Source organism: Phoca vitulina, unplaced genomic scaffold (assembly GCF_004348235.1).
Source record: "Phoca vitulina isolate PV1807 unplaced genomic scaffold, GSC_HSeal_1.0 scaffold31, whole genome shotgun sequence".
In the NCBI taxonomy this organism is placed as follows: Eukaryota; Metazoa; Chordata; class Mammalia; order Carnivora; family Phocidae; genus Phoca; species Phoca vitulina.
Window position 1 is genome coordinate 3,485,125 of NW_022589734.1, and position 144,179 is coordinate 3,629,303.

Sequence of the window (144,179 nt, forward strand, 5' to 3'; positions counted from 1 at the left end):
GGTAGAGCTGCCTTCTTGTGATTAATGTGATCATGACACTCCCTGGGAGTCTTACAGAAAGGTGATTTCTTCTCATTCTTAGACAAGAAAGTTATTTAGGGGATGTAGTTAGTCAAGATCTACTCAGCCTCATGATGGAACTTACCCTCCACGGGGCTTCTCCATTTCTCCTGCCCCACCCTCCCCACCTCCTCTCCCTCCCCACCTAACGGTACATTGAGAATTGGTGGAGGGAGGAAGGAAGGATACCCAAGACTTGAGGAACCTTGGAGCCCATGTGACCCAGTGCCTGGGTGGCATCCGGAGGGCAGCAACCACCAGACTAAACCTCACAGCCGCCTCGAATGGTCCAGACACACTAAACTCATTAGTCTTGAGGTCCAGTGTCCGGTGGCTGCCTGGTTGGCTGGGGCTGTAAGCTGATGGGCAACCACACAGTGGTTTCCAAGGGAGCCTGGGAAAAGGGAGGGACCCCAGATTATAAGGGAATAAGACCCTGATAGACAAAAATGACCAAGTGGGAAGCCGCTGTGGCCCTGACCAGGTCTGGGAATGAGTTCGGATGGAAAGTCATCTAAATATAGCCTGTTTATAGCCAATGATCTGACTTCCTCGGGCGCTGCTTATGTGACGGTTGGTGACTAGAGTGCAACTGTTCTGTTTAGGTCACTTTTATCACTGGCTTTTTATTTGTACTTGAAATAACTTTACTGTAGGTAGCAGAGAATTATAACCCCAGACTATTGCTGTGGTTAGAAGACAGGCACAGACAAGCATTTCAAGAGAAAGCTTAATCTGGTGTTGAGCCTATTTTGGCGTTTGAATATTTAAAACAAGATAAAAATAATCTGAAGGGATCACCTCTCTTTTCACATCTCAACATTCATCTTCTTTACTCAGTTTCCTACTGAAAAGTCCATCTTAACTCCTAATTCGTGCAGAGTGGCAAATAACAAACCTCCGTTATGGACCCCTTTCAAGGGCCTGTCAATGGGAACTCCAGGACCAAGGATCCTGTAGGCATGGGAACTGTCTTCTTAGGGACAGTGTGGAATTCCAGATGTGGTTAGAGCTTCCCCATCTGTAAACCATAAGAGTGGACTCAGTAAAAACCGCTGAGTAATAAACTGAGTAATGTTACTCAGTAAAAGACCAAGTTACTCAGTAAAAAAAAAAAAAAGAAAAGAAAGAAAGAAAAAGAAACAATCCCATTCCTTCGGGCAGTGAGCAGTCCCCAACCTTGGTACCTCAGAGAATCTCCTGGGGGGATTTTGAAGAGCCCAGTGCCTGGGCTGCACCCCAGACACACTGGAAAGGCTGGGCGTGCTCAGGATGGAGCCCCGGCAGCAGAAGTTAGCCGATTCTCAGGGGCACACGAGGTGCATGACCACCGCCTGGCAAATGGGTGGTCCCAGAGCATTCCAGAGCCGATCTGATCGTGCAGGTGGGGAACGGCAGCCACAAGACATTTCAGAAGGAAATAATGGATCAAAGATTCTTTGATTTGGGGCAGCGAGGAGCTGACCTCTGAGAGAATCATGACTTTTTAGGCAGTTTGCAAGAAAAGTACAGCAAAGACCCGACACCAATACAGAGTGGAGACTTGTGAGCCCCCTGCACCCAAATACTTCCCTCCTCCATCCTCATTAAAAAAATCCTCTCCGGGCACCTGGGTGGCTCAGTCGGTTAGGCGTCTGCCTTCAGCTGGGGTCATGATCCCAGCATCCTGGGATGGAGCCCCCCCATCGGGCTCCCTGCTCAGCAGGGATTCTGCTTCTCCCTCTCCCTCTGCCCCTCCCTTTGCTTGTGCGCTCTCTCTCAAATAAAAAAAATTAAGTTAAATTTTAAGAAATCCTCTCAGTGTATGGATTTAATTAATTCACTCCAAAGAGTAAATGACCAAAGAGAACCAAAGCGATGCCCTTGCCTGGAGCCCTTGAACTTGATCCCTCCTCCCCACGACCCCAACACACAGGCATGCATGCGCATCCACACCCACACAAACACGCAAGCACACATGCCCATACGCACACAAGCATATGCACACACACGCCTACAAACACATGCCTACACACATGTGCCCACACGTGCGCACTAATCACTATTTTATGAATCTCCGTCTTTCTTCAAATCTTAGAAGATCAGGGAGTTCTTTTGCCTTTTAAAAACCTCTTTCCCTAAGTTTTGCTAATTCCCAGGGCCCTTCGCCTACACTTGTCCTAAAAATTAAGTCTCTAAGTCTTTTCGGTTTTAAAGAATTTCATTTTTAAAAAGAGTGAAGTAGACGAGGTTATAGAAATAACAAGCAAAGGAGGTAACAGAATTTTAAAAATGCAGAAAATTCTGGAACCATGGTTCCAACACTCCTAATTGCCTTTTGTAGGCGATCTGGAACATTCTCCCACCTCTGGCTTTTATCTGTTTTTCCCAGTGGCTGGCTGGGGAAACCCAAGAGCTTCAGGTCTTTGCTTTTATTCCTGGGAGTAAAACACACACCCCACCCCCCTCCAACACTCCTCACTCAGTCCTGAAGGACTCCTGTCACTAGACCCCCCTTTTAGCATCTCTGCCAGCTGACATATATTAGGCATTTACTCCCACTAGGCTCGAAGCCCTAAGTTCAAAGACGATCTCTACCAGGGGAGAAAGTATTTGGGGCATCAAGGAACGGGGGAGGGAAAATTGAGTGACATGGGGTCTTTAACACCTGCTCCCCAGAATGTGGGAAGATAAATGAAAGGCTTCCTTCTTGCAAAACCCCAAATGAGCCAAGTTAGTGGAGGGGAATACTTCAGAGCAAAATAGCTTTCAGCACTTACTAATTAAGCATGTGACATTGCCATTTATTAGATCTAGTAGAAATGGTTAGAGGTGCAACAGCTAAAAAGAACAAAATACTTGACAAATGTTGAATAGCAGATGTCAGCTATTAATGTCAAAATATGACAAATATTAATGTTAAAATGTGCCACCAGCTTGTCAAAACTTCAGGTTACTAATGTATCTGCAAGGCCCTTTAATAACAGTTGTCCCAGGCACTTGAGAGCTTGTGGCCTAGTGAAGAATGCACTGTTCTAGGAAGCCTTGCTCCCAGTTCTGCCAGAAGTAACTTAGATCAGTAATGCAGCCACTCAAGACCTCAGATTTTTACTTGTAAATTCCTGGTAATAACATCTGCCTAGGCTCGGTGTGTCCCCTAAGAACATTTGAGCATGTTGTTTAGCAGCAATAGTATTTGGACAATAAGCATATAAAAAGGAGTTCAACATTACTATTCACCAGGGAAATGCAAATGGAAACCACTCGGAGGTGACATTACACTCCTGCTGGAATGGCTGAAATAAACAAGGTTGACCACATGTTAGTGAGGATGGGAGCAGCTAGAACTCTTATGTACTACTGGTGGGGATGCCAAATGGTACAACCACTCTGGAATCCCATGTGCAGTATTATACTTACATATGACCCAGCAATCCCATGCCTGAGTATTTACCCAAGGAGATGAACGATATGTCCACACAAAGATCCAAATGCCAACATCCATGGCAGCATTATTCAGATAACAAAGACCTGGAAACAAATGCCCTTCATTTGCTAAATGAATAAAGAATGTCCAGAATATTCATAGGATAAAAATTGCTGGGCAATAGAAAGGAACAAAATATTTTTTTTGAAAGGAACAAAATATTAACACAAGCAGCAACATGAATGGAGCTCAAAGTGTTCCGCTAAGTGAAGGAAGTTGACTTCCTTCACAAAAAATTACATATCACTTGATTCCGTGTATATAAACGTGCACAAAATGCAAAACTATAGTGACATAAAGGTATCAGTAGTTGTCAGGGGTTGGGATCAGGAGAGGGGATTAAATGTAAAGGGACGCAAGGACAATTTTAGGGTAATGGGAAAGTTCCATATCTTTATTGTGGTGATGGCTGCTATATCAAATTACCAAAATTCATCACACTGTACTCTACCGTGTATATGATGTATACAGTGTGGACACTTAAAATGCCTGAATTTTATTGTATGTAAATAATGCCTCATTAAAGCTAAAAAAAATTAAGTTCCCCATGCAACATCCATTTTTTTTTAAAGATTTTATTTATTTATTAGAGAGAGAGGGAGGAAGAACAAGCACCAGCGGGGGGAGAGGCAGAGGGAGAGGGAGAAGCAGGCCCCCCGCGGAGCAGGGAGCCCGATGCAGGACTTGATCCCAGGACCCTGGGATCATGACCTGAGCCGAAGGCAGACGCTTAACCGACTGAGCCACCCAGGTATCCCGCAACATCCATTTTAATACTATCATTATGGCATTATCCTTAGGGCAGGCAAGTGTCTGCTGGTTCCCACCATGGCCAGTATCACCCACTTATGGGGCTATTGGCCGAGTTTAGGGATCAGCCTAGGTTCAACTCTACCACCTCTGCACATTCTAAAGGGACAACTGTTTCTTTCATTGGCCCACAGGGCAATTGCAATGTGAGAAGTTTCTGTTTTCAGCAGGAGAAGCAAACAAGTGCAGAAGTAAAATATGCCACCCTTTGGGACAGACCTCGGGGAACAGAGGCTGGTGGCAGAGAGGCTTCCAGATACGCCTTGCTATTCTCAGGAAGCCCTGACCTCTACATAGGGTGGTGGAGCTTTACAGAGAGAGATGGTGCAGGCTGCACTGAAGGGCAGGTCCTGTGTAAGAAAGAATCTTAGAGGAGGTCTCAAATTCAATGCAGGAACACGTAGTAGAGCAAAGCATTCATGAGAAGCAACATTCAGGCTCCCATTGTGTAAACCAAATACAGGGCCATCAATTCATTCAAATAACCAAGTGGGTATTTATTTAAATAAATGGAGCTTCTCTTTCACTTTATCGAGTAGTGGAGAATCAGCTGTAATGACCTAGCCAATTGGTCACTTTGTTCCCATGGAGACTCAACCTTAAGGATGTTGGGATGGCATCTGTTTTAGTTTGAGTTATTTTGAAAGCAGAGCCTGAGACACGAGTTTGAATGCAGGTAGTTTATAGAGAAAGTAATCCCAGAAAGCAGAGTGAAGAACGGAGAGAGGAAGACCAAAAGGGAAGAAAAGTCCACAAGATTGTGTTGTTGGGCTGGCTAACACAGCAGGCAACTGGGATCGGCTCCCCTGCGGATTCTGAGGAACTGTGAAGAATGTGTCTCAACATCCTCTCTCCAGAGGACAGGAAGTTGGGGATTTCTCATTGACTTCCAATTCCCATAGGTTGAGGGTCCCCAAGGGGGTTTTACTCCAGGGCTGTGTCCAGACAAAGCAGCTTTCTCTGGTTTAGGAAGAGTCCTGCAGCTGAAAAGGAGTGAGCCAGCTGGAGCACACATTTGCACGGACTTGGAACAACCCACTGCAGCTGCACTGAACTTAGGTGAGTTGAGGGGTGTGGTGCCAGAGAGTAAAAGAGTGGGGTAGGCAGTTCACTCTGGGAGATGCATTGGGTGCCACTTCAGTGTTGCTCAGAGGCGAGAAGGTGAATTTGGAGAGCTTGCCAAGCTGCCATTGGCCTTCCGATCCTGTGACCCAATAAATGGTGTGGGTCTCCCTGACTGGAAGAACCGGAGATGGGAAATTGTTAGCACGCAGCCCTCATCCTAAAATTCAGACTAAGCCATCACACAAATATGTAGGAAGGTTTAATGGTTTCACTTTTATGGCATCTAATTCCTCCAAGGCAAGCCGAGGGCTCACTTCCTACCCGGTGCCTTGCACTTGCAATGAAGGCTCCAGATCTAAATGGAAGACAAGATGCATTGGGGATAATCTGATACCCTAGCCTTATTCCTGGGGTAGGTGGACAGAATATGCACATGTGTAAAATGAGCTCCAGAGGTGACCAGATACTTGCCAAATGGCCTGGGGGATTATCTGTGCTTTTTGAACTTTTCTTTGGAGACAAGGGATGATCAGCAGGTTTCTACCATTTTTGAAATATCAGCTGAATGTGCCCAGCCTGCTCTGTGGAGGTCACTTCACCCTGAAGCTTTGAGAAAATGTCTCTAATTCTCAAAAAAGTTCACATCTTGGAACAAAACTCTTGCCCTCCCAAAAGAAGAGACCTAATCCCCAAGCAGTTCACAGATGGGAAATCAGAAGGCAAGAGGAGGGATTTCAGATAAGCTCTTAGTAACAAAACCTTTTATTAGCAATGGTGTTTCCCTGCATCGCAAATTTCCAGGACCTGGCTAAACACTTTGGGTAACTGAGAGACCAGCCTATACCCAGAGTGTATTTGACACTCAATAAAAAAACTGCACTAATTTAAACAATTCCAGAATGGCTGACAAATATGAACAAAGCTTTAGACTAAAGAGTAAAAATGTAATGGAGCATTTTCATTTTGAATGGCCAGAATGACTCTAATACAAAGATGGTAGATAAGAGCATCTAATAAACCAAGCTCATAGACATGTTTACAATGAATAATTATCTGGTAAATACTGACCTAGCCTAAGAAGAAGGCTGGGATATCAGATTATCCAAAATGTGCTTCCTTGTCTTCCACTTCGATTTATGTCCTTTCGTGGCAGGTGCTGCAAAGCAGCATGTGGGAAGCTCTAAGTGTGTGTGTGTGTGTGTGTGTGTGTGTGTGTAGGTGTGTATGAATTCATAGAGAATAGGAAATAATACCAGTGAGCATAGGCATAAGGAGAGTTTCTTTATGATATCATAAGTGCCACTTATGTGCTGACTGCCTTTATGACCACAGCTACCATTGCTGCATTCATATGTGTCAAAGAAACATCTCCTCAGTAACCCCTAATGAGGAGATGCATTTTTCACAAGGGAGAGAATTTCAAACTTTTTCAAATGGGCTCTTTTACATGTTTCTACCCTAACCCGATGATTTAGTGCCATCTTCACCAGACTATTAACCCAGGTAGTCAGGACATGCCTGTGAACAGGTATTAGAGGCAATGTGATAGACTGTTCCGTTGTGGCTTTTGGTTTACAAAGACCTTAGTGTATAGCCCAACTTGGCCCCTGAATGACCTTCGACAAGTTACCTAGCTGTAGAAGACTCCATTTCCTTATATGGAAAATTGGTATTGTAGAAGGACACAACATTTCACACAGACTATTATGAAGATTAAATTAGATAATGAGGGTAAATCTCTTAGCACAGTGCTAGGCACAAAATATCCACTCAGTTGATGATAACTATGAACATGGTATGCCAGATAACTTTTCATGCACATAAGCACCAATGCTTGAATACCTCCTTGATTTGTCTCTGTTGTGGGGCCAGTCTGCTTCTTTGGGCAGCACATTGGAACCTCATTTTAAAATGGTACATGAGAGCATAAAATTTAGTAACACTAATATTCCATGGGTTATATCCAAGGGAGTACAGCCATAAGGGAGTTAGTGCAGTTTTGCCTGCAAGAATATCCCATGGAATGGATCCCATATACAGTGTTATTAGGATACTAGTGAATATTTTATTTTATGACACAAGCTGAGAAGTTTCCAGTTTGTATCACAAACTTCTTTGGGTTTATAGCTAAAACAGTGTTTAGGGAAATTATTAGCACTAAGTGCCTATATTGGAAAAGGGAATATTTCAAATCAATGACTTAAGCTTCCTTCTCAAGAAATGGGGGGCGGGGAGGGGAGAAGGAAATAAACTGAACCCAAAATAAAGAAAATAATGAAGATAATAAAAGAATTTGATGAAATAGAAAACATAAAATTAATAGAGAAAACCAATGAAACAAAAGCTGGTTCTTTGAGAAGATCAATAAAATTGATAAGCCTCAAGTCAGATTGATCAGGAAAAAAGAGACAAGACACAAATCAGAAATGAGAGAAGCAGAATCATCATAGATTCTAAAGATATTAAAAGGACCATAGGGAATATTATGAACAACTGCATGCCAACAAACAGGTGAAATAGACAAATTCTTTGAAAGGCATTAACTTCCAACATTAACACAAGAAGAAATAAAAACTCTGAATAGTCCTGTATCTGTTATAGGAATTGAATTGAATTTGAAGTTAAAAACCTTCTCACAAAGAAAACTCCAAAAAATATAGCTTCACTGGTGATTTCTACCAAATATTTAAGGAATATTCTACACAAACTCTTCCAGACAATTGAAATGAGGAAATACTACCCAGTTTATTCTATGAGGCCAGAATTTCTTTGAAACCAAAAGACATTACAACAAAGCTAAAGAATAATAGCTCTCATAAACACAGATGCAAAGACTCTAAGTAAAATTTTAACAAATTAATTCTAAGACTATATGCAAAGATAATACATTATGACCAAGTTGGGTTTATTCCAGAAATGCAGGCTTGGTTTAATATTTGAAAATGAAGTGTAATTCACTTATTAATAATCTAAAAAGGAAAAGCTGTATGATCATATAAATACATGAAAAGAAAGTATTTGACAAAATCCAATATCCGTTCCTGATGAAAACTCTCATAAAACTAGTAGTAGAAGGAAATTTTCTTAATCTGATAAAGGGTGTCTATGAAGAACTTAACAGCTAACATTATACTTAATGTTGAAAAGGTGAATGCTTTTTTCCCCTAAGACCAGGAAAAATACAAGGTTGTCTGCTCTCACCACTTCTATTCAATATTGTACTAGAGTTTCTAGCTAGTACAATAAGATATGAAAAAAAATAAAAGAAATCCAGATTGTAAAGGAAGAAGTAAAATTGTCTTTATTTGCAGACAACATGATTGTTTATGCAAAAAATTCAGCGGAAAACACAAAAATCTATGAGAATTATTGAGTTCAGTAAGGTTGCAGGATATAAGATTAATATGCAAAATCAATTTTATGTTTACAGTAGCAATAAACAATCGGAAACTAAATCTTTAAAAATGCCTTTAACCTCAAGAAACATGAAATACTTAGTGATAAAATCTGACAGAAAGAGTAAGACCTGAACACTGAAAACTAGAAAACACTGATAAGAGAAATTAAATATCTAATTAAGTGCATAAATATACTGTTTATGTGGTAGAAGCCTCAGTGTTTTTAAGATGTCAGTTTTCTCCAAGTTAATTTATAGGTTCAGTGAAATTTCAATTAAACTCCAAGTGGACTTTCTTTATATAAATTAACAAACACATTAAAAAATTCTTGTGGAAAAGTAAAGAATCTAGAATAGCCAAAACAATTTGAGAAAGAAAAAAGAGGACAAATAATAACTAATTTCTGGACTTAATATGAAACCCCAGTAATCAAAATAATGTGCTCTTGACCTCAAGATAGACAAATAGATCAAAGAGACAGAATAGAGTGTCTGAACTACGCATATATATTCAACTGACTTAAAAGCATAAAGTCAGTGCAATGTAAATAGGACTTTTTTCCAGTAAATAGTGCTGGAGCAATTAGATCTCCACAGGCAAACAAACAAATAAACAAACAAACAAACTTTCATCTGGGCTTGCACCATTTCCAAAAAATTAACCTAAAAGGCTTATGAACCTAATGAAAATTTAAAATAATAAAACTTCTAGAAGAAAATAAAAAAAGAAAGTCTTTGTGACTTTGGGTTAAACAAAGATATCTTAGATATGACATCAGAAGCATGACCTATAAAAGAACAAATTGATGAACTGAACTACAAAATAAAAACTTCTGCCATTTGAAAGACACTGTCAAGAGAATAGAAAGGCAAGTCATAGACTAGGATAAAATATTTGCAAATTGTATATCTGATAAAGGATCCGCATTCCAAGTATATCAAGAACTCACAAAACTCAATAATAAGACACACAAACTACCTAATAAAAAGGGGCAAAAAAAAAAAAAAAAAAAAAACCTGATCAGATATTTCACTAAAAGATATACAGATGGGACTTAATACACAAAAAGATACTCAAATTAAATGGGCATTAGGAAATTCAAATTAAAGGCACAGTGAGATACCACTACACATCAATTAGAATGGCTAAAATTAAAAGGGTTAGCCATACCAAGCATTAGTAAAGATGTAGAGGAACTGGTAAGAATGTCAAATGGCACAACTAATGTGAAAAAGAGTTTGGCAGTTTCTTAGTAAGGTAAATATTCATCCACCATATGATTCAGCCATTCTACTCCTAGATATTTACACACACACACACACACCTCTCCCTAAAAAAAGAAAGAAAGCAGATGTCTATTCAAAGACTTGTACAGTACATGAATGTTCATAGCAGCTTTATTTTTAATAGGCAAACTTTGGCTACAACCTAAATGATCATCAACAGATGAATGAATAAAATGCATTAGTGCTCAGCAATAAAAATAAATGAACTATTCATATAACATGGATGAATCTCAAACTAATCGTGTTACATGAAAAGATCCAGACAAAATAATATATACTATGTTTATATGGAATTCTAAAAAATGCAAACTAATTAGCATTAGATCTGTTAGAAAACAGATTAATGTTTATATTGGAATGTGGGAGTGAGATATAAGGGGCAAGAAAGAAGTCTTACAAAGAAGCATAAGGAAATTTTGAGAAGTGATGGCTATGTTAATTATCTTGATTGTAGTGATAGTTTCACAGGTATATACATATATCAAAACTTATCAAAGTATAAGCTTTAAGTTTATGCAATTTATTGTATGTCAATTATGTCAATGAAGCTACTAAAATGAGTATATTAACTATTTTCTATATAAATTGCCTATATGCACCTTTTCAATGAAGAATGCATATATATTTTTGTAACTCTCTTCTTTTTATTCAGCTTATATTTATTAAAGTCAAATTTTACATCTCTTGGGTCTAATGAAAAATCAGGGCTTGTATTTTTAATGTCTTGTTTTTCTATTTCATTTTGTTAGTAATTTTTCATTGTACTTCACAAAAGTATCAGTTTGAAATGGATTGAAAATTAAAACAAACAATCCAAAACACCTGGTGTTTTTGACCTGTAGATTGAGAGACACTATTCTCACATAATTCCTCTCTATTAATCAGGATTGGATCACAATGTCATGCCCTGGCTGTAAGAGAGTCTGGAAAAGAAAGAGGAGCAACCAAATTTTATCACATCTGAGGTCACAAACATCAAAATGGGTGTGGCCCATAAGGGTGGAGCAAGGACCTCTGAATATCCACTGCTCCATTAAAAAACAAACAATAAAACAAAACAAACTGGCAAAAAATATCCAAATCAACATTTTTAGAACTCTAGAAATTAATCAAAGGCTTGCAACAATCTGAGGAATATTTGAATATCTTAAGTACAGTCAGTTTTGCAGCATTTTAACTTGCCCTATTCTCATTCCCTCCTCCCCAGCTCTGTGGTAGTCTTGAAAAACAGCAGCTTAGCAGTCATGAGGGGGTGTATGGTGCATTTGAAATGCCTCAAAGAGTTTCATCCTGAGAGCATTGTCAGTATTAGACCTGTCTGGCGGCTTCCTGAGAAATCCCCATTTTCAGGTCTTGTTGTTATTTGACCTGACTTAGATCTTGTTCAGTGGGAGAGGCCCTATCCCCAGGGCAATTGTCAAAAACGACCAATGAGAATTGTTTAACATCTTAGCTGCCTCAGTTGGCATTACTAGTTGGGGTAATGAGACTGACCAAAAACTTAGAAGAAAGATCTGGAGAATGAGATATTCATAGGGGGTTTGGAAAAACTCTGACATATTTCAGGGGATTTAGAAAGCCATGCACATGTACAGGGCTATGTACATGGCTAGGAAAAAACTGAAAAGACCCTAATCTATCACCTCTGACTGACCTTGAGACCCTGTGCAAGCAGGAAGTGAAGGCTAAGGCAGAGCTCTAAGATGCTGTTGCATTGAAGAAGTGCCATAATACTTAGAGACAGTCCCTCAGCAAAAGGTGTTAAACATAAGTGTTTAAAGCATTTATAAAAATCACTGTCTAATTATGAATTCATTACTAAACTTACACTGAGTAGAGACTTCAGTGTCCACTTCATGGAAGGGAATACAGACTTTACAAAATTAGTCCAAGAATGTGATTAAACAAGATCATCATCATCATCAACAACAACAACAAAAACAACAAAAGAGCAACAATGGTAAACCATAGGGGAGAAGAATTTGATTTCTAGAGTAACCATATTATTTAAAATGTCCAATTTTCAACAATAAAAAATATGAGACACTGAAATAAAAAGGATGTATGGTACATAGAAAGAACAAAAGTAATCAATAGAAATCGTCCATGAAAAAGCCAAATTTGGGGACTTATTAAAAATACTTTTAAATAGCTCCTGGGTGCCTCAGTTGGTTAAATGCCAACTCTTGGTTTTGGCTCAGGTCATGATCTTAAGGTCATGGGATCAAGCCCTGCATGGGGCTCTGTGCTCAGTGTGGAGTCTGCTTCAGATTCTTTCTCCCTCTCCCTCTGCTCCCCTCTGCTCTCTCCCTTTCTCTCAAATAAATAAATAAAATCTTTTAAAAAAATAAAAATAATAAATAAATAGCTATTACAAATTTATGCAAAGAACTAAAGGAAATCATGTCTAAAGAATTAAAGGAACATATGAAAATAGTGTCTCCACCAAACAGAAAATATCAATAAGAGATACAGATAGAAGCCTGGGTGGTTTAGTTGGTTAACCTTCCAACTTTTTATTTCAACTCAGGTCATGATCGCAAGGTCATGAGATTGAGCTCCACACTCAGTGCAGAGATGCTTAAGATTCTCTTTCCCTCTGCCCCTCCCCCCTACTTGTGCTCCTTCTCTCTCTCTCTCTCTCTCAAAAAAAAAAAAATAAGAGATATCGATAGAGATGGAAATTATTTTTCAAAATTAGTAATTCTGGGGCACCTGGGTGGCTCAGTCATTAAGCGTCTGCCTTCGGCTCAGGTCGTGGTCCTGGGGTCCTGGGATCGAGCCCCGCATTGGGCTCCCTGCTCCGCAGGAAGCCTGCTTCTCCCTCTCCCGCTCCCCCTGCTTATGTTCCCTTTCTCACTGTCTCTCTCTCTGTGTCAAATAAATAAAAAAATTAAAAAATAAATAAATAAAAATAAAAATTAGTAATTCTATGGTTAAAAAGTTACAACTGAAGTGAACACTTCACTAGAGGGGCTTAATAGCAGATTTAATTTGTAGAAGTAAGAATCAGTTAATGTGAAAATAGATTAAGTTAATTATCCAGTCTGAGGCAAGAAAAAAAAAAAAAAGAATGAAGAAAAATAAGCAGAGCCTCAGACAGCTATGGGACACCATCAAGCATGCCATCGTATACTCAGTGGGAATCCCAGAAGAAGAAAAGAGGCAGAAAAAGGGGGGCGGGGGGAGAGAAATATATTTGAAGGAATAATGACTAAACACTTCCCAAATTTGATGAAAAACATCAAGATGCTCAACAGACTTCAGGTAGAATAAACTAAAAGGGGTCCACACCTAGCAACCTCATAGTCAAACTGCCAGAAGACAATCTTGACAACAGCAAGAGAAAACAACTTATCATGTACAAGTGATCCTCAATAAGGTTAACAGTTGACTTCTTGTCAGAAACCATAGAGACCAGGAAGCAGTGGAATGGTGTATTCAAAGTGCTGAAGGAAAAATACTGTCAGTCAAGAATTCTATATATAGTAAACTATACTTCAAAAATAAAGGAAAAGCAATTCCAAGATAAACAGAAATAGAGAGAATGCATTGATATCCAACCTTCCCTACAAGAAATAGTAAAAGAAAACCATTTGTATGCCAATGAAGTAAAATAAATACCTCAATAAAGTAGTTTAATAATAATATGAGTCATTAAGGGGGCGCCTGGGTCGCTCATTCGGTTAAGCATCTGCCTTCAGCTCAGGTCATGATCTCAGGGTCCTGGATCGAGCCCTGCATCGAACTCCCTGCTCAGCAGGGAGCCTGCTTCTCCCTCTCCCTCTGCTGCTCCCCCTGCTTGTGCTCTCTCTCTCTCAAATAAATAAATAAAGTATTTAAATAATAATAATAATAATATGAATCATTCAGGCTAACATGAAAGGACAACAGATAGTAACAAATCCATATGAAGAGAGAAAGAGCACCAGTAAAGGTACACAGGTAGATAAAACATCTTTTTATCTGATCTGAAAGACACTGCATAGAGCAATAATTATAAAACTATGTTGTTGGGATGATAATATATAAAGATATAATTTATATAACAAGAGCACAAAGGAGAGATAAGAATAGAGCTAATTTGTAGCAAAGTTTTATATGCTATTTAAATTAAGTTGGTATTAATGCAAAGCAGATTGTTTTAACTTAACATGCTAATTATAATTCCCAGGAAAATCTCTAAGAAAATAACTTAAAAAACATAGTAAAAAAAAAAAAAAACAAGAGATTTAAAATGAGACACTAGAAAATACTGTTTAACACAAAATAAAAGAATGAGGGAGGAATAGAGGGGCAAAAAGATATGACATATAGAAAACAAAACTTGATCAATAATTACATTAAATGCAATTGGGTTAAATATTCTAATTAAAAGGCAGATATTGGCAGAATTAATTTTTTTAAAAAGCCACAATCTAACTACATGGTACCACAAGTGACAAATGCTGGACTCAAAGTTAGTTTGCATGGAAAAAGATATACCATGCAAACAGTAACCAAAAGACAGCTGGAGTGGCTATACTAACATCAGATAATATAGACTTTAAGACAAAAATTGTTACTAGCAACAAAGAAGGACACTGTTTAAATGATAAAAGAGATAATTCATCAAGAAGTCAAAAATTATAAACACACGTGCCTAACAGCAGAGCCCCCAAATGCATGAAGCATAAACTTAGAGAATTGAAAGGAAAAATAGATAATTCACTGTAACAGTTGGAGAGCTCAATATCCTACTTTTAATAATGAATAGAACAACTAGGCAGAAGATCAACATGGAAAGAGAAGAATTGAGAATGTGTGAACCAACTACACCTAACAAACGTGTATAGAACACCTGCTACTGAACTGAGCCCTTGGGCTGGCTAAACAATGGAAATTGACAAGACGCCAAACAGGAGTTCCAGGCGAGGCTTTATTGGGGCTTATGCTCAAGCACAAGGGAGACAGCACAGAGGAAAAGTCCTTCAGGCTGGCCCCTGAGGAGAGGTGCGGGAGCGCTTTAAAGAGGCCCAGATGGGAAAAGGGTGACGTTTAAGCATGTAGAGGTGGAGATTTCTTGGCTCCTGTGCACTTAAAGGTCATGCTTCTTCATGTATTGCATGTCTAATTGGCATGTTAATCTCGACCCTTGGGTGTGATCTTTAGATTATATCAAGGGGACACATCAGTGAAAGGTCAGTGCTGGGGTCCACCTTGTCACAGACGGGGGTTTGGTCCTGTGTCCAGTCTTCATAGCCGAGTCCCTCCTTTCAGTAAGTCCCTTCCACTTCTGCATTCCTGCAAGATATACTACTTAAGAGGCACAGAGGTTTAGCTTTTCTTGTTATGGAGACAGCTAAGGAATGCTGGATTTTGCAGTTAGAATTGAGGGGACCCGAGTCCAGTCTCTGCTCTACTTCACATTCAACCATAGTAAAATATACTTTATTCTCAAGGGCACGAAGAACATTCTCCAGGATGGACCACAGATTAGGTCATAAAACAAAGCCTCAATAAATTTGTAAGAAGTTGAACTATACAAAGTACGTTCTCTGATCACAATGGTATTAAGTTAGAAATCAGTAATGGAAGGAAACTCACAAATATGTGGAAATTAAGAAACACACTCCTAAATAACCAGTAAGTCAAGAAGAAATCACAAATAAAATTAGAAAATACTTTAAGATGAGTGAAATTAAAACACAACATATCAAACTGTAGGGGATGCAGGGAAAGCAGTGCTTATACCTATTTTATATAACTGTTAACATTTATATTAGAGATGGATGTGATCACCATCATGGAAGTAACTTGAGAGTTATACCTATTCAATTGTACCAACATATCTCAAAACCATTTTAGAACTTTTAAAGAATAATTTTTAGGGTATCCATTATAGTTTAAAAAAAAAACTTCAATGATAGCGATTCTTTAAATTTAAAGGTTTTACAGAATTTTTGAAAACAGAAGTCATTTGGAGCCACATTAGTGCATAAAGTGAGTGGTGAGGCTCAACAATTTCACTGTTGCCTAAAGAAGTGATACTGATCTGATGTAGGCATTTTCCAAACAAGACAGTGGGCAATTCCTAAAGAGGAATTCCAAACATGCATGAAGTTAAAAAAAAAAAAATTTGAATAAATGTATAGCCAAAAAAGATGACTATTTTGAGTACAACAGTCATTTAAATGTATATTTTAGGCACGTTTCTAAAGTAAGTATCCTCAATGCCTCCTTACTCTATGTATCCTACCATTTCCAGGTGGTTATCATTATATCTGCCCGTTTTGTTTGTTTCCAAGAGAAACTGGAAATGGTGAATAGGCAAATATTGGCCTAGGATTTTGGTCTTCTAAGTTAAGTTTATATTGACTAAATGAGTTTCTATTTGATCTTAATTTGATTTTTCCATTGTCTTGACAACTGAACATCTGTTCATAAGTCTGGGGAAACGTGTACATGTGTGTATATGCCCATACAAAACACAATAGACTTGTTTTTAAAGTCAGAAAGTCTGTGTGCTGCGTATACCCATCTAAGCCTAATTTTTTTTATTTCCCTAGCTGTCTCCGTAGGATACCCAATGCCACATAATAACTACCAATAACTAATAAAAATGGCTATTAAGTTATATGCAATATAAGCTACCATATAAAGACTGAACAGTAAACACTGTTTACAGCTTACTACGAGAAAATGGAAACCTCATTTTGCTGATACGAACAAGATATCCTCTTATCCTATATGTTAAAGGCTATTATTTTGAAAATTACAAGTCCCAGTAGATTTCCACAACAGAAACAATTATTATCTGATTTGTTCTCTTTATGCTATTAGTAATGTATTGTAAAGTACCTTAACCAAGCATTCGATATTTTAAGAAACTTCTGGTTGTTAGCCAAATCTATAAGATAGCACTGCTGAGAGGGACATAAGGAAAGTGAAAGCTATTGCAGAAAACTGAGCAGAACCATGGGATCTGATGAGAGGCAACTTGGAAGGTAGGCTTGGCAGAGGAGCGTAATCATGTTTCACTTTGGAAAGTTGTGAGGTACTACACACCACAAAAGCTGCCAAGTTAATTTTACATGATAAGATATGGGACAAAGAGGAAGCTTTTTGGTGAAAGGATTTTTTAAAAACTGTTTTAAAGTATTTTTAAAAGAAGACTATACACTGTCTTTTGAAACCTTGGGAAAACTTCATAATTTTTGAAATGTAAAGTTCAATTTTATTAAACATGTGGGTAAGTTTGAAATTATTCAGAATATTAAAATTAATTTGAAAATAATTAAAATTCAGAAAACTTCAGGTGTGCGTCCAAGTTCTGGGCAACATTAACATGGTATAAAAATTGCTCAGGAAATTTACAGTGAACAGGTGTGTGAAGTAATTGAGGGGAAAAGAAGTTCAGACATTAATTAGCAAGAATTATGAATATCCTTGTTGAATTGTTTTCTCTCAAGTTGGCATATTTTTAAGCATATTATGGAGGAAATATTTTTTTTAATTATGAATACACATGGAAAATAAACTCTTACTTTTCATAATATTCTATACTTTTGCCATTAATCACTTGATGGCACATGGAAGAAAAACAAAAAGGGGCCTAAACCAAAAGAAAAATATTATAAATATTTTTAAGAGTTTATTCAATAAGACTTGCTAATATTGTTAAAATGTTCTCCCAAATCCAGCAAAATAAGGATTCATGCACTCAAAGGGTATCTCTGTTGAAATTTGGAGAGAAAAGAATAACTATGCCAAAAATAAGACCCAAGTCCTACACTCAAGGAGCTTACAGGAGGAGGGAAGCTGGACCAGAAAAGCAGAAGGTTGGAAAATAATGTGACAAGCCCCATGAGAAACACAGAGGATGTGATAAGGATGTTGCCCTGGAGGGGGAAGGCTGGTGGGATTGGGGTGTTTATCAGGTCGTCAACATTAGAGGCAAACATTTCAGACAGAGAGAAGGGGTGGTGAAGCTGCAGAATTATAAGCAAGCCTATGGTGTGGGCGCCATCTGACACTCTAGGGCAGCACGGAAACAAATACCTGAAAGGTGGGAGAGGCTTTGGAAACAGGCTGTGGGAAGAAGCTGGGAAGACTTTGGGGAGGGTGTTAATTTGAAAGCTTGAAGAGCCTGGAAGAGAGTTTCATGAAATCCTAATGACCTTTGAGGAGGTTGTGAGTGATGGCTTGAGGAGGAGAGTGAAGAAAATGTTATCTGAAACTGGAGGAAAATGATCTTTGTCATATAGTGGCAGAAATTTATCAACACTGTCACTTGATAGTGAGGAAAGTAGAAAACTTACCGAATGAACTGTGTGATCTAGCTAAGGAAATTTCCAGATACCGCTGAAAGTACTTCTTGGTTTCTTCTTGCTGCTTTTAATAAAATGTGAGAAAAGAGAAGTAAACTAAAGGAAGGACCTCTACACAAAGAGGGAGTTAAAAATTCCAGACTCTCCAGATAACAAATGATAATACAACTAAGAAATGGTTGGGGCCCCTGGCTCGCTCAGTCAGCAGAGCGTGGGACTCGTGATCTCGGGGTTTTGAGTTCAAGCCCCACGTGGGGTGTGGAGATTACTTAAAAAAATAAAATCTTAAGAAAAAAGGAAAGAAAAGAAAGAAGAAGAAAAGAAAGGAAAAATGGCTACCAGGTAAAGATCAAACCCAGGGCACTCCGAAGAAAACATGGTCCAATCATGAAGCCAAGAGTTTCAAATTCTTTGTTAAGACCTCCAAAATATCCAAGACAGTGCATCAGAGAATCACTCAGTCAAATAATAGGGCTTCTAAGAACTTGAGGGTATTGTCCCTCAATAGGCTCAGCTGAAGTCCAAGGTAGAGAAGAGTGTATCTTGAAGAGATCTGTGGGGGTGGTCTTTTCTAATAGAGTCAATCCCAATAAAATTCACAGGCGACCTATAAAGTTTTTAAAAGATTCATGTCACCAGGTGCACCACCAGCTTGGACTAAAATGGGCAAAGAGAGCACAGAGAGGAAAGGGGCCTTTGAATTCTCAAACTTCTCTGGGCAGGAGGTAGGTCAAGGAACCACCTAGCAGTTGGCTCATGGGAGAGGAGATTACTGCCTTCACTTATCTCTACATCTTGGAAGCTTCTAACAATAGTTGTGGTAGCTTCGGTCTGTCCCAGCACCAGGAATGAGGCTGACAGGGCAGTGAGCATTCTCTGCACTTTCATGACACTGTGCACACAGTGTTAGTGTGATGGAGACTCCAGAAAATACATCTTCTAGTGCTGGCCTCTTGAAGGAAGCCAGGAGGCCGCACCTAGCAGGGGCAACTGTTTCAGGGTGGGCTGGAACAGCAGCAGGGAGGTGCCCTCAGACAGTGTCCTGCCAGGAGAAGCTTCTCTCCCTGACATGCTGGCTCCTAAACTCGTGTAAAAATAACTGGGTGAGCTTGGAAGTGGCTCAGAGGCTCTAAGCTCTGCAGGTGAGGCCATGAGCCAGCTAAATACAGATTAGTACCTCTTATGAGACCCTACTTGTACCCACAGAAATGTCTGGGGAACATAAATTATAAGCACTTGGAGAAGCCCTATATGAGGAGCAGTTGAAATAAGTTACTGAAGGAGGAGCATCGGGAACCGCTTATCTTCCTGATGGGTGTGGATCATGAGGGGGGGTTGGCATCCCCTTTCAGAGCAAGAAGTGGTTCGAGGAAGTGAGGAAGTGGGTATCAGTGCCCTCCCTTTGTAGGAGTGGTAAGGGAGATTGCCCCACTCACTTTACTTCAGGGCAGAGCAAGGAGAAGGGTAAGAAGATGATTGGTTCTTAGCTCTGAGTCCCAGGCCCTGAAACTCCAGCGTTGAAGATTTATTTCTGTTAAAGGGTGGAGCTGTCCATTGGGACCTATATTGTGCCAATATTGGAGGGTAAAGGAAAACTGTTTCTCATATTTCTGACACTGAATGTGTGGGTTATTCCCTTGTATTAAACAATTCTGGCATGAACTACTTGGAGTTCTCATGGACCTCACAGGTTAAGAGCTCAGTCCCACAATACTGCCCCTCCTTCAGACACCAGTCACAAGTGGTGGGTCCCCAGGTTACCCACACTTCTGTCTGACATGACTACAGATAGAGGCTTCCCATGACTCCTTCCTAAGGCTCAGTAATTTGCTACCATGGCTCACAGAATCCAGGGGAAAACTTCACTCACTATTACTACTTTATTATAAAGGGCATAATAAAGGATACTAATGAACAGCCAGATAAGGTAGATAGGGCAAGGTCTAGAAGGGTCCTAAGCACAGGAACTTGTGTCCCTGTGGAGTTTGGGGTAAGCCACTCCCCTGGCACATGGAGGTTCTTGTTCACCAGCCCAGAAACTCTCCAAACCTCTTTGTGTGGTTTTTATAGAGGTTCCATTGCATAGGCATGACAGATAAAATCATTGGCCGTGGGTGATTAATTCAGTCCCCGGCTCCTTTCCCCTCCCTGGAGGTGGAGGGGTGAGGCTGAAAGTTCCAACCCTCGAATCACATGGTTGCTTCCTCAGGCAACCAACCCCATCCTCCAAGAATCACCTCAGTAGCATAAACTCAGGTATGGTTGGAAGGGGCTGATCACGAATGACAAAAGATACTCCACTCACCCTACCACTCAGGAAATTCCAAGAGTTTGGGAGCTCTGCACCAGGAACCAGGGATGAGACCAAATATACAGTTTTTATTTTTATTTTTTTAAGATTTTTTTAAATTTATTTATTACAGAGAGAGAGAGAGAGCGTGCATGAGAGGGGGGAGGGTCAGAGGGAGAAGCAGATTCCCCGCCCAGCTGGGAGCCCAACATGGGGCTCAATCCCAGGACCCCAGGATCATGACCTGAGCTGAAGGCAGCCGCTTAACCGACTGAGCCATCCAGGCACCCCCAAATATATAGTTTTTAAAATATCACAATATCACAGACGATCAATGAGGTCTCCTCACTTTGGGGAAGAAGTCACAATGTCTCACCTAGTGGTCCTGTGGGAAACAACTGGAGTTCCAAAGAGAGGGATAGGATACCTTTGTGGGAGACAATAGAAAATTTGGTGGGGCTGTCTCAAGCCAGGCAGGGCGGGGAGGGGGGTGGAGGGGGGAGGGGCAGTTTGTTGACCCTGAGTCAGTGTCAGTCACTGCTGGGCTAACATGTGACTTTTGGCACGGAAGTGCATGTCATCCTCAGGCACGCATGCACGCTGGGAGCTGAGCAGCCCCAGCAGCATTTCCAGCCAATGCTGACCCCAGAAAGCAACGTGGCAGCTGATGACTGGGGGCCGTTGTATACTGAAATATTTCAGTAGCAGATCTCCTGAAACAGACACCTTACAGACACCTGTCTGAGGAATAATGGCTAAGATACATTAAAGGGATTGAATTACTAATTGCCTTAATAATTCATTAAACACTGTTCTGGCGCTACACACTTTACATATATCTCAGTCCATATTTTCTATTAATAGGAAAAAAAAATCCTAAATCTGTGTGGGTACATCGCAACCACCATTGTTTTCAAGTGGGAGAGTTGTTTTTCCACTGTGGGACCAGCCAGTATGTGAATGCCTCTGGAGCCCCAATTAAGTAGTGTGGCATCATTCTCTTAAGGTATCTGGTTCTGGGGCACCTGGGTGGCTCAGTCTGTTAAGCGTCTGCCTTTGGCTCAGGTCATGATCTCAGGGTCCTGGGATCGAGTCCCGCATCAGGCTCCCTGCTCAGGGGAGAGTCTGTTTCTCCCTCTGCCCCTCTCCCTGCTCATGCACTCTCCCTCTCTCAAATAAATAAATAAAATCTTAAAAAAAAAACCACCTTATTCTTAAGGTATTGGGTTCTAAATGTCACAGGATTTTTAACACGTCAGAACTTATCATAGAGGACAGAGTTTGTATTGCATTTACCAAGTCCACTTCTTCGAATAATTTAACTCATTAACCAAAGGATAAATAAGGTCCATGTTTATTCTTCAATATAATACATATATATGACTGTTATACATCTTTATAAGGCAAAGAAATACAGCTGAATGAAACTATGTTCAGAAATAAAAAATATACATGACATGTGCAATCACCACATTACAAATCCATTTTTATTTCTTACCTACACTACTAAACCTCATCAAAAAGACTCACTGACATCCATCGGCTGGGACAACTACAATATACATACAATTCAAGATAGGAACACTCAGGTATTCGATGTTTTCTGCTCTTTTGAATAAGTAGTAGTTGAGTTATAAGCCTTCATGGAAGGTGAAACTACCCACATCAAGATCACTTATGGAAAGCACTCCTGACAAAAATGGAGCTCAGAGACATATGTGGAACTTCTAGTGGGAGAACCCATTGACTTCATGCTAGGCAAAGAAGTCACCTTCATCCAGGACTCGAACATCTGATCGTCTAATAGTCCAGCTTCAAGTTTCCTTTAGGACAGCAAGCAATTTGCCTTTTGGAAATATCATTTTTATCCCAAAAAGGCTTTAGGGGAGCACTGTGACGGATAAGAAGATGGACTTTGATTCTAACTGAAGAAAAAGAGAAAGAAGTAAAAAAAAAAAAAAAAAAAAGGCAAAAAGCTAAAGCAAAAGCAAGCTGGGAGCATCATGGCTTTTGAGAAGTGAGCCACAGTGAGGGTGCAGGTTACTCCCATGCTGAAATTGCCCCGGAACAGACACCTGCCTCGCCCTCTTGCTACACTCACACGGATGGACCTTCCAAATGAGGTTCCCTCATCCAAACTGAACTAGTACATGTATGCAGCCTGACACCATTTGCCTCATGCCAAGAGTAGGGGTAGTGGGAGCAGAATGAGGAAAAAAGGAATGAAATAAAGAATAAGACCCTCATTTCCATAATATCAAATATGTATTTTGACTTTAAAACGAGAAAAAAAATTCTATGCTAAATTCCATAAAAATGGTGAAAATGTAATAATTCACGCATCTTTCAAAACACTTTCACATCAAAGTATGCCACAGCAATAGCAGCATGCCTATTTACATTTTCAAGGAAAGAAAGCAAAATAATAGCAAGTCAGACTAGAAACTAACATGAGAATTACCCCCATTTTGACCTAGGAATCTTTCCCCAAAGTAGTTCAGGTGAGAATCCAATCTCAGATGTTTTTATGTCACCGACTGGGACATGAGCTCTTTTCTCCCTGATTTTTAAATAGCAACAGGTTCTGGGGAAGTGTTGATATCTTACAAATGACAAATGGGGGCATGCTTTTTCTTGAATCCTTTGTGAGGTTTATTTCTCTCCAGGCAGTGGGAAATGCCACATCAGTGCTGAACTGCCGCCTTTTTCCAAAGAAAAGGCTACTGCCTAATGCAAGGACTGAAGCCATAATGTCCATTAGGAGGGCGGAGAAGCAATACAGGCTGTCAAATCCTAATGACTTCTTGGAAAAATTGATCACAATAGCCCCAGTCTCGCCAGACTCAGCTTCTCTGGTCCATGCTTGCATCTGGTTTGATTTCTCCGCTGTGCAAAGCCCCCTTTCCCATCAGAGCGGCAATCTACCAAGTTACCAGTTCTTGCTGGGGCAGCTGCACAGGGGCGTGGAGGGAGGGAACAGGATGAGCAGGAGACCAAAATTCTCCCATTTCGCTGTAACTCTAGACTGTAATAATCAACTCTGCAATGCAAACTATCCTCAGCTCTCATATAAAAGACACCCTGCTGGCGTGGGGATGCCTCCCCATCCAAATGCGGAAATTTAACTCCGAATTCAAAGGAGATCCATTCTTAAAGTAGAGTCTCCTTTCTAAACCTCTTAAAAAAAAAAAAAATCACACCCACTGACTGCAGGGTCATTAGTGGATTAATTTGACAAAGAAATCATTCCTTTATTTGGCCTAAGCTGCCTCTCCCACGTGTGTTGGGGTCTGGTGAAAGTTTCTCTGCCAACGTGAGTCAGAATGGGAGCTGAATGCAAAAGACCTCCTGCTCTATCTGGTAGAGAGTCCACACCACAGGACAGAAAACGCCCTTCCATGAGGGGTTTCAAATCAGGCCCTTGCGTCTTATTTAGCATTTGAGAGAATGCCAGCTCTCTGAGGTCTGAGTATTAATGCATGCACTGGCTTGTATTTTTCCAGACTCGATGAATACCATCAGCTAAAGATAGCAAGCACAGTAATATAACACTTCAGTCACAGGGTTTTGTTGTGTGTGGTTTTTTTTTTTTTTTGTATGTGTTTTTTTTTTTTTAAGGAAACCAAATTAAACATTTTAAGCATAGTCACATAACAGGACCAGGAGAAAACCAACCTTGAATAAATGCATAGGCCAAAGGAAAAAAGAAATGCATCATAATGTAAGAGCAAAGCTAGAAAGGAGTCAGTTTTATAACTAGCATGACCACTAAATTGGCATGTGGTCTTAACTAAATTACACATTTTCTTCTGTCTCTACTTCCCCTTTACCTTGCACATGAGAATAAGAACATTGCACATACAGTTATTCACAGGCATGCTAGAAGGACCCACTAGGTGGATACAAGCAATAATGGAGAAAAGCCAATGCCAATTAAAACTGCCCTCACTAATATGGCCATTACTATGGTGACTATGGTGACTATCGGAGCCTAGAACCATTTACAGCTAAAAATGCATTCTTATAGCTGATCTCATCACAGGAGTTATTTGGAAATGGGAAATATGAGGACAGCCTAAGAAGATGAATGGGGAGCATGGTGCTAGCTGTGTAATAGGAGTTTCGTGTGGCTCTGCATGGCCTCTCCTTCATAAAGAAATGGCACCCACGTTTCACTCTTCAGAGGCCCTGTGCCTTTCTGTGCCATATACGGTAGGGCTCACTTCCATTATTAAAAATCTGTAATGAAATGGCACATGAGTTCAAGAACAAGAAGAAGCTTCCAACTGGAAATCATTCTCATATCCAAAGAGTGAGCAGGAATGTTCCCCTCACTTTGATTTCTGAATGTTCTTTCTTCACAACCACTGAGCCATGCGAGATTCTGCGTAGGTGAGATCATTGGTCTTCAGAAATGTTGGCATTTACCCAGAAACCTGAGCGCTATTTCCAAAGTCATTTCAACATTGGAAGCAAAGCACCGTCCTTCCTTGGGATGCACACGACCCATCGCTCATTGACAACGGCAGCATGAGGAAAGCTCTCGTAACTGTTACGGTTATTCCTAAGGTTGTAATTCTTGCTCCACTGGTGAAAACTAGCACATTTCACACGTGTGAATGCTCAGTCAGAAGAGAGGGGAGTGCCTTGTGAAATGCGCGTCACTCATTTGAAAGTAGAATCACTGCTCGGAAGAAACTAATGAGCTGGGACAAAAGTTCAGAATAAACAGAAAACACGACGTCTGATGCCTCTTGCCTCAGGATTCCAAGACAGCTCAAGTTCCAGAAAGCAGATTATTTATGAGTCGGATTCACCTGATTTCAGACCAAATCAAAATAACAAAGTCTGAGAAACCAAGTGATCAAGGGTTTGAAAGACAGAATTTTCTTCCGGTGATATGATCACCCCTTTGAAAGGCATAGTTTAAGGACTGGAAGCAGTTTTCTCCCTCTTAATGTATCCTCCAGGTTTAAATGTCTCAAATAAATCTCCAGTCTGATTGTTCTAGGAAGCTGAGACAGAGCAGAAATCAGGTACCCCTTATCCCAGCGACTAAAATCAAAAAATAAACATTGAAAACTCAAGATGTCAGGGAAACATCTTCCCAATTGTGTACTGCCATGGGGTGTGGGGTTGTGAGGAAAGGGGCGTGGGGCTTTTCTGCACCCCCAGGACCACAGCACTAGGCATCCGCCTTAACTGGGCGCTCCGAGTTCAAGTGTGGCGGCTCCCCCACCCCCCACGGCCACCCGTCATCCTCGGGGTCAAGGCATCAGAACTGCTGATTTTTCCAGAAATCTTCCCAAAGCAGCAGCGACCACAGCAGTTTTCCTGCTAAGCAAACAAAATATGACTCTTGTTAATTCAGCAGGGCTTTTAAAATTGTAATTAGTTGGTTGTGCCCCTTAGGAAAACCACACATGATTTTTTATAATGCATGTGTGCGTGTGAGAGGGGAAAAAAAAGAAACCCCTTGCAGGATTCCACGCTTACCAGAGTTGGGTTTTTTTTTTTTTTCAAGTTTATGCAAGATATTTTCGTACTATTTGCAAAATCGAAGGACAAGGCCTCTTTGTTTCATGTGAAGCACAGCCAGCCCCCGAGCTTTCTGCCACACCGTCCGTCCTGTCGGTGACCCCGCATCACAGTGACATCGCGGAGCAGGCGTGGGAATGTTCTCCTTTGCGTTATGACCACGGGTGACACGGGCCCCCACGCCGTTTGCGGCCCTACATCACTCCTGTGCAACTGAGGAGGTATCCTCAACTTTTATTTCACAGGTGGGCAGAAGATGGAACGAAATGCCCCGGGTGGCTTTTTAGAGTGTTTCCTCAACACATCAAAAAACCTCTAACAAATTGCAGGAGATTTATATGCCTCAATTTACATTGTGGATCCTGCCTTATTCATAGGGCCTGGAAGTCATTCTTTTTCCACAGGAATAATCTTCAACCACCAGATTTTAAAAATCAATATTATCACAAAGTTGGTTTTACTCCTAACAGAGCCTGCCAAAAACCCATCTTATCCTGGCAGGAAATACTATAAAAAATGATTTGAAAAAAAATTCTTCTCAAATGAGGCTGCTCTCAGGAGTTAATATCTTAAGCTTACATTTTAATTTGAAAAAAAAAAAAGGAAACTAGGAAGCGCCCACATCCCATGGACCTGAAACAGCTCTTTCCCAGCCTGCAGTGCAACCAAGGTGAATTTCTGTGGCCAACTGGAGCCGGAGGGACGGAAGAGTGGAAGGCAGCCAGCCCAAGTGACCATCCGGAGGCGGGCCTGGCCATGCTCAGAGAAAGTTCGCATCAAGCAATTCCAACCAAGACGGTATCCAACAGCGCCAGTGCGACTGGCTCACATGTCTTTGTCCTCTGCATAACTGTCACTGCTTGGGCTGCCGCCATCCTCCATCGTGTTGGGTTCAAAGTGCCAACATGACATGGAAGGACTGTACCCCCTCCCACTGTCATTCACTCCTCATTCTTCCCCTGCCAGACCCTGGCCACAGGTTGCAATGTGACCTCCTGTCACCCAACGCATTCATCCCTACCAGGCCTTAAAAGTGACTCCAGTGCTCATGTGGGAATGCAGTTTGTGGTGAACCCTTGAGGTTTGTGGTCACTGTGGATGAAACCGGCAGGGAGAGCCTCCTGCGGACTCTGGTGCCCACCACTCATAGGGAAGGCCAGGCTGCACCTCAGCGAGCCCAACAACCCAGGCCTGGGAGCACTGAGAGTCCTTTCCTTCTCTGTATTGTCACAAGACGTAAAGCTATCTTCTACCTTCCCCAAAACTTTACTTTGACACATGAGAATGGTCATTGTAAGTAGGAAGCCGAAGGCTTTCTGTTGATGTTTCATAGATTTCTAGATAAATGATAGACTTCTAAGTAAGTGACCCATGGACCAAAGGCTGAATGTTTTCCTAACTCTGGTCTGTGACTTTGGTTATGATTTATTGATTTGTCTTTGCCTGATCTTATCCTATGAAAGATTCAAGGCAGCTTACAAGACGGACAAAGAAAAACTTCAGGACCAGAATAAATACCAGTCAGAATAAAAGAGTAAGACCAGTGGGCAGCAAGAATACAGATTCATAAGTCTTACACATTTGTTAAAATTGAGTTGCAACAGTGGCCATAGACTTACCGCCCCAAATTAGAGAACTGACTTGCTGGAGGGTAAATGGGCCCCCAACAAGGACATAAATATTGGGATTTCTAAAAGTCCTCCGTAACAAGTGCACTGCTTTAGGCTTCTCCTTTAGAGCATAAAGTAAGCTAGCTTATTGATATAATCAAAGGTGTTCATGTGTAAAACTATATCTTAAGAATTCTGACAAAATTCTAAGCAGGGTAGAGGCTTTGTATGAAGTGGTGCTTTCTCCAGGTCCAAGAGTAGGCAGCTCAGGGAAGAAAAATAAGCATGGGCTTTAAATTCAGAGACACCTGAGAAGTCACATTCTACCATTTACTAGCAATGCAGCTTTGGGGGAGTTATTTAGTCTTGGAGTCTCTGAGATCGGTTTCCCTAACAATACAAAAAAATAAGAATACTTCCTCTGATCCCACACAATTGTGAGGACTACCAGAGACTGCCCTATTCAGTTATTGGCACCTCCTGAGCTAATTATCAAGCACCTTCTATGTGCCAGGCCCTGGTTTCCAGGCTTTGCTTGGATTATCTCATTGGAGCCACTCAACGAGCATAGGAAGTAAGACTATTCCCAACCCACAAATCAGGAAACAGGTTTTTCTGCTAGAAAACGGCAGATCCAGGCTGCACACACAGCAGTCTAAAATCAGGGCCCTCCCTGTCAGCAGAAACACCACCCTGCTTCCCACATAGTGCAACACACATTTGACTTATTTCTTGCTTTTCTCTCTGAAGGCTTGCAAAAACATCTCTTTAGGAAAAGACCCAAGACCAACCTTTCAAATGGGTGCCTTCCATGGATTATTTGGTCACAAGGTTCTTTGCGTTAGAGCAACAATTCTTCTTCTTCTAGGGAAACCAGAAGACATTTGGAGAAGGATTAGAACTTTTTTTTTTATCATTTCATTCCTAACTTCTGATATGAGAACACCTAAAGAGTCAATAACTTGCTACTGAGTAGAAAATGCTCTTAGAGAGATGTTCTAGAAGCCTACATTGTTCATGACCCTCTGACAGATACACTGACCCACCTTCAGGGTACAATTCGAGCATGTTCCCACTTTCCTTTGTCATCACTGCCTTTCCTCTCAGGTCAGAAACAGAGAGCTTGGCATCTGATGACACTTCATTTTTACATGTGTGTGTTTTGTCAAAACTCATTTCCACAAACATTCATGTTGACAAAGCATGAGAGTCAAGACTGAGACAAAGATGTTGCTTCTTCCAAAAGTTTTCAAGAGTACTTAAGTGCCACAAGAGAAGTCCAAGAAGATGGAGAAAGCACCTCCAGTTTGGGGATTGAGAAGGGCCGTCTTAGAGGAGGTGGCCTTTAAAGTAGGTCTCAGGCACTTGCTAGGATTTGGGCTGATCTAGAAGCAATAGCAGAGACAGGACCAGACACCCGAGACCAGGGCATGCCAGAGCAGGCCTGGACTGCTGGGTTGGTTTGTTTGGTGTGCACGATGGGGAACGCTTGAAGAATTTTTGGTGAAGGAGTAAGATGATCAGAGTTATCATTAATGAAGTAATGATTTGGTGAATTAGAGAACAGATGGACAGAGGTGAAATATCATGTTCTAAGGTATTTTATTAGTTCAGTAAATTGGAAAAAGGGCATGATCTAAGGTCATAAAACTGGAAACGGGAAGGAAAGGTAGAGGCTTATTAGTTCTGGCAGAAAAGAAACAATGTCATAGTTGTTCAGTTTTCCTTCCTCCAGGCCCAAAGCATTTATTAAGTCTGCAGTAGGCGCTTGATGAGTTCTAACAGATTTGTAATTTCGGAATGCTTTGTTCCACTCCAGCTGAGAGCTGTTTCTGATGGAAGATGGGTTATATATGGATGGTTGGAAATGTAAGAGCATAATACAGAAGGCAGAGAGCTACAGGGCTTTAATTCCTGGGGAAAAAAAATCCTTAAATTTACTGACTGGTTATAGGCAGGCTTAGTGGTTAAGAAATGGTAAGTGCTTTTAAACATGAAGCAATTAAAAGAGATAAATAAAAGTTCAGGAAAGACTTTTGAAAAAGAAATTAGATTTAAATAGTAAATAGTTTTGGATAAGACTTAAATTCCCAACATAAAGTTAAATTCTGATTTTATAGAACATATCGGAACAAAGATCATTCCAAAAATGAATCTTCTGGAAAAATCTAGTCTTAATATTTCATTGAAAAATAAAATACATTAAGCTTGAATACTGGCTTTCAGTAACACCAAAAATGTACAGTACATAAAGAGTTCTGAAAATATCATCAGGCCCCCTTTGTCCATTATCCAGCAGGACAGCAGAGTGGTGAAGCTCTGCCCAGACTCCAGAGCCCGCCTGTCTACACTGGGATGCTACCTCCATCATTTTCACCTGGTGGGATCCTATACAAGTACTTAACCCCTATCCTCTGTTTCCTCATCCATGTGAAGAGAATAACAGTATCTGTTTCAGATAATTGGTATGTGGATTAAATGAATTAATTTTTATAAAGCAGTTGGAACAGTTCCTGGCACAGTGCCATATAATTATAACTTTAATGATAACTAACTAGATTTCTACAATGGAATTTGTTTTTTTTTCATTCATAGATATTTGTGAAATATCTATTCACCTAGTTACCAACAGTTGGATAAAATAACAAAAAGGTGATTTTTGTTGTTGTTACGTGGTTTTAAAAATATTTTAAGCACTTTTTAAACTGTATAATGTCATTATTTATCTGCCATGGTTTCCATATTGTCCTACCACGTCAAAGTGTATTTGGACACCAATAAGCTTGGATAAAAATACATTGGTGGAAAATTGGCCCAAAATAGGTTGGTAACCCTAATAAGCAGGTTATGTAGTCTGGGTGACGTACCAACTAGGTAAAAAGTCTATTTTTACTTGACATCAGTACCAATTATCAAGGAAAGGTATATTCAGACACAAATAAAACTTAGTACTGATGCTGAATTTAGAAGTAAAGTTAATTTCAATAAAAACTGGATGTGGAAAAAATGAGTACCTGAAGCATAGTCATTCCAAGGTTTGTTGGTCAGTGAAAAAGCTCCATTCCAAAACCCTGGGGAGGAGGGAGGATGGGGAGCAGAGATGGAGGAAATGAAAGTGTATCAAACGCATATGACTCCAGGGCATGACAGTCGCCATCTTTTTTTTTTTTTTTTTTTTAAGATTTTATTTATTTATTTGAGACAGAGAGAATGAGAGAGGGAGAGCACATGAGAGGGGGGAGGGTCAGAAGGAGAAGCAGGCTCCTTGCTGAGCAGGGAGCCCGATGCAGGACTCGATCCAGGGACTCCAGGATCATGACCTGAGCCGAAGGCAGTCGCTTAACCAACTGAGCCACCCAGGCGCCCGACAGTTGCCATCTTAACAGATGCTCATGTCAGACCTTCCCCAATGAGGCCAGAAGGCAGAGATTGCTTATTGCCTCTCTATATATCTTGGCCAGTTAAACATCCTAAATGTTTAGTTGAGTTACTTAAATGTTACACTTTTGATTCTGTGTTATTTGTATAATCCATAGCGATGTGGGTGGAGAAAGTCTGGAGGAGGCTGTTATAGTAATTCAGATGAGGGGTGTCATGCGTCAGGATAACCAAGGGGATGGAGAAGGTTAGACAGATTCTAGAAATAATTAGGGAAAATAATGTACAGAGCTTGGAGATAAATTAAATATGAGATGGGAAGATGGAGGGGAGGAAGGAAACAGCAAAGCCCGGAGGTCTGGTTGAGGCCACTGGGTGGGGGTGGGGGGGGGTTGGGAGGATGGTAGAGGACGAGGGGAGGTGGGGAAGATGAGTTCAGTTTAGGACTGAGAAGATCCAAGTGGAAATGTCAAGTACACAGGGGGATATATAGATCTAAAGCTTAGGAAAGGAATCTGTGCCGAAGGGACAGGCGGCTGTTGGAACATAAATGGCAATTAAGGCAATAGAGTAGATTAGGGATTTTATTGTACGAAGTTAACACAGAGTGTGGGGCTCAATTATTTTCAACAAGTTCTCAGGAAAAAAGGAAAAAAGAGAGAGAGAGGCAAACCAGGAAACAGACTCTTAATGATAGAGAACAAACTGAGCGTTGATGGAGGGAGGTGGGTGGGGGATAGGCTAGATGGGGAATGGGGATTAAGGAGGGCACTCGTTGTGATGAGCACTGGGTATCGAATATAAGTGATGAATCACTAAATTCTGCACCTGAAATTAATATTACACCGTATGTTAACTAACTTGAATTTAAATAGAAACTTGAAAAAAAAAAGATTAAAAAAACCACAAGTATTTAGGTCATCTTCATTCAGTCTTTGGTAAGAGTCTCCTTCACATATATTTATAATACTATCTGGATCAACCTTAGTATTACAGTTTTTTGGTGCCAGAGCAGACTGAACCAGGTAAGCATCAATGTTAAAATTCCAAGTTCTGTTTTAAGGAGACATGTTTATCCCGAATGTACACTAACCTATATTCGCCAAAATGTTGTATATTTATATATCCTAGACTTTATATGTGTGTGCGCATAGTACAGTGATGTAATTTATTTTATAATGAGTACAATGATTGAATAATAAACGTAATAAATAGTTATGCTGAAAATAATATCTCCTAAACAACATAAGAAGCATTTATTTAAAAAAAAAACAACACAAACTGCTCAATAAAAGCATTTTAAGCAATTCAACACTAGCACAAGATTGGAAGACTGTGAGAGATGGAATTAGAACCCCATATGAGGCTAAAATGCTTCTGATCATCAAAAGACAAAGGTTGGCTAGAAAAGGAGAGGAAAATCAACAAGCCTCAGTTACCTGTGTGGTGAGTCTGGAGTGGAGTTTGTGGTCTGACAGCCAAGGGTGCTTGAGAGCTTCACTTGCACTTATTCTCCAACTAAAGGGAAATGTGGAAGGCTGTTAGCAGAGACACACCAAGGAGGCCTGAATCTGTCATTCACCCCAGCTCTGGCCATTGCCTTTGGGAGACCAGATGGTCAAATGTCAAATTCACAGGCAATTCTATCTCCTCTGGAACTATCGTTGATGATTGTAGGTTACCAGCAAATCCAGTCAGGGTAACAACAGCAGTAAGACAAGTGAGGCAAATAATTCAAAATTCTTGTTCATAATGGAACATCTACTTTCCAATACAAGTAACCATTTTTCATGCAATGTTTGAGCTTCATGAATTGAACTTTTATCAGTCAGTGGAAAAACAAATGCACACTTAACTACTGCAAGAGCCAAATGCTAAATGATTCTTGATAATTGCAAAAGTGATTTATATATTAAAACTCTTGAATAATATGTATCACTAACTTTTGAATTAAGAAATTTTGGGGGCTCCTGGGTGGCACAGTCAGTTAAGCATCCAACTCTTAGACATGATGAGGTCATGATATCAGGGTCGTAAGACTGAGCCCCACATCAGGCTCCACCACACTCAGCGCAGAGTCTGCTCGGGATTCTCTTTCCCTCTCCCTTTGTCCCTCCCGCTTGTTCTCTCTCTCAAATTAAATAAGTAAATCTTAAAAAAAAAAAAAAAGGTTTTGAATACTTAAATAGATGAAAGTTAATATAAGTACTGAGAGAGAGTTCATTAGATACCTTTACAAAGAAACTATATCCTTTTGAGCTAGCAAACGTTTATACAATTTAAAAAAATAACATGGGAAAGAATTATAAAGATTATATTATATTCTAATTCCAAGTTTTATAAATTTGTCTTGTGTGCTAACATTTACCACATTAAACCAAATAACCTTTCAAAATAAAAACTATAAGTGAGTGCAACGATCTGGAGTCTACTTCTGAAACTGTATCAAGAAAGTAGTTTCCAACGATCATGGAGCTTCAGTTTGTAGACTGATTCAGTAAAATTGTTTCATCAGATACCGAACATTTAAGTATAAGATTTGAAGAGATGATAAGGGGGGCGGAGCAAGATGGCGGAGGAGTAGGAGACCTGGATTTCGTCTCCTCTCAGGAATTCAGCTGGATAGGGATCAAACCATTCTGAACACCTACAAACTCAATTTTGTAGAAAAGAATAGCAACAACTCTCTGAACAGAAAAGCGACCACTTTCTGGAAGGTAGGACGTGCGGAGAAGTGAATCCGAGGCGTTATTCGGGAGGATAGACGGCGGGGGAGGGGCCTCCCTCGGCCGCTTCTGGCAAGTGATAGAGCCACGGAGCACAAAATCGGAACTTTTAGAGTCTGCTCCGCTGAGGGACGTCACTCTGGTGGCGAAGTAGGGGGTGGAACCCTCGCGGGACAGTGTGGTCTCAGGACCCTCGGGGTCACAGAAAGACCGGGGGTGCCTGAGTGCGGCAGAGCTCCCAGGTATCGGAGCGGGGAAGCCGGCTGCAGAGACGGAGCCCAGGCGCGGGCTCTCAGCTCGGGGTTGCTATAAACCGTGATCCGCGGCACAGTCGGGCCACCGCTCCTCTAGCAGGGACCCAACAAGTGACAGATCCGGGGAGACTCACCTTCTTCCCCCGGGGGGAGAGGTGCGGGAGCACACCGCGGGGATCTGCTGGGTTTGGAGACTCCACCCGGGGTCAGGTGCCAGATAGAAAGGCGCGGTCACAGGCCGGGTGAGCGCGGAGTGTGGCCGGAGACCGGGGAGACGGGAGTGACTGACTGCTTTTCTCTGGGGGCTCGCTGAGGAGCGGGACCCCGAGTTCTCGGCTCCTCCGGGGCGGAGACTGGGAGGCCGCCATTTTCACTCTCAGCCTCCAAAGCTGTACAGAAAGCTTGCAGGGAACAAAAGCTCCGGAGAGCAAACCTGAGCAGATTACTTAGCCCGGACCGGCAAGGGCGGGGCAATTTTGCCTCCGGCAAAGATATTTGAGAACCACGGCAACAGGCCCCTCCCCCAGAAGATCAGGGAGAACAGCCAGCCAAGACCAAGTTTACCGATCAATGAGAACGGCAGAACTCCAGCGCTAGGGGAATACTACACATAGAATTCATGGCTTTTTTACCATGATTCTTTAGTCTTTCAAAGTTAATTATTTTTTTTAACTTTTTTCTTTTTTCCTTTTTTCTTTTTTTTTTGAATTTTTCTTTTTCCCTTTTTCAACCAACATCTTATCAATCACTTTTTTAAAAAAAAAAATTTTTATTTTTCATTTTTAAAGTCATATTCTATCCCTTCATAGTAGTTACCCGTATTTTTGGCATATATATATATATAAGTTGTTCTCTCTTTAAAATCTTGAGATAGCTTCTTCTAACAGATCAAAATATACTCTAAATCTCTAGTGTATGGTTTTTTTCTACTCCCCTGCCTGATCACATTCTCTCCCTTTTTTCTTTCTTTTTTTTTTTTAATCCTCTTCTTTCTTTTTTCAAACAACTTATCAAATCCTTTTTTAAAATTTTTTATAATTTCCATCTTTACAGTCATATTCCATCCCTTCATCATATCAACCCTTATTTTTGTACATATATAAGTTTTTCTTTCTTTAAAATTTTGGGAGGGACTTTCTTTTAACAGACCAAAATACACCCAAAATATAGTGTGTGGCACTGATCTATAATCCAGCCTGATCATATTTGATCACATTCTGTTTTTGTTTTGTTTTGTTTTGTTCTGCTTTTGTTTGTTTTTATCTTTATCTTTTTCTTTTTTCTTTCTTTCTTTCCTTTTCTTTTTTCTCTCTTTCCCTTTCTTTTCCCACTGCTTCTGGTCTTTTCTGATTTGTTTAGAGTATATTTTCTGGGGACGTTGCTACCCTGCTAGCATTTTGTTCTCTCATTAATCTATTCTCCTCTGCACAAAATGACAAGACGGAAAAAATCACCTCAACAAAAAGAACAAGAGGTAGTACCGACTGCCAGGGACCTACTCAATACGGACATTAGTACAATGTCAGATCTAGAGTTCAGAATCATCACTTTAAAGATACTAGCTGGGCTTGAAAAAAACATGGAAGTTATTAGAGAAACCCTTTCTGGAGAAGTAAAAGAATTAAAATCTAACCAAGTAGAAATCAAAAAGGCTATCAATGAGGTGCAATCAAATATGGGGGCACTAACTGCTAGGATAAATGAGGCAGAAGAAAGAATCAGTGAGATAGAAGACCAAATGATGGAAAATAAAAAAAGCCGAGAAAAGGAGAGATAAACAACTACTGGATCACGAGGGCAGAATTCGAGAGATAAACGATACCATAAGACGAAACAACATTAGAATAATTGGGATCCCAGAAGAAGAAGAAAGAGAGAGAGGGGCAGAAGGTATAATGGAGCAAATTATAGCAGAGAACTTCCCTAATTTGGGGAAGGAAACAGGCATCAAAATCCAGGAAGCACAGAGAACCCCTCTCAAAATCAATAAAAATAGGTCAACACCCCGACATCTAATAGTAAAACTTACGAGTCTCAGAGACAAAGAGAAAATCCTGAAAGCAGCTCGGGAGAAGAGATATGTAACCTACAATGGTAGAAACATTAGATTGGCAACAGACTTATCCACAGAGACCTGGCAGGCCAGAAAGGACTGGCAGGACATATTCAGAGCACTAAATGAGAAAAATATGCAGCCAAGAATACTATATCCAGCTAGGCTGTCATTGAAAATTGAAGGAGAGATAAAAAGCTTCCAGGACAAACAAAAACTAAAGGAATTTGCAAACACGAAACCAGCCCTACAACAAATATTGAAAGGGGTCCTCTAAGCAAAGAGAGAGCCTAAAAGCAACATAGACCAGAAAGGAACACAAACAATATACAGTAACAGTCACTTTACAGGCAACACAATGGCACTGAATTCCTATCTTTCAATAGTTACCCTGAATGTAAATGGGCTAAATGCCCCAATCAAAAGACACAGGCTATCAGATTGGATTAAAAAACAAGACCCAGGGCGCCTGGGTGGCTCAGTTGGTTAAAAAACAAGACCCATCGATATGCTGTCTGCAAGAGACTCATTTTAGACCCAAAGACACCCCCAGATTGAAAGTGAGGGGGTGGAAAACCATTTACCATGCTAATGGACACCAAAAGAAAGCTGGGGTGGCAATCCTTATATCAGACAAATTAGATTTTAAACCAAAGACTGTAATAAGAGATGAGGAAGGACACTATATCATACTTAAAGGGTCTCTCCAACAAGAAGATCTAACAATTGTAAATATCTATGCCCCTAACATGGGAGCAGCCAATTATATAAGGCAATTAATAACAAAAGCAAAGAAACACATGGACAACAATACCATAATAGTGGGGGACTTTAACACCCCCCTCACTGAAATGGACAGATCGTCTAAGCAAAAGATCAACAAGGAAATAAAGACTTTAAATGACACACTGGACCAAATGGACTTCACAGACATATTCAGAACATTCCATCCCAAAGCAACGGAATACACATTCTTCTCTAGTGCCCATGGAACATTCTCCAGAATAGATCACATCCTAGGTCATAAATCAGGTCTCAACCGGTACCAGAAGATTGGGATCATCCCCTGCCTATTTTCAGACCACAATGCTTTGAAACTAGAACTCAATCACAAGAGGAAAGTCGGAAAGAACTCAAATACATGGAGGCTAAAGAGCATCCTACTGAAGAATGAATGGCTCAACCAGGAAATTAAAGAAGAATTAAAAAAATTCATGGAAACCAATGAAAATGAAAACACAACTATTCAAAATCTTTGGGATACAGCAAAGGCAGTCCTAAGAGGAAAGTATATAGCAATACAAGCCTTTCTCAAGAAACAAGAAAGGTCTCAAGTACACAACCTAACCCTACACCTAAAGGAGCTGGAGAAAGAACAGCAAATAAAGCCTAAACCCAGCAGGAGAAGAGAAATAATAAAGATCAGAGCAGAAATCAATGAAATAGAAACCAAAAGAACAGTAGAACAGATCAACGAAACTAGGAGCTGGTTCTTTGAACGAATTAACAAGATTGATAAGCCCCTGGCCAGACTTATCAAAAAGAAAAGAGAAATGACCCAAATCAACAAAATCATGAATGAAAGAGGAGAAATCACAACCAACACCAAAGAAATACAAACAATTATAAGAACATATTATGAGCAACTCTATGCCAGCAAATTAGATAACCTGGAAGTAATGGATGCATTCCTAGAGATGTATCAACTACCAAAACTGAACCAGGAAGAAATAGAAAACCTGAACAGACCTATAACCACTAAGGAAATAGAAGCAGTCATCAAAAATCTCCCCAAACACAAAAGCCCAGGGCCAGATGGCTTCCCAGGGGAATTCTACCAAACATTTCAAGAAGAATTAATACCTATCCTTCTGAAACTGTTCCAAAAAATAGAAATGGAAGGAAAACTTCCAAACACATTTTATGAGGCCAGCATTACCTTGATCCCAAAACCAGACAAAGACCCCATCAAAAAGGAGAATTACAGACCAATATCCCTGATGAACATGGATGCAAAAATTCTCACCAAAATACTAGCCAATAGGATCCAACAGTACATTAAAAGGATTATTCACCACGACCAAGTCGGATTTATCCCTGGGCTGCAAGGTTGGTTCAACATCCGCAAATCAATCAACGTGATACAATACATTAACAAAAGAAAGAACAAGAATCATATGATCCTCTCAATAGATGCAGAAAAAGCATTTGACAAAGTACAGCATCCTTTCTTGATCAAAACTCTTCAGAGTGTAGGGATAGAGGGTACATACCTCAATATCATAAAAGCCATCTATGAAAAACCTACAGCGAATATCATTCTCAATGGGGAAAAACTGAGAGCTTTCCCCCTAAGGTCAGGAACGCGGCAGGGATGTCCACTATCACCACTGCTATTCAACATAGTATTGGAAGTCCTAGCCACAGCAATCAGACAACAAAAAGAAATCAAAGGCATCCAAATTGGCAAAGAAGAAGTCAAACTCTCACTCTTTGCAGATGATATGATACTTTATGTGGAAAATCCCAAAGACTCCACCCCAAAACTGCTAGAACTCATACAGGAATTCAGTCAAGTGGCAGGATATAAAATCAATGCACAGAAGTCAGTGGCATTCCTATACACCAACAACAAGTCAGAAGAAAGAGAAATTAAGGAGTCGATCCCATTTACAATTGCACCCAAAACCATAAGATACCTAGGAATAAATCTAACCAAAGAGGCAAAGAATCTGTACTCAGAAAACTATAAAATACTCATGAAAGAAATTGAGGAAGACACAAAGAAATGGAAAAACGTTCCATGCTCATGGATTGGAAGAACAAATATTGTGAAGATGTCAATCCTACCTAGAGCAATCTACACATTCAATGCAATCCCCATCAAAATACCATCCACTTTCTTCAAAGAAATGGAACAAATAATCCTAAAATTTGTATGGAACCAGAAAAGACCCCGCATAGCCAGAGGAATGTTGAAAAAGAAAAGCAAAGCTGGCGGCATCACAATTCCAGACTTCCAGCTCTACTACAAAGCTGTCATCATCAAGACAGTATGGTACTGGCACAAAAACAGACACATAGATCAATGGAACAGAATAGAGAGCCCAGAAATGGACCCTCAACTCTATGGTCAACTAATCTTTGACAAAGCAGGAAAGAATGTCCAATGGAAAAAAGACAGTCTCTTCAACAAATGGTGTTGGGAAAATTGGACAGCCACATGCCGAAGAATGAAACTGGACCATTTCCTTACACCACACACAAAAATAGACTCCAAATGGTTGAAAGACCTCAATGTGAGACAGGAGTCCATCAAAATCCTAAAGGAGAACACACGCAGCAACCTCTTCGACCTCAGCCGCAGCAACTTCTTCCTAGAAACATCGCCAAAGGCAAGGGAAGCAAGGGCAAAAATGAACTATTGGGACTTCATCAAGATAAAAAGCTTTTGCAAAGCAAAGGAAACAGTCAACAAAACCAAAAGACAACTGACAGAATGGGAGAAGATATTTGCAAATGACATATCAGATGAAGGGCTAGTATCCAAAATCTATAAAGAACTCATCAAACTCAACACCAAAAGAACAAAGAATCCAATCAAGAAATGGGCAGAAGACATGAACAGACACTTTTCCAAAGAAGACATCCAAATGGCCAACAGACACATGAAAAAGTGTTCAATATCGCTCGGCATCAGGGAAATCCAAATCAAAACCTCAATGAGATACCACCTCACACCAGTCAGAATGGCTAAAATTAACAAGTCAGGAAATGACAGATGTTGGCGGGGATGCGGAGAAAGGGGAACCCTCCTACACTGTTGGTGGGAATGCAAGCTGGTGCAGCCACTCTGGAAAACAGTGTGGAGGTTCCTCAAAAAGTTGAAAATAGAGCTACCATATGATCCAGCAATTGCACTACTGGGTATTTACCCCAAAGATACAAAAGTAGGGACCCGAAAGGCTACGTGCACCCCGATGTTTATAGCAGCAATGTCCACAATAGCCAAACTGTGGAAAGAGACAAGATGTCCATCAACAGATGAATGGCTAAAGAAGATGTGGTATATATATACAATGGAATATTATGCAGCCATCAAAAGGAATAAGATCTTGCCATTTGCAACGACGTGGATGGAACTGGAGGGTATTATGCTGAGCGAAATAAGTCAAACAGAGAAAGACATGTATCATATGACTTCACTGATATGAGGAATTCTTCATCTCAGGAAACAAACTGAGGGTTGCTGGAGTGGGGGGTGGGGTGGGAGGGATGGGGTGACTGGGTGATGGACACTGGGGAGGGTATGTGTTCTGGTAAGCGCTGTGAATTGTGCAAGACTGTTGAATCTCAGATCTGTACCTCTGAAACAAATAATGCAACATATGTTAAGAAAGAAAAAAAGAAGAAGAAGAATGTAGCAGGAGGGGAAGAATGAAGGGGGGGAAATCGGAGGGGGAGAAGAACCATGAGAGACAGTGGACTCTGAAAAACAAACTGAGGGTTCTAGAGGGGAGGGGGTTGGGAGGATGGGTTAGCCTGGTGATGGGTATTGAGGAGGGCACGTTCTGCATGGAGCACTGGGTGTTATGCACAAACAATGAATCATGGAACACTATATCTAAAACTAATGATGTAATGTATGGGGATTAACATAACAATAAAAAAATTTATAAAAAATAAATAAATAAATAAATAAATAAATAAATAAATAAATAAAAGATTTGAAGAGATGATAACCCTTTACTTTAATCCATGATGGAAAGTTTAGTAACTTGATGACAACATCACCATTAGGAGGACCTTAAACAGGCAGATATAATTTTTTTAAAACTCTTGACCTCCACCAACCTCAGATGGAAGTGCTGTTTTGTTGAATATCATGATTTTCAGTACTGAATCCCCAGAAGCATTCCAAAAGCTGACCATGCCAAAAAATTATTATTTCTTCACTGTAATGCAAACTTCTGAAAGCTGACTATTAAAAAGTTAACAATAACATAGTACTAATAATTAATTTTTTAATAGAATTTCGAGTTTATTTTTGTACCCAGAAATTTACTCCATGATCGTATTAGTGAAGCCCTCAGACCAAAGGAGTGAGTAGGGCATGGCGCTGGAGGCCACCAGGCATGGCTAGGACTCTGCCCCGTGCTAACCACGTGACTGCTTGACTGCTCTCAGCCTGTTTCCTCATTTAATCCAGAATATTAAATCAGATAACACATAAAAGTGGATCTGTTGAATAGATTCTCAGTAAGTGTAGATCTCACCCACCAAAGATGTGATAGAGTTGACATTTTCCATCTGGTGTTCAGTGATGTACACATAATAATAATAATAGTGACATCAGCTGTTGTGCCTTTCCATTAAAGATAAAACCCATGTCTGTGCAGTGCCCTCTCCTCACACTGACCCCTCCCCCCCCCCCCCCCCCTTGGTTAAGTCCTCCTTACCCTCTAGGATGCAGTCCTGACTGACCCTTTTCAATAGACTCTATCTTTGCATTAACTGCATTGTATTCTATCTTTTTAAGAAATACCTATCTCTACTCTTAGACCATGGGGTACCTAAAGGCAGGGTCGTGTTCTCAATGCCCCAGACACATTTCCTGGCAGACTGTCGACAAAGCACCTCCTTGGTTTCAGGTACTGCTCCAGACCCATGTTGCTTCTTTAATCCCCTCCCCCCAAATACACCCTCCTATCTGTTCACGGTCATGTTTATTAATAACTTAAAAGCCATAAAGATAATAAAACAATGAAGCAAGGCTCAGTATGGTTGGCCTTGAAAATCTTAAACACCATTTACCATTTTACATTTTAGGTATAAAACCATCTGAAACTGTTTTTGACTAAATCACAATGTCCTTCCCCTGCCTGTAATTCTAAAACGCAAGCCCTTATGTTTCAAGGTCACTCTTTTTCATCTGCTGAATTTTTCTTATAGATTTTATTTATTTATTTGAGAGAGAGACTGAGTATAAGCAGGGGAATCAGCAGAGGGAGAGGGGCAGAGGGAGGGAGCAGGGAGCCCAACGTGAGGCTCAATCCCAGAATCCTGGAATCATGACCTGAGCCGAAGGCAGATTGTTAACAGCCTGAGCCACGCAGGCGCCTCCATCTGCTGAATTTTGAACTAACGTGGTTTTAGCATGACAGAAAATAGAAGGCCGTGTAATATGTAACAGTTAAGTGGGCAGCCTTAGGGGAAGGTTGACGTGTTTGACGCTCAGTTCCACTGACTAGCCATATGATCTTGGGCAAACTATTTAGAGTCTCATCCATAAAATAATAATGATAATTCCCACCTCTTGGAGATGGATGGGGGTGAAAAGATAGGTCTATAAAGCACTTGGCACCATCTGGTCCACAGTAGGCTCTCAAATGAAATGATACTTAAGTGTTCAGCTACACAGAACCGGATATGTGCTTTGTAGATATGAAAGGGGTTATGGAAATAACTTATCCCAAACCCTTCATTTTGAGGCCCAGCAAGAGCCCCTAATTGCTAGAGCCTTATTGCAAAAGGCAGAAGCAGGGAAGTTTTTGTAGCCCCTTTCAAGCCTCTTGACCAAACCAGTCCACGATCTTAGTAAACAAGGTCAAGAGCATCACACTCTTTCCATTTACAACTTTGCATGGGCATTGGAGATGTCAAAAAGAGAATTCGGGAATTATTTCCACGAATTGCGGTTAGCCTATGCTTCCCTATTATCCCTCCTTCTTCCAGAGCCCGGAACCAACTTGGGTTACCTCTTCTCCTTAATCAGAAGCTTGGAGATAAACTCCCTGGCCTCCTCCGAGATGTCCTGAAATTCTTCATCCTCTAAATCCCACCTACAGGCCAGGATGTTGTTCAGGGTCTCAGCGTCATTGTCACCCAGGAAGGGAGACAAGCCACTCAGTCTGTAAGACAGAGGAGCCAGAGCGAGTCTCGTTTAAGTAGCTTCAAACCCTTTACAGAGAGGTTGCTTTTTCTCGGTTCTGTCGTTTAAAACTGAGAGAAGTCAAATAACCGGATAATTAAACATAATTTTATAATATATTTTTGCAATCAGGACAACGCTTCACTCCCCCACCCCGGCCCCTAATGAAACACCTGCAGCCATGGAGTCAGCAGCCCCCCTAAAATATGAAATCTCTAAGGAGAGCACAACTTCCTTTTCAGAGCATTTACAGCTGCTAAAGTCTGCCACACACTCAGATGGCCAACGCCAAAGGGTCACCCTGAGGAGTAAGGCTAGCCTTCGTCTTTTAGGAGATCAGGACACAAGTTGCTTTTTAATTACTTTTAGGGCATTCAGTGGTGTCCTAACAGTTAAAGCGATTACAAGTAGACATACATTTACTTTTTCAGGTGATGCACAGGGAAAGAATTTACTCCTTTCACCCCCAGGATTCACAGAGCCTAGAAAGTGACTCAACATGGCATGGTGTTATTTATTTGTTAAAAGACATAATTGGGCTATTATGCCTGTGTGTAAGTGTCAGAGAGACTGGAGATCTGCTTACAGCATATAGGCAATGACGCCCACACTCCACATGTCAGTGGGAAAGGAAACAAAATCATAGTTCACAACTTCAGGGGCAAGAAATTCCGGAGTTCCAAAGTTCACCTTCAGCTTCTCTCTGGGTTTGTATCTGGAATTCAGGAGACAAAGTGGAGGGATGGAGAGGGTCGATCAAACATCAACAATCGTAGAAACTGAAAAGCAGTCTATAAGACAAAATAACTTCAGCCACACAGCAAATTTTGAATACACAGGCTTTAAAGGAAATCGCGTATTTAGGAAATAATGTTAAAAACTTGTAAAAAAAAAAAAAGTTCCAGGAGTTTAAGGGTCGTAATTCATACTATAAAATCTTAATAATCTGAAACAGTGGTGGGGAAAGCTGGTGAGAATAATTAGAACACGTGAATTCTAGAACACAACAAAAAGAAAACTGATACAATCCTTGACATGCCAATGGCTTGAGTAAGCCCACATTAATGAATAAATGAAATGCAATTATTTGCATCCATTTTATATTCACCATTAATGTACTGAAGTCCACATATAAATTCTTCGTTCACTTAAGAAGCTTATATGTACCAGAACCCTTTGCAATCTCATTTACACTACTCAATTTTTAAAGTAAATCTTCTCTTTACAGATAGAACGAATATAAAAGACTAAGACAAACTTATGAATTCTAAATTAATGTCTTCAAATTTAATAACTTCACTGTATGAGATTTTTAAGTTTTCTTATTTTTTTCTTGGATACACCGTAGAAACCTCTAAACATTCCAATTCCAAAGTCAGCAAGGTAAGGCTGGGATATAATTTTTGTCAAGTTAATTCTAAGTGAGAGTCTAAAACCAAGAGGTATATCAGATTTATCTTTGCAAAGAAAAGCACCATCATGCTCACTACTTCCGTTCATATACCTATGTCCAAATACACATACCTTCTGGCCAATCCAAAATCAATAATTTTTATTTGTTTGGCATCCCGATTCACACACAGGATATTCTCAGGCTGCCAGGAGAAAGAGACACATTAGCAATGAAAACAACCATCATTCACTCAAATTGTCCTCGAACCACAACTAAAAATACAACGATGCTCAGGAAAAACATATCAGGCCTTTCACTTTGGGTCTGGCTTGTCTGTGTGGGTATTTTCTCCTTTAATTTTGTGGTGGATGAGGTTGTGGGTACCCTGCCAACCTTGCATTACCCTGCCTGTCCCTCTCCCTGGTTCTGCAGTTTACCATAATGTGTGAGTTCAGGCAGGGGCCTCTTTGAGGGAAGAAAGACAAGGAGCCTGCTTCAGTACCTTCCAAACGGACTGGTGGAGGCTGTCTCGGACTTGACATCTGCCCCCCTAAAATTATTAAGTATGAATTTCCCCTTCTTGGAGGAATATCTTTCCCAAAGATTTATGAGCTCCAGGAGAAATGGCCTGATTCCTTTAAACAGTCACACCGAGGATGTAATATAACGGGAACGCTGCTGACCTCCAGATTTTCCCTTTGCACTTAATCCGTGAGAAAGTCATGTGTAAAAGGAAGACTTCCCTCTCGTTCATTCTTCATTCTCAGCAATTCCAAAGTTTTACTGAGTTTGTTCTCAGTGCCCAAACCCTTGACTAAGTGTTCCCTTGGAGTTTGACTCTGATTAAGACTTTGCCCTCTGTCAAGGTGATAGAATTGGGGGTGGGGGGTGTAGAGGGAGAAAACGTGGATAGTAGCATTGCAACTCAGTGTTTATGGAATGTCTTACAAGTGTGCCTGTATTTGTTAGGTCAGAAAAACTGAGGTCTGAGAAAAATAGGAAATTTGATTTAAAGTCTAGGTCATCCATAAAAGAGAAATAAAGTTTTCAAAGAATTGCTTGGAACTCTCAAGTTCTTGCTGGGGTGCATTTAGCCAAGTTTCTGAATCCTCAGGATCCCATGTCCCATCCTTTATGTGGGATCACAGCTGTCCCTGCCCTGCCTGTCTGGGTGGAAAGGAGGTTCAAATGAGATCAGAAACTAAGAAGTAATGGATGAAATGATGTAGAGTCTCCTTACCAACATTCAATGGACCATTTGGTTGGCATAGTGTCTTTGGAAGCCCTTTTCTAAAATATCTCTAAAATTGGTGTCTATGAGTAAAAGCTATTGATAAAGTGGATATTCTATAAGAATATGTGGTTTCATGCTTAAATAACTGATCGGTATGAATAAAGCTGTCTGATTCTCAAAGACTACTATGACATAAAAATGTGTTTACAGCTTTGAGGGCACTTTAAAAAGTTAATTTTTTTCTAACTATGAAATGAAAGCATATTCATTGAAGAAGATTTTCAAAACACAGAAAAATATAAAGGAGACCATTTTTCATTTTTAAGTCACCTATAATCTCCCCTCCATGGTGACAAGCACTCTTAATATTTTTGGCCCTTTTCCTTCCAAGGAGCTTTCTGCAAGGGATGAGTGGTCCTTAATGACCCATCCAGCTGCTGCAATTACTATTATCTTTACCTACAAACCATAACTAAAATTGCCCATTGCAAGTCCTCAATCAATGTTATGAAGCCACATACAGAGCTGTTTGACTTACGATAGGTCAGGTCCTAGTTTTAGTTGCCAGTCAAATCCCTTTAGGGATATCTGCAGAAGATCTACACTCAAGGAAAATGCTCCATGGAAATACACATTATCAAACAGTTCCAAAGCCAAGGGCTTTGCTAATGATTTTCAACTTCTGACTTTGTCTTTTATATATCACTTCCTCCTGCCCCATGAATGGGAGAGGTAGCACACATAAATCAAGGCAGTGAGGGAAGCTAAGTTACAAGAAGAGAGGACCATGGAAACCAATTTAAGGAAGTTAAATCTATTTAGCTCTACAATCCCCGATGACTTGCAATAGATGGTATGTTATAGAGAATATATATTTTATCTCACGGTCATGCTGTGCAAACAGGGAAATGAGAAAATGATTGTGCCACACAAGAAGAGGCAATTTATGATATTTAGCCCCGATATTAGAGCTGATCAGAGTTATTGAGCTTGGGTCTTTCACTGGTCCTAACTAGGTATAGTCCAATTCTAGGCACTTCATACTGGGAGAGAGATCAAAAGGGAAGGGTCATTAAATAAGATGAGAAAGGCAGGTGGCTTGGCTCCCCACTGCTCACATAGGTTCTCCACCATGCCCAACGTGGTGCCAGCCCCACCCCCACCACCCTTCTCAGCTCCTAAGCATTTTAGCACCGACCTTCTGGCTGCCCTGTATCCCATTCTGCCATAGGTTCCTACTCAGTGTTCTAGCATGCCCACAGAAAAACAAATCCCTAAAGTCCAGCACATCCTAAAAGAGTTTGAGACTGCTAAGGATGCTTGGAGAGCTGGGAAACTTGGCTACCACGAGGGAATTCTGAGTTAGCTAAAATCCTCCCACCTACTTATTCTAAAAATGAGGGGGACACAGCAAGGATACCATGGTGGTGGTAGTGGTGGTGGTGGTGGTGGTGGTTTTAATTCTAAACTTTTAGGGAAAGCATCTCCCATATGGATCCCTTTCACACAGGCAAGTTACAAGAATCTGAATAGAGTCTCTGAAGGTGGAGATATGCAAATATTAGGGGGTGGTGGAAGCCAGGAACGGGGAGATGACACTAAAAATCCAGGTTTTCATTAATTCCCGAATATGTAACTCATAACAGCATAAATTCCCCAAGCTGGCATATAGTATCTGACGGGGCCCACTGATCCACAGGAGGGGAGGGTGGAAGGGGTTTCATACCAAACAGAACAGGCTGTACCTTCAGATCCAAATGGAGAATATACATCTGATGCATGTGTCTTATGCCCTCACATATCTGCTTGATGAACAGGATGGTGTCAAACTCAGTCAGATTGTAGTTGTCATCGATGATGCGATCAAACAGCTCCCCTCCGTCCACACTGCAGAGGGAAGAGGCGTCAAGTCCTGAGTATGGCTCCTCCGTGAACACAGCCACTTCCTGGAGTAGCAGCCACGTGTTTAAGCTCGTCCAACTCTTCCAGCAGGTGTGTGTGCCCGGTGACTTCTCCACCTCCATCGCTATCTCAGCTACATGATGCTTAGGCTAAAGGCCCTTCTTTTAGCTACCATCAATTTCACAACCCGAAAGCCTCAAGGTCCCAGTCATCTCGTGGCTGCAGTTCTGTTATGAGTCTGCATCTGCCATTTCCTAACATATACGGAAGATAAAGAGGACCCTACAAAGGCTGGGAGAGGAATCCCAAATACCAAGTGATGGTCAAACAGGGTCTTCTCAGACTACTTTCAGTGTTAAAGTGCTCCTATGTGCTTCTGATGCTAGACTTTTTATTACCCCAAATTCCTATTGCGCGATGATAAACAAAACCCCAAGCAGGGGAAAGAATGAACTGAATCACAATACTGATTCAGCGTAATTGAGAACTACTCACTTTCTAACTACTTATTAATTTTTTATAAAAGTGAATTTAAATGGAAGTTTCTTAGCCCCAGTTATTAAGAATTTGAAGTGAACTTTGTATTAATGATTAGGTTGAAAAAAAAATGTGGTTCAAAAATCACTTTCCTTCAGGTTAACCAGAATAATCTTTAGGCTGGCTATTTGACACAATAGCTTAGATATAAAGCTATGTCTAGGGTGTCATTCTACTTCTTCTCAGTAAAATCACACATGGAGATGTGTATTCCTAAGTAATTTTCCTTCTGAAACTGATGCGATTGTCGGATACATGCCGGTCAGAATCAGAAGTGCACCAAGCACGGATCTAGCAACTTCTGAAGCAGGACAGAGCTACCGCCGCGTAATCATGCTTGCGTGCAGCTGTGCAGGGGAGGGGTGGAGGAAGGGTGGAGGAAGGGTGGGGGGGGGGGGGAGGGAGAACACGTACTACTCCATGACCAGGACAATGTCATTCTTAGACTCAAAGGCGTCGTAGAGCTGAATGAGGTTCACGTGATCCAGCTGGTTCATGATGTTGATCTCGTTCTTCACTTCATCCTGAGAAGAAGGAAAGATGCTTTAGCGAAGTGAAGATGATGACGGCAAGGACAGATCCGCGTTGCACGGACTTTACCTTATCCTTGGTGCCTCTGGTCTTGATGATCTTGGCCGCCAGCTTCAGACCTGTTGCTTTCTCTTCACACCTGTGAACCTGGCCAAAGCGCCCCCTGCCAAAGAAGAGGACGTGGTGCAGCGTGAGGTGGGGCCAAGTGGAAGACGCCCCTGTCGGGGCATTTCTCTTTTGGGGTTTGAATGAGCAAACCTGTTAGTGTTATCTACTGTAGCCAATAAACTTCTAAAATAATGGGCGCCTGGGTGGCTCAGATGGTTGAGCGTCTGCCTTCGGCTCGGGTCATGATCCCAGGGTCCTGGGATCGAGTCCCCCATCGGGCTCCCTGCTCTTTGGGAGTCTGCTTCTCCCTCTGCCTCTCTCTCTCTCTCTCTCTGTCTCTACTGAACAGATAAATAAAATCTTTAAAAAAAAAAAAAAAACTTCTAAAATAATGTTAAAGTGTGGTCTCTCCGTCATGGGCTGAGGGGTTTCCCAGCCCTACCCCAGACCTACTGAGGCAAGAATCTAAGGTGAGGCCCCAGAATCTGCATTTCCACAGAGTTCCTTGGATGATTCATATGCACCCTAAAATTTGAGAACTTGTTATAGAAAAAAATAGAATCTTTCTGAATCCATATGAATGGAATAAGTTAGGCTTTGTAAGCGAATGAACAATACAGTCTGTAGGTCAGGCATGTAAAATTATTTTTGGAAACTGCATATAAATAAAGTAATAACAATATTACATACAGATACATAAAATAAAAAATACATATTACATAATCACCTATGAGATTTTTGACTGTTTAGCTTGGATATAAATTTTTATACACTTTAAAGGACAGCTTCTTACACATGTAATCACATACCGAAATGTACACTCATGAACAATTTTAAAATGTGACTTCTTGCTTTGATTCCTGATTTAGTAAAATAGAACACAGGTGCCTGCTTGTGCAATGTGGCTATCATGGCAGGGGGCTAAGGGGAAGCTTCCTGAACAACACTGTGACCCTTTCATTCCTGGAGGGCTGCAGAGGTGAGGATGGTGGCCACAACTGACAGAGGCAGGGTGGTGACCGACTGAGTTGAGGTCCCACTCAACTCAGCTACATCTGTGCACAAACAGATTGGTCTCGGAGAATGACATTTCCATAAACATAAGCCAAGGGAGGACCTTAATTCCAACTATCATGTCCAGACCGTGAACACAGCCCCAGGCACGTCACATGTGGCTACTGATGAAGAAAATGCCCTGGGGTTGCCTGGGTGGCTCAGTGGGTGAGCGTCCCACTCTCGATTTTGGCTCCGGTCATGATCTCAGGGTCCTGAGATGGAGCCCCGCATCAGGTTCCCTGCTCAGCAGGGAGTCTGCTTCTCCCTCTCCCTCTGCCCCTCCCCCTGCTTGTGCTCTCTTTCTCTAAAGTAAATAAATCTTAAAAAAAAGAAAAGAAAAAAGAAAATACCCTGGGAATTGTCTCAAAGTGTCTTCTGCAAATAACAATTCTCCTTCCGAGAAACAGTTGCTGGTTTGCCACCGAAGTCCCTGACGACCCAAATGAGCTACTACGTGCAGTAATACTAAAGACTCCCAGGGCACCTATTCATGTTTCAGGGTTTTCATTTGTCTCTCTGCCCTTTCTCACAGTCTCAAGAGGAGCTCTCTATAATCAGCAGGCTGAGGAGGAAAGCATTCAGGGGGTTCCCCATGGTGCAGGCAAAAGAAATATGGGGCAGGAAGAGGAAGAAGGGACTTCACAAATGGCGACCACACCCCCAATGACCAAATGCAGAAACATGCACTATAGTTGCTGTACATATTTTCCATGGTTGGTAAGTAGCTTTTGTGTAAATGTTCTGCTTCCTTATGCTATTTCACATAGATATGCTGACAGTAGTAAACTTTATAATTTAGACTTTAAATCACAAGATATCAAAGGGGGATTGTGTCTGTCATAGAAAAGGAAGGAATATCCCCCAGTAATAAACTCGATCCCTGATGGACTGTACTCTTCCTTCTTCGGGGAGAGAGTATGCATTTAGACGTCCTTTAAAAAAATTCTTCAGGGACTGAAGCAATCACTCAAAATGGATAATAGTAATTAATACAGTAACAACATAAATGGAAAACCAACAACAATGATAAAAAAAAGATTTAACACATGCCACAAGAAATACACAGTGTTGTTCACTCATTCCTACATTTTGTGTCTCCGTTTTCAAGTTTTGGACAGCTTCTAAACCTTCTGGTGACTCACTGGGGCTTCTCCCACTTTCAGATATTACAACATGGGAAGTAAAGCAGATAATAAATGTGGACTTCAGTCACTGTCACCACATCAACCTTTCTGACATCAGTAGCAATTTTCAGAAATGCTAAAAATCTCTTAAAATGCTTGTTTATGATGTTTCTGGTTCTTGGGTCAAGACTGGCAAACATTTATGCAATCCTCAGGATCTGCCTCTTTGAAAATGCTCTTCTTTTGTGGAAAGCGTGTTAAAATTGAGCATTACTTACCCTCCTAAAACTTCCATTCTGCTCACAGTATAAAAGATGTTGATGGCTGCTTGTTTGGCTGTCACGATACGGTGATTAAACGGGGCGGGAGGAGCCGGGACATCATCTAGATGGTGAGAGGAAGCAGTCAGACCTCTTTCTGGCACCAGACTGGGCCTCAGAATAAAATAAAATGGGCCATCTATTTTATTCCTAGTGATCCAGGGAATATATGTTTCTATTTCATATTATGGTCTGTAATTCATGAAGGTGACACCTGACATCTTTCAGAAAGAATGTCAGGACCATATAACTGTGGTTTATACCATCTTCAGGACAACTTTTAGAAATGTCACAATAGTTGAAAATCTCCAACCCCAAACAGTCCATACGGATAATTCTCTCAAGCCCAAAACCATTTAAGTTCTAAGATAAGGAAGTGTTTGATCCATTAAAAAAAAAAAGCACCACTGATAAGGTTCATTATTTTAATTAAAGCAAAGAAAGATGAAGAGTTACTTCATGTCATTGAAATGTTTGCTATTATTCTACATTACTTTGCAAAATATTTTAGCCTTTATTTAAGACACTTTTAAGGCACAGAGATGAATTTTTCCTGGCTGGAAATAAAACAACCAGTAAAACTGGCTAAGGACATATTCTACAGCTCTCAAATTTCTCCCACTTCCCACCCTCCGGTCTAAGTGTTTTAACTCTAGTCCACCTCATGATCGGTTCTAAAACACAAACTCAGTAATATTCTTCCAGCATTCTTTTTATTTTTCCATGGTTTGCTTTCCGTGAGCCTATTCATTTCCCCATTTATTCCATATTTAAGCATCTATTGCATGCAGCTTCTTACATGCATACAAGGATACAAGGGGAGGTGAGTAGATAATAACTTTGCTTTCAGAACTTTAAATGTATTCAACACATAATTCTGGAGCACTTATCTTGTGCTAGGCACTCTGCCAAATGTTAATATTTTTAAGAATTCAGATAATAGAAGTGTCTGGGAATCTGATTTGATATAGACATTCATCTCTCACACCATAAATATGCTGAAAACGAAAGAAGTCATGAAAGAATTTTCTTGGTGGCATTCATCTCTTCAGACCAAAAAAAAAAAAAAAAAAAGTGATTGAATTACATACACAAATGGCATCAGTATGGCATTCTGTCTCCTTCAGGCTGTTAGGCTAAGTGAAATTTAGTTGGAAATGCTTGCTGGAAAAGGTTAAGAAGCTTTAAAAGGCTGAAACAAAAACCATTTCCTACCCAATGGGGCCATCAGATCTTGCTGTCTGGAGGTCTTAGTTCCAGCAGATGCCAAGGGTTTGCCTTGTAAGCCCCCCTGGGCTTGTCTGGTTTCCTGTGTCCTAAATGTGTGTCCTTCACCTGGACTCTCTACATCTATTCTGCTCTTTTTGCTGTCCTCTTTGGTGAAGCACTCCCCCGTCACCCTCCGCTTGCTGCTGCCAGTGTGTTCTGCTTGCTCAGCATTCTGGAAAGTGGGCGCTAGCACTGGGTTTTCCAGGATTCGGGTTGTAGAAATGGCTTTTACATTGCTGATACACCTGGAAAATAAAATCCACCTGCAGCTCTCAACGTTTCAAGGAGATAACTTTCAGATGATCAAAAGTCTTAGCACTAAAGCTTCCTGAACATGGTGCTTTGGTGAAGCTTCATGATAGAGTTGGCTGTTTCAGCATTTGGGATGAAATGGAGCAGTATGCTTCCCCATCAAACGAAGCAGCACAAGAACGGATGTAGATAACAGGATCCCAGGGACTCTCCCTGATGACCTCATTGTGACCCCAAGTTATTCCACTGACCCTTTACAAAAGCAGTCATCTTATGATACCTAGCTAATTTGATCTTCATTTTTTTCACTTCCTTTTCTTATAGAAGAGAGAGATTACTAAATTAAAGTGTACTAAAGGAAGCAATCATCTCTGAATATTAACAGCAGGGAGAGTAAACCTTTATTGGTCAAAGAATTGAACTAATTTCAGTTTTTTAACAGCTCCTTACCTTACTAAGCAGATCTTTGCAATGATGGACTTTCTTAATAAACATTAGCCTTTATGTTTAATTCTTTAAAAATTTGACTTCTCTATGATTGGGTTTCAAATACATTATTAATAAATGAAATAAAAATTATATCTTAATTCCGTAAAAAACACAGAGATATTTGGATACTCTGTTCCAGATAGAGTCTGTGGCCCATCACAACATAGAGTAATTGATTGTGGTTGGCTACATAATTACCTGAATTTATATGTGAAACTTTGCAGTTGAGGAAGAGTCCTTCAATAATCTACTTCTTACTCAATCCTCACAATACCTTAGGAAAATAGCCAATTTATCATGCATAATTTAAGAATTAGTTTCTTAACTTACAGATAAATCTGATCTCATTATTCAGTTCTTGATCTTAGGAAGCATGTGCTTTATATTGCTAAAAACAAGAACTTCATACTTAATCTTAAAAATACTGATTGATAATAATCATTATCTTTATCAGTTGACAGAAGAAAACAGTAAAAATGCCTGAAAATGTCACAGGCAAGAAGAAAAAGTAATGGCAAGAGAACAGGGCCAAGAAAAACCCACACCAGCTGGGAAACTGGTTTCTAAACCGTTGCTTTAAAAACTCACTTCACTTCTCCTTTTGGTATGGCTTTAAATCGCAATGGTTCATAGGTCTACCAAAAACATCAGTTGTAGGCGTGCAATGCTTTAAAGCCTACCTTTCACAGATTTGATCACCATTTGTTTTATCAACACACTGCTTTTTATTTGAACACTTGTCCAACACTGTTTCATTTGCAATTGCTGGTCCTCCTTTTGTCTCAACTTGGCTTTCACTAGTATCTTCTTTAGAATGAAGCCCATTTTTCTCTCCTTTGAACACTGGACATCCATTTTGATCCACAGTGGCTTGCTTATCATCTCCAGAACTATTACTTTCTTGTCTGTTCAGTCTCTGTGTACTCGAAATGTCTCTTGTGTCTATATTTTCTCTTGGCTCTATGGAACTTCTTAGAGCAAAATCTTCGACTTTGTCTTGTGGTCTTTCTGTATGAAATGTGGCAAAACTTCTCTGAACTAGAGAGGCATTGGTCTTCTCAGAATTGTTCTCATTGAGTTTATTAACCTTTTTTTTCTCGGAGGAGGGCTGGTTCTTCTGGGAAGATCTCTCTAAAAGCCACAAAATATTTTAATGGAGGATGCATGTGATCAGTATAATTTCGGCTTCACATAATGGCATTTCTATTCAGGTTTCTCTTTATCAGAAGATACAAGATTTTGAAAGGCAAAGTAGACATGAACATGACCAACTGACTGACATTTGGGTTCCCAAAGAGTTTCTAGTTTGTAACTAGTAGGACCCAAAGCCAATCAAATAAAGATATTCAAACAGCACTTCTCCCAACACAGGGCTTTATGAACATGTAACTCCTTCTGAATAAGAACAACGGCAACAGGACTTTTACATCACAGCTTTCCTTATGCATAAATATCTAGTCTTCTAAAGATGTTACCTGTGAGGGCCGGTGTCCTTTTGCCTTTGACAGGTGCTGTTTCCTTCAGACCAGGGTGTGACCGTGACTTCTCCTTAGCCTGTGGATACACAATTGAATAACTGAAGTTACTTATTGATTACATCAGGGTTTCTCAACCTCAGCACTACTGACACATGGGGTGGATAATTCTTTGTTGTGGAAAATGTCATGAGCATTATAGAATTTTTGCAACATCTTTGTCCTCTACCCACAAGAAGATGATGAAAGCTTCCCTCCCAGTTATAACAACCAAAATGTCTCCAGAAATTGTTAAGTGTCCCTTGGGGGGGCAAAATCATCCCAGATTGAAAACTACTATATTACATGATTCAAAAATAAAAAAAAAAACCCACTAAAATTAATAGCAAGTTAGAGGGCAGGACAGTCTGAATTAATGAAACTGTATAGACTACAATATTTAAAAACAAATGAACTCACTACTCTAAAAGAAATTCTGTTAAACTCTGGCATTGTTTGTAAAAGAAGGCCCATCTTCATGAATAGATTAAAAGATATTGATAATGTATATGTCACCTCTGACCTCTGTTCATATTGTCTTGATATGGTTCACATATTAATCAGATGAAAATGAGAGGATCTATATGAATAGGTTTTGTAAACCAGAAAGCAGGAGACTAAAGTAAGCTTTTCTGAATGAGGTTTCACATGGCTTAAAGCAGATGACCATTTTCCTAGGCAGATAAACATCCTTCTCACAGTTTGGCTTCTCTGAATTTGCTTAGCCAACTTTTCTTAAATACCACATAAAAAGTAAACATTAGCCCAATCCACCCAAGTTATCACAAATTCTGAAGTTGTGCATTATAAATTAATGAAATTGTATGGATGTCCAAAGAGTCCGTTTCTTTTCTTTGGAAAGAGAGCGAAATTTGCCTTAGGGTGACTTGCAAGCATGAAACGCCGCATAAGTGCAGCTCAGGGGCATCAAGACAGAATGCTAATATACTTTTAAATAATCCAAGGGGCAGTCTCATAGGTTCAGAGCATTTCCATTTTTCAGTTAGAGACATTGAAACACAAAGGTATGTTTAGTAAATCTGTGGAAAACCAAAATTAGACATTATAGCCTCAGAGTTTGTAACTTCCTCTTCTAGGTGAAAGCACAATACAAATGTTCTGCAACTTCCTCAGGCAAATCCAGCTGCTCTCTCCTCTGCGCACAGCATATGCACCCATCCCAGCATCACTGACAACACTCTTAAACGTTTTTTCCCGTTAATTTCCCACTAGCCTTGGGCAGAAAGACTGATTCATCTTTGAATCTCTGGCACTTAGCCCAGTGACTAGGATATAGTGATGATGGTGGTAATGATGGTGATGATGATGGTGGTGGTGGTGATGGTAATGGTGATGATGATGGTGGTGATGATGATGATGCTGGTGGTGGTGATGATGATGATGATGATGAGGGTGATGGTGGTGGTGGTGATGATGATGATGATGATGAGGGTGATGGTGGTGGTGGTGATGATGATGATGATGATGGTGATGGTGGTGGTGGGGATGATGTCAATGATGATGATGGCTAATATACACTAAGCACTGTCTACATAGCAGGCACATTTCTAAGCATGTTATTAACTCAGTTGATCCTCATAGCAACCCTTTGGGATAGATACTGTTAGCCACATTTTATAATGAAATCAGGTAATTTCCAAGCATTATACAATTCAGAAATGGTTGAGCCAGGATTATTAGTCAGCTGTCTCTTTCATTCTGTGCTCTTAACTACTACGTTGTACTGTCACTTAGAAAAAAAATAGAAGATTACAGGCAAGGTATGTTGTTAGTATTTATTGAATATCTATTGCACAGCCAGTACCACGGGAGATAAGAAGGAAGATTAAGAGAGATGGGTATAAAATGGAAACACGTTAGTAGAGTGAAGAAATAAATATTTACCAAGCAACTAGAATTAACATGGAAGAAAGGCAAGAGAGAGAGAATTTAAGTCCAATTTTGAAAATAAGTCAAATTAGCCAGATAAGATAGTTTAACAAATTGTGTTTAAGATATTGTATAATTTTGTCTTTCAGTGTTTCTCTTTTGAAATGAAAACTCCTGGTGGATAGACATTGTGCTTCTGGATTTATTCTGGATAACGTGTACATTGGTGGACTTGATAATGAAAACTGTTACGTTTTAATCAATTTCAGTTCATCAAAATAGGTAAAATTGAGAATTTGGTGGTAAGACTCCATAGAGTGCCAGATTGATGAGCATTTGCCTCTAAGGTCATCCAGGTATTGGTGGCAAAGGTCCAGGAGTTGTGCTAACATTCTTTGGGTAGAGCAGCTGGAGTTGACCAACAGGAGAAGCTATTGATTCTGAGGAATATAAGAAACCAGCTTCCAAATGAGGCTGTTTTTTTTCTTTGTCAATTATATATCACATATGTTTTACCACTTAAATAATGTAAAGAGGTCTTTATTCATTGCCACAGGCTATTGTATTTTCATTTCTCTATGTAATACTGACATCTAGAGGAACTTTGAACTGAGTTTCCAAAAAACAGAAGCTGTATCTCTCCTTTCCTGTTTCTGGACAGCAACTTCAGCATGAAGAGCTTTTACTTTGTGTTTCCATGTTATCTGTAGAAGTTGCTAAAATAAGAAGCACAAGTCTGTAGATATATCTTGTCCAAAACTGAACATATTTTCTACCTATGAGAGAGGACATGACAGGACTGTTAAGCATGATGTTCCTATAAGGATTACTATCACCCTCTGTTAATAGATACAAATCATGTCAGAGATTATGTTCCTTTGCTAAATTCACACTGATGACCGAGTTGAACATGAGGGCTTCATTTCATTCAAATTCATTCATTATTCCTTCACTTAATAAATACTTCTGTATTTGCATATGGATTCCTTTTGTGACCAATTACTCATTGCTTTTATAATAATCCATCAATGCATTTAGAATGACATACAGAAGGGGGCGCCTGGGTGGCTCAGTTGGTTAAGCAACTGCCTTCGGCTCAGGTCATGATTCTGGAGTCCCGGGATCGAGTCCCACATCGGGCTCCCTGCTCAGCGGGGAGTCTGCTTCTCCCTCTGACCCTCCCCCTCTCATGCTCTCTGTCTCCCATTCTCTCTCTCAGATAAATAAATAAAATCTTTAAAAAAAAAAAAAAAAAAAAAAAAAGAATGACATACAGAAGAAAGGAGACCCAAATCCCAAATGCCCAAGTATTTAAAACAAGTTCTGTTCTCTCCACTCTGTACAGTTTTCTAGACTGGGGGGAGTATGTGCCCTGAGTGTGTCTAAAGTAGTCTTCAGGTTGTGTAAAGGAAATGTTAGAACTCATTTCTGTCTGTTTTCCATTCTTTTAAAATTTATATTTTATATATTTTTTAAAACATGTATGAATAAAATTGGACAGATATATAATTTATAAGTATCTGTAATATACTAAATTTATTTATAAAATAAATATACATGTATTGTTTATCAATGTGCATAATTTCTGAATAAACATACTGGGATTTACTTAAATGCATTTTACTGATCGCAGTGCAAAATCAAAATAATTTGGAGACCGTTCCTCCAAATAACACCATTTCTTACATTCTGATTTTCTAAATTATGTGCTTTAGAGAAGAAACATTCTAATCAGCAGGTTCAAGGACAAGCACATAATTTGAACAATCAGCTCATGTCTTGCAAACTGCTTTTAAGAGGTCAAGATTCATTGCTTAATGACTATTTTGACAATTTAGACCAATTGTATGCACTTTATACTCTGGTCTCCACGCAGTTTCACTGACTGCCATAGAAACAAGAGCTGAGCAGGAAGGCAACATCCATCCAGAAGAGTGTGCCCACCTACCTGGAGTGGAGCTCACTCCCACCGCGAACCACAAGCCTGTCCCAGTACTACACTACAACTCTACTTCTCCTCAACATGGTAGAGCAACCAAAAGGAAAATTAGTTCCATTGAATGACTCTGCCTCATCCCTCTTTATTTCCATTCAATAAAAATCAACTTTAAAAACCCATCTTAAAGTGGATTTAAACTTTTAAAGAACAGAAAGGCAAAATAGCTACTGCCTCCTCTGGGTGCCCACAATGCAGTGATCGTCTTCTGGGTATTGTATGGTCACTTGACATGCCTGTCCCCCCACTGGGATAAGGACCCTTCTCTTCACCTACGGTTCCCCAGCACCACATGCTCAATATGCTCAGTGAACCCCTGTGCAGTAAAGAAGTGCCTGCAGGACTGGTGCCCTCATTCTGACAATATTCCTTTTTATTTTTTAGTGTATATATATATATAATTTATTTATTTTACTTTTTTTACATTCAATTAGCCAGCATATAGTACATCATTAGTTTTTGATGTAGTGTTCAACAATTCATTAGTTGCGTATAACACCCAGTGCACATCACCACAAGCACCCTCCTTAATACATCACCCCATTACACCATCCCTCCACCCCCCTTCCCCTCTGTAACCCTCAGTTTGGTTCCCAGAGTCCAGAGTCTCTCATGGTTTGTCTCCCTCTCTGATTTCTTCCCATTCAGTTTTCCCTCCCTTCCCCTGTGGTCCTCTGCATTATTCCTTATGTTCCACATATGAGTGAAACCATATGATAATTGACAATATTCTTTAATCAGGCTGTGTCACTGAAAAGCCCGACTCACCCAGCACCAACCGAAATGCATCCCTGTCACTGATGCTCATATCCTTTGCATCACTTAACTGATGGTGAGTGATATCCGCAGCCCTGCATTTGGGGATTATGGTTGCTACAGAAAACTGTTTTTTTACCATCGCGATGGAACATGACTATACTAACTGCATCCCCTAAGCTGAGGGATTGTCATATCACTGCTGTGGAGACACCAAGAGGAACACTTTTTGGCAATTTTAACCCTAATGCCTAGAAATACAAAAACAAAATGATAACAATTTATAATGATGTTGTTAAACTTTGATTGGACTCATCATGAGGGAGAGAAAAAAAACAGAGCCCAAAAGAAATACAAAAAGAGAAATTTTCAGAATATCCAAACTACATTTCCTTGCTTGAGTATAGAAAATAATTTTAGAAATCATTTGTAAAGTAAATCTATTTCTTTTCATCTTCAGGGCACACTCAAATTCTTGCCTTAAATGAGAAGACTCCCTAAAGTCCCCGGCTGATAAAAAGAATGTTCACAAAGCATAACCTGTTTCATGGTCCATGGGGACTGGCATGGAATAAGGCAGGACAGGATCTGACTGACTGAATCCAGGAAGGGAAAGTGTTCACCTTGGCCTCAGGACTCAGTAAGCAGACCCTCCCGCGCTGCTGAGAAGAACATCAAGGATAATCAAACAGTCACCTGAGAATATAACCCTGCTAGGAAAATTAAAGCCTTTTGATGCATCCTCTGTTACATGGACTGTGCTTCATTCAGAAAGCAAGTAAGTAGAATTCCTCAAGGATATATATCAAAAAAAAAAAAAGGTCTGAAATTAAAGGCTGGTCCAGGAAAGTCTAATTGGACCATCTGTCAAGTAAAGATACATGGTAATTTTACTTTTATTCGATTTTAAGATGTATTGAGCAGAACTATTAAAAAAAAGAGTGTGCTACCACATTTAACTGTCTCTTCTAGCAGGAAAAGACTGAATAGGGAACAGCACTGGTCAAATGCACTGCATTAGGTTATTCCTTATTGACTACAGACTTTTCTTATTTTATTTTATTTTATATTACTTTTTTACAGACTTTTCTTATTTTAAATATACTTTCAGGTTTTCTAATTCCAATAACCTCCTTGCTATGGTCAAGCCCATGCAGGCCATATGTTTAGTCCTGAGGTAGTGGATGAAGACCAACGGGTCAGGGGGTGGCAGACCCCTAATATCTGCCCCGCCAGCCCAGGGGCTAGGCCAGGCTGTGGATGAGAGCTACACGTCGTTAAAAACATTGGCTCACCTCCATTCTTCTATCTAGCCTGCCTTTGTTGATTTTAGAAGAAGCAGTTAGAACAAGTTAAGAATCTTCACCTAAATATTTAGTCACATCAGGTACTTTGATCATATAGATTGTGTTTTTTCCTCATCTTATGCCCAATGGATAAGCTTACCCCAAACATCTTATATGGATTCATAATTTTGTATTTCCTTCTCATCATCACCTCTCCTGTCCTCCCCACACAGAAAATGCTGAGCCCTCTGACTAGCAACTCCTCATTTTTCCCACTCAAATTACCCATGTGACTTTGGCTGGCTACACATGTGATCCCCTACCTTCCAGGCCCAAACCCCCTTTGTTCTAACAAGGTCAAAACCAGGGGTGGGGGGCGGGATGTTTGAAAATATTTGATGCATGGGTTCCACCCCTAAAGGGGGGGGGGGGAACTGCACACTATTGTTTTTTCTAATATCCTCCCCTTCCCCCACCCCACAACCATACACACACACACACACACACACACACACACACACCAATAACTCCAAGGTACTGCAAGGGTTGGGAGCCACTGTCTGTCTGCTCAGCTCCCCTCACTCTGGGTTGTTTTGTTGTTGTGTGTTTTTTTCCTTGAGTCCTTCTTACCACCCAGGCTGCTGTGCCACAGTTTTGAATGATAGTAATAACACTGGAGACGTGGTGTTTCTCCTAATGCCCAGTTCCTCTCACCCACCAGCAAGGGTCTTTGATCCTCTCCAGGATGGATTATCCAGCACACCCCTGCCTCTTCCTTGCCGGCCACCCAGGGACACGTGTGTGCAAATGAGCCTCAGGTAGACCTCCCCAGAGACCACAAAACCTCCCCTCCAAAAGTGATCTCAGGGGCATCAATAAAAAAGCCAGCATTTCCAACCACACCTGAAATCCTCTGCCTTGCTTCCTGGTCAAAGCTTAGTTAATTGAAAGTGATTCAATTCCTCCACCAAAATGGAGGTGAGCAGAAGAGGGGAGGACTCAGGTTAAGTGAAGAAACACCACTTCACAGGGTGTAGAATTATTTATAGCCCTTTACACAAAAGCATATCTGAAAACCATAAATGGCATGCTCTGCCTTCTTGGGATTCTGTCACCAGAAAAGCAAGTGCCTGAGCACTTCAAAAACTGTGCAGCAAGATTAGTAAGAAAGTACAACGGCGTGTGTGTATGTGAGAGAGAGAGAGACAGAGAGAGGAGAGAATAACCAATTTCAAATGCAGGTACAAATGGGATTATAGCTCCTTGATGTTCATTTGGTTAAATTGAGTCTTACTTAGTAAGATTCTTCTGTTATACTACACAAGACCCAACTTTGGAATGTTTTCACATGAAGTATACAGTGTTTTTTCATCACCTAATAAAACTCTTCTGTTTCTTCCTGCCGCAGACAGTTTTACAAGCATTCATTTCACAGAGTGTTCTCAGTGTGCTTTTTAATTTTTTATTTTTGGTTCACTTTTATCACTCCATCTCCTGTCTCCTGCTCTGAGAAGCAGTCCGCGTTGTGGCCCAGCCTCTCCCCACAGGCTGGCTCGTGGAAGTGGAGTCTGTTTTTCCTCAGTGTTTCCTCAGGTGAGGTGAGGTGTGGTCCCACGGGGCATCAGGGAGAGTCAGAGATCTGAACTTACATTCCCTGAGCAAAATATCTAACCTCCTCATGCTTGGCCTTTCCATATCTTGCCCTGCACAGCAAACTTTGCAAGCACACTACAAAGTAGCTTTAAAAACCTATCTCTGAAAAGCAATGAGAAGCTGCAAAGCTCTTAAAAAGTCTCTGAATTTGGAATATGTAGTCCAAACTCAGTAGGTAGAAATAATCAGTCATGACAATCCCCAACCTTTCATCTTCTAGTCCCTTCCACTCAAAGTAGGTCCGTGGACAACAGCAACCCAAGAGCTTGTTGGAAGTGGAGACTCTCAGCCCCTCCCTCCGCTTATCCAATCAGAATCTGCGCTTTAACCATTCCCCAAGTGATTCCCATGCACATTACAATGTGGGAAGCATTGACCCAGATAATATCCATAATGACTTGGTGCGAAGAAATATTTCACAAAATATCTGTCATGGCTGCTTGTATTTATTTGAATCTGGCCTCCATCCACAAAGAGCCATTGTCACACTTGGTTAAGCTTAGAGGGAGGACTGTGGAGAAAGCTGGAAGGAGCCAACAAACGCTCCACTGGTCTGGATGTCGGCTGCCCTTGAGAGCAGTGGCCAGTGGAAGTCCAGAACTGTGTGGAAGATCAGTGAGCTTTGAAGAATGTCCAGAATTTTGACACTGACCCAAGGAGTCCTAGCAAGGACTCAGAAGGGTATACAAGACCTGATGTCATGTAGTTAGAATTTTCCACTAATCTCTGGGGTCTCTACCAAACTCAGGTCTCAGAGAAAAGCAACATTAAGGTGTAAAATTTCTGCTATGGGCTGAATGTTTGTGTGCCGCCAAAATTCATATATTGAAGCCCTAACTCCCAATATTAGAAGGTGGGGCCTTGAAGTGGTAATTAGGTATAGATGATGTCATGAGGGTAGAGTCTCTATGGTGAAATTAGCGTCTTTAGGTATAAGACCTGAGACCAGGGCCTTTTCCTCTGTCTCTCTGCCACGGGAGGATACAGAGATAATGCAACTGTCTGCAAGACAAGAAAAGAGTTCTCATCAGAACCAGACCATGCTGGCACCCTGATCTCAGACTTCCAGCCTCCAGAATTGTGAGAAAGGAATTGCTGTGTAAGCCACCCAGTCTATGGTATTTTGTTACAACAACCTGAAGTAAGACAGGTACAGGGAAACTGTGCCAATGGTAAACTCTAGAGAATCAGGAATATATTCTGGTCAGTTCCAAAATGCAAATAAAGTTAGGATTATTAATATAAGTGCTATAACTTGGTTGCTGTAAAGGTGATTATCAACCCCTTAAAAGGAACAAAAGTAATTTTATTTAGCCCAGTTCTTATGAAACAAAAATTTTAAAGTACACAGATAGTACATAAACTCTGATACCATCTAGTTGTCTGTGCTTTCACTCCTAAGATATACTTAAAGTCTCAATTTATGGAGAACATTCCGAATACCTTACTGAACTCTTCGTGTTCTTACCTCACTTTTTTGTTTTATTAGGTAAATACAGGAAAATATGCAGCTGGTACCCTGGTACTGTACCAGTTATTAAAGTAGGAAAGTACTTCTATTCTGGTTGGTAAAGAGTGGATGTCCTGAGCTCCTGATCTAATCACCTTCCGAACCCTCATAAGACCCAATAACTTGAGGGTCAATATCCGGCATGGCTGGGACCCCTAGGTCCCCATCCAGTGCAGTCTGTTCTGAAAGGTGAGTGGCTGTGGACTCCCGCCTATGAAATTCAGTTCTGCATCAGTGAACATGAATATGAGTGCACCTGGCCACAAGAGTAGGCTCATGGCCATGCAATTTTTAATATTGGAATAAAAGCTTTTAATAGTATCTGTGCTGTTCCTGAAAGTTAATTATTAGTAGGAATTGGAAAGTGTGCCTTGACGCTCAAGGAGAAAGCAGTGACTGATGAGTAAAGAGGAGGTAGGAGAGTTTCTATCAGCAATACCTTTGCCCACCTTAGACCTTGGGACAGTGGTCCAAAGTTTATAAATCTCCTGCCCCAGAGATTCTTAATCAGTAGGTCTGGGCTGGAGCTCAAGAACATTCTTCATAAGCTTTGGAAGTGGTTCTGTTTTAAGTGCTCCAGGGATCATACTTCCAGAAAATGTATGAAATTCTTATTCATTATTTAAGACCCTACCTCAAGAAGTTTCCTTTTGTTAATTCTTCCTTGAAACACTCTAGTCCCACATCCTTCTACCAAAAGAGGAGTCAGTCTTTCTTCCACTTTTATTGACAATACATCCATCATGTACTTATCATACTATGTTGGCATTATTTGTTTGCATGCCTGGCTCTGCCTGGATATTTTGGTATCTCTAACATCTCACTCGGTATATGGCAGATAAACACTGATTGATTAGAAAGTAGCGGTGGGGGCTGATGCTGGGCAATATTTACTGAGCTGAGCATCTCAACCAACTGTATAAAATTTCCAGAAGGGGTGCTGTAGCATGCCCTTTATTATATCCTCTCCAGTATCAGGCTTTGCTGTCTCGCCCTTAGGCTCCTGTGGCACCTAGAAGTTCCCACTTTCATGTAGAGAAATTTGTTGGCCTGAACCTCTAGGAGAAAGCTCGTAGCCTTCTCAGACCTTTGCAAGAATGTAAAGGCTTGTGTCACCAATTCACATCTGAGACTGCATCTTCAGCGTGGGTTATTGACCTAATTTATCATTTGACCACCTTCTTAACAAATGTCTTATACTTAATAAAAATCAGAACATGTGCTATAAACATTCATTTGCTTAATGCATATATTTAAGATCTATTATTCATATAACTGCATCAACCATAACTTTTTTTTAATGTGCTATAACACATTAGCACAGAGCGACACTTAATGAATACATTTTTTAAAGATTTTATTATTTTTAAGTCATCTCTACACCCAACTTGGGGCTCAAACTCACAACCCCGAGATCAAGAGTCGTATGCTCCACTGACTGAGCCAACCAGGGGCCCCAAGAGATGCTTAATGGATACTTTCAATGATAGAAATGAGAAGAGGATATATATTGTTATTGCCACATTTTACCTTGTTATGATTATGGAACTTAATTTTGCCAGAAGACAAGAGCAAGCAGTACCTACTTCCTCTGAAATGTTGGATTACACTTCTTTGGATAGCACCTAACTCACCATTAAAATAGGTGCTAAATAAATGGCTCTGCATTTTCCTGCCGAAGCCCTCTACCATATTTCTAATGGTGATTAAGTCAGACATCATAGCCATTACTCCAGCGTCCCTTTAGCGCTTGAGTTCTGTGATGCCACAGAATCGAGAATAAAGCTTGGCACGGTTACAGAGCACACTCTGAAACTTTCCACGCCGGCAAGAAATTGCTGCTCGGTGCTTTTCCAATGATCTTGCTTGTTGGCATCTCTTTGTGGGGATGATTTACCTAAGTGAGGCCTAAGTAAAAGTGTCTTTATGGCAGATCATAGAAAAAAGTCATGCTTGTTTGGTTTGTGCTATTTATTTAGGTCTCCATTTCTCAGCAGGCGAGGGCTTTGCTTCAACCACATTAGGCCCTGTCAACAGGGAAGGAGTTCTCTTGGAGATTTTATCAACAATGTTTCCGATTTGCCCCTTGCTGCAAGGAGAAGATGGGAGTAGTCCCTGAGTTCTTCAGAATTCTTCTACTGTGTCTTCTCAAGCACTGCTCAGAGGTAGTAACCAGTGAGGTGGGGCTGGGTTTATAAAACATGCCACTCAGGTTCCTTTCCAAATTCATGGTCTTGGGCATCTGTGGCAGTGAACCTGCCTCTCATTTGCTGATTCAGAGAGGAACAACGTTCTTATTCTCAAAGGCTAGAGATTGCTATTTCAATAGACAAAGGCAAAACAAAGCAAAAGGTAGCCTTTTTTGTTGTTGTTGTGGAAACCAGCTATTTATTTTCCATGTTGGTTTATGGCAGAACAGGAAGGAATCTGAAAAATCACCTTAGATTTAACATCACAAATTTACATGAGGTTTTAGAAAGAAATTAAGGCAATGGGAGGAGTTTGCCTCACAATCCAGTAGGTAGATGCTTAACTTTTGTATTCTCAACCACACAATGTACTCCCCAAAACCCACAATATTGTAAGGGTTCAAAACAAGACAAAGAATTAGAAAACTTACTAAATCATAAAATCCATTTTGAATCTGGAGAGATCTTAAAGAGCATTGTGAAATAAGTTAAGGACACCTAACTCAAAATTGGAGGCAGGAAGCCATGCCGGGAGGGCGGTCACACACATGGCACTCATTGCAGCTTGCTTAGTCCAGCAGGAAGAAGGAAAATTTCCTCTCAACCTGGCAACTGCCCTCACCTGCAGCCAATAAGAGGGCCCTCTACTTCCATTACCTACAGCCAATGAGAAGCCACCATCACTATGAACTCTCATTTCCTGCCGATGAAATTTTGTTCAAAACAACCCCTTCCCACTTCCTCCTCTCCTCTATAAAAAGACACTCTCCTCCTTTGTTCTCTGTACTTGGAATGCACTTGAAGAAATCACTCTCCAACTGGAAATGAATCTCTCTGTGTCCTGATTGACACTGGAGGAACACTCTAGTGCTCAACACCACTTCCATTAAACAGCCCCTGCCTCAGAGTCCTAAACAGTTCAAAGAGTGAAGGTCTCTAATAAACCTCAACAGGTTCCTATGCCTAATGATACTCTTCCGCTTAGGCCTTCTAAGAGATACCCACACTTTTCTCCTTAGTTCCTCTACCCCTTTTGATTTATTGGGCCAAGGTTTCCTAGAAAAATATCGTGCTGGAAGTTCTTTCTCCTGAAAAGGGGAAATAATTCTAGAATTTCACAGTAGCAACCAAAATAGCCAAGTAGGTAAATCTGATGACCCTCAACATCTTTTATCTGCTATGTTTCTGATGGCCCCCAGAGCTAATTCCAAGGACACTAATCATTTGTCCCTGTTGGATCATCTACCACCCTCCTGGGTAAATCCTAAACTGATATTGGCAGAATCCACAGTGCACCTCCTATTAAGATCCAAATAGATCCCCCAAAACCTCTCCCCATAATTAATCAATACCTGTAAATAAAGAGGCCCTTCAAGGCATTAAGCCAATAATAAAATGGTAAGGGCCAGGGCCCCCTCATCCCTTGTATCAATCCCTGCAACATTCTTATTTTACCTGTGAAGAAACCAAATGGCTTGTCCAGGACTTCTAAGCCATAAACAATATTGTCATCCCCCACCATTCTATTATTCCCAACCTCCACTTTATTTACCTCCAATACTACTGAGAGCAAATTTTTTCATGATCGATTTATGTAGTGTTTTCTTTAGTATCCCAGTAGATAAAGGTAGTCAATATCTTCTTGCTTTTACTTGGGAAGGACAGCAAAGCTACAGGAGAGTAATGCCAGGGTTTCACAGAAAGCTCACAAACGTTAAAGGCTGGCCCAGATGATATCAAGTTCCCTGGAGGCTCCACAATAATACAATATATGGATGACTTACTTCTTTGCTTCCCTTTCCAAGCCTCCTCACAAGAAGATAGCATCCATGTGCTAAAACTCCTAGCCAAAAAAAGGATATAACATCTCTAAGGAAATATTACAATCTGTTCATACTCAAGTTCAATATTTAGGACTTCTAATCTCAGAACAAGGACTGCATTTGGATCTAGACAGTTTTTATGGCATCCTGAAATTCCCAAAGCCCCAAACCAAATGTCAACTGTGAGGTTTTCTTGAATTGGCAGACTATTATTGAAACTGTATCCTAAAATTCTCCTTATGACCCCACCTTTATATACCTTGTTAAAAACTATTAAACCTGACCCTATCATCTAGGAAGATCCAGATGACATGACTTTTCAATGTTACAAGAAGGTTTAATAAGACCCCTTGCCCTTGAACATCCAAATTATCAGCTCCCTTTCTTCCGTTTTGCATACAAAAAGGAAGGGAATGCCCTTGGGATACTCAACCAAAATCTTGGGGATTACCACCAACCAATAGGATCCTGCAACAACTAGATCCCACAGCCTGGGGATACCCTCCACCCCCATGCCTCAGAGCTCTACCTGCTACTTACCGCTTTTTTTGTAAAGGCCACTGAGGAAATAGTCTTGGGATCCCCTTGAACCCCTTCGGTGCTGCCAAAGCTGCTCTTAGCTCTCATCACACTCAGCATCCTTCAATAAGCCATCTCACTTCCTATGAAATTCTCCTGTGAACTGCCCCTTATACTACTTTTGCTTGCTGTAACAACCTTAACCCTGCTACTCGTCTCCCCTCCTCTACCAATGAAACCACTCACAACTTCTTAATACTAACAGATCCCCTTCTGACCCCTGTGATGACTTAAATGAAACTCCTCTGGATAATAGTAAGTTTTCATTGTTCACTGAGGGTTGATATTGTGGTGGATATTCAATATTAACTCCTTTTGAAGCAAGCAAGGTAGCACCCTTGCCTTTGGCTACTTCAGCCCAACAAGGAGCTATAAGCACACATGGGCCCATATTCTAGCCAAAGATGAAACTGCCAACATTTACACCAACAGGATATATGACTTTGGAGTGGCTTGCAATTTTGGAATGTTAGGGAAACAATGTGGTTTCCTTACTTCCAGTGGAGATAAAATTAAAAGCAGCCCTTACTTTCAGGAATTACTGGATGCCATACTCTTACCTGCTCTTATTAAAATCCTGGGACATTATAAGCTTGACTTTCTGGAAGCCAAAGGAAATCATCTTACTGACATTTCCATTTAGAAATACTGCCCTCAAAGGGTCTAGAAGTCAAATCTCTGTCATGGTCCAAAGGAACTCGCTTCCAGATGATAATTTGGAGAAATTAACTGCAGACACCAAACAATAAAACAATATTGGCAATCAAATGGTTGTTAGTATGATAAGAGAAACCTCTGGTTTGGACCAAGTATAAACCTGGTCCTACCAGAAATTCTAAAGTTCCCACTACTGACCACTGTACATGCATTATACCATTGATCTATAGATAAAATGATGTTTATAAATCAATACTGGTGGAGAAATATCAATAAGACTGCAAAAAGTACCTACCTTACTTTCCCTACCTGCCTAAAATACAATCCAGGGAAACCTGTCCACACTGTTCCTGGGCACTTTAAATTGCCTAATGGGCCATTCAAATTTTGGCAAATGGACCTTATCAGCTACCCCCACGTCATGGAATCAAATATGTCCTGGTAATGATTTGTATGTTTTCGCACTGGGCCAGAGCCTTTCCATGTAGACAAGCTACTATCCTTCTTCAGTAGGTAAAATCCTATTGGAATAAAACCATGCCTACCTGGGGAACTCCTCTTGAGCTCCATGACAACTGAAGAACCCATTCTACTGGTCAAATATTATGGCAAGTCTGTGCCATTTGGCCAGCTGGATAGCATTTTCACTGTGTTTATCATCCTCAGTCTTCAAGGCTAGTCAAAGGAACTGAACTCAATTGGAAAAATTTATGGCAACCTTCCAAATCCCTTGACCAGAAGTATTGCCATTGGCCCTTCTAAATCTCAGATCCATCCCCTTAGAACTCTTAAACCCTCATCTTTTGAGAAAATTACTGGGATCTCGCACATCTAGCTTCTCCCTCTCCTGACCTGCACATTATAAAGGAGATATACATTACTCTTACAAAGCTCTAATTACAGCCCTTGAAAATAATCATACTCAAGTAGAGCAACATTTTCACAGCACACTTCTGGGAGACAAAGACATCAAAGACCACACTCTGTAACCTAGGAATTTTGCTAATTGGAAAGGATATCGCCAAAAAGATTCTTTTCAACCCTGCTGGAAAGGCCCTTATCAAGTGTTACCAACCAATCCTTGTGTCACCACACTGTAAGGAGTTGACTCCCGGATCAATGTGTCTCATCTAAAGAAAACCCTGAACCCTGACTGGACCAGGACACCAACTGGTGACCTCAAATTAAAGATTTTTAGGAACTGTAGCAGACAGCTTTCCCAAGATGACAGGATCAGGCCTGTATATTCTCTCCTTTCTGCTTTTTCTCACCTTGTTTCTCCTTCTCTGTCCTGGAGAGAGAATGCCCTTGCTTACATTTCCCAATCCATTGCAAAAGGAAGAAACCTTTCTGATTGTTGGACCTGTCATCAGAAACCTTGATCCAGCTGTGACAGCTGTGACCCTATAGCCTTCCCAATAGCAAATTTTCCCTTCATCTCCAATGTGACCCCTAATTATACTTGCACCCCCCCAGATATTTCTCACTGAGTCAAACCTCAACAACAGGTTTTCCTGTACCTTGCTTTGACTTCTCCCCATCATAAATCCCAATGCAACAAATTGTACCTATTCACAGGGATAAATTCCTCCACAGAAGTAAAAACTCAATTACATAATATCTGGGAACATACACATTGGCCAGAAAAAGTTCCACCTGATGATCTATGGTCCTTTGATCTCTAACTGGTTTGGGCTCCTGGTTTAGCACTATAATACAAGCTGGGGTCATTATTCTGCTCCTCATCTTATTTTGTGTAAACATTTTTAAATCTTTGTGCCTGTTGCCTGTTGAATCTTTATAACAACAACATACCCAATAGGGTGATGCTGACTCAATGCTTCAAGATGATCTCCAACACTTATAACCTTGATAAGATATAGACTAGGTGGAAAATGCCTGGAAGCTCTCCCTCCCCACCCTTGCCTGTTATCCAGATGTGGCCTCAGTGTTTTCCAGTCTGTGTACTTTCCCTCCGGCATGGGACATGACACCCAGAAAAGGTCCTTCCTGGCACCAAGGGACAAAAACGATTCTAATAAGGAATAAATGATCCAATTCGCTATCAGCAATGTTTTTGAAGAAAGATCTCTATCAAAAGGGGGAAATGTGAAAATGTGTTAAGGAAACCTAACACAAAATTGGAGCCAGGAGGCCATGAAGGGGGCAGTTCTCATGCTTATGGCACCTGTCACAGTTTGCAAAATCCAGCAAGAGAAAGGAAGAATTCCTCTCCCCTGGTGACAGGAAGCTGCCTTACCTGCAGCCAATGAATGGCCACCACCACTTCCAACGCCTGCAACCAATGAGAATCTGCCACCACTTCAAATTCCTCTTTCTCCAATGAACTTTTGTCCAAAACGACCCCTCCAAATTCTTCCTTTTCTCTATAAACAGACACTTTCCTCCTTTGTTCTCTGGACTTGCCTATGGTTTGCCATAGTTTGCTTGTCCTGAATTGCAATTCCTCTGCTATTCCCAAATAAACTAGATTTTGCTGGCTGAATCACTTACCTTTCTCTTTGAAAAGATTCACAGCACATAGCCCAATCAGCTCAACTGGAGATGAGAAATGAGATTCTACCCAATTTCACCTAATTATAGGAGATTTTAATAATGCTTAAAATGTCCCTGCTAAGAGGAAGGCTGTTATATTACTGGTGATTTTTCCCACAGCACCTTCATCCTTAAAAACGTAATAGGACATTGTGGTATACAGTCTCAATCTTTATTTCCTCTCATTAAAAATCCACCCACCACAATACAGTTTTTGAATGTACACATAGTTCTCGGCATTTCATTTGTTATTATATATCAGTTTTCTATGATGTTTAAAAGAAGTAGGGAGTTATAGATTATGTTAGGTATTGGCGTAAGCCTAAGCCTTAGAATCTGTTTTGGTGATGGGTTACTATTGTGGGAAGTACATAGTTAGGTCAAGGAAGATTTAAAGTGCCTATTTTTGTTTGGAGGAAAAACAAATCCTTCTCAAATAAGACTTAATGATGGATAGGATTAAGAAAACTCTATTAGCACATGCAGTAACTATCTGAAGAGAATCTTTAGTCTTAGGCTAGACATCCCCTGAGAATGGAGAGCGGCTGGCTTACTTTCCTTGGCTTGTGAAGAACCCCACTTGGAACTCTCTGTGAGGTAAGAGAAGAGCACTATCATGCATGCCGTGTATTTCCATTGGAAGCAAAAAACAATTGCAGACTTGGGCTTCTACCCTCCTGGAGACTATGCTAGACTACACCCAGATAGCAAGACATAAATACACGGCTATGATGAGGTGACATCTGGTCTCTGCAGCAGAAATGCACAATCACTGATGGAAAGTTCAATTGTGAGTATTCCAGGAACAGGATTAAAGTCTGTTTTCAGTTAAGAACCTCAGTAAAAGTGTGCTCCATCTGTGTTTACTACATGCAGCTGCACCTCTCAGAGTGCTTAATGAACTTTCTCTTCTTTGTGAGCACTGACTTACACTCAAAGCTAACAGCCTTAAGTAACTATCATGAGCAAAGTACTTGTAGAAGACAGCATAGGCCAATATATGTGTGTTCTTCCTCCATTTACTGAAAGGGACTACATACTTCATACTCGCATGCCAAGCTATCTCACCAAATTCCAGAAAATGAATCTAAACTGTGAAACGAGAAACTGCTAAAAGAAAAAAATATATAAGTAACTTTTTCCAACTATTCTGGTCATATCTCATTATGTTCATGTATTAAAATTTAGGCCATAGTCTAAATATACTTGAATTTCACATTTAATGAGATCAGTTCAATTTGGCATTTAACAATCACTGTAAAATGTTTCATTTTGATTTAATTCAGTTATAAGCAATATATTTTTCAAACTGACCTCATTACTGGTGGAATACATTTACACAAATATATAACTTACTAGCAGTATCGGTCAACTCTGAACATGAAAAGCTCTTCACATGCTATTACTTTGCTGTCGTTCATTTTCTGTTCACTCCCACAAAATTACTCATATTGGCACCAACTTTTCCTATCTAATAGAGAAGTAGTGTTATTTAAAATTAAGTAAGTTCCAGGTAGATGTTATAATAGTGTTAAGTATATTTTATGAATTCTACTTATAATTAGAATCACTGCAACATTTTCTCTACTAAAAGTTGTTACAATAAATGTCAAGTCAAATGCAGTTTTTCTTTAGAATTTTAAAGAAAATTAATCAGATGAGAATTACAACTCCTATGAAAATCCACATTCTATAAAATGGAGACTCCAGCTGCAAAAAATCCTCAAATCAAAATCCTAAAATCTGTATTTTTTTTCAAGTGATTAAATAACTAAGGCTAGCTTATTATATAATGTGGATATATATTTTAATGAAATAGCATACCATTCATATATATTTCATAATCATCCATATTTTTATTAAATATTGCCTCCATCGATACTGATTTAACCAAATTAATGTCTGCAGACTGTACATAACCTTTCCCCCTAGATGATCTAATATCATTATTAAAATTTAAAAATAAGAATTTTGATAGAATTAACCCCAACGTAATATCTAAATAATGTTTCATTTTAATAACTAATAATATTAAAATAAGTTCCCTTTCTAAGTTCAAGTTCTAATCAAAGAATGCTAGCTCCAAACTAGAAGCTGAAAAAGTTGACAGTGAGTATATAAATATACTTGTATACTAGTACTTAGAAATAATAGAAGTGTGTGCTTATGATTTATATTCTTTGCTGAAAACTCCATTTTTAAAAATTTGCCTTTAAGCATTATATTTTGGTACATTCTCCTTCAGTGGTTTTGTGGATCATTTTTCAGAGGATATGAAAGAGTTGACCTCTACTTATCAAAGTTCTACTTCACAAACTTTCCATACAATGTAGGTTTCATTGTCATAAATTTTGGCTGTGGGAAAAAAAATCATGGCTCACCTTTCTATGTCCTCTGCTAACAAAACAGAAGGAATTCTCCAATCTCAAAAAATATATTTGCTTTGATTTAAGCCATTAGTCTCATTAGCCTTAGGGAGTCCAGGGGTAAATTGGCTACTCCTAACACACTTAGGGATTCTGGCAGCTCTCAGCTTTTCACCAGGGTTGTTGTTTTGTTTATACCCAGGACTATATGTTCCAGTCCACTTAATCTTTTGGCTTGTGACTTTGTACTCCAACTCACACCTACAAGTTCTTGTTTCCTCCTTACATGGTTCCCTCATGCTGAAGTCTTTATATTATAGGAAGGCCTGGGTTCACCTTCTGGTTTGAACACCTCAGTATATTTTCCAACCTAGCACATAACCCTGAAAACACTATCTAGTTTCTTTCTAAATGACCAACTCTGATATGGCACATATTTTAAAAATATCTTAAAACTTTAACATCTCTTGGCAAGCCATGTACCTATCAGATTTCTGATGGTTCCTGTTCTCTTAGAAGATCCCTTGGTTTCTTCCGCTTAGACCTTATCCCATTAGTGGTACTCATTACTCATGCATAATCAGAAACTGATAGCTGTGTGACATTTCTTCCTACTCTGGTCATCATAACACTCTATCAGTGTTTTCATCTACTCGTATATTTGACATCTATGAACACTGAGCTAAGATTTATTCCTCTTGGAGAATCACCAATCCTTTCAACTCAACTCTGTACGAATGATCTCAAAATTATCTTTATTCCCAAAATCCCAATGATTACTAGATCTTAATATCTGAACATGCTATAAGAGTTTTGAACTCTGAATATCTAAAACAAAACTCAACACTTTATACCCCACATTGGCTTGCCTTCCTGTTATTCCAATTTCTGTCAATAGTGCAATGATACTTGTGTCCTATTTGTTAATCTTCTAGTGAAGCATGGGGTCCCTCTCAATGCAAGACAGGGCTAGATCTGGGCCTTGCACTAGAACCTTCCATCTTCCCATTGGGCATAGGTCACAAAATAGGCTCACCCACCTTAGAATCCAAGGCCATGGCAGGCTCCAGTGTTTGAGCACGTGAATGGCAACAGGAATCCAACAAGTGAACACAGCAGAACAAATGGGAATCCAGAGAAACATTGATGTGAATTCCAATCAGGAAGACTAAATTTTGAAAGGTCTGCCCATGGTTATTAAGGTCTTGGGTACTGAGTTCAGGTCTAATGATACAGCTTCAGCCTCTAGGTTTGAGGTCTAGACTCAGCTCTTGCACACACCACCAAAGATTTAAACAGGGACCAGCAGAGTCTAATCCTAATATCTGACACATCCTCGGGATGGAGTATTTTGGTGGAGGGACTCAGGTGTAGGAGGCTCATTATGAGAATTCAGGGAACGCACAAGGGTGACCTACACATTTGTGAACTATGTTGAGGCCGGGATCAGCGTAAGCTTCATACAATGGTTTGAGATACCAAAAGGAGCCCAGTATCTGCACAGAGACATTTCATTTCCCAAATATTTGAATAGAGAGAAATTCCTAAAATAAAAGCTCCCCTATCTAAGGAATGGCAGAGAGGTCAAGGCTGCCTAGTGGTTCTTACTTTACACAAAGCCTGTGTAGCCATAGCAATTAAGGCATAAGATACCTTGAAAAGGAGGTTAAGCTTACACTTGGAAATCATGGAACAAGGTTCAAAGTCAAAACATGCATTATAGGGCAGTGACCCTCCACCCATAGCTGCGTGATAGAATCACCTGAAAAGTCTTTGAAAAATACCAATCCTGGAGTCTTCATTCTAGACCGATTATACCGAAACTCTAGAGTGAAGCCCACACTTTGGTATTCTTCTCAAGGCTGGTAGTTATCATATTTAGCAAATGAAAGCATAGGATGCCCAGTTAAATTTAAATTTCAGATAGAAAACAAATACCTTTGGGGCACCTGGATGGCTCAATTGGTTAGGCATCTGCCTTCAGCTCAGGTCATGATCTCAGGGTCCTGGGATCGAGCCCCGCATTGGGCTCTCTGCTCAGCAGGGAGTCTGCTTCTCCCTCTCACTCTCCCTCTGTCCTCTCTCTCTCTGTCTCTCTCTCTCAAATAAATAAATAAAATCTTTAAAAAAATGCCAAAACAAAAAAAATTTTTTTTTAAATACCTTTTTTAGCATAACTATGGTCCATACAATATTCTTAGACTAAAAAAATCACTCATTGTTTATCTGAAATTCTATTTTAACTGGTGTCTTGTATATTTTCTCTGGCAACCTATGTGACTCTAATGTGCAGTCAAGGGTTGGGAACAATCACCCTAGGGTTAGCTTGCTAGGGTCCTATCCCTCGAATTTGCAAAGTTCATCTTAGTGGAATGTGAATTCTGTTACCACATTCAAGACTCCTCTTTCAGATTTGGTGAACTAGGGTTTCATCCACCAAACTTTATCAGTGTGTGGTGAGGACATGCTAAGATTTGACAGAGGTGAAATAAAATCTTCCATACTTGAACATATATTCCATTAAAATAAGAAATAATTTTTTAAAATATTTACCTAAATAATAAATGATCATGTTGACATTTCTGTCATTATTTAATAAAAGTCCATTTGGAGCAAGACTTATAGGAAAACAACTCTTTAAATATAGTTATCAAAAGTACCCTCTTAAAAATAAACTTTTAAATATTGGTTTAAAGCTTCCTTCATCTATAGGTTTTCTGGCAATGAAAGCCAATTCCAGTGTTGAATGATGCCTCCCTCCTGCAGGCTACTTTCAACTTCAGTGGTGGTAGAAGCTCCCAAGCCATGTGGCTCCTTAGGAGATTCAAAGCACACTTTTTAATATTTTTTAAAGTTAGTGTTTAAAATGTTGACCACGTTGAGATCAAGGGACAAAGGGCTGAATATTTTATAGTATTGCAGTATCACAGCTGATAGTTTGCAGGATCACAAATAATTTGTCACTAATAATGTCCAAGGTATGGAAATCTGTAAGCCTTTTATTTTCCAAATCAGAGTGATAAGTTGACTTTCATAATACTGTATCTTGCACTAACTCATCTCCAGGTGTGTTTTTTTAAAGACTTTATTTATTTATTTGACAGACACAGAGAGAGAGAGCGCACAAGCAGGGGGGAGGGGCAGAGGCAGAGGGAGAATCAGGCTCCCTGCTGAGTAGGGAGCCTAGTGCAGGACTTGATCCCAGGACCCTGAGCTGAAGGCAGACACTTAACCAACTGAGGCACCCAGGCGCCCCTCCAGGTGTGTTTTCTTGAATGGGACGCATAGGCTGGACCTGTGGCCAGTCCGCTGCACTATGCACAGCCCTGCACACAACCACATACACAAGTCTAGGATAGCAACCATCATCCTCCATGCATGCCGCAGCAGGGCACATGCTGAAAACCACAGCTCTAGGTTCCTATTGATCCATTCAGGAACACACATTGAGTCTTGTGTTTTAATTACCCACAACTTCAGCCTTCTGTTATCCAGTTTACATGTCTCTGAATGTCCCACAAGACATGGTAAGAAACTCAATTGCAGAAATCAATCTTTAATCACAGCACTCCCACATCAGCTAGTTTAGTAACCCAGGAGAAAAAGGGATGAGTTTAGCATGACATTTTCTTGATGAATGCAAGCTACAAATTTTTGTTAGTGTTTTAATATGTTAGCAAACCCCTACCTTCATTCCCAGATGGGTGCTATATACTAAATATTCTTAACTACCAGTTACTTCCAAATTTTTCATTAAATTCTCTTGCAAATGGCTCAGTACAGATGAGATAAAATGAGGGGAAGAGTCTCTTTTTATTTTCAAACTGTGTTTTAGTATGACACAAGAAGAAAATTTTCTGGTTGTTTTCCATGAGCTCTTCCATGGGGTGTCAGCCCCGTGGGATGAACATGATCATGTATGAATAAGCTTTAATAGGGCGGCATTATCTGAGGCACGAGGAGGTGTAAGGATGCTTTGGAATGGCATCTGAGACAAGCATTCAGCACATAATATTATCCACTAATTAAACAGTTTTTCAGTAATGCTTAAAGTTGGGTATCTTTGGTTATACAGAAAAATAAGACACATTTTAAGGTATATAATTTTAAAGTAGGCTCTGAGGATTTCACTCCAGAGAGCAAGATATGAGTGATGCTTGTTTCTCACAGTCACTAATGTTCTTCCGTCCAATCATAGTATCCTTGACAAAAGGTGCTTCTGTACCAATATAAACAATAAAAATAAAAGTTATACATTACGCAGGGGAATACATATCAGAACACATATCAGAGTCTGCCATTTGAAGTAAGTTTTTCTCATCTTTTGTTTTAAAGCAGAAGAGGGACTGCTGTTAAGTGGTTTATTTAAAGAAACCATCACCATGTTCCCACTAATACTCACAGTAATCTAAAACCCTCAAGCGCTGGTACTACTCTCCCAGTAACAACAGCTTCATCATGTTCTGGGGCTCATATTCATTAGGGGCCACCTGAGCTGATGGATGACCTCTGTGGAGAGAAGCCATAAGTCTCAGCTGGTTCCGTTTTGTCTATCAATGGTGTTCACCTGCTGTGTTCATAAGTACCCATGTGCTCTCTGGGACACATAGTTCTCATAAGTCTCAAGTTAGCAAATTCCAGAGGATGGACCATTTATGCAGAGGCTTGCATATTTGCAAATAGCCTGATGAGCTCTGCCCAGGCCCTTGTGTCTACTTCAGGCCATTTAAAAGCCAGTAGGAAACCACCAATTATTCAAAGAATATCATCAGTGATACAAAATCTCAAGCGATCTCTGACTTGAGCTAAGCAGAGTAGCAACAACAAAAACCTAGAATAATCATTAGTCTATAATATTCATATTTTGAGAAGTTGATTTTAATGATCATGAAAGTCATAAGTAGTGGTTTCTAAACTTAATTAAAGCAGGATTAACCAAACCGAATTTCTAAGGGTTTCAAGGAGTATTGAGGTGAAGAAGACCCCGGTGAGGTATGCCATCTTCACGGAGTCAGACTCCTATGCCTTTCTCACCAAGACTTTATGGCAAAAGGGCCAGATGCAAGCTGTTCTGCCCTGCTCAGCAGGGTACCGTGCTTCGAGTCATAAAAAGTCCTGAAGAAAGCAGGCTATTCAAATCCATGAAATGTTAACTCCCTGATGGGATCATCTCCATCAAAATTGATTATTAGTCTATAGCCAGTGTGCTAGGTTCTAGTCCCATTTCTGCTTACCAGCTGTGTGCCCCTGAGGAAGGCATTTAATATCTCAAAGGCTATGTTTTTCTCTGCCAAATGGGCTTACTTTCTACCAGATCCAAAGATTATTGGGAGGCTAAGATACAGGGACAAATGTGGAAGTGTTTTTAGAAAAAGAAAAGCAACCAAAACACTAGTTCAATTTAGTCTTCCTCAAACAAGCATTTTCAAGTGTCTGCACAAACAATGTTTACTCTGAATCCTCTCTTTACTGCCAAGGAGAAGTTTCTGTGTGTCTCTACATCTAGACTGTCACCACTGCTAAAATAGAAGGAGTGTCCATGCGTGACCCTGACGCTTGGAAGAACACTCTCCCTTTTATATAAGAGTTCGCACAAAGCTGCCACTGGTATTATATGAGAGAGGAGGAGTTCCCCACCCCAAGAGTCCGGACACGCTTTAACTGTCAGGAATCCCCTGGGGAGGTCACTAAGGACCGGCACAGCCAGGTGGTGCAGTTTCCCAGCCAGTACCATTTAAAGGTCGTATTCCATATTTAGGCCCAGGGATAGGCTGGCCAATGTTCCCTCAGCTACTATTCAGTAGAGAACGTTGCGTTTTTTATTCCTCTTCAAACACAAATAAATTGTGGCCACTTCCACCTAAACCCAGAATGAAGAATGATTTTTTTGAGTGTAAAGTAACAAAAACCAAAACCACCATGAGATACCACCCATCAGGATGGCTACTATCAAAAACAAAAACAAAAACAAACAAAAAACAGTGTGGGTGAGGATGTGGAGAAATTGGAACACTTGGGCACTGTTGGTGGGAATGTAAAAAGGTGCAGCTACTGTGGAAAATAATGTAGCAGTTTCATAGATAGATAGATAGATAGATAGACATAGAATTACCATATAATCCAGCAGTTCCAATTCTGGGTTTATACCAAAATAATTAAAAACAAAGACTCAAAGAGATATTTGTATATTCGTGTTCACAGCATTATTCATAAGAGCCAAAAGGTGGAAGCAACTCAAGGATCTATTGACAGATGAATGGATAAACAAAGTGTTGTATATACATACAACGTTAAAAAGGAAGGAAGTTCTGACACAGACTACAATGCGGATGGACCTTGAAAACATGCTCAGTGAAATAAGCCCATCACAAAAGGGCAAATAGTTCATGATTCCACATATACAAGGTACCTAGGAGAGTCAAATTCATAGAAAGAGAAAACAGAAGGATGTTTACCAGGGCCTGGAGGAGGGGAGAATGGGGAGTTAGTCTTCAATGGATACAAAGCTTCAGTTTTGCAAGATGAAAAAGTTCTGGAGATGGATGGAGGGGATGGTTGCATGGAAGTGTAAATGTCCTGAGAAACCACAGAGCTGTACACTTAAAGATGGTTAAGATGGTATATTTTATGTTATGTTTTACCATAATTTTTTTAAGTCATAGACGCTAATATATGTAATGCTGTTTGGGAACTTTCTAGAGAGAAAATAGGCTAACCAGACAATTGTGGACAGAGAAAAGTGCCATGTTAAGGTTTCCTGGCTACATTAAAGGCCTGAGCACAGGAGATTTTATCGCTGAGGAGGAAAGAAGTATATCCCTAAAGGGCATCTGAGTCCAAGCTTTCTGCTGACTTTCAAGAATGAGCTGGTCCTGCTTCAAGTGTCCAGTCCATAGGTGAGGATCAAAATCACAAACAAATACGTTGTTCTTCTCTGGTTCACCTTTGCAGAAATTCTTGTTCTCTTTCCATTTCTGAAAGAGGTACGTATTTGCACCACATGGAAAATGAAGGTGTTTTCCCTGCCAGAGAAGGAGATGAAATGTTTGCACAGTAGAAGAACTCAGAGCATATGTGAATCTAAAGTTCTTTGGAAAAATCCAAGATTCATGGAAACTTTTCTGTGCTAGGCAGGAGCCCATGGTTTGTTACGCACGCCCACCACCCAGGCTCCCAAGACTGCTGCCACCATGAATTTTTGAGCCTTCATACCGCACTCAAAGCTCTTGTTCCCCAGTTCCTTTTCTCGAAAAAACCACCAATAAATACTTCTCTGTAAATGCAGAAGAATACCAAAATGAAAGATTCTGAGTATGCACTGTTGATAAGTGCATTGGTTAAGCTCAATAATTATCTCTTTCCTTATTTCTTTTCCTCTTCCCCAAAGGATTTGAGGTTAGTACCATGTGGTTAGAACATTTTAAAAATTGGATTTGGTGCTATGATCCACAATTTTAAATGACAACAATTTTTATGGACCCTAAGTCGATGGAGTATTCAAGGTACCGTAATCAAAATATCATGAATCATCCCTTTGGCTTTTATTATTTTTTTTTAAGTTGAAAATAGACTTGTACATACTAGCAAGGAGCAGAATGTGGTAAGTGTGATCCTATTGGGATAAATCCTTTAAAGCATTTGCATATATGTTGATATGCAAATAAAAACTTCTAAAAGAAATCACAAGAAATGATCAACAGTGTTTACTGTGGAGAGAGAAACTTGAATTGGGACCTCAGAGTAATTTCTGTCCATTTTGAAGTTTTCTGTACAGTTTGAATTTGCTACCCCAGGCTAGTACGTGTATATATACATTCATTCATTCAAGATAAAATGTTGGGTACGCTCGGAGGAGTAAGACAGAACCCCTGACAGAGAGTTTCTTATAATCTAGTAAGACAAACTGATGAGTACATTATTAAATAATTATGTGTATGCTGTAATTGTTTAAGAACGTGGGTTCAAATTCTGAGTTGGCCATTTTCTAGCTGTGTGATTTTGGGCAAACTATTTACTCTTTCTGTGCCTCAATTTTCATCTGCAATAGGATAATCGTAGCTCCTACATCATCACGTTTTTATGAGCATTGAATGAGCATATGTAAAGCACTTAGGATAGTGCCAGGCACATGGGAAGCTCTCACTAAACTCCATGTTATTATGGGAAAGATGCGAGATAGGTAACACAGCAGCACAGGGCAAAGAGGGATTTCTTCTGCCTGGGTCTTGGGTTATCAAAGGCTTTGAAGTGAAGTTGCTGCTTGAGCCAGGACCTCAAAGATAAATCGTTTTTTGCCAGTGAATAGAAGGGAAAGGACATTTCAGGGAAAGAGAACAGTGTGAGAAAGGGCAGGGAGATGTGGTTGCCTGGACAGCAGCCCAAAAGAGGCAGTTTGAACTCCTGAACTTTCCTTCCAGGAGCGTCTCAAGGAAATGAAAAAGAAAGAGCAACTTTGTTCATTTTTAAAGTCCAGTACGTAATTTGTGTAAAGTCTGACCCTTCATATGGCATTTCAGACTCACTTGTTAAATTGCTTTTTTATAGTCTTCTTGGTAGAAGTTCACACCTGATCAAACATCTGTAAATGAACTAGTATAAAAAATGAAAATCCTGAAATATAAAGCAGATACCTACACAGACCTCCAGAGCACAGACATGCAGGATGGAGCAGGCCTCACACCTCTGCAATCCAATTGACACCTGCTTCTGGGGTCAAGTCATTTGCAACACAGTTTCGTATTGGGAAATGGCCTCGTGATGGGCCTGCCTCAGCACCACTAAATGGGATTCAAGGCAGAGTCTAGCACATCATCACATTCCCCTGGTTGTCCCCAAATCTGAGTTTAGACTAGGACCTTGCACTCCTCAACTCAAAGTCACGTTGAGTGGGCACCTACGTGTTTGAGATTGCACTAAGTCTAGATCGATCCTCACAAGGACCCTATGGGAAAACATTCTGATTTCCTTCTTGTAGGGGAAGAATTGAGCTTCTGAGAAGTTAAACAATTTGCCCAAGCTCCCGGCCAATAGTTAGGATTTGTATCCATGTCTTCTTATTCTGCGTTCAGTGCTCTTTTCACTATCTGCTGCCTCCTCTGAGAAATGCCTTAAACACAGCATGTCAAGATGGCAGCCTCCCAGTATCAGAAAGTGTTAGAGATGGAAGAAATCCTGGATGTCTACCTGTGGTCTCCAACACATACACGGAGAACCCCCTCATTGCCCACGATTCCAGACGCAGCCTCGGCATTGTGTGGAGACTGACTGTGTCATAGATTGCCTATCCAACAGCCTTCTCCCATCTTCCCTTCTCACAGACACCTGTGCTATTACATAATATGCTACATCCTTCAACCTCCTTTGCAAATGGGGTAGTCATGGAGATATAAACATAAAAGAATAAAAAGCTTTCAAGAAAAATGTTTTTGCCCTTCCATTGCCCCTCCTTCTTCAAGCTTTAAGAAAAGCAGATTTTGTGGCAGGAGCTCCAGCAACCACCTTGAGACCACGCAGAAAAGGCCAGAGAATTTCAGAGACCTTGGCTATAAACCAACACCTCTGGGCTTCTTTATTGTGAGGGTCTAAATCTTTATGTGTTTAATCCCCCATAGCTAGAGCTCTCTGTCTAGAAGTTACATAAAATTCCTAAGTGATATAGTGGCTAAATAATAGTACAAACTGAATGTGGGACTATTGTTCAAATGTTTGTTTATACTGGTGTGGTGAGTAAAATTCAGACTTACTTTAAAGAACTGCTGAATATAAATAGCTTTCAGTCATGTATTTTCCCAACAGGAAATAACAGAAGTATCACTGCTATTATAAGGGAGTCTGTGAACTTTTTTCTTTTACATTAATAAGGTTGGAAGTCACTAATCTCATTAGATCCTTAAGTGACTTTTTAAGTCCAGTTCTCTAAATTCATGATGGGGTTCTCTTTCCACCATTCCACTGGCATCACTTTGGACTTGCTATTACAGACAGATCATACTAGTAAGCAGTGAGCAAAAATGGGAAGCTAATTTTGAGCAAAATTCTTGGGGCTTCTTAGGGAAAGCCAGCACTCTTCACAAAGAAGACTCTTCAAAGGGCAGAAAGTGCAGCTAAATCTTGGGTTATATCCTTGAGTCACATCCATCCACATGGGAGAAAACACTCCAGTTAATTTTATGCATAAAGATTAGCATATCAAATGTCTGTCAGTGAGGAATGATGGACAGAAGGAAGAAAGGAAGGAAGGAAGGAAGGGAGGAAGGAAGGAAGGGAGGAGGGAAGGAAGGAAGGAAAGAAGGAAGGAAGGAAGGAAGGAAGGAGGGAAAAAATGGAGGGTGGGAAGAAAAGACCAATGCGTAGTATTTAAAAGAAGCAGAACAAACAACATTCCTGTGAACTGGAAGGCTGAGGTGCAATTTCCCCATCTTTTATAATAGTCCCTTAGAGTGTGAAAAGAGGGCCACCGTTTCACAGGTAAAATTGTGAATTTGAAAGCAATTAAATATAGTGATTTTTCCCACCCAGCTACAGAATTGAATGTGCCAAATAATTTAGTATTAATTGACTGTGAAAATGCATGGCATTTTATAGCCCTGAATTTCTTGCCTGTGTTTAGTGATTTATTAATTATAAATGACATGTTATATTTCACAGTTTGTCTTTCTGTTATTTTCATTAGAGTAAGTTCTTAACAATTCCAAGTTCAGGTACCTGAGAAGTCTATTAAAAAAGTATGAAATTTGTTTAAAAAGAAGTGCAAATTTAATCCAGTTCTTTTAATTCTGTAATACAAATTAATAGCTAATAAAGTATGGTTCAAGTACATGCCATATTAGATTCACATTGACAAGCAGCATTTGCAATCAGAAGAACTAGTTTGTCTTTCTACGTGTAAGTTCTAATAATATCCTTGAATATTTTCTCTCTTACCTAGGTTGCTAATCTACAATCTTGTTTACACTAATTTTTTTAATCAAATCCTCCCTCTGCCAAGTAGAACAAAGGTAATTTTTTCTTAAGCAAATCCTCTCCTGCCAAGTTGAACAAAGGTAAACTTTAACCAAGTCCATTATCACTAATTATAGGTTAGCAAAATTTGACTACATGAGGTTTTACTGTGTGACTGTGATGTCAGTGCTCTCATATTTAATGAAAATTGGGGTGGGTTTTTTTTTTATAAATTAAGTGAAGTAAAATCACAGCTGATATATTTGTAAATGTATCAGTAGGGCCTTTCCGGTTCAAAACTTACCTCCTCAATGTACTCTTCCCTAACTCCACACTCTGCTCCTTCTTTAAACCCCATTAAAATAACAGTAAAGGGATTTGTGAAATGACAAAAACACACACAAAAAAAAAAATGAAAGGAGATGACAGTAATAGACTTTTGGAAGTGGGAGGCAGATGGATAAGTGGTAATCAATCGGGCACCTGCAGGAGAGCTGAATCCTAAGACAACAGAGGAAAACATTGAGAAGTAACTTAAATTGTCCCACAAAACCCCATAACATCACCTGGAAACCTTCAAATATACTGATCTCTAAGTCCTATTCCCAAAAATTGCAGTGTAATTGGTCTGGCATGTGGCCTAAAGTTTGGACTTTTTTTCAGATTTCCTAGGCGATTCTAACATGCAGACAAATTTTGGGATCCCTGCCCTAACATGAAAAACAGAGATTTAAAACTAACAAAACAAAGCAGTTAGAGGAAATAGAGATTATGTGGAGAAAAGAAAACTTTTTAAAAAACTCATCACTATCCTCAGAGAAATAAGAGAATGTATTAAATCTATGTAACAAGAACAGGATTCATAAAAAAAGAAACACTCAGAGAACTAAAAAGAGTTCTTGGAAATTAAGACTATGATAGTAGACAAGGAAATTTAAAGAAAACTTCCACAATAAAGAGTGTCATTGAAAGCAGAGCAACCAGATATATAAAATAAAAATGAAGTGAAAAGATAAGAAATTTAGAAGACTAGGAGATCCAACATTCAAATAATAGGAACTCCAGAACAAGGAAATATGAGATTGTCCAAGAAAGTTTCCCAGCTTGAAAGATGTAAGAGCCCAGAAAACATCCCACACAATGGATGAAACACCTGTACAAGGCCTATCATTATGAAATTTCCAAATTTCGGGGGCAAATAGGGTCTCTCACAGCTGCTAGAGAGAAAAATAATATGCCACATACAAAGGATCTGAATTCTGAACTTCTTTGGACTTTTCCATAGTAATATGAAAACAAGAAGACAAGTTACAATGCCTTCTAAATCCTGAAAAGAAATTATTTCCAGTCTAGAATTATACACCAGATAAACCATTATCCAAGTGCATATGTAAAATAGTCATTTTCAGACATGAAAGATCTCAAAATATTACATCCCTCCATCACTTCTCAGGAAACTACCAGAAGATGTGGCCTATCTAAACAAAGGAGTAAAACAAGAAAGAAAAACAAAAGATATCTACCAGAGGATACCCAATATAGGAGACAGGAGACAGGGTTTTTCTACACTGATGGGGAGCAGAAATCCTAGGATATCAACCGTGCTTCAGGCCTAGAGGGCAACCAGCGTAGAATGAATTAAAGTTCAGACTGATCAGAAGTCTCTGGGAGAAATTCCTTCAAGAATATAAAGTCAATAGGATACTTAATATATCTGAAATTTTGTAGAAAAGATTTAGACAGTTAATAGTTTGGTTTTGAATTAATGACAAAATTTTTTTAAATAAACAAATTTTTAAAATCAAGGCAACCAGTAACTCCAGCGAAAAGAAAAGGCTGAGCAAGAAATGAAAATACACAATGAAGGGGAACCCTCTTACACTGTTGGTGGGAATGCAAGTTGGTACAGCCACTTTGGAAAACAGTGTGGAGGTTCCTCAAAAGTTTAAAAATAGAGCTACCCTATGACCCAGCAATTGCACTACTGGGTATTTACCCCAAAGACACAGATGTAGTGAAAAGAAGGGCCATATGCACCCCAATGTTCATAGCAGCAATGTCCGCAATAGCCAAACTGTGGAAAGAGCCGAGATGCCCTTCAACAGATGAATGGATAAAGAAGATGTGGTCCATATATACAATGGAATATTACTCAGCCATCAGAAAAGATGAATACCCAACTTTTACATCAACATGGATGGAACTGGAGGAGATTATGCTAAGCGAAATAAGTCAAGCAGAGAAAGTCAATTATCATATGGTTTCACTTATTTGTGGAACATGAGGAATAACATGGAGGACATTAGGAGAAGGAAGGGAAAAATGGGCGGGGGGAATTGGAGGGAGAGATGAACCATGAGAGACTATGGACCTGAGAAACAAACAGGGTTTTAGAGGGGAGGGGGGAGGGGGGATTGGTTAGCCCGGTGATGGGTATGAAGGAGGGCACGTACTGCATGGAGCACTGGGTGTTATACGAAAACAATGGATCGTGGATCACTACATCAAAAACTAATGATGTATTGTATGGTGACTAACATAACATAATAAAATTTAAAAAAAAAAAAAGAAAAAGAAAATACACAATGAAGCTCTACATTGCTCTCAGTCATGAATAGAATTTTCCAAAATCACAATAATTGAAACACTGAAAATTTATTTAACCAAAAATTACAATTATGTTGGGAGAATGAGGGGAATAGGCAGGACATAAAAGGTGTGTGTGTGTGTGTGTGTGTGTGTGTGTGTGTGTGTGTGTGTGTGGTGGAGGCGGGTGATGAAAGAGACTTAATCTTTATCTTTCTTTCTACAGCATTCAATTAAAGAAGCCTAATTATGAAATGGAAAAACAACATATAGATGTTATTTAGACATATGGTGGTAAATGACAAAAAGAATCAGCTAAAACAAATAAAAATGCTTACCTCTGATGAGGGGGAAGTGGGGAATAAGGGTAGGGACTGCTGTTTCTCACCAAAAATTTTATAGAACTTTATGACTCTTTAAATTATGTGAATGTAAAATGAATATAAAAAATTTATATGAAAAATATGAAGATTTTTATATAAAAATATTTTATGTATCTTATATATAAAATATTTTAATTATGAGTGAGCTACCCCAATTTTGGCAAGAAAATTTGAGACCCTGTTATATCACCTTAATAATTCACTTTTACATTTAATAATTCACATTTTTTCAATGATACACCAACTTCTCATATTGTTACTTCTCTAATTAAAAAAATAAGTTGTGTGATGTCTGATAATTATTAAGATGACTAAGGTTTTAAAGGTAAGCTTTCTCATCCCTGTAGAGCATCAAAAAGAGTGTATTTTAAAGCTTGCAGTGAAGTAAATTCGCTCAAGCAATTCAGCATTCAAATATTTGAAAGTACAAAAGATGCAAAGATCTTTCAATAAAACTGGGTGACTGCCCTCACACTAGGCTACCTTGAAGTTTTCTTTCTCACTGACACCCTAGGGTCTGCATTTGTTCTTTCATTTGCAAACACTTCTCCAAATTTCCTCTTCATTCATGGCTTAGTCAAAACACCTCATAAAGTTGGGGCTTTTCACATCCTCAATAAGGGCTCAGGTAGAAGTGGTTGGGCTGTGGGTAACTCTGGCTCCAGGCATATCTGGCTAGACAGATACCTTTCATTAGTTTTGCTGGCTCTCAGGGGAGCCTATTTCTGGGCTCTTCTACACAAAGTTATATTGACTGTTTCTGATATTCCTTACACTGGCTCTTAAAGATTACTTTGTCTTCCTTTAGTCCCCCTGTAGCCAAGAATGATGTTTCTCCTTCTCACCTAGCGCCTGTGCTGGTGATCTAGACACGTCAAGGACGTTCCGGTGGCTGCTTAGTCATCATCATCCAAATGTTCCTGCTCCTGAGGGTCCAGCGGGGGCTTACTCTGGGTTAGGGATTTGTTAAGGAAAAACAACAGGAATCCCAGAGGGTTCAGACTTATAGGAGCTGTGAAGGGGTGCTCTAACATTGAACCAGCTGAGAAGAAACCAAGCAGAAAGGCATCTAAAGATCTTAGTCACCCCGTGCTGAGAAACCGAAATGAGAAGGGTCACTGAGAGCCATAAGGGAAATCGTGGAGGAAAGAAGAAAGTCTCTTTTTTCTTTTGCCAAGTAAACTCACACTACAGAAATTCATCCTTTACACCTTTATGGCCAAGACATTAGACCTAAATAATCCAAGACATTTGAATCTACTCAACAGTTCATTATTTACCAGAGATCTTCAGGGAGTCCATTTCATCGCCATGGAGTGAACCTATAGACCACAATGTGGTCTAATTTTCTAAACACTGTATGTAACACAGCAGCAGACAAATGAAAAATTAGTTCATGTCTTGATGATGATTAAGACAGGCAGGGAAATCCTCATGGAGAATCCTCATATTCTATTAAGAAACATAATTTTTTAAGTTCAAGCTCATGACACAAACAACTCAAGCTTACTAAAACTATATATAAAATTAAGAATATATTGTGTGGCTAAGCAGGATGCTAGACCTAGCATCTTTTGAATTAAATCTTGGCGTGCAGAGCACTTTTTAAAATAATCTCATGTATCTGGGGGGAATATAAATCAGAATTCAGCATATCTCAGGATTCAATATATTAAAACAATCAAAGAATCCTACATTCTGGAGGGGCACACAAATGTGTCTCATTCAAACCCCTTTTATAATATCCCTGACAAATAGTTATCCAGCTACAAGCTCATGACTTCATGATCATGTTCCAATATGGAATGACCTCAGTGTTTGGAAGGTTCATTCTTATATACCAAGGTCAGCATTCTTGGTCTCATTTTCAAGACACTGACATTGAATTTACCAAGGAGCAAGTTGGTGCTGGGCTGTTTTCTCTTGGCTGACTTCTCTCCTTATCGGTTGTACATACTATGAAATGTCTCACGGAGTTGAGAGGCGCTAAAGCATTTCTAAAAAGACTAAGAAATAATCAGCATCTCCAATGTATTTAGGAAATGTATAATGCTTGTTGAAGTCCAAAAATGGTACTGAGACTCTGCAACTATAGAATTGCAAAAAAGTACAATGTTTCAAGTTACAGACAGATGTAATAAAAAGCAGAGAAGATGGAGGAGGTGAGAGAAAGAAGGAGCTCTGGGCACACAAAGCCATAGCCATTTGCCAGGAAATAGTTGTAAGTGTTTGGAGACTGTAGGTGAGTGGTTTTCGTGAAACCAGATCTCAGTGTTAGGTGTCTGCTTAACTAAATTCCATCCTTGGTGCACTCCCCTAGCCATTGAGAAAGTTACTCACTCCAACTTAGAGGACACAGAAGCCCTGCCCAGAGTTGTAGGGCCATTACAAGAGATGAGAAAGCATAGTGAAAAGCAGGAGTGGCTCAAAGGAACCCCAGACCAAAGCAGCCCTCACACCCTTGGCTTTTTTTTACTATATAATTAACCAAATGGTAACTCAAGCTAAAACAAATTTCTATGTAAATATCTTAAGACGGGATTATTACCTTACAGCAGGAAAGACCAATTTTGTGGTATATAATACTTCGGAATTATAAATATGCGTCAGATACCGTTACCTGAAATGTGGCCCTAGTAAAGTCCACTGTGTGGTTTCAGAGAGCGTAGGCACAGGCAGATGGGTGGAACCCCAAGGGCCTGGAGAATTGGCTGTTTCTGGTCTCTTTGGCAATCTTTACTAATCTTAGAGAACTGGCTCCGTTAACTAAATCGAAGTCAATTGCTACTACCCTTTAAAACAAATACAGTGGGTCCACTGTTCTGCCTCAAACACAAAAACTTAGGATTCTACTAATCTAAGAGCCTGAACACAAGGCAGGAACAAGACACAGGGAAGCCCCAGGAGGCTTTTGGGTAGAATGGAAATTGAGAAGAGTGGGGAGCATGCCACGGGAAGAGGCTGCCCCAGAGCTGGTAACAGGGAGGCACTAGAAAGCTCCTCGGGAGTCTCAGACACAACCTCCCCCATAAGTGGGTGGGAAGCCCCCAATGGACAGGCATTTTTTCATAGACAACAAAAGGCAGTGTTTTCAAAAGTTCAGAATACCTACGAATTACTAGGGGCGGTTCCTAAACATAAGGATCAGAAATTCTGATTTTATGGGTCTGGGATAGAGCTCAGAAATTTAAAAAAAAGAGAGAGAGAGTAACCTGGTTGGTTCATATCTTCTCCTTTTACTTCTTGTAATTATCACTATTATTAGCTAGCATTTACTGAGGACTTCATAATGGCCTGGCCCTGCTCTTATTTAAGCCACCTCAACCTTGTAAATGCTCATTTTTCTTCCATTCCACACACAAGTAAGCCGAGGCACCGAAGAGTGAGGTAATGACTCCAAGACCACTTGGGTAGTAATTAGCAGGGCTGCTATCTCGATTTTTCAAGGTAACCCACGTGCCATAAAATCCTCACAAGTAGCATCAGACAGTGGGGGACAAGTCTCGGGGCAGCATGCATGCTTCGTTTCTTCCTGTTTGTCTTAAAGTATTTTTCGGACGTAAGACACATGGGGTACAATGACACCTGCCTGTTTGCTGCACAGTGGAAGGTTTGCACCTTGACCTCTGGAGGGGCTGTTTCTGTCTTACCTAATCATGTAATGTTTGAAGAAAGAGCTTAAAAATAAAAGAGTTTGGGGGCACCTGGGTGGCTCAGTTTGTTAAGCATCTGCCTTGGGCTCAGGTCATGATCTCAGTGTCCTGGGCTCGAGCCCCACGTGGGGCTCCCTGCTCAGCGGGGAGTCTGCTTCTCCCTCTCCCTCTGATGCTCCCCTTGCTTGTGCTCTCTCTCTCTGCGTGTCAGATAAATAAAAATCTTAAAACAAAAATAAAAAATAAAAAAATAAGAGTTTGATAATGCCCAGCCTTCGGGAGAGTCAAGCTCCTCTATCAGGCTCTCCGAGGCCTCGGCCCACCTATTTTCCCACGTCAGCTCCTGCCACTTCCCCTTTTACCCATCTGCATGCTGGGCCCTGCTCAACAACGCATTTTCTTCCAGCTGTGACTTTGCTCACTGCCCCAAGCCCCGCTGCCCCGCCCTGTTCCCATCATGCCGGGCTAGGCTGGGACTCCCGCTGCGGCTGAGGTTGGGAACCAATTGGGGCATCACAGGATGTGTTTCTCTTCTGTTCTGGTTATCACTGTGCACCGAAAGTCCTCCGTGCTGGCGGGCTTCTCTTCACAACTTGGAAAACCAGGAAATTCACACCTGCATTTTCTTGATCTTCCAATCAATTCGCCGAGCCCCCACCTCCCAATCAGCGGACTCTCTGGCCTCCTCCACCCATCCCCACCCGAGTCCCATGAGAGAGAAGCTGGCGAACATTCCTGGCGCCCGTAGTTTCAGGTTTCTGCAGCTCTGCCTTCGGTCGCTGCGTCCCCACTGAGCCATCACAGGGCCCACCCAGCATGACAATGAAGCTGTTGCTTGCTGGTCCCCGTGAGCGCCCTGGAGCCCTGCGTTCCAGTCCACCAGCTGCAATCACACCGGAGGTTCCCGGGCGTTAGCTCCCAACCCCCGTCACAAAACACGTCCTGTGCAGCCTTAATTGTGAGCCACGCCCCATTGCTGTGCAAATAAAACTACAGGAAGCCCAGAGAAATTTGAATTTCAGAGAAGCAATGAGTAAATTTAGGGTTATTTATGTATGTCTCAAATGTTACATGAACAGACTTACACTAAAAATGATGCACTGTTTATCTGAAATTCAAATTTCACTGCGGGTCCTGAACTTTATTTGGCAACCCTACCCTAGCCCCTGCCTACAGCAGTGGGCCAGACCCCCCCAAGGGGAGTTTCTCTTTAGGCCTCTTTGGATCTTTTCCAGACTGGAGACTTTAGTTCATCAGATGTGTTTTAATAACTTTGGGGACAAAAGCGAAGGTCTCATTTTGTTTCTAGGAGGCTCCTCCTCAGGGGCATTTTTCAGCATTTATCCACCAAGACCATTGGGAGAGGAGTTTTTGCCCAACTACAAAGGAACCCGTTGAAACCTATCTGGGAGGCAGTGGTTTCTGTGATTTTCTTATTTACATAACCCAGAAGGGTTACTCAAGCAATTTCTCCCAGCAGGACCACTGGGCCCAAGACAACTTTTTACCTCCATCCAGATGGAGATGCATTTGGCAAATGCTAGCTTTTCTTCTCCCTAAAGCACTGCCTTCCCAGGAAACCCACTGAGATTTTGCAAATGCATTATTTACATTCTTAAGAATGAACTCTTAGCAGTTCAACAAGAACAAATGGAGAGCAGACTAAGAGCAAGTTCTCGGTTCAGGCGAGTCGTCCACATTCAGTGTGTGGTTCACACACCAAACAAGGAAGCTCTTCCAGGAGGCAAATGGCCTGAAAGCCAGTGTTTTCCCGCGGCTAAGCCTAAGGAACGGATGCCTTTTTCTTCTCCCATAAGTGATGTCAGCTGACCAAGACGTCAGTCCATGGGGCATGTAGAAGGATGTTCCCACAAATCTACGCCTTAGAGGGAACGCTTTTCAAAATGTTGCACAAAGGTACTTTCCCGGCTCAGAGTGACCCTCTGTTCCAGGAGAGTTGCCCAGCACAGGGGGAGAAAGGATGAGGAAACATCGAGAGGAAGCAAGTCTCACAAACCCAGTTTTCCTTAATTACAACATCGAACCAAGGACTCCAAAGAGCCACAGGAGCAGGTCCTTATGTGGTTAAAGGCGCTGGCGTTTGCTGAAGAGGCTAATTTTCAGCCCACATTCTCTTACTCAGCACTTTTAATCAAAATAATCAGTCCAGTGTCTGAGGAGGGATGGGGAATGAATAGGGCAGTGTAAGAATCCCTTGTTGCTAATGAAATATTTAAAAATCCAGGACAGGGATGGCCTGTACTATTTAATACAGAAGAGACTCTTACCATGCCCCTCCATACCCTGGTGGGGTTTTTTTTTTTATTTGCAAGAGGAAAAAAATAGAATTTATGCACCTTAAAAAAATATGAAGTGAAAAATTATCCATTAGCACAGCAAAGACCTATTTCCAGGAAACAGGTTTTAAAAGAAAATTCCTGACGTCCTGAGGTTAAAACCAGGAGGTGTCATGACTTTGAAAGTGAACGATGAAAGAGCCACTGTGTCCAGGTGCGTACAGGCTTGCCTCGTTTCATCTGTTAAGCGAGGCTGGTTAAATCCTTGGTTGTGGTCCAAAAATATCCTGGCAGTTAGCATCTTGCATTAAAATTTATAAACCACGAAAGACCTTTTCTTAAAGAAAAGTTAATTCAGGCTGGATGGCCTGGAAAAAAAAAAAAAGTATTTAAAAGGGGTAGTCATCAGAAGTGGTTATATGGAAAACTAGAGGTAAGTAATACTTTTTACTCCCCTAAAACATACTAAAAATATAGCAATAGTAATTTCAGAAGGAAGGGAAATGGCACCAAGTATAATTTCATTTCTAAGAAGTCCCTGGAATTGCCAGAATTGACTTTTCGGGGCAACAAAATAATCGTAGGAATATTAGCAGGAAATCGGAGTTGTCGTGTGCATGGAAACAGGCTGCCCTTTGCTCTCTCCACTCCGGAGCCAGCTACGAGGTTCCTCCCTCTCCAGACTCTACTTAGGCAGGTCTGGAGGGGCACTCAGCCCTTTCCCTCCATGTCTCTCTGCTGTGCCTCCTTCTTTAGTTCACCTATTCGATCCGCCTTTATTGAGCACCTCCTGTATGCTGTCTGGCTCTATCTATTCTTGCTCATCCTGCAGAAGCAAACTGAAGCACCATGTGCTCAAAGAGGCCTCCGTGAGCTCCCTGCAGATTAGGTCAAGTCCCCCGGCCTCTGTGCTTCTCTTCGCCCTCAGCTCTCTTTTCAATGGCCTGACTTCTCTGGGAGGTGGTGCGGGCGGAGGGGAGATGGTTTCTTTCACTCACAGCTGCATCCACACCCCCTCACCACACACCGGGTACCCACTGGCAAAATGAATAAACTCCAAACACCGCGATTCGAGTTTCACAGGCCCATTTTATCTGGTTCATCTTTTATTCCGAAAGGACTTGGAGATTCGGCTCCGAAATTGGAGTTTTAAGGGATTGGTAAAGAATAGAAAGTGGCAGCAAGGAGAGGGTACTCATAACAGTAGATGGCCATGACGTGCTCTCTTCTACATGGTAGTGAGGTTGTCAGCAGGCAATCTGAGCAGATGACTCCATTTCTGCATAAACCTAAGTGGGAGGAGAGAAAGCCCCAAACAACAGTGGTCTGCAGGCCCGTCCCACAGGAGGTCGGCCTGGACCAGCCTGCTGGCTACACTTGGAGAATTACAGTCCCCAAGAACCCGCTTGAATTTGCCCGATTCATACAGTCAGACCTTTCAACCTTGACTAAATGATAAGCCTCTCGAGTAACAGTAACAATAATATTAATGTGAGCTACCATTTATTGAGTGCTCAGTATGTATCAGACAGAGTGCTGAGGGCTTTATACACAGTGTCTATGTATTCTGCATAGCAGCCAGCGTGAGAGCAGTATTATTAAACCCATATTTCAAATACCTACTCAGCAAGCTACAGGAATTGACATAGGTCCAACAGCTAATCATGACGGGCACCGTAAATCCCATTTCTTTGGCCTCCTCTATAGATCCTAGCAGGTATCTGGGCACTTGGGAAGCATTTCATAAATCTTTTCCAGTTGGCCTGAGCAGAACAGTACAATTCCTTGCATTTCTGGAGACAGTAGTCCCACCTGGGCCCACACACACAGCCAGAATCCATCTGAGCTGGACGCTGGTCTTGACGGAGTTCATTGGCCAGCTCCGCAGTGACCCTAGGGAATGCCGTTCTGTGCCAGGCCATGCGGAGTGAACCCTGAAGCTGCTGGAGTCTTGGGAGGAGGTGAACTCAACATTCTGGGAGGCTAATGGAATCTTTTGCCAATGCCATAAAACTGAAAATCTAGAGGGCTTTGCAGTAATGGCCAAAGGGACTGCACCGTGCTTCATTTCTGCTGAGAGTGACCTCACACTGAAGAAGGTGCGGGCTTCGCTCCACCTGACCTTGGTTGTTCCTCCCAAACATTCTTTCGTTGACAACCTTCCTTGACCCTCTGTCCCCAACTGCTGTCTCGATCTATTTGTGGATATGTTCAGAGCTAAGAACACTGGGGTTGGATTTTATTCAGTGTCTCAAATACATTCAAGGAAGGCTTACTTCATTATAATTCTTCAGACAGGGACAGGCCCTCCCACCTGCTTGCATGTCATGCAAAATGATTCTCAATTCTTCTTTAAACCTTTGTATTATATCTTTCTTCTTTTCGGATTATTTTTAAATCTGTTGGTTTTATTCTGGGTGAATCCTCTTTTGCTACCTTAACTACCTAGTGTATCTTCTACCCAACTGTAAAGAAGCCAACGTTCTCTCTTCTCTCACTGGGTATGAAAGAACCAAATTTTTAATCCTACGAAACATTTCTCCTTTTAGTCTTGATGGAGCTGACATGAAGAAAGAAGAGTTATGGTGGAAATGGAAATATATACGTAAAAACTATAGTTTCCCACAATTTTCCGTGAATTCATAATCCCCAGAGACCAAACAAGCAACAGGAGGGTCAAGAAGTTCTGTAATATCAGCTGACAGTTATGCAGCATGGACTCAGAACAAAAATCATCTCATCTGTGTGTATTATTACCAGTTTATTCTATAGATAAGGAAACTCAAGTGGTCACAGGACTAATTTCACTATAAGTGGTAGGGGTGATGAGTACTCAGGCCAGATAGTTCAAAGTTTCATATATTTTTATAGTCTAACCAACCCACAGCAATGACACAACATCACCTTCTTAGTTGCCAATTGGCATCTGCCGATACGAATAAGTTTAGGGATAGAAGAAGGGACGTGAGCTGGCTATCAATCAAATGGTTTCCCTTGAACATTGCTAACCACATTTCTCGTAAGAATCCCCTGAAAGGTGATTAGAAACACAGATTCCCAAGCTCCACTCATGGAGATTCTGCTTCAGTGTCTTTCGAGTGGCTGGGGATCTGTACACTCCCCAAGCCCCCTAGGTGATCCTCAAGAGACTTTGAGACATGCTGTCTTCGAACAGCGTTTCTCTTCCCAGATAAACAAATTCTCAGAGAGTTACATAACATAGTCAAGGTCACTTATCTAATGTGAGTGGCAAAGGCCAGATGGACCCACAGACTCCAGATACCAATGATCTTTCCACTTGACCCTGAGAGCTTCTGAACCAAAAGCCATCCTAGGACCCGCGCCAGGGGAAGGCGATGGGTCCAGCTCCTTCACACCACAAGTGCTCATGCTTACGTGCCAGGAAGCACCTGTGGAAGAAGTAACTCCGGGACCAGGTAGAATCTCAGGGATTAGTCCTTTACTCAGCACATATGTGGCTTTCAATTAAACCGCCTGTTGCTTTGCCGGCAAGAGCCGACCAAGGGATTTCCATGACGCAGAGCCTCATCAGAGGGCTACAAACTCTCAAATGGGCAAGGAACTTGATATCCACACCCGCCTCTGAGAGTGTGACCTTCACAGGGAAAGCAGGCCATTCCTGGCACTTCACAAGTTCTCTCACCCAGCTAATCTCACTGGCCGGAATGCAAGCTTCGTATTTTGTCTGCCTGGGAAATCTAATGGAAAGAACTATTATTAGACATATTTATTTTATCAAGGAAAATATTCTCATAAAATGTTCAAGAAAGGATATTGCCTGGTTCCCAAGAACAGCCAGAGAGACCCTTTGGAGGATACACACGTATACATTTACGTCTTGAATATATAGGTGTGTGTATACATGTAATATACATATATATTACTTAGGTAAGCATATATTCTTAAGTGCAGTAGGAAATGTTTATTTTCCTTTCAGCAATTTTTTGCAGTAAACTTTAACCCTTCGTTTTTCAATTGCGGGAGTAACAAATATTCTAGTGCTTCTCAGACTTACATATGCATGTGAATCATCCAGAGACCTTATTAAAATGCATTCCTATTTAGTAGATCTGGGTGGGACCTAAGAGTCTATATCTCTAACAAGTTCCCAGGAGATGCTGACAAGTCACAGGCCACGCTCTGAACAATAAGATTCTGGTTTGTGACGAGTGACCATCTTCATCACACATAAATAGCAACTGTTAAGGATCAGACTATATAAAAGGAACAAAAAAATAAAAACTACATTCAAATTAACCTACTCTTTATTGAATAATTAATTCCAAAAGGGACTTCAGAATCTATGCAATGTCCCTCGGATAGAATTGTAAACAATTTTCACTCAATTTTATTAGAGCCATTTCAGAGTACAAGTTGATAGACAGATTTCGACTTGAGAGAAAGAGGAAGCAGACTGCCTTCTTCTTCAGAAGGAGCCAGAAATCACCCAGAATTATGGGTATTCTCTTATTGCAGACACTCTGATCTGTGGGTAAATGAAGAATGCTAGAGTGGATCAGATCATACTGATCTCTCAAAATTGATTCTGCCAGTCTAGAAATGATTAAAATTTCATTCAAGCACATCCTCTTGGAACTTTTTGAGGAAATGTCCAACACCAATATCATTCCAAATATTCTGCTATTTGGAATTCTACTCATTGCTTTGTTTAAATATTTGACATAAGTATATTAATAATTATCTTCACTTCAAAGACTTAAAATATGAATTTTTTCCTAAAATGTGTTGGTAATAACTAGAGCACAAATGAAAATGGACATGCCTAACACAGTTGCTAAGAGGGATACAAAGAAATCTAGGGAATGATCCCCACAGGGAAGGAGCCCCAGCTTTTTAGGAGCAGAGACCCAACCTGTGAAACAATTATTACCAGAAAGGGTACCAAAACTACCCACACAAATGGCATATGTTATTTAAATGGTGTACTTAAAGGATGATGTAGTTAAGGCAAACTTGGTGTGGGGGGAGGAGGCGGGATGTTAGATTAGAATCAACGGTGGTGGGATTTGAATCTGACCTTGAAGGACAGGAAGGATTTCAAAAGGCATAGAAGAGGAGAAAGAATGCGGTAAGGTGTGGTGAAAATAAAGAAGTGGGAACAGATATTAAATTTGGGGGTCACATCTCTGTGCCAGGCACCAAGCCACTTGCTAACAGATTAGCTAATTTAACCCTCCCAATTATTCTGCAAGGTGGGCATTCTGGCCCATTATGATGAACCAGGGACAGAGATTCAGGCTAAATGACTAAGGTCACACAGCTGGTAAGGGGCCCCACGGGAATTTGAATCTGGGGCTATTTGATACCAGAGTTGATAATGGATCCTCTCTAAACCAGCATTCCACAAGGTACATCTTATGGCATCCTGAGACGTGAATATGATTCGGGAAACAGAAGAGTTCAGTGGTCAGATAAATTTTGAAAGCTCTTAGGATAAATTAGAACGCTAATAGTGTTTCAGATATGAGCTAACATTTATTGAATGCTTCCCATGTGCCTGGTTAAAATGGTTCTGTTGCTGTTTTAACAGGGGACCTCTCAGAGCCTTTAATATTGTAATATGCATTGAGAATGTCCAATGTTATGTGTTGGGGAATAATATTAATAATCCCACATAAGATGATATGATCATGCAAACACACAGTATTAAAGTAGAATAATTGGAAATAGACAGGCTTCAATTAGAGGTCATTATCTTCTGGTAGACAAGCTTAAGAGTTAGCTATTATGCCCGGTGACTTTCCATTCTTCCCTGTATCCCCGAGTAACTTCGCTGTAATATACAACTCTGTTAGTAAACTGGGTGTGGCCTCCTGAGCTTGGGACCAGGGATGGTTCTCAGAGAACAGGGTCGGAGAGTCGAGAGGTAGATGATGCAGCATCTCTTGTGGTATCCAACAGCTAGGTAAGTCGGGTCTAGTCATTCACCATTTGAAATATCAAGAGATGAAGGTGCTGGACAGGACCCCAGTGGAGTCTCCTGCCCCTTTTGTCATATCAGCGATAGTAATTGTTATAATTTGAGAGTTCATAAATCTTTAACTGTATCTGTGTCAGGCTTGAACGACCCACACATTGCCTTGACTCCTGTGACATATTCAGTAACATGTGTCCAATAAAATAAACAGGCTCTGCTTTCTCTCATGTTCTATCAAGCCCAAGTTACTAAATCCTTCTCTATTTAAATACAGTTGACCCTTGAACAACGTTGGGTTGGGGCTGCTGACGCCCTGCACAGTTGAAAATCCACGTATAACTTTTGACTCCCTCAAAACTTAGCTACCAACAGCTTACTGTTGACCAGAAGCCTTACAATCATGTAAACAGCCAATTAACACATATTTTGTATGTGATGTACTGCATTGTTACAATAAAGTAAGCCAATTTAGCCTATCATTTTCCAGCCTTATTATATGTTTCAGAGAATCATTAGTTCCAATATATTCTCGCCTAGCTTCTGCTGTGTTCATGGACCAACACTTGCTGATGGCTGACTTCGGCCACAGGACACCCGTCCTACGATCAGAAGGCTTCGCCTGAAGTGGTGGGACTTCACTGCCCAGCCGCGGTAACTTTTGCAACTTCTCCCCACTAGAGGTCACTGTTACATCGCTGTTCCAGAAAAGAGCCTCGCCGTCAAGCAAAAGAAACCGGACCGCTTTCAATCTAGCCACTCTGGCTGTGTTTGCATAGAGAAATAGAGCAAACAAGCAGAGTAGTCATCAGATGGAAACTATATTTCAGATAATGTGCAGATAATACAAACTGTCCTTAGAAAATCCATCAGAGACGATTTGTTTTCAAATACTTCACGTTTAACTTAAAAAAAAAAAAAAATTCCAGTTAAATTTTCTTCAAATAAATGTAGTTTTCCTTTTCATGTTATGGGGCAAGCTAACCCATTCAAGAGATATCATGGTATATAGCTGTATAACTCTGTAAAATGGAGGTAATAATTATATAAATTCATTGGACATTGAGGATTAACTGAGATGCTGTATGAAAAGTTCTTAACCCGGTGCCTGGGACACAATAAACAACATAAGTGTTAGCAATCATTAGTATTAGCCATAGAGCCAATCAGGGAAGTGCCTACAAGGTTTAAATGAGTTATTTGTAAATTGCTTAGAACAGGGTCTGGCATACAATGAGGGCCACTTACATGCTTGTTAAATAAAATAAGTAAATAAATAAATAGACCCAGGTTAAAGCATAAATTCTAAATAGGCAGATGCAAACACAGCCTTAAGAATGTAGAAACTTACTTATATTATCCTATTAATTCAACATGCTTATTCTGGAAGGTTGGGAAGAAAGTAGGACCTAACACAGGTCATTATTCATTTTTAAATTTCTAAATAACTACAGATTGCCAAGTGGTCTAAAGGGAGATCCTAACAGAAAACATCTCTAATACGTGGAGCTCAGACTGAACAGAAAAAAAGCCATTTGCAACCTAAATGAGTATCCTATGTTTACCCTTTAAATACCTGATCTTGTGTCATCAGATTCTGCCTCTTTTTGACACCATCAGTGAGCATCAATACGTGAAACAGCTTGTGTCTTTGGGTTTCAAGTATCTACCCTCCAAACCAGAGTCGTAGCCTGCGACGACCCTGGGACAGTCCCAGCAGAGTCAACAGTGTGTCTTCGTGCAGTAGAAGCTCAGTAATTCCTTACTGAGTAAATTAATATAGAATATGGGCCCGAAGATCTAAATGACTTTGATACAGGCTGATTAACCTCATTTACATTCTTGTTTCATCAAGTACATTTTTAAGGAAGACGGTCTCTTTCAAAAACAAAACAGAACAAAAACGTGGAGGGTCTGGTGGTGAAATATGCTATGATTACTAGGACACTGGTGCCACTGTCGTATTCTGTGCTGAGGAGTTAGCAGTTTGCCCACCATTGCCTGTTCATCATCAGTGCAAATGTCAGTGCAGTGGAAAAGGTCAATAATTTGAATTATTGTGAAAATAGTTTTGAACTTGCAGACCTCTGAAAGGGTCTTAGGGTGCCCCAGGGGGGTCCAAGGATTTCACTTTGAGAACTGCGGGCCTAGTGGATGATGTTCCAGTGAAAGACGATGCTGAACAAGGTAGATTCATCATGTGTTCCCCTTGCCTGTTCCATCCCCCTATTTCTCTTTCTTGGACAATTTGGGAAAACACCAAGGGCTGCTGGGACCTTCCTTAGGGTTTAGGCTGGCACAAGTGATGAGCACTTTCTGAGGTCACGCTATGATACTATGTAAAGCCCTCTCCAGAGAACTGAAGGGGCATGAGTGACTCAGGGCTGTGCAAAGGCCTCTAGCAGATTCTAGGAGACTTAGAAGCTCCAAATAAAATATTCAGCTCCTGTTAGTTCCTCCTCTCCTATCCTCCAGTGTCCAAGGGAGCTCAAAACCCCTTTCAGAATCTGAAACCATCCTATAGACCAAATATATGCTAGAGGCAAAGATATCCAAGCTAGAAGTGGGCCCCTGGAATGACAGATGCTCTGGAATAGAGCGATAGTGCAATGCTTGTCAGAGGTTGATTATTATGCCCCATCAGAACTCTGCAGTTAACAACTCCATGGGTATACCTGCATGCTGGCACTCCAGAAACAGCAGAGAAAACTCCATGTAGAATTGTATGGCTGGGGGCTCCTGGGGAGCTCAGTCAGTTAAGCATCTGACTCTTGATTGCATCTCAGGTCATGATCTCAGGGTCATGAGATCAAGCCTCGCATGGGGCTACCTGCTCAGCGGGGAGTCTGCTTGAGATTCTCTCTCTCTCCTTCTCCCCTTTGCCCCTCCCCCTGCTCTCTCTCTCTCTCTCAAATAAATAAATATTTTTTTTAAAAAAAGAATTGTATAGCTGGATGTGGGGAAATGCTATTATAAAACATTTCTATTGCACAGAAGGTAGAGTCATTTCTCAAGGACACAAGAAAAAAATACATTTATGAATTAAAATCTTGTCTCTATAATTCATTTTTATGCTTACCCCTCACCCCAGTTAGTTCAGATAAGCCCCAAGCCATACAAAAAGTTTACAACCTTGTTCACTGCTTACATTTGGAATGACAAAGCTAGAAGCTAAAGGTCTAGTAGACAAACGAGACGTTGGGCTCACACACCCCTCATTCTAGCCTGGTCACTGCCTTGCTTTAGAATTTCCTGACACCTGGCCACTGACAGCAGCATTACACCTGCTCTGTCACCACCTGAGCCTTCTAACTGGGCTCCTTGCTGCTCAGATTCTCAGCTCCCGAGTTGAAGCCTTGGGGGAACTGTTCATAGAGGGAGAGCCTGAGGCGCAGGAAAGTTAAGAAGCAAGATGCTCCTGCCTAGAAAGAGGTGGTGCCAAGGCAAGATGCCAGTGGGCCTGGCTGATGGCCAGCCAGCCATCCTTCGAGGCAGGCCTGCAGGACTCGAAAAGCTGCCTTGCTCCGGGCCAGCTGAGCCAACGCCTGCCCGGGATACGTGCTGTGTTGTGTTCCCACCGGCCGTGGCCAACACGGAACCTTCACAGACACCATGCAAAGTGCCCCCCACCCCTTCCGTGAAAAAGCCTGGCTCTAGTAAAACAAAACACGTAAAGAGCAACCCGGAAAACACGGTTGGGAGGGTAATTCTGATTTTAGGTAGGAATAGTCCTCCCATGTAATGAATCTTGGGCAAGTCCAGTTTACCTCTCTTGGACTTTGAGTCCCCCCTTCAAAGAAGGATTTGGATGAGCTGAGCGCCAAGGCTCCTATGTGCCTTGCTCCCTAATCTCTGAGTCACAGCTTCCTTGCTAGAGCCTGTACAGGTCTTCAGTGTCCCATTCGTTATGGAAATGCCACGCTAACCTGGGCTTATCAGAACCCTTGAGTGGACGAAGCCGTGAGCCATGGATTATACTGCAGGTTTGTGCCAGTATCCAGATGAGCACATACCATTCCTACCTAATCAATGGACTAGCAAATCAGACACTCCTCCTGAAGTCAAAATTGTAAATGAGGTTGAAGTACGTGGAACACCCCTGGGAACCGACGATCAGCTACATGCAACTGAAAGTGCCAGAGGTTAGTCACCCGATGGGACAGCTCTTGACCAGTGGGGATGACCCAGTGCATCATTGCTGCTCCCCCCCCCCCCAGTCCTCTGTGTGGACAGTTCTGAGGTCATCCTATCCAGCAGTGGTCAGCCTGGCAAGAAAATGACAAATAGCGGGGCGCCTGGGTGGCTCAGTCGTTAAGCGTCTGCCTTCGGCTCAGGTCATGATCCCAAGGTCCTGGGATCGAGCCCCGCATCGGGCTCCCTGCTCCGCGGGAAGCCTGCTTCTCCCTCTCCCACTCCCCTGCTTGTATTCCCTCTCTCGCTGTGTCTCTCTCTGTCAAATAAATAAATAAAATCTTTAAAAAAAAAAAAAAGAAAATGACAAATAGAGTTGAAAGTACCAAGTGGCACAGGGCAAAGACCCGGAAATAGCCTCCTTAGTCTAGGGGTCCAGAGACTGACGTGGGATCACCTCATCATTAGGGATTTGGGGTGATTTTATGTTGTACACTAGTAAACCATTTTTAAAATGTGTGTGTGTGTTACTGTGTCTTTGAAAATCTAGAATAAGCATATCAAAACCATGATTTCACTCTATTGTTGCTTTTGCTAAAATTTTTTAAATAACTTGATATGTGAAAATATTAATTGACAGGGGTTAAAGTAGTAAGCAGATACAGCAAAACCCATGAAGGTGGCCTGAAAACCTGAAGTCTGAGAAACACTAACAGCTCAATATGCTTTTCACAACTATAATGTTTTAGGTGAATTTCTTTATCAAGTATGTTAAGCATTTTCTTACTTGAGAACACAGACTTGATTTGCAATATTTATATTTTCACTGTATTGCTTTAACTTTCAGAGAAAATAAGATGTTTTTTTCTCATATTACACCGAATAACATAAAACTCTCATAATTTTAATTATTCTGAGAACCTGAAATGACACAAACAATATGATTCCTCTGTGTGTTTGGTCTAGGACACCCAGAACTTTACATGGGCAAGTATTTGTACCCGATGTATTGGAAAAAATCTTTCGATTGCTTTATGTTCTATGGATATCCCTATACCTGTATGCCAACACTATGTTTTATGTTCTACGGATACTGAGTACATTAATATCACAAGTAGGATTCTCTGATGCCCTTAGAAAAAACAGTTCCTAAAACTTCTGGGCTTGCAGAAATTTCTAAGACAATAGGTTGTCCATGTTTCTAAATAACCATTAACAATGGGGGGAAAAAGCAATAGGCTATGTTATAAAAATCTGACTTAAGAGACATTTTCTTTACAGTTAAAAAGTTGCAAAAACTTTTTGAAATACATTCCCACAACTTTCCCAATTAGTGCATATATCTTGTTGACTTTGTCATTGGGAAATACTATGAGGGCTACATTCTGGGAGCTTGGGTGGATAACTCATTCTTTTCCATATAGAAGATGAAAACCCTCATGGTATTTCCCATAGGAGATCTGTTAAGCAGCCAAAAATGAGTAATGCTTGGACAACACTGACCAAGTCTGAAAACACAGACCTAATGGTGACATTAGGTCAGACCTAAAGAGACTTAGAATGTTTTATGATCTTACTTAAAAAAAAAAAAAAAAAAAAGTCTGTTCCTGTCTATCCATCTTTTTCCCATCTCTTTTACCCTGTCCTCAACTAAGATAGATCAGATAATAAACCATCCCAAGGTTTGGCAATTCCTCTGAAAGTGAACGTAATGGTCCCCGAAATATTGATTGTGTCAGGGTCCCGTGGAAAGGCTCAGGGCCATTATGAAAGCCTGACGCCTGAAGCTCTCAGTCCACCAACACCACCAGGATGCGGAGGGGGTGGTTTCTTGTTGGATAAATATTTCTTTATACCTTCTTTGGTATCTGCATACAGGTATAGAGACAAATTTTTTTAACTATAAATCATGCATTCTCGATGAGGGTAGTATCACCCCCCAAGGGGGTAAAATTGTTTCTTTAGGAGGGATAAAAAAAAAAAAGCATTCCTTTTACGTATAAAGCACAAATAATGCCTATAATACGTAAGCAGGTATACAGTATATCTGTGGTGTTAAGATTTCACAGGAGGGGTTTCACCAGGGGAAGAAACGCCTAAAAGCTCTGCAGGGGAGTAGATGGGAACAAAACAAAGTGGAGGGACACTGCTACATATCTCCTTCCTGGGATTCAGGCCTCTCTTCCAAACGGTTTTTATACTGTCTTGAAAATAATGTATCTTACGCTAATTGATAAAAGTATTAAATCTGTAGAAAGAGCTGTTTTCCCAGACACGAATACCCTCTCTTGGGAAGTGCTAAAATCCTTAGAATCTGAATTATTTCTCTTCTTTTGGAATTGGACTATTCTCTGGACTGAATTCCATTCCTGGAATAGCTGCCGTGTCACGTGAAAGGCGTGATCCGGCAATGGTTCCAAAGAAAGAGCATATAGGCTGGGCGAGCTGGCTCCCCCAGGGGAGGCGGCCGCTCTTCGGATGCTGCCTTCGCCATAGACATGATAAGGGGGACATAAGTTTTACTCTTGTGTCATTCTACTTTCATAATTAAGTCATATACGTAGTAGGGGAATGGAGAGATGTTCACATTATTTTGCTCTCAAAACAAAAATAGCTCGCCAACTTTAACATGCAGCAAGAATGGTTGCTTTGAGGTTCCCCGAAAGTTGGTGCAAGTGCTTGGAATGTTGAAATGAGCCACATGCCACTATTATTATCCCAACCCCTCCTAAGGCGGTAGTCTCTGGCAAGGATTAAGACAGGGCATGCATTCCGTCTCCTTTGGCAAGCACCACTCCCTGGTTGGAAATAGAACAGTAAATAGAACAGTAAAATGAATCTGTCTTAATTAAAAGTGATGTTACTACCTGCGTGTCCTCCAGGGCAGGAGCCTGTCTGTGACCTCCCCGTGTCATCATGGACTGGAACACACGCCAGAGTAAGGAAGACGAGATAAGGCACACGCTACCTACAATCCAGATGTCTTTTCTTCTAAGTGCTAAGTCCATTCTCGGGGAGCGGCTATGGAAGTCACTTGGCTTATATGCTCCTTCCCTCCCCTGATCTAGCACAAGCACGTTTCCAAGCACATGCTTGTTACATGCCCACTTCTGAGGAGTAGGCGCTGCCCCATGGCAGAGGGTTCTCACAGGGTCCTGCAATTTGTGTTTCCCAGCTACACGATCCACAGATAATCTGCCTCTTTAAAAGGAAAAATAGGACGGCTTGCGTGACAGATCTGAAACAGGTGTAGGGGCAGAGACAGACCCGCTGGTGACAAACGACACCAACTTGAATGCGCTTGTCCCCAGTTCAAGGACGATTAGCACCACAGAAACTGGCATCTGCCTTGCTGGCTGGGACACCGCCAGGGAGCTTTCTCCTGCCCTTAGGAGCAAAGGAGCAAAGAGATGGGGTAGGGAAATGCAACTTTAAAAATTGCAAAGCCTCCACCCTCAGCCATGATATTTTGATATCTAAGTAAGTCACTGTGAGCACCACCGGCGGTACAATTTCACAGTGGTTAGTCAGGAAATGCCATCTGCGATTAAGCGCACCAACTGCAATCAAAATAGGGAGATCCACGCTTTGCTCCAACCCACTCTATGCTATTCACATCCTGTCGATAAATATTTTTTGTTTGGTCTTGGAGCATTTGTAGCAGGCATTTAAGCATTCTGCCTCTGTTAGAGCCATCCTTGTTTCTACTCCCACAGCTCTGCCTCACTCCCCTGGTTCGGACCGTGCCTTTCAGATGGAGGACAGGAACCAGGGTTCTACAGGAAGGTGGGGGTGGGGGGCGAAGGACAAGGAGGTGAACATAGATAACCTTGGGCATAAAAAGTAGGTATATGTATCATAAGTGGGAGCAGGCAAAGGGAGGCAGACAGAACCAAATGGGAGAGTAGAACTCTGTTTGTCTGGCCCTTTTGTCTTTTATTAAACAAATAAAGTGCGTGTGCATGTGTGTGTGCGTGTGTGTGTGTGTGTGTGTGTGTTAAACAGTAAATTATATCTAAGAGAAGTATAGCAGGGGGCTATTTATATAGGTAACAGAGAACTAACCGAAGAAGAAAACCTGGATTTGATTCTATAAAAATGATACTAATTATAGTTATGAGAGTCATTTACCATTTATGAGTTAACGGTATATACACAATCGCTAGTGAGCTCATCCCTTGTATGTAGCAGATTAATTTTTTTGTGTTTTACTTTATTTCAACACCACATTATGTAGGCTTAGACCTGGTTTATTATGGCATATCTGCTAAAAATTTTTAAAATTCTACATTATTTAGGTGATTTTGAACACCCTCTAGAATATAAGACAATGAGAAAAGTCATTAAAAAAAACAGAATAAAAAGGGAAGTAGAAAAATAAAGTGAACAAACCACAGGAGAAAAGTAGAATATGTGGCATTTAACAAATTCAACAAAAAATAAAGTAGAGGAAAAGAAAGAAGATAGTTAAAATTAGTCTAGTGGGGGAAAAATAAGTGAAATTTAAAAACCTGGTTAAGAGCAGGAAAAGGAAAAGAACCTGAGTTTTACCAGCCTGGACTAGGGAGTAAAGACTCTTCTAGAAAGAAATTGCACTTCACGCCTTCCAAACAAAGCTTCCATATCACTAGAGTATCGGAAATTCAGAGTAAATTATTTCCAGTGCACCACAGTGACATTTTCTACTGTGATGAGCAATGCTAATCTTCTCAGAAAGAGAAGGACTAAAAAGAAAAAGGAGAATAAGTTTTCTCCACTTATGGCAAATTATGGCAAACATTTTTTAGACGGTCCCTGGAGAGTAACGCCTGATATTGTGAAGATTTACTGTGGCCCCAGCAGAAGATGGAGACATGTCAGTCTAGCTCTGTCTGCATACCTGCTGACATCTGAGCTACTGGAATGCCCTTCTCCACCCACCCGCGGCCAAGGCCCGCTGCCTACCCTGGCACCCACTGACTGGGCCAGCCAGGGCCTCCAGTACTGTGGCCTTGGCAGCCACACAAAGAAGAAGAGCTCTGTGTCTCCCCTTCATGTTCCATCCATCCTCCAGAGGGCCAGAGAGAGAGAGAGAGGGACATTTATTGCTGACATCTCTGGGCCCTTCGCCATTTACAAAGAAGAAGCTGAATGGGACATAGGGAGCTACCAGTCACTCCTTTCCATCTTCCACCCAGCATCGACTGCAGGATCAAGGCCAGAAGGCCCAGGTTACACGCGGGACATCAGACCAAGTGCAAAGGGTGCTCTCTTAGGGTTTCTGAGGAGCAACATTCTCAGTCTTGCCCTCAAAAATATCCAAAAATACTTAATGTCCAAATCATTTGATTTCTGATATTCTGGTGCAGTTTATCATGAAAACAATTCTTCCTAAAAATGTTTCTGTTCCAGCTTAGCACCATCTCCCTCTTCAAAGATAATTCCTACTTCTAAAAATTATATCACAGAACCCGGAGGAAAACAGTCCTGGAAAAATAATCAAATTCATATAACTATTACCAGTAGCTGGTTATTTCAAAGTTATCCAAGAAGACTGTTTTGTCTTCTCTGTCCTAGAGAAGTTAATGAACAGAAAAAGGAATCCTTCTGTTTATTCATTTGCATCCTAATAGCCCTAAGGAGGAAGTCCTTCATATGTGACTTCAATTTCACCTGTGGAAGTTTCTTTTTGGTATATACTGAACAAGATATTAACTCATAGGGAAAGTGGAGGTCTCAAGAAACCTAAGTTTCAACACAACTCCTTTCTTTTCTCCAGCACGTTTTATCATTCCATACTCACTGACAGTTACTTAGCAGCCCTGCTTCATTGTCCGGGGCACCGTTAGAAATGCCCTTCCTGTCCTAATAGTGCTCTTCAGAACAGTAGTTGGACAAAGAAGGATATTTCCAATCCTGCCTAGTAAGAATCACCTGCTCTGATCTTTAAGAATACTCATTCCTAGCCTTCAACCAGAATGCAGAATTCACTTCTACAGATCTGTTCATTCCACAGACATTTTGGGGACCTCTTCTGTGCTGGTTACCAGGGGAGTCCAAGTACGAGTCATTCAAGGTCTCGACCTTGAAGAGCACTATCGAGAGAAAGGTGACAGACTTCGAAACAATTGTGTATGCTAGAAGAAAGGCACAGGCAACATGCTGGGAGGCCAACCCTGGGCCAGGAGCTGCACTTCCATGGATCCATGAGTGGGACTGACTAAGTCAAGAGAGAAGAGAAGACTGCTGTTGGATGACAGTTTACCATGGTGAACAGATACTGTGCTAAGGGCTTTATACACATTATCACACTTAAATTCCTCAACAGCCATCGTCCCATTATTCTGATGAGGCAGCATCTTGGCTGAGGTTAGGAACTTGCCAAAGATCAAGTAGCCAGAATCAGGCTCAGGGTTTCATTGTGCACAACTGAGGACCCAGGCGTAACCTTCAGGGAGGGCTTGCTGGTCCCCGTCTCTGACCAGTCACTGCCAACAGCTTTGTCACCTACACTGTGAGGAACTCAAAGTCTTGAGGAAATTAGAAACTCTTCTGCAGAACGATTGTGCCCCTCATAGTGCTTCTCTGAATTTCACACCCATCCTTGTAAATGATCCTTCTCAAGAAATGTGTGTTTCCAGAAGTTCCCTTTCATAACATCTAAGCCACTAACCACAACGAGGAGAAGCCTGCTGGTAGAGATGCACATTCAAAGCCCCTCAATTACTTACCAAACTCTGTTGTATAATCTACAACACGTAATCCTCAGTGAAACACAATGAAAAATGTCTTATCCATAAACGTTCCGTAATTCTTCACACAAGCGGCAAAAATAGAATTTGACGAGTCTGATAAATGGTTACATTTACTGATTCATGTAAGAACAGATAAAGTAGAACTGATATTTTTTACAAGACTAAATTAGCACATAATTACCTCATTCTTTCCAGATCTTGATTCCTGTTCACTGGAACTTTCTTCCAGAAAACATTTCACTTTCTCAACCTTTTCCATGCACTGGAAGAAGGCCATTTCCTCCAGTTTGTTACTATTATAACATGTGTTGATTTCTTCCAGCCTCTTCACTTTTAACATCTTGGTGGTGAGTCCGATGAAGTTACTGTCTGGAGTGTGGTTTTCATCTCCCTCTGTCCCTGATTTGTAAATTAAGACGCAATCATGAGCTTTGAGTGTGCCCTCCTCTTGACTGTAAAAAAAAAGGGGGGGGGGGGGGACAAAGATCTCATCACTTACTCACATATTTGACTTCTGGAGAAAATGACCAGTGAGAATTTTGAAGTCCCTTCTATTTAAACTGGAAAGAAGACCCAAAACTAGGAAAAGAAATGCTAATGTTAATATCAAGTTTCAAATGCTGGAACTTTGAAAGAAAAAAAGGATTTTTTCCCCCAACTTGTCCTACAAAAGTGAACAGTAAAAGGCAACCTTCAGTCTCCCTGGGTGACTGTATCTCTCAGTGCATAAAATGAGATGTATATCAAGTGGCCAATTTAAATATAGAATATAAAATTTCGTTGGGGTTAATTGGGATTGCAGGTTTTGCTCCTCCCATCCCCAGTAGGAAGGGCTCCTTCCTGTGTGAGGGGTCTCTCATGCTTCCCCCAGGGGAATTTTGTCCCCAAAAGGGGGGTAATCTCCACCAGATGGCCCATTTCCAGAGCCCTTCTCTGCCTACACCAGAAATGTTTGGTGTTTATTCTAAAAAAGAAATTTCCTTACAGCGCTGTCACGCAGATAAAATACCCAGATAGCTTTCTTCGATTTGTCATTAACTGCTAGGTATCGAGTGCAAATCCTTGTGCTTTCTTTGAAATACTTTTATTCCAAATTAAGTAATACACATAATACCGCTCTGATACTAGAGATCTACACATAGTTTATGTCCACACACTTGATGGTATGGGGGCTTGGGGAGAGAGAGATTGATTGGAATTTGCGGCGGGTTCCCACCGCTGACTGCTGAGGCCCCCTGCTGGAGATTTTCTGAAAATTGCTTCCAGCTTTTTTTTTTTAATTTATTCAAAGTTGTAGGAGTTTGAGAGTAGAAATAAAGCTTACTCTCACACACCAAAAAAAAAATTTTTTTTATTTGAGAGAGAGAGAGCATGAGAGGCAGAAGGGTCAGAGGGAGAATCAGACTTCCCCCTGAGCAGGGAGCCTGATGCAGGACTCGATCATGGGACTCCAGGATCATGACCTGAGCCAAAGGCAGTCGCTTAACCAGCTGAGCCACCCAGGTGCCCCTGCTTCCAGCTTTTTCTCAAATTTAAAATCATCTGCAATTATCTCCACAAAACTTCATTTTTCATTCTCTCAACTCAGATAGTAAAACTCATATAAACCTTAAGTTCCAAATTATTAAAAATCCAATGCTCTGCAAAATTCTTCTTAGCCACACAAAGACCTTACTTCAAACACACTGAAATGTAATACCAACCAGAGTTCTAGAACTATGATACATTATAGATCAATACTAGCATTCTTTCAAATTGCCCTGAAAAAAAAAACATTATTAAAAAAAGGAGGCAGATGCATGGCTATTTCTAAGGCAAACTATGACTTATACACAATATGTAGTTGCAGATGGTACTCACGTTGGATCAGGAAGCCACATAAAAATTAACAAATTAAAAAGAAAACAGGTCCAAGATATAATAATTTTGCAAAGAAATAATAAATGTTAAGCTCTACCTGGAGTTTGGTACAACCTGTTATTTAAGGCAACATAGAAAGAAGAGATATGAGAGGTTATAACAATTATTTAAAATAGAGTAATTACCATGTATAGGAGGACATCCTAGGGTTTGGACCCCTTCAAGTGCAGAGTATAATTTCCAGCAGATAAAAGGAAGTTTTACAGAGTTCAAAATGACTACACAATTCTCTGGTAAAGGTCTTTACTCTCAGTCAGAATAAGTCTTCTGAAAAGACAAGTGTCCACTCTGAAAGGAAGTATCCTCTCTCTCAAATGCCACTTTGAGCCCCTGTTTAAACTAATATGGTCCTTGATCTCATGTTGCTCAGCTGTTGCCTTCTTAGTCAGATGGGGAAGACTATTAATTTTAGACACCAGGCTTTTCAAGGCCAATGGCTCCATTTCAGAGGTCAGGTAAGGAGAGGATGTACTGGGAACAGTGGATGAAATATCACCTTCACCTTTTCTTCTCATCAGTGTGGTAATACTCTCAGAATTACCAAGCAGCATTTGCCTTTGGCGATCAGATGCCCCTGTTATCCACATAACTATTGCATTTTCTTCCTTTCAAAAACCATCGAGAATGAGCCGGAAAAGCAAAAATTGATAAATTGCACTTCGCCGAAATTCAAAATTTGCTCTTCAAAAGACAGCATAAGAAAATGAAAAGAGAAACTACAGACCTGGAGAAAATACTATGAAATCACACATCTGATAAAGGATTTGTATACTGAATATACAACCAACTCTTACAAATCACCAATATAATAACAACCTAATTTTTAAAAATGAACAACAGATTTGAAAGACATCTCATCAAAGAATATATATAAATGAGTGGCTACAAAGCACAAGAAAAAATGCTCAAAGTCAGTCATTAGGGAGATGCAAATTAAAATCACAATGAAATAACATTTTATACCCACTAGAAGAGCTATGATTAAAAGAACAAACAAGAGTAAATGTTGGTGAGGATGTGGAGTGACTGACTGGAACACTCATCATACATGTTGGTGGAAATGTAAAATGGTACAGGTTTTGGAAAACAGTTTGGCAGTTTCTTAAAAAGTGATTTCCCAAGTGACCTAACAATTTTTTTCTAGATACCTACCCAAGAGAAATGAAAACATGAACACTCAAAGCTTTGCACATGGATGTTCATAGCAGCATTATTCACAATAGCTAAAAATTGGCAACAACACAAATTTCCATCAATTGGCTTGGTAAAAAGAGATATGTGATACATCCATTCAAATGGAATACTCCCCAGTAACAAAAACGAATGTAGTACTGATCCCTGCTACAACTTGGATAAACAAAAACGTTGTGCTAAGTGAAAAAAGCCAGAAATAAAGACTACATACATAATTCTATCTGTTTGAAATGTCCAGAAAAGGCAAATCTACAGACACAAAAAGTAGATTAGTGTTTGCTTGGGGCTCAGAGCAGGAACAGAGATTAACTATAAATAAAATCTTTTTGGGGTGATAGAAATGTTAAAAAAAAACTGTTCTGTGGTGATAAGTGTGCAACTCATTAAGTTTCCTAAAACATTACTGGATTGTATACTTAGAATGGGTGAATTTCATATGTAAATTTTACTTCAATAAAGTAAGAAAAAGGAAAATCTAGTAATATGATTAACAAAAAGTAAACTTGTTAAAAGAAAACAAAAAAACAAAGCACTACTGAACATTTATGGCCAGCTTTTCCAGGTGACCAAGGCTGGGATCCAAGGGGACATAAATTATACCCATACTTGTTGGGTCACCTGGGGCCAAAGAAAAGGAGAAGGGAACAGTGAGTCGGGGAAAAGTCAAAAATCTCCCTCTTCTCGTGGTATGAATACTACGTAATGCATGACTTGTAATTAATAGAAAAATTAATGGCAATTCAAAACTAAATTCTATCTCATTTTCTACTCAAGCCAGGATTCTTAGAGCAAGGAGGATAATGACGTTACAGAAAGTCCAGATGTATTTACATTAAACCCTTAATATTTCCAAGTGACTTTGAGTAAGTAGCTGAATTCTGTGTAATAAAAAATGAACATAAAAACAGGAGAGTTTAAAAAACTAGACAAAAATATATATGGGACCATTTAAAAATTAATCTCCTTCAGAAATATTAAATAATGTTTTAGTTCATTACTTCTGTAATGGTTTCACAATTTGTTCATCTAGTTATACCCTTTTTTACTTTCTTATAAAATGTAAATGCATGTCATTGAGTAAATATGCTGTGTATTAAACAATACACGTGATATTCAATTGGAACAAAGAACATTGTGTAAATACTATTCATAAATAAATTTCCAAAGCTCATATGACTTTCATATAATTTTTGTTAAATATTTTTCCTTTCCTCTGACTTCTTTCTTTTTTTAAAGATTTTTTATTTATTTTATATATGTAGAGAGAGTGCATGCAAGCAGAGGCAGGGTGGGGGGGGTAGAGGGAGAGAGAGAGAGAATCCCAAGCAGACTCCCCACTGAGAGAGGAACTCACACGGGGCTTGATCTAAAGACCTCGAGATCTTGACCTGGGCCAAAACCAAGAGTCCCACTCTCAACCACCTGAGCCACCCAGGCGCCCCTCTTATGACTTATTTCTTAAAACTTAAAACCTACAGAGAATTTACATGAATAGAACAATGAGTATCCATATACCCTTTACGTAGATTCACCAAATGTTAACGTTTGCTATATTTGCTGTCTCTCTTTTCTGAGAGTAAGTTACAAACTTCATGAAACTTTATCCCTAAATAAATTAAGCGTATGTCTCCTGAGAATAAAGACACTTTCTCACCTAACAGGATCCAATCACAAATCACATAGCACATTTAGTTGGCAAATCTTTTTAGTCTACTTTTATATATTTGGGGAACAATCACCCAGTCTTTTTTTTTTTTAACCCTCATGACACTGATGTCATTGGAGACTTCAAACCTATTTTTTCACAAACTATCTCATTTTGAATCGCCTCCTTTTTCTTCATATTTGGAACTGGGCAAACCACTGGGTATGAAAACCATGGAAGTGATGTTGTGTCTTTCAGAACATTACAAGAAGTGCTACATGGTGTAGCTTGCAGCATGATCTGTCATGTGAAATTTGGTGATCTGATTAAGTTTTCTCCAATGCAAAGTTACCCTTTTTCTTTTTGGAATTAATAAGCAGCTCTGTGAATTTATGGATATCCCATTCCCCAACAATCTATCACCCTATGATTTTAGTATCTATTCTTGCCTGAATCAATTATTACCACAGCAATTCTTAAGCAGTGATTTTCTAATTCTATCATTTTTTCTACATTTATTAATTGGCATTCATCTGTAAGAGAAGAGCTCTCCATCCCCATCCTGGTCCCCTTTGCTTTTTAGTATCGCCACGAACTGGTGGATTTTTTTAAATGAATATACATTCCCTATATTATTCATTTTGATGCTCAAATTGTTCCAGATTTGGTCCATGGGAGCACTTTTGAGCACACTCCTGTGTACTTCTGACATGCCACCATTATTTTTTGAGTACTTCCTTACTTCATGGCATAACAAGATGTTCAAAGCCCATGTTGTACCTTTCCAGCTCTATTTCTAGAATCTGCCATTTCTCAAAGGAGCCCTGGTTCCTTTTAGAGAAGAATGTATTTAGAAATTAAGACAAGGGCAATAGGAGTGTTCTTTGCTACTGGGGGATCATTGCTTCTAGCTCCTTCATGGACAAAGCTAGGAAATATAATTTTTTAAAAATCATGAGTTCATACTTGTATATTTTTAATTCCAACCCAACACCATAGGATTCTTTCTTCCCCTTCCCCCATTCCATATACATATCTCCCTCCCATTAATTATTTAACCATAAAAATTTTTAAAACACAATAAAATGCTTGCTACAAGGTGAAATCCATGCTACTATGTGACTACCTATTCCAAACAATGGAGAAAAGTCTAAGCGTGTTTATGTCCAATTTTTAAAAATTCCATTCTACAGCATGAATCATCATTTTCTTGGTTTCTGGAATTGGAAGAAGGGTATATTTATGTTTACATTCTTGGGTATGCTTTTCTGCCTTCTAAATTAGAAGTGAATTTCAGGAGTTAGAAGAAGCTTATGATAGTAACAAGGCATGAAATTACAGAAGTGCAAAGCCCAAGTCACGCTCTTCTGACCAAATGTTGGCCTGCTCTTCCCTTCCCTTCCCAAGAGGATAAGGTTCAGGGGAGAAATTTTCCATAGGGAAAAATACTGCAGTAGAGAGGGTATTAGTGGTCGATGAGGAGATGGATGAAAACTTCACCTACTTCTAGGGATGTGTTATTCCCTACTAAAGGTAAAAGTTGTATTTTTAGGTAGAAAGTAAATCTGGCTATTATGTAATGGTTCCTAATAGGTTCTTAGGTTTTATGCTATATGCTCAAAAGCATTGAATTATTATTATTATATTTTTTTGGTGCAAAAGGACCATAGGAACTGGCAAAATGGCATTATACAGAAAGGACCACAGGAGTTGGTAGAGTTGCCTTATACAGAAACATCCTCAGTGTAAATGAAGTCTGGGTGGGCATAGAGCGATGGACACTCTCATATACTTCTGGTTGGAATGTAAATTATTCTAATCTTTATGAAAGGCAATTCAGCCATACCCTTTGACCCTCAAGTGCATTCCTAAGAATTTTGCCTCCCCCAAAATAGAGTTGTACACAAAATATTATCTTTGAATTCGTATATGATGACATTATTTATTGTATTTAAAACACTGAAAGAGAACCTAAGTATAAGCTGGTTGAATAGATATGGTACTTTTATAAAAAGAATACTATGCTTCCATTAAGTCCCATGCAGAAGAATGTTTAACAACACGAGAAAAGATGAATGTGGTAGTTAGGAGGAAAGGGACAGATTATAGAATAGTATATGCAATAAGATTCCAATTTTGACTAAAAAAAGATGCTTTATAGATATATAGATGAATGGTAATACAGATAGACACACAGTTAGGAAAATGGATAAGGTTGCTACACCAAATATTAGCAATGCTTAACTCTAGAGTGGGGATGGGAATTAATGTTTGTGCTTTTCAAGAATTACCAGTTTTTCTAAAATAAACATGTATTTTCTTCTTAATCTGAAAAAAATGCCATTAAAATAACAAGTGCCTTAATAAAGAGACCAGCCTAGTGGGTAAAGCATGGGCTTTGTAAACAGCTTAGGCTTACATTTGAGATTTACTTGTTGTGTGAACTCAGCAAAGTTGCTCCATTTTCCTAAGCCTAAGCTTTTTTCATCTGTTAAATGAAGATAACATTTACCTTACAGGGTCATTCAGATATAAGAAATGAGATAAAAATGGCTGATGCATCAGAGGGACTTGATAAATGTCAGCCTTTATGGTTATCGTTGGTAATATTATTGCTAATATTACCAAATCTCATAAAAAATAAAAGATTCCAGTTGAAAAACTTAAAACTTAAATTCTAAGGAGGAAAAATACTTCCAAGTATCTCAATTTTCTTAACTGCAGGGCAAGATCACTTACTGTTACTGTACATCAGGGCCTTCCCAGCCTATGGCTGCAAAATGAAGTCATGCTAACTTGAAATATATTTTTCTTTCATTGGAATATACACATTTAGAAAGGACATACAACTGTATGTACAGCTAAGAAATAATTGTAAACTCCCATAAAACCACTATCAAAACTAGAATATTGCTAGTGTCCCAAAATCCCATTCCCTTGTCCTCCCCCTTAAATTAACCACTATTTTGAATTTTTTATAAAAATTTCTTTGATTTTCTTTGTAGTTTTACCACTTATAATGTGCACACTAAATATACTGTTTTATTTTGCTAGTTTTGGATTTGTTTGTAAATGTGTTCATACTATTTGCATTATTTTGTATCTTTTTTTCAGTTAAAACTGTCTTTGATTCATCATATTATTGGAGATAGCTGTCTTTGTCATTTTGCATTGTTGTGCAATATTTCATTCTATAAATATTATGAAAGTTATGCATGCACCCATTTCGGCTATTTTCAGCTTGGGACTTGTATGAATATTATTGTGCATGCATGATGTATATTTTCAATGTATATACCAATATAGACTCTCGCCAGCACTGTGAGAATGTTCCTGCTGTTCCATATCTTTAACAATACTTTACTTTTTCCTGATCTAGTGGATATACAATAATTTATCATTTTTAACTTATATTGCATTTCTCTGTCTACTGAAGAATTGAGAACATTTTCATGTATCATTTGGCCTTTGTCTTTTATTAAGAACATATTTCTTTGCTAATTTTTTATTAAATCTGCTATCATTTTTTCTTACTGCCATGTCGTTTTTCATGTATTTTATTACTATTAATTAGTTAAATTTAATTATTTTTAAATAATTTTTTAAATAATCTAAATACTGTGCTTGGCAGTAGTGTGTAAAGTCAGAGAAAGAAATAAAGGGCATTAAGGGTTGGAAACAGGGAGAAGGCCAGTCTCACTCAATAACCATGTAACATTAGAGATGTACATGAACCATGAACATAGATGTAACATTGATAGAAATGATGCTCACAGACATCCTGCTTCTGTTCCTGATTTTAAAAGGAAAGGTTTTACCATTTACCATTAAGATTAATATTTGCTCTAAAATTTTCATGGATTCTCATTTTCATATTAAGAAACTTCCCTTTTACTCCTAGTTTTCTAAGAGTTTTTAAATCATTAATGGATGTTAAATTTTATTAAGTGCTTTTATTTTTGTGTGTCTTTTGAGATGATTGCATGGTTTTCTCCTTTAATCCATTAATGTGGTTATTTATATTATTGAATCTTCTAATTTTTGAATCTAATTATTGAATCTAAAATCAAGCTTGTGTTTCTAGAATAACTCAACTTGGTTATTCCTTATTATCTTTCATATATTACTTAATGAGATATGTTAATATTTTGTTTTTAAGATTTTTCCATCTATGGTTCTTGAGTAAGATTAGCCCACAGTTTTTCTTTAAAAAAAAAAAAAAAGTCCTTATGGGGTTTTCAGCCTTCTTTCTGTTATAATAAGTGCATTTAAGATTACAAATTTATCTCTAACTATTGTTTTAGGTATGTCTCTCAGGTTTTGAAATGTAATATGTTTGTATCATTGAGCTCAAAATATGTTCTTATTTCCATTCTGACTTCTTCTTTGACTCATGGGTTATTCGAAATGTGCTTCTTTCTCTAGAGAAAGGTCTAGAGAGGGTCTCCCTGTCCCTCTGCCAAGCCCTGGGAGCACTTCTCAGAAATCCAGGACCTAACAAGTTTTCGGCTTGAGGCTCAACTCAGGAAACTGCAAGGCTGCAAAATCACACAGAGCTGAGGCTGCAGCCACACTGCTCAAAGACAGACACTTTTTTTTTTATTATGTTATGTTAATCACCATACATTACATCATTAGTTTTTGATGTAGTGTTCCATGATTCATTGTTTGCATATAACACCCAGTGCTCCATGCAGAACGTGCCCTCTTTAATCCCCATCACCAGGCTAACCCATCATCCCACCCCCCTCCCCTCTAGAACCCTCAGTCTGTTTTTCAGAGTCCATAGTCTCTCATGGTTCAAAGACAGACACTTTTAACATTATTGCTCAGTGCCAAGGCAACCTTCCCCATGGTCCTACAGGAGTAGTTATGGCTTTGGATTTACTTCTGGTTCACTCTCATCTTCAGGGTATTGCCCTTTGGGGGGCATGAGCTTAATGGAGGAAGGCGTAGTAGACCCCTCTGCTTGGGTAGACCCCAAGCTGGACTACTGTCATCCTCATCCTATGAGGCCACCAAAATCCAAGCCCACATTTGGCAGAATTGCCAAAAGCCCTCAGGGCAAGAGGAAATATTGTGTGCAGGTCCCTCTTGTCTCTGGATTTGGATTTCCCTTGAAGTTTTGCCTATTTTATCAGGCCTTTGATACTTTAAAGATTTTTTAAATATTTTACTCAGCATCTTTAGTTGTTTTCAGCAGGGGTGTTGATCTGAATTTCCCAGCTGCCATTGTTGAAAATGGAAGCCTCTCCCATTCATTTTTTTTAACCAAGATAAAATTTGCTTATGGTGAAATGCACAGATCTAAAATACTATACAGGTCTGTGGGTTTTGAGAAATGTGCATACCCAATTAACTAACATCCTAATCAAGATATAGAATATTTCTATTATAACCCCTTTCAGGGAATTACCCCAGAGACAACCATCCTTCTAATTCCTTTTTTTAAAGATTTATTAACTTATTTTAGAGGGGGTGCAGAGGGAGAGGGAAGGAGAATCCCAAGCAGACTCCCTGCTGAGCATGGAGCTGGATGCAGGGCTCAATCTCACAACCCTGAGATCATGACCTGAGCTCAAATGAAAAGTCAGACGCTTGATGAACTAAGCCACCCAGGTGCCCCATCCTTCTAATTTCAAACACTATAGTTTTCCTGCTCTTACCTTTTCTTGAGCTTCCTATTAATGAAATCATAGTCTGTGCTGTTTTGTGTCTGGCTTCTTACACTCAACATAATATTTGTGAAAATCTTGTATGTTGTTGCATACATCAGCAGTTCATCCTGTTCTATTACAAGGTAGTATTTCACTGTGTGAATAGACCACAGTTTATTCCTTCAGCTACTCATTTACATTGTTTCCAGGTGTTTTTTGTTTTGGTTTGGTTTCGGGTTTTTTTGCTGTTAAGAATAAAGATTCTATAAACCTTCTTCTACAAATTTTTTTGTAGACATGTTTCATCTCTCTTGGGTAAATACTTAGGAGTACAAGTGCTAGGTCATAGTGTAGGTGCATGTTTAATTTTATAAAAAACCAAGAAATTTTTCAGTGTTTGTACCATTTATACTTCCACCAGCAACGTACTAGCAACGTATGAGAGTTCCCATTGCTCTACATCCTCACTGACATTTGGTATTGTCAGTCATTTGAATTTTAGTCATTTGCATGGTATTGTCAGTCATTTTGAATTTTATTAATTTGCATGGGTATGAAATAGGATCTCACTGTATTTTTCAAAATCAACATTGTTCAGATAAAATCTGCATTAATAAACTGCACTCATTTTAAGGGTAGAGTTTGATGTGTTTTTTTTTCAGTTTGATGTTTTTATAAATATATACAACTGTGTAACCATCTCCTCAATCCATATACACCATATTGCTATCACTATCCCCCAAAATCCCTAATACTCTGTCACCATCAATAAGGCCCACCTTTCTGCCCCAGATAGCCACTGATATGAGTGCTATCACGAGAGATTAGTTTTGCCTTATCTAGAATGTCACATAATTAGAATCATACAATATAGACTCTTTTGTGTCTGGTTTCTTTCATTCAACGTAATGTTTCTGAGATTTATTTATCTTGCTGTATATATTGGCAGTTTATTTTTTACTGAGTAGAATTGCATTGTATGACAAAACCAAAATTTGTTTGTCCATTCATCTGTTGAAGGGCTTTTGGGGTTTTATAGCAGATTTATTTGTCCATTCATCTGTTGAAGGGCTTTTGGGGTTTTATAGCAGATTTATTCATAATAGCCCCAAAGGGGGGCTATTATGAATAAATCTGCTATAACCATTTGCATACAAGTCATTTCCTGGACATGTTGTAGATATGTTTTCATTTCTCTTGGGTAAATTCCTTAGAAGTGGAATCACTGGGTTATGCAGCAAGGGTATGTTTCACTTTTTAAGAAAATTACTAAATGATTTTCCAAAATGGTTATACCATTTCATACTCTCATGATCAACACATTAGGGCAATGCATTAGAGCTTCCAATGCTTAATATTTCCAGTCTTTTTTTCTTTTCAGTCATTCTAGCAGGAATGTAGTAGCATTTCATTGGGCTTTTTGTGTTTTTTAAGATTTTATTTATTTATTTGAGAGAGAGAGAGAACAAGTTGGGGGTGCCGAGGAAGAAGGAGAAGCAGACTTCCCACTGAGCAGGGAGCCTGACGCGGGGCTCAATCCCAGGACCCTGAGATCATGACCTGAGCTGAAGGCAGATGCTTAACCTACCAAGCTCAGGCCCTCCTCATTGCAGTTTTAATCTGCATCTCCCTGTGCATGTTTCATGTGTTTTGGCTATTCATATATCTCCTTCATGAACTATTCTTTTATACCTTCTCCCCATTCTGTTTTGTCTTCTTATTGAATTGCAATAATTCTTTATATATTCTGGATATAAGTCCAGTATAGATGTATGTATTGAAATATTTTCTCTCAGTCTGTGGCTTGTGTTTTTATTTTCCTAAAGCTATCTTTTGAAGAGCGGATGTTTTTAAATTTTGATGAAGTCTAATTTATATATACATATATTTTTTAATAACTAGTGCTATTTGTGTTCTCCCAAAAAATCATTGCCCCAAAGTCATGACGACATTCTTCTACGTTTTCTTGTAGAAGCTTTATACTTTTAGCTTTTACATCAAGGCCTGTGATCCATCCTGAATTAATTTTTGCCTGTGGTGTAAGGTAGAAGCCAAGGTTCATTTTTTCTATTTTGTTTATTCAGTTTTTGACAAGAACATTTGTGACCTTCATATTAATTTTTAATGCCTTTTTTATTTTTTATTTTTATTTTTTAAAGATTTTAGTTATTTATTTGAGAGAGAAAGAATGAGAGACAGAGAGCATGAGAGGGAGGAGGGTCAGAGGGAGAAGCAGACTCCCTGCCGAGCAGGGAGCCTGATGCGGGACTCGATCCCGGGACTCCAGGATCATGACCTGAGCCGAAGGCAGTCGCTTAACCAACTGAGCCACCCAGGCGCCCCTTTAATGCCTTTTTTAAAAGATCTCTGAGATTCTCCTTTGCAATGCCTCACTCTACCAACCAGTCACCTAGCAGCTCCCAAAGTATCCCCAACTTATTTCTGGAAATTCTTCAACGGGTTGCTTAGTTTGTGTTACAAACTATTCTGTTGACCACATCATCCTGTGTCTGCAGGGCTCTACGCGTACTGAAGGCCAATGCTCAAGAGCCTCCTTGAAGAAGCCTGACTCCTTCCAGTGCTCATGGTGTCCACGGTGCAACACCAAAGTCTGTGCTGTGGATGCTGTCCACAGGTGCTCCTTAAGCTGCCCATCCTCGGGGGCCAGAGCAGAGCTGGGGAATATGGCCTCCTCTCCAACTCAGTGCTATTGGGTCTTCTAGCTCCCAAAGCAGCACCATTTATGCCCAGAACATCCAGTTTCTCGCAGTTTGTTCATCTTCTGGGCTTCAGCCCTCTCTGCATGAGGTTTCAAATGCAGTTTGATTGGCAAGAAGGAAACAGATGTCATGGTAAACCCTCTGCCATCTTCAATTAAAATCCATGTTTCCCCAAAGCAACTCAGTCTGACTTCCCAGTGGCCATTCTCCATTGTTGGAGATGACCATCTTATTCTCACCCGAGGGAAAAAAAAAAAGGTATCTTTTTTCTTTATGGAATGTTGTCTAAATACCTCTGTGTCAGTGGGAAGTCTTCACCAAACCTTCCCATACTTGAAAACCCAGTCAGGTGACTTTTACAGAAGAAACAGAATGCTCCAAAGGTGAACCTTAGGAAAAAGGCATTAAGTCTATACTTGAAGCCAGCCTGATTGCTTTTATTCATGGATTCCATTCGAGTACATTCCTAGTGTCTGCTACATGGCAGGCCTGGGGTCTGACCCTGAGCATACAAGGTGAAAAACTCTGTCCTATAATGGAAGTAGAGGCAGGAGAGTAATGGGAAGACCTGTAATTGGGAAGTATAATCCTATGAAGTGTCCACTATAAGGAATAGACAAGGTGTCAATAGTCACCAGAGCATATGGCAAAGGGCACCAAAGCAGCCTGGAGGGTCGGGGCAGGTAAACAGGACTTATCTAAACTGGAGAGTAAATACTTACTCAGACATAGCAAAGGGCTAGAAGGGAACTCTAGGGCAAGGAAGTAAGATGTATATGTGTGAAAATATGATGAATATCTTTAGTGTTTTTACCATGAAACATAACAATGGCTGCTAGTTTGTGGCAAAAAAAAAAAAATACCTTAAGGAGGTATCTTTCTCCTATTTTACTAGAAGTTTTTTTTTTTAAATCAGGGATTGAATTAGAATTTTGTCTACGCAACTTTAAATTTCACTTCAGAAGATTAAGAGACCTGCTTTCTCCAATAATTTAATAATACCTAGTACTGGCTAATGCAATTCAAAAAGGAAACAAAATAATAGATAAATGCATTGAAAAGGAAAAGGCAAGAGTATTGTTCTGACAGCAATTCTCTGACACCAGCTCGGTGTCCTGTAATTCAATTCGATTCTGACACCAACTAACCAGGGTTAGTATCAGGCTAAGGGCAAAGTCCTCCACAAGACTGCCCCCACACCATCCTCAAGTCTGAGGGGCCAGCTGCACTCCTGACCAACTGGATACAAATCTGGGGGTTCTCATGACCCCCTCAGTTTTGATAATTCACTAGAACAAATCATAGAACTCACTGAAAGCACTCTACATATAATTACAATTTTTTGGTAAGGGATACACAGAATGCAAGGTCTGGGAGGATAACAGAAGCAGAGCTTCTACACCCACTCCCATGGAGACAGGGCTCATTACTCTCTCTGCCAAGAAGAGAGATATTCACCAGCCAAGAAGCTCAAATGGGCTTTGGTGTCCAAAGTTTTTATTGGAGTTTCATTATGTAGGCATGATTCATTAGATCACTAGCCCTGTGATTGAACTCAATCTCCAATGTCCCTTTCACCCCCAGGTTGGTCTGAAGTTCTAATCATGTGGGTGGTCTTTCTGGGGACCAGCCACCTTTCTGAAGCTATGTAAGAACCCATCAGAGGCAAACTGATTAGCATAATAAAGACTCTCCTGTCACTCAGGGGAGTCCAAGGGTTTTTGAAGCTCTGTGTCAGGAGGTAGGGACAAAGTTCAGATATATTATTTTTATATTATATCAATAGAAAATCACTTAAAATCAAAAAAAGAGTTTGAAAAAAGCCAAACATAAAATAGATTAATAAAAAGTCAATGCATTTCTTTTATACCAGTAAGACCAGTAAGAAAATAGAACAATCAGAAGACATTATTACAATATCAAGAAAATCTATACAACCTATAAGAATAAACTTAATTAAAAATGTGGCATAGATTCCAGAAGATACAGGGGAATATTAGGAAAGAAAGGAACATGAGGTTAGGTTAAGGGAGAGGAATCACAAAGCAGAAAGGAGAACAGATAATTATAGGGCTCACTTCTAAGATGGTGACTAAAGATGTCAGGGATTAACTGGACTCAAAATGTCCAACATACCTTGGGTATGAATATGAGGGGGCAAGATGATGCCTGGAGGTTCAATAATACTTGTGGTTACTTATTTGAGTCATCCACTGAATACATCATTCCCAAACTGACTCTGGGGAAGGAGGACAGAGAAGATCGATACACTGCTCAAAGTAAACTGCCAAGGGCAGTTGAAAATAATTAATCAGTGGGTTATTTAAAGAGAAAATTTAAGCCTAGATTTTACTGTTTTACAATGGTCTCATTTCCTGCAACCTTATCATATGGTTTAAATTTATTTGTATTTAGCTGAGTAAAAAAAAAAAGTTTAAATTTGGTTAGAAAAGTTGCTATGGTAGATTCACTTTATTTTTCTACCATCACCATCTAGTGGAGAAAACTTTGAACTTCAGGCAGAATGAGCTAGGGTTCAGGAATAAAATAGAGGCATTGTGTGTCAAGCAATATACTACACACTTTACATTTATAAGGTCATTTGCTTCTCACAGCAGATCATTTAGTGCCTCATCGAGATAGGCATTGTTGTTCCTCTTTTAGATTTGGAAAGTGAGTCTGGGAAGTTGAGTATCTTGCCCAAGGTCACACTGTGGACAACTCAAACCCAGATTCCTGAAGTCCATGTCAAATGCCATTTTCACCTCACAGTACATCCAAATACTTCAACTTTATTCATGGATATGACCATGGATGCACAATATACATACATATGTGGAGAATTTTGTCTTTTCTTTATATTCTTTCCTTTTTCTTATTTTTTCTTATATATAATATATACATGAGCAAAGCACATGTATTAAAAAGAAAATACTGTATAGTTTTGCATTCCAATTTTTACTCCATATTATATAAATACTTTCCCATTATAATAAATACTTTTGATTTTACCCATAAATACATATACATATTAGGTAACAATGAAGACAGATATAGAATCACATTTATATGTAAATATACAGTGTAACCTTGAAATGCATTTTATTTTTTTTAAGGCATTTTTATTTATTTATTTATTTATTTATTTATTTATTTATTTGACACAGAGAGCACAAGCAGGTGGAGTAGCAGGCAGAGGGAGAGGGAGAAGCAGGTTCCCTGCTGAGCAAGAAGCCCGATGTGGGGCTCGATCCCAGGACCCTGGGATCACAACCTGAGCCGAAGGCAGTTGCTTAACCAACTGAGCCACCCAGGTGCCCCTAGAAATGCATTTTAAAAAATTGGAAGAAGCTGCTAAAATATTAACGATGCTGATCTCTGTCTGAGTAGATTTTCCATAATAACATGTATTATTTCTAAAAATATATATATTTTAAGCCTTACATTTACCAAAAGAAAAGACATTCAAGAAACTTCACAGTTGTCTAATTTGTTGTAATTAAAATAATTTGCTTGTGGTAGGGGTGACCATAAGTCCCTATCTTTCTATAATCATTTAAAATTAATGTAGTATATTACATTTCCATATTTAGTAATACTTTCTTTCACAACCTGTTTTGAGGACAGCCCTAGAACCTGAAGGGTAGCAGAATTTGGCACACCAAAATATACCACTTTGGCATAATGATTAAAAGTGACCCTTGAACAACACAGATTTGAACTCGGCAAGTCCATTTACACATGGATTTTTCTCATAAAAACAGTACTGATATGTGGAATTTAAGAAACAAAACAAATGAACGAAGGGAAAAAAAAGAGAGAAGCAAATCAAGAAACAAACTCTTAACTATAGAGAACAAACTGGTGGTTGCCAGAGGGGAGGTGGGTTGGGGGATGGTTGAAATAGGTGATGGGGATTAAGGAGTGCACTTGTCCTGAGGAGCACTGGGTGATGTATAGAAGTGTTGAATCACTATATTGTACACCTGAAACTAATATTATACTGTATGTTAACTCTCTGGAATTTAAATAAAAACTTAAAAATAAAATAAAATATTTGAGCCTGCCAAAAAATAAAAATAAAAACAGTACTGTACCGTAAATGGATTTTCTCTTCCTTATGATTTTCTCAGTAACATTTTCTTTTCTCTAACTTACTTTAAATACAGTATATAATACATAAAACATATAAAATATGTGCTAATCAACTATTTATGTTATGGGTAAGGCTTCCCATCAACAGTAGGCTATTAGTAGCTAAGTTTTGGGGGAGTCAAATGTTATATATGGATTTTCGACTGAGTGGGGGGGGGAGATCACTGCCCCTAACACCACAATTGTATGAGGGTCAACTAACTGTATTTTGACTTGAAAGCAATTAAGAAGCAGCAGATACAAGAAAAGCTCTCTGCTCTCTCCACATTTGCCTAAAAGCAGAACATAAATTTGTAAAGACGCCCCTCCTCCCCTCTCTAGCCAACTAAGCTATGTTGGCTAAGCCTCTGACTCTTGATTTCAGTTCAGGTCATGATCTCAGGGCCGTGGGATCAAGCCCCACATCAGGCTCCGAGTTCAGCATGGAGTCTGCTTGAGATTCTTTCTCTCCTTCTCCTTCTGCTCCCTCGCCTGCTCGCATTAGCTCTCTAAATAAATAAATAAAATAAAATATTAAGAAAAAAAAAAAAAAGAAGTTAGTTACCCTCAGAGACAACTCCAGACCTTTATCAGCCCATAGATGGCACCAGAGAAATCACAAACTTAACTGGCCCTTATCTTCCATTAGTTTCCCATATATTTACCTTTCCACTATTTGCCACTCTTGAAACTCAGTCCTTTTCCTTTGTCTTGTCACTCTTCTACAGATTATTCTTTGGTTAAGATGTAGTAAGCCCAAGTTCATCACTAAGTACTTCCATGTATATGAGCGCCTTACGTGTTAATAAATGTTTTTCTTTTTTTAATTTGTTTTCTCTTTTTAGTCTCTTTTGAAGATTTAATTCACGGGGGCCAATAAACTTAAGATGGGTAGGGGGAAAAGACTTTTTCTTGCCCTAACAAACCCCAAAGTACTTGCTTCTGTGATGTTCCTATGTTGGTTGCTCTGGGGATAGGTAAAAGGCTATAAGAGGTCATGCTCTTTCATTTTTGCACAGTTTCAAATTATGATGACCAAAGAATAAAGATTCTTAATTCATTTTAACATACCTTTTCTATTAATTTTATTTTTGAAACTAACATATCTAGTCAGAAAACCATGAAAAAATCAGATCTCACACCTTTTCACAATTACCAGGAGGCTGGGCCACACACTTGACATCCAGTATCAACAGAAACAATGCTTCCTTTACCCTGTCTTTTGATTATTATTCTTTATCTACTTCTAGTGCCTCGAGAGTCATTCCCCTATTTGTAAAATCATCTTGCATAAAGAGACATAAAATCCTTAGGCATTTGCTTTGGGATAAGTTTCATGGAGATGTTCTGGTGCAGATTAAATAAAAATCTCATTCTTGTCAACTTTTAGAAAAGTTCGTTCTTTCCTAAAATTCATTATTTTTTCATTCTTCACTCTCCCTCAATTTATTTTCTCCCAAAATACCAAAAAAATAAATGCATGCTTCTGATACATTTTTGAGGGAGAGGTTTACAGAAAAGTAGAAAATCACAGAAAATGGTAACCCTATCATTTGAAAATGTGTAATACACTTTTTATTTTCATTTTTTTTTTTTCACTTATGGCGGGCATTATCTGTCACTGCCTATAACGTTAATTTTAACTGATTGCCTAACATTTTATTGCTGTGGGAGTAAATATACCTGACTTGGCTAACCCTCCTTTAGAATTAAGTCTGTTTTTAATTTTTAACTCTTAAATAGCAGACTGAGACAAGCATCTAAGTTTGTGCTTCAAGTAAAAAGCCCTTGGATGAAAAGGCCAAAAATCAAAAAGGGGGTGAGGTGGGGGAATGTTCTCTTTATTTGCATTTCTCTGACGTAAACATTTTTTTCAGACGTGTAGTTGCTTGCATTGTTTTGTTTTGTTCAGGTCCTTTGTCCAGTTTTCTTCTGCAGGATTTGGGGGTTTTCCCCATTTCCCTTTAATTAGAAACAACCTGTCGTGGACCTCCCCACCCCTCCCCACACGCCCACTCAGTTCCCTGGGTGTGAAAAGCCGCTTTCCCAGGTGCAATCTCGGCGCGTGGTCACGGACTCCGCCCCGGTGTCACAGGCCCCGAAGGGCGCGGAGGGGCGCCGTTTTCGCCACCGCGCGCTCTTGCGCACGCGCAACCCGTCGGCCTCACGGCCCCTCACAAAGGTGGCTCTCGGGGCCGGCCGGAAGTGGACGCGCAGCGGCCAGGGCGAGGTAGTGTGTACTACATTTCCCGAAAGGCTGAGGGATGCGAGGCCAGCGGTGGCTCGGTTGAACCGCCGCGGACTACACTTCCCGACGCGACGCGCGAGACGTTTCCAGCGGCGGCTGAGCTAAACGGCTGCGGACTACTCTTCCCGACGCGCCGCGCGAGGCGCCGCCGGCGGCCGGCCGAGGGCGGGCCGACGCGGGAAGCTCCGGACGTGAGGCATGAGCGGCGCCCTCCCCCGGCCCGCGCGCGTCCTGCTACCTCCCCGAGCGAGGGTCGCGCGGCGCGGGGCCTAGCGGCGGGCATCTCGAGCCCTCGGCGTGCGCAGGGGCTGCTGCGGCCGCGCCGGGCGCCGGCGAGGGCGGCGGCCACCATGGAGGTGAGCGGGCCGGAAGACGACCCCTTCCTGTCGCAGCTGCACCAGGTGCAGTGCCCCGTGTGCCAGCAGATGATGCCCGCCGCGCACATCAACTCGCACCTGGACCGCTGTCTGCTGCTCAACCCCGCGGGGCACGCGGAGCCCACGGCCGGGCCGCACCGCGCCGGGGAGCGGGCCAAGGGGCTCTCGCCTCCCAGCGCCAAGAGGCGGCGGCTCTCCGAGAGCTCGGCGCTGAAGCAGCCGGCCACCCCGACGGCGGCCGAGAGCAGCGAGGGAGAGGGCGAGGAGGGCGACGACGGCGGCGAGACCGAGAGCCGGGAGAGCTACGACGCGCCGCCCACGCCCAGCGGCGCCCGCCTCATCCCCGACTTCCCCGTGGCCCGCTCCAGCAGTCCCGGGAGGAAGGGCTCGGGAAAGAGGCCGGCGGCCGCGGCCGCGGCGGCGGGCAGCGCGTCTCCGCGGAGCTGGGACGAGGCGGAGGCGCAGGAGGAGGAAGAGGCGGTGGGCGATGGCGACGGGGACGCCGACGCGGACGGCGAGGACGACCCGGGCCACTGGGATGCGGACGCCGCCGACGCCGCCGCCGCCTTCGGGGCCAGCGGTGGGGGCCGCCCGCACGCCCGGGCGCTGGCGGCGGAGGAGATTCGGCAGATGCTGGAGGGCAAGCCGCTGGCCGACAAGATGCGCCCAGACACGCTGCAGGACTACATCGGGCAGAGCAGAGCCGTGGGGCAGGAGACGCTGCTCCGGTCCCTCCTGGAGACGAACGAAATCCCCTCCCTCATCCTGTGGGGCCCGCCGGGCTGCGGCAAGGTGAGTGCCGCCTTGGCAGGAGGGTTCTGAGTATTGATCTGTACGGGTCGGGCGTCAGAGAGCCGTGGCGGAGGCCGTCCCCGAAGAATCCGCGCGTCCACCGTGGATGTCGAGACCTGAGGGCAGGGCCTCAGATACCATCTGAGCCGGGGCAGCACCTAGTCCACAGGTGGAGTTAGTGATGGGTGTGAAAAAGACACACCCCGTCAGATTTGTAAGACACGTTTTCCGGTCATTTTCAAAATGAAGATGTCTGAATTCAAAGGTTTACAAAAATATTTGCACTCTTAGATTTGATCTTTGTGTTCCAACGTGTACCCCCACCCTCCCATTAATGACCCAATTCTCAAGGAAATGACATGCTACAAATTGCAGAGGAACGTTTGTATATTCAATTTGTAGGTACGTGGGTTTAGCTTGGGGGCGAAAGATCAAGATTTTTTTTGTTTCATTGTGTTTCTCTTCCCTCCCTCTAGCTGTTGGTTTATTTAACAGACTGATGTTTATTTATCCTTGAGGATATATTTATTTAACAAGATTAATATGAAAACTCTTTTCCCTTTCCAAGTCGTTTTCATCTAGCACTTCCGTAACTATCCTCACTATGCTTTCTACTTTAGGGAAGAAACATCTATGCATTTTGGTGTCCAGTTCTATGTACCTTGTTAGGAATTAGCACATGTCCAGAGGAAGGTGGTTCAGATATTGGGGTTTAGAAAACATATCATTGGAGAACACTTGAGAAACAGTGGCAGAGTTAAGCAAAACAGAGAAGGCTAAGAGGTGTTTAAATATATGATTTTTTTCTATCCACAGGAAGAGAGAGGAAGATGAGCACATGTGAGTAAAAGGCAAAATTCAGTATCAGAACGTAAAGGGGCCCTCGTAGCTTTGTGATTCACACTCCTTAGTTAGTATACAAGGGCTTTGATGATTTTTCCCAGTTTTCTTTCCCACTTCATCTCCAACTTAATCACACCTTCCTTTGCTCCAGTTCCCGGAATGCATCTTGCGCATTTTGTGCCTTCTTGTTCACGCTCATACTTTCCCTTTGGCCAGGAATAAATCATATCTATCCCAAATAATTTACCTGGTAGTAGATTTAGTTGCTACTCCATTTAGGAGATTGAGCGAGAGCATTGTTAGTTATTGTTCACAAAATCTTTACATAAGGTCATGAGAATGGCTAATCAGCTGTTGGCAGACTAGATGGCAAGAAAAAACTCCAGAGGAAAATGAGTAGGGTGAACTAATAGAAGACGCCACACAAGAGATGTGATGGGCTGCTCAGCATAGTGGTTGGTGGTCACAAGCCTAGGCATATGTGGAGTGGGAGCCCATAGGCCGAGATTTGATGAAGCAGCAGCCACAGTATCTTAATGGTACTATAGAAATTTTAGAAAATAAAATGCACCTTTCCATTCATTCAGGACCAAATTTGTCCCTCTCATTAAACACACTTTTTTTTAATTCTCATTCTTACTATTATACTTTTTTGCTAACAATAATGATACTAATAACAGCATATGCACATTTATGGAGCACCTGGTAAATGCCAGGCACTGAGCAGTGGTTTCCTTGGATCTCGCCATTGTCTTCTCGTAACTGCTAACATGATCAAAGTGCTATTGTTTAATCTACTTCCAAAGTAGACATTCAGAGGTGGCAGCATGCAGTCATCTGAAATGCTAGGTAGTTGTCATTGGCCTTTCAGTTCAAAGGCTCACTCCTTTTCTAAGCTGCACTGATGAGCCTCCAGTTGTAGAATTGATTGATTCTGTGGTTCTGCACTCCATTTCTACAACTAGTCCTTCAACAGTAATGCTTTCTTGGCTGGAAGAGGTCACAGCTGTCACTCAGGCTCTGCTAAATCAAGACAGCTACTCTTCATGGGGATTCCAAAGATCTTAGAGTCCCCAAAAAAGGAATCAAACAGGGTTAGGTATAAAGGAGAAAAGGTCAGGATTAGACTAACGTTTAGCTACTTTCCTGTTTTATTTTTAACATTTTTTTTTTAATTTTTTAAAAATGTGCTGTGGTATTTCAGATTGTATCTGTGCTGCTGAGCATTCTTTAGAGTTCAAGTTGCTTGGTAAATAGTGCTGATGCTGCTTGTGTTGGTGCCCATGGGTGCTTTTCTCTCTGTGTCTGATCAGCTTTCCAAACTCTGTGTGTCATATTTTCTAGACTACTCTGGCTCACATCATAGCCAACAACAGCAAGAAACATAGCATAAGATTTGTGACATTGTCTGCAACAAATGCCAAGACAAATGATGTGCGAGATGTCATAAAACAAGCTCAGAATGAAAAGAGTTTTTTCAAAAGGAAAACCATCCTTTTTATTGATGAGATTCATCGGTTCAATAAATCTCAGCAGGTATATTAACTTCCTTCTACCTTTTGGTCATTGTGAACATGACAGTGAATATAAAGTATGTGAGATTACTTTGAAAAGCATAAAACACTATGCAAATGTAAGGACTGTCATTATCATTAATTTTCTGTGTATAGAGAGGTATAGATTGTTAGCCCATCTCCTTTGAGCCTATTTCCCCACTTTTCTTAGTGTTTTTTGGTGACAAGAAAATGCTTTTCTCTATCTGATAAATGAAATTATTAGTATGGTCCTGAGCTATAAGCAATTTAACTTGATTTTAAGATCCTTATTTTAATATTTTTAAACTTCTCCCCTATACAGTGTTACTTTTTTATTTTCAAAATTAAAGAGTGTTTTCTGTGACCTCAGGCTCTCAGCAGGGTGAATGTTACAAGAGCTAATCCCCACTACTTATTTAAACGGCTTTCTGAAATAAAAGTAAAAGGACAGTTTATTTATATAAACAAAGCCAAGTCACTTTTGTATCCTAAGTAAACATTAACTTTTTTCTTCAAGTACACTTTTTTCTTTGATATAGGTGTTAATGCTTTTTAATCAGAGATAGAAATATTTTATAAAACCTTACTAAGCTTTTGTTACTGATCTGAATCTCTCTTTATTTTTTTTTATCTGAATCTCTTTTTAAATAGACTCTTCAGAGTTCTGACAGGATGTTATCACTTTCAGTTTCATTAGACCATTGACTCATCTTAGCATTTCTTCCCTGTAAGACAACATCCAGTGGTTACATATTCACCAAGGCATATTTACCAAGTTTGCTGGGAAGAATAACTTATGATTGAGTACTCCAGAGGAAAATTTTAGAATTACTAATGTTTTTGTGTTTTCTTAAACTTAAATAGCTGCTGTATTTAAGCTATCTGCCAGTTGGGATAGAAGCCTTAGGATAGAAGATAATTTTCTAAGTAAAAAAATCATTTATGTTGAAACTACGTTAGAATTCTACTTTGAGCTGTTAGTGTGCCAGCAGGTGGCCAGGCTTAGACATTCACAGTCCAAAAGGTGTGTTTTTGGCTTAAAAAGCATGAGTGCTTCCACTCCCAACAGTGCATCCATCTCCAATGAATATAAAGCTGTTGTTCCTGAACTGAAAACTAGGAAAAGGAAGGAATGGGCAACTTACATAGGATTCTGCAGGTTGTTGACTGGAATCAATTTCTTCTGTTTTCTTCCCATGATTAGGACACTTTCCTTCCTCACGTGGAATGTGGGACGATCACTCTGATTGGGGCAACCACGGAAAACCCTTCCTTCCAGGTCAATGCTGCTCTCCTAAGCCGCTGTCGGGTTATTGTTCTTGAGAAGCTTCCCGTAGAGGCAATGGTGACTATCTTAATGCGGGCAATCAACTCACTGGGAATCCACGTCCTAGACTCCAGCCGTCCCACTGACCCTCTGAGCCACAGCAGTAACAGCAGTTCAGAGTAAGTTGACTGCGGGCAGTATCCTGGGGGCACACACCTCTCAGAGAATCCCCTGGCAGAGGGCCAGAAAGGGCTGGACGGCAGTAAGGAGAGGGCGGGGACAGAGAAGAAATGGTGATCTAGTAATGAAAACAAGAATGGAGGAAAGTGCTCAATTGTACCAAATGTATCTCTGCAAACATTTCCTTTTTTTAAGATGGATTTTATAGCCCTCTAAGGGGTGCATCTAATTTTTCAAGTTTTAACATTGTTTTGCCCATTATTTCAGTCCTTGGGTGTTTGCTTTTGTGCTTAAGGATTTTGTTTTTTTCCTAACACTTTTTTTATAAGGCTTGGAAGACTATGGGAAGCCTTACTGATTATTTTCTTTCATGGAATAGGCTTAACCTACAGATCTTTTGAGATTTATATTCAGATTCCAATTTCTTTTTTCCTGCAGTTTATTCCTCTTTTAGAAGTACTAACTACAAATTAATATAAATGTTATCATAACAATTTTTAAATCTTTTTAGAATTATTTTTGCACATTTTTAAAGTCAAGCTCAATTCTATAAAAGTAAAGAAATTTTACCTGAAAATGACACATTAAAAGCTCTCTCTTTCCTTTTGGCAACCTATTTCTGTATCATGAGTACTGTGTGAGTTCATTAATACACAGAGTATATATATAGTGTATAATCAATTAGATTACTTGGGTTAGAGGTTAACTTTATATTCAGATATATTCTTCAGATGTCGTTTATTCATGTGTCAACTGAAATAACACAGTGGAACATAATCTGGTGTGATGAGAGACTAATGCCTGCCTCTTCATGCTGTGGACCCCACAGCTGCTGGTGCCTGCCCTGAGGCCAAGTTCTGGAGCCACTCTTCTATGAGGATTAAAGAACAAGACATAGTTTTAGGTTCAGGGTTTAAGTTTCAAGAGTCTCTCCTTGTGTGTCTGGCCTCTTCCATTTGCCCCTTCTCATCTAGGAGGAATTATGCTGTGCCTCACAAAGCCTTGAAACATGGCCAAGGACCCCCAGGTGCAACAAAGTCACATCAGTTTAGGGTAGAGTTGTGATGGCATAGCCATCAAAATTGTGGCTTAAAAGAAATATGGAACTTGCTGGTATCCGTTAAGTGTATCCATACTTAGGGGCCCTTTGTGTGCTTGGCCCTTGTCGGGGTTAAAAGGGGCTACATACAGCCAGTCCTCACATCTAGTGTAGCTGTCCTGTAAACAGTGTTTTTCACTACAAAACTCATACAACCAACTGATAAAAATGGAAAGGCAGAGGAACAAATATCCCAGCATATTCCTGTGTATTTTATTTCTGGGTACTGGTTATCATAATATATCTACAACTATATAGCCTGCATTTTTATTAATCTAGGGTAGTTTTATTGATTTCAGTCATGTCATGATTTCATGGAATTGTTATTCAGGTACCCTCAGGTTTTTTCTCTCCCCAGTCACTGCCATGCCATAATTAGGTGAAATGAGAAGGACAGTAGAAGAATCATGGAGCTCATCTTAAAAAGGATTTCTGCATTTTGACTGGATCCCTGAATCATTTGCATGCACAGTAAAATTTGAGAGGATCAAGTAAAAGAATTAAGATTTCTCTTATTACTGAGACTGGGAGCCTGATACAAAAGTGAGCCAATGATTCTTAATCTGCTAAAATTGCATTTCAGTCAGAGAAAACCTGCCATGTCCAATAGATGTTTGCTTTTTCCACTATCACTCATTTGGAATTGATCCTAATTATAACTTATTTTTATTCACTTGTTTCCTTTCTAATTCCCACCCCTCCCCTTCCTGGGAGGGCTAAGAGGATAAGAACTTGTCCTCCTTGTTCATATTTCCCAGCACAGTGCCTAGTGTATACATGCTTAGTAAATGGTTTGTGAATGAATAAATTCTAACTTTCAATATGAGAAAAATAGTTTAATTTTATTTTTGGGTAGTCCAGCATAAGGGATGATTGCCCCATTGCCCAGGTATCGAGAACCTTTGTCTTTAATACTATTGCCTAAGCAAACAGAATGAAATTAAAGATTATTAAGCTTAATTAATTGATCTACTTGTTAGTAATTCTGACAAGAAAGTTAAGTTGGGAGATGCCATAGGCCACAAAAAGAACTCTTACATTGTAAGTGATTTCCTAACAGAAGCATCTGACTACCCCAGTTGCTATGGAGAGTTAAAAATGGATATTGTTTTCTTTCAATTTAGGTAAAATTGTACTTTCACATCTATTGATTGTCTTCAAATGTATACACATTCTTGTGGACATAAATTAGATTTGGTTACACTAATTTAGCTAGAAGGAAAGACTAAACCCCAAATAATTACTTCTCTGGGAAACCATGAGTGCATTTGTAGTCTTGTGTTTTGGTGCCCTAGTTTACAGAGAGATCTAGACTACTTACGGCTGCGCATGAGAGGAGCTGAGCGGGTACTGGTCTGGACACTAGTCAGGCTGATCCTTAATTGTCGGTTTTTCTTGAGGACTTGTGAGTTCTCATCTAGTATGTGTTTGTACATGACGGATTCCCATTAGAGTAAGATAAAAGTGTTCTTTTTAAATTTTTCCTTCTGTATTTTATTTGTTCAGCATTAATTGAAGGCCCTACATATGCTAGGCATTGGCTGAGTGCTGAAAAGCACATTCCTGTGCCTTTACAGAGCTTAGTATATGATAAGGAGATAGGTAAGTGAATGGCTTCCAGGAACATGCTGTGATTGAGTTATGACCAAGGAGTGGTAGAGGATAGAGAAGCGGCATCTAGAATATGTGAAATCAGATCTCTCACCTGGTAGATGAGGGGATACTGAGTTGAATTTTGAAGGATAAGCAGAATTTAACTAGATGAAATGGAAAGCTCATTTTGGCAAGGGAATGTGGCCCCTAAAAGTCACGGTGGTAATAAATAGTATGATCCATTCATTATAGCTGAGTGGAAGAGTGGGCGTGAGGAAGTGATGGTCAATGAAGCCAGGGAGGGAGGCAGAGCCAGATTTATGAAAGACCTGTGTTCTAAGATAAGGTAAGTGATGTGGAGAGCTATGGGAAACCATAGAAAGATTTTGAGCAAGAGAGTGACATAACAGCTCTACATTTTAGGAAGATGAGAATAGCATTGGAGAGGGTGGGTTGGAGGGAGTCAAGTCCCATCTTCCCTACCCCTCACCAGGGAGCAGGAAGACCAGTTGGGAAGCTATTGCAGTGGTGCTGAAGACAAATGACAAATGCAGGTGACTTGAACAAAAGCAGGAGCTGCTCTGAGAAGTTGCAAAGTCGGGTTGTGAGCCTAGGTGTGAGGAGGGAGGAAAAAGGATTGTCTAAGATGATTCTCATACCTGGTGACTGGGCAAATAGTTGCACTTTTGACAAGAGGGATTTAAGGAAGAGGAGCAGAGGAGGTGTGGAGTTCAGTTCGGGACTTGTTCAGTTTGTGGGGCCTCTGGATGATTCATATGGAGAGGTTTTCTAGGCAGTTAGGTAAAGAAGTAGGAGAGTAATAGAGATGTTTAAGCCAGAGATTTGGGAGCCACCAGCACTTCAGAGAACATATAGCCCATGTGTTTGAATAGGAGAGCTGAAGAGAGCCAGGAACTAAGGGTATAAGTTGAGGTCTTGTCAGCATTTGTTGTGTAGGAGAAGAGACAAAGTTTAGAAAGGTAGGAAAACTAGAAGGATGCTCCACAGAGAAGAGCTTCAGCAAGGAGGGAGTACTCAACGTTATTGAACAATTTAGGATTAGGTTTGGATGCATGTAACAGGAAAAAAATCAAATTAACTGGCATTAACAAGATAGAATTTTCCTTCTCATGTAAAAGAGTCTGAAGGTAGAGAAGTATAAAAAATGCAGCTGCTAGTCAGCCTCATCGTATCATCAGGGACCCAGACCCTTATCTTTCTGCTCTACCACCTTCAGCACATGGCTTCTACTCATGCCCCAAGGTGGCTACTAGAGCTCTAGCCATCATATCTGCATTCCAGGCAACAGGAAGGAAGAAGAGCCAAAGAACAGCATCTTCCCCATCCCTAGTCCCCTATTTACCACCTCACAGCTTTAGTGAGACATCTGCAAAGTAGTACTCTGTACTCATTTGTGATTTGTGATTTGATTGTGAAGAGAAAGTTAGAGGTAAGCTGGTAATTTATGTTGAATTATCCATACCATAGTTCTTTTGGTCTGTTTGGGTAATCAGCAGTTTTCGTGTAGTTTACTATAAGCATCTTGGTCACATGGTACAAACTGTGAAGCATGGTGTCTGCACTGGATTAATTTCGGAGACCAGGAAAAAAAAAAAATCCATGGTCTGTCATCCAGTGACCTTGTGCTGCTGGCAATAAGAAAGTGAACTAGTGTTTAGTCACTCTGAGAACTCGCTGCTTTGAAGGGTTATAGATTCTAGATAATAAGACACACGCATATTCAAAAACACCCCTAAAGAATCCATTGTTTGTGGGCTAGATACCAGTGCACTTGTTTGTGGGTATGAGGAGAATAGAGCGAGGAGCCAGGATTGCCCTGTTGCTGTCCAACGAGGCAGTTCCAGCAGTTGGTTGGAAGTTAAAATGGCTCTGTCCTGCTGGAGTGAGGGTGCTGCGGCTTGACTCTGAGACTGGGGCTTTTCTCTAATCACCGGGAGAGGAGAGCCCGCACAGACCGGCTGCAGGCTGGTTTGGTTGGATTTTATTAATTAATATTATTAATATTAATATTATTGCCTGCCTTTCAAAAATAATCTTTTCTAAACGCTGAATGGAGAGAAAGGTAGTGGAACACCAGAATAGAAAGTACTGATCGGAATGAGTTGTGGATTTAGTTAGTTAGAGTGGACTTTAATAATTCTCCTTAAAAATCGTTTGCTATAAAGAAAAAAAGGTATATAAGAATATGTTACGAAAATGATGACAAAAATAATGGCAACCGGAAAGAAACACCAGTCAATCTCACTGACCTTGCATCTGTTTCCTGTTCCTGCCATCACAAATTATGGGTATCCTCTACTTTCTGAAAGTTCACATTATACCACTTCACATCCATGGAGAAAATCAGAAGAGGATTTTCCCTCTTACCGAAAAAAAAAAAAAAAAAAAAAAGGGCAAAAAGCAAAAACAGCATTCGGCACTTGTTTTTCAGTGAGTCCTTTATAGAGGCAGCGCCCACCCAGCTCCTTCCCCGGGAACCACACTCAACATCTTGAATCGCGCCACCATAGCTTTGGATCATGTCTGTGAGCGTGTGCTTTATCTTAATTTATTTTGTGTATCTGTTAGCAAGATGTGCCCTAAGATCTCAGAAAAGCCTAACAGAGGTCACTTTTTGGGTCTGGGAACACTAAAAAAATCTCCGTTATAAATTGATGGTAATGGCCTTTTCACTTTATGCCATTTTGGCTTGCAAAAGATTTCAAAGGAACCCTCTACTTTCGGATAGTGGGGAAAACCTGTATCACAAACTGGGTGGCTTACAACAATAGACAGTTATTCTCTCACAGTTATGGAGGCTCTAAGTCTGAAATCTGGCTGTCGGCAGGCCACATTCCCTCTGAAGACTCTAGGATAGAGTCTGTCCTTCCAGCTTCTGGTGGCTCGTGGCATTCGTTGGCTTGTGGCAGGATCACTCCAATGTCTGCCTTCATCGTCACATGGCTGTCTCTGTGTCTCTGTCTTCTCTTACTGTCTCCTATGAGGACGTTTAGGATTAGGGCTCATACTAAATCAGGATGATCTCATCTTGAAATCCTTAATATGGCTAAATTCACAGATTCAGGGATTAGGATTTAGGTACATCTTTGAGGCCACTATTCATCCCCCCATTCTCTACCAGGTGTAAGGTATAGTGTAATTGGGAATGTGTGCTGCCATGGAATTAAACACAAACAGGGCGTCATCTGTGAAGTTGATGTTCTCTCTTTTTGGAGAAAGTAGTTTTGTTTTGTGTTATATTTAGTCTGGTTATCCTGGAAGCAGCAGAGTTGAGGGCTCTGCTTTTAAGATTTGCAATTTTAGAGAGTATGTTACTGAATAGGCTAATTAGAATGATTCTCTTCAATATAGGTATCCTTACCTCCTTTTATTAGATGAGGAAACTGAGGCACAAAAAGGTGTAAGAATGTGTTCAAGATCATCCAGCTTGACTTCAGGAGGGCCGGTTTCTGAGGCATATTTCTAACCATAGGCATACCTCAGGCGTAATTTGGGTTTGGTTCTAAACCACTGCAATAAAGTGAGTCAAATGAGTTTTTGGTTTTCCAGTGAATATAAAAGTTATGTTTACACTACACTGTAGTGTGTTAAATATACAATAGCATTATGTCTAAAAAATCAATGTGCATACCTTAATTTAAAAATAACTTTACTGCTAAAAAAATGCTATCCATCATTTGAACTTTCAGCAAGTCTTAATCTTTTTTCTGGTGGAGGGTCTTGCCTTGATGTTGACAGCTGCTGACTGATCAGGGCGGTGGCTGCTGAAGGTTGAGTGGCTGTCGCAAATTTGTTAAACAACAGTGAAGTTTGCCACATCAGTTGACTGTTCTTTTCACAAACAATTTCTCTGTAGCTTGTGATGCTTTCTGATAGCATTTTACCTACAGTAGAACTTCTTTCAAAATTGGAGTCCATTCTCTCACCCCCTGCCACTGCTTGATCAACTAAGTTATGTCATATTCTAAATCCTCTGTTGTCATTTCAACAGTCTTCACGGTATCTTCACTGGGAGTAGGTGCCATTCCAGGAAACCACTTTCTTTGCTCCTCCGTAAGAAGGAACTCCTCATCCATTCAAGTTTTATCACAAGATTGCAGCATTTCAGTCTCATCTTTAGACTTCACTTCTAAGTCTAGTTCTCGTTATTTCCACCACATCTGCAGTTACTTCCCCCATTGAAGTCCTGAACCCCTCAAAGTCATCCATAAGGATTGGAATCAGCTTCTCTCAATGTCCTGACATGAATGTCCTGTTCATGTTGATATTTTGACCTCTTTCCATGAATCACAGATGTTCTTAATGGCATCTGGAATGGTGAATCCTTTCCAGAAGGTTTTCAATTGACTTTGCCCAGTCCATCAGAGGCTCTAGCCTTACAAGATGTTGTATTTCTTAAATAATAAGACTTGAAAGTTGAAATGACTCCTTGATCCATCAGCCACAGAATGGATGTTGTGTTGGCAGGCATGAAAACAACATTTATCTCTTTATACATCTCCACCATAACTTCAGGATGACCAGGTGCATTGTCAATGAGCAGGAATATTTTGAAAGGAATCTTTTTTTCTGAGCAGTAGGTCTCCACAGTGGGCTTAAAATATTCAGTAAACCATGTTGTCCACAGATGTGTGGTCATCTAGGCTTTGTTCTTCCATGTATGAAGCAATGGCAGAGTAGATTTAGGATAATTCTTAAGGACCCTGGGATTTTCAGAATAATAAAGGAGGATTGGCTTCAACTTCAGGTCACCAGGTGCATTGGCCCCTACCAGGAGAGTCAGACCACCCTGGCTTTGAAGGCAGGCTTTGGCTTCTCCTCTCTAGCTATGGAAGTCCTAGATGGTATCTTCTTCCAATAGAAGACTATTTTCTCTACATTGAAAATAATGCCGTTTAGTGCAGCCACCTTCATTAGTGACCTTAGATCTTCTGGATGGTTTGCTGCAGCTTCTACATCAGCACTTGCTGCTTCACCTTATACTTTGATGTCATGGAGAAGGCTTCTTGCCTTAAAGCTCATGAACCAACCTCTGCTGGCTTCAGACTTTCCTTCTGCAGCTTCCTCACCTCTCTCAGCCTTCACAGAATTGAAGAGAGTTTCCTTTGCATTCTTAACTTGGCTGTTTGGTTTAAGACGCCTAGCTTTTGGCCTGTCTTGGTTTTCATCATTCCTTCCTCACTAAGCTTAATCATTTCCAGTTTTTAAACTGAGAGACATGCAACTCTTCTTTTCACTTGAACGTTGAGAGGCCACTATAGGGTTATTAAATGGTCTGATTTCAATATCGTTGTGTCTCAGGGAATAGAGGAACCTGAGGAGGGGGAGAGAGATGGGAACGGTTGGTTGATGAAGCAGTTGATAAAAGTTATCTGTCTTATGTGGGTGTGGTTTGTGGTGCCCCAAAACAATTAGAATAGTACCGTCAAAGATCACTGATCATAGTTCATCATAACAAATAATAATGAAAAGTTTGAAATATTTCAAGGATTAAAAAATGTGACCTAGAGGGGCGCCTGGGTGGCTCAGTCGTTAAGCGTCTGCCTTCAGCTCAGGTCATGGTCCCAGGGTCCTGGGATCGAGCCCCACATCAGGCTCTCTGCTCGGCGGGAAGCCTGCTTCTCCCTCTCCCACTCCCCCTGCTTATGTTCCCTCTCTCGCTGTGTCTCTCTCTGTCAAATAAATAAAATCTTTAAAAAAAAAAATATGACCTAGAGACATGAAATGAACAAATGCTATTGGAAAAATGGCACCGATAGATTTGCTCAGTGCAGACTTGCCACAGACCTTCAATTTGTAAAAAGATGTAGTGTCTGTGAAGTGCAATAAAATGAAGCAAGGTAAGGGAGATGTGCCTGTACTCAGTTTAGAAGGGATCTAGGTACCAAGTTAAGTGAGTCACTTGCTTTCATTTAGAACCAAGTTAAAATGCTACTGGTGAATATTAACATTTGAATCTTTCTCTGTGTTTCTTCATGTAAGAACAATACTTTTAATTTGTAAAGGATTAGGAACAAAAGATTCCTATCTATAATTTAGCAGTATTGCCTTTTAACCACATCTACGCATCACATTTACCAGGAATACATTTTGAAAATATAGTTGACCC

At 40.4% G+C, this 144,179-nt stretch overlaps 2 protein-coding genes across 2 annotated transcripts in view; one reads left to right on the forward strand and one right to left on the reverse strand.

Annotated features, from left to right (window-relative positions):
* Positions 1–25,854: 25,854 nt before the first annotated feature.
* Positions 25,855–111,200, reverse strand: MYLK4 (myosin light chain kinase family member 4). The gene is made up of 12 exons (XM_032425001.1): positions 111,027–111,200; positions 54,865–54,943; positions 51,338–51,443; positions 48,841–48,934; positions 48,655–48,764; positions 47,547–47,688; positions 44,699–44,769; positions 43,761–43,889; positions 43,002–43,154; positions 32,650–32,728; positions 28,624–28,696; positions 25,855–26,018 (listed from the first exon to the last, which is right to left on the reverse strand). Exons 1-11 carry the CDS (start codon positions 111,183–111,185, stop codon positions 28,649–28,651), a joined length of 1,170 nt encoding a protein of 389 aa, XP_032280892.1. The 5' UTR covers positions 111,186–111,200; the 3' UTR covers positions 25,855–26,018; positions 28,624–28,648.
* A 19,303-nt stretch (positions 111,201–130,503) lies between these two features.
* The window catches only part of WRNIP1 (WRN helicase interacting protein 1), a 24,419-nt gene continuing 10,743 nt past the window's right edge, over positions 130,504–144,179 (forward strand). Inside the window, exons 1-3 of the mRNA XM_032424846.1 lie at positions 130,504–131,532; positions 133,720–133,911; positions 135,115–135,356. Of these exons, the coding sequence (XP_032280737.1) occupies positions 130,714–131,532; positions 133,720–133,911; positions 135,115–135,356 (1,253 nt within the window). The 5' untranslated portion in view covers positions 130,504–130,713. The remainder of the gene's footprint in view (positions 131,533–133,719; positions 133,912–135,114; positions 135,357–144,179) is intronic.

Coding starts and splice junctions, on each gene's coding strand:
- MYLK4 (XM_032425001.1), bottom strand. CDS start 111,185: ATGTTAAAAGTGAAGAGGCTGGAAGAAATCAACACATGTTATAATAGT. Junction 54,944..111,026: donor CAAGATCTGGAAAGAATGAG/GTAATTATGTGC, acceptor GTGTATCCACAG/GCTAAGGAGAAGTCACGGTC. Junction 43,890..44,698: donor GATTTTGGATTGGCCAGAAG/GTATGTGTATTT, acceptor CCTGAATTCCAG/ATACAAACCCAGAGAGAAGC.